The sequence below is a fragment of the Akebia trifoliata genome, chromosome 3 (genome assembly GCF_017979445.1).
Source record: "Akebia trifoliata isolate Shusen 1 chromosome 3, ASM1797944v1, whole genome shotgun sequence".
Taxonomy (NCBI): domain Eukaryota; kingdom Viridiplantae; phylum Streptophyta; class Magnoliopsida; order Ranunculales; family Lardizabalaceae; genus Akebia; species Akebia trifoliata.
This window is the reverse complement of record NC_141377.1, coordinates 10,221,843-10,366,021: the sequence shown is the minus strand read 5'-3', so window position 1 is coordinate 10,366,021 and position 144,179 is coordinate 10,221,843. Positions and strand designations below refer to the sequence as shown.

The 144,179-nt window shown below is 35.8% G+C and overlaps 4 protein-coding genes across 13 annotated transcripts; 3 read left to right on the top strand and 1 right to left on the bottom strand.

Annotated features, from left to right (window-relative positions):
• The first annotated feature begins 2,626 nt into the window (after window positions 1-2,626).
• LOC147405959 (small acidic-like protein) lies at window positions 2,627-12,597 on the top strand. 2 transcript variants are annotated; one of them, XM_086433865.1, is made up of 8 exons: window positions 2,627-2,797; window positions 2,910-3,031; window positions 6,133-6,185; window positions 6,319-6,382; window positions 6,645-6,687; window positions 6,797-6,844; window positions 9,812-10,004; window positions 12,284-12,597. In XM_086433865.1, the coding sequence occupies exons 1-7, from the start codon at window positions 2,720-2,722 to the stop codon at window positions 9,968-9,970; spliced, it is 567 nt and encodes a 188-aa protein (XP_086289991.1). In that variant the 5' UTR covers window positions 2,627-2,719; the 3' UTR covers window positions 9,971-10,004; window positions 12,284-12,597. The 2 variants fall into 2 exon arrangements, with proteins under 2 accessions (XP_086289991.1, XP_086289990.1); XM_086433864.1 differs by lacking the exon at window positions 12,284-12,597 and having other exon boundaries at window positions 2,628-2,797; window positions 9,812-10,228.
• Window positions 12,598-52,917: 40,320 nt separating this feature from the next.
• LOC147405958 (Dihydropterin pyrophosphokinase / Dihydropteroate synthase) lies at window positions 52,918-65,912 on the top strand. 9 transcript variants are annotated; one of them, XM_086433855.1, is made up of 6 exons: window positions 52,918-53,206; window positions 53,586-53,702; window positions 55,378-55,714; window positions 55,840-55,993; window positions 62,520-62,609; window positions 64,178-65,912. In XM_086433855.1, the coding sequence occupies exons 5-6, from the start codon at window positions 62,543-62,545 to the stop codon at window positions 65,653-65,655; spliced, it is 1,545 nt and encodes a 514-aa protein (XP_086289981.1). In that variant the 5' UTR covers window positions 52,918-53,206; window positions 53,586-53,702; window positions 55,378-55,714; window positions 55,840-55,993; window positions 62,520-62,542; the 3' UTR covers window positions 65,656-65,912. The 9 variants fall into 9 exon arrangements, with proteins under 9 accessions (XP_086289981.1, XP_086289980.1, XP_086289984.1 ...); XM_086433854.1 differs by having other exon boundaries at window positions 55,803-55,993; XM_086433858.1 differs by having other exon boundaries at window positions 55,803-55,993; window positions 62,481-62,609.
• Window positions 65,913-89,057: 23,145 nt separating this feature from the next.
• Window positions 89,058-94,067, top strand: LOC147405957 (COBRA-like protein 1). The gene is made up of 6 exons (XM_086433852.1): window positions 89,058-89,320; window positions 90,262-90,341; window positions 91,073-91,529; window positions 92,347-92,506; window positions 92,601-92,878; window positions 93,406-94,067. Exons 1-6 carry the CDS (start codon window positions 89,071-89,073, stop codon window positions 93,696-93,698), a joined length of 1,518 nt encoding a protein of 505 aa, XP_086289978.1. The 5' UTR covers window positions 89,058-89,070; the 3' UTR covers window positions 93,699-94,067.
• A 285-nt stretch (window positions 94,068-94,352) lies between these two features.
• LOC147405956 (COBRA-like protein 4) lies at window positions 94,353-98,079 on the bottom strand. The gene is made up of 6 exons (XM_086433853.1): window positions 97,781-98,079; window positions 97,615-97,694; window positions 96,484-96,940; window positions 95,999-96,146; window positions 95,624-95,901; window positions 94,353-94,943 (listed from the first exon to the last, which is right to left on the bottom strand). The coding sequence occupies exons 1-6, from the start codon at window positions 97,929-97,931 to the stop codon at window positions 94,663-94,665; spliced, it is 1,395 nt and encodes a 464-aa protein (XP_086289979.1). The 5' UTR covers window positions 97,932-98,079; the 3' UTR covers window positions 94,353-94,662.
• Window positions 98,080-144,179: the final 46,100 nt, after the last annotated feature.

The following is a 144,179-nucleotide window of genomic DNA, read 5'->3' as shown; positions in this document are numbered from 1 at the left end:
AGCCCATTACGACTACTATTCAACCCATTACCCAATTACCTACCCAAGCCCAATCATCCAACCCACTGCCCAACTCTCTACCCAAGTCCAATATCACAACCAATCACCCAACATCATCAAGGTGGGACACATGTCACCACCTCAACTCACATCCCTCATCAAAACTATCCACTCCCATCACCTTTCTCTAAAAAATCACATCAACCCATACCTCTCCCTAACCTACCTTCATCATTCCCTACAAATCTCCATTCTCTCAAATCAAACACTTTAAACCTATACCTCCCCCTAACATACCCTCATTATTTCCTACAAACCTCTATTCTCTCAAATCAAACACCTTCAACCTATACATCCCCTTAATCACCCTCATCATTCCCTACAAACCTTCATTCTCTCAAATCAAACACCTTCTCCTAACCTACCCTCATCATTTCCTATAAACTTCTATTCTCTCAAATCAAACACTCATCTCCTCCCATCAACTCATTCAAACCTCTAATCTCCACACATGTCACCATCTCCCTCACCCTTCCAAAAACCTAATCAATTACCTTCTTACATAATCCATTCTCTTAAACCAAACACCATTCCCCCTTTCACCTCACCAATTAATTATCCTCTTACACAATCCCATCCTTTTAACCATTCTTATTAATTCTCTTTCACCTAACACTCAACCCAAATAGGTTAGAGAGATGCAACCAATTTGGGTTACAAATAACTTATTTAATCTGCCTTTCCTAAATACCCTTCAATCTCCTTCAAATTACACACACCCCTCTCTTAAATCCCACACCATTCTACCAGTTCATATCATTTCACCAAACTCTACCACTAAAAATAACACCCAAATTCTATAAAATCCTCCCATTCTCAACTCAAGAAAAAGCTAATGAAAAATTAAAAAATATACTCTCTCACTTTCAATTCTCTACACTCAACTCTCTGCTCATCTCTTCACTACTCTCTCACACTAATCTCAAAAGAATTACATTCTCATAACTCATTAATGACTCAAAGAAGAAGAACTTGAGAAGAAGAAGAAGAAAAGAAGATCTTAAAGCTTTAAGGTGGGTCAAAATAATACATACCACCCCCCCTCTTTCTCTACCTTCTCCATATCCCTCTTCTACTATTCCCTTCATCTCTCTTTAATTTTTATTTTAGAAAGCTCCTAGGATGTGATGCTTCCTCTCCCCTATCTATGGTAGATTGGACCTTGGTTCGGTTGAAAGTATAGGACTTATAACCATTTTCAAAATAAAATCGATTTTTGAACCTCTTAAATCATTTTGAGGCAACCAGTTTTTGGGTCATTCTCAACTCATGAGAAGGGATCCATAACCATCACCAACACTTTTCAAAAATGTGTTATTCTAAGGCTAATGTTCATTTGGATCATCTTCATCGATGAGATGATCCTTAGAAGCGAAAGTCGATAGTAAATCCCTACTTAGAGTACAAATTATCGATACGTGACACTTATTTTATTTTACATTTTTCATCAAAAAATGGTCGAGTTGAGTTGAGGTTACCATCATTTGGTGGGGAGAAAAGAGTGCCTAACACCTTTCCTTTTCTCAAATCGAACCACTTACCCCGATCTCAAGTTGATTAGTAACGTATCCAAACGAGAGTCATTAAACGTCAAAAATGAAAAAATTTCAAAAATGTACATCGGATGACCATTTACACCCTCTTACAAAATGAATGGTGGTGACTCCAAACCTTCGTAGAAGTGGTCATCGTAATCGAGAATCACGCATCTACACATCTAAATTTGAAATTGTAGCAGATTTAAGATTTCAATCTGATTTTTCATGTTTTTTTGGGCCCGATTCGGACATGGGGTATATTTTGGTTCAAACATGAAGTTAAGGTTTTGATTTGGAAATGAAAAATATGGGTGAATTTCATTTTCCCATGAGTATAAGTGGAAAAATGAAATTCAAATTTTGTAAGACTTTTGGAGGATGGAGAAAAATAAATTTCCATGTAAAAATCCAATCAAACATATGAAAAATAGCATTTCCCATTTGTTTGATTGCATTCCATGAAAATGATTTTCCACCCTATTTTTCATGTGCAATCAAACATACCCAAAATATATTTTCTCTACAATCATCATTCTTTCGTCTGTAGTAGGACTGACAATAGATCAATTCAATATCGGATTAATACCACTCCAATACCAATCCAATTTTTTTTAAACATGCACTTGATCCGATTGGATTAATGAATGTGTGAACCAATTCTGATCTATTTCATTTCATCCTTAATCCAAAATCAATCCGATCCATCTGAATATATGTATTATTTTCAAATCATCAATGTTCAAATTAAAAAAAAAATATAAATCATATAAAAATATCTATTTTGCAACTACAAATACATAGAGGGAAATCAAAAGGACTAAAATATTGTCTACATGTATTTATATAAAATTAAGAATAAAAAAAAAATATTAAAATGTATTTGGATCGAATATTTTCGAAGTGGATCGGACTACATCTGAATCTGAAATTGTAACAGGTCTAAGATTTCAATCCGGTTTTTCATGTTTTTTTTAGGACCGGTTCGGACATGGGTTATATTTCGGTTCATTGGTAGCCCCATTCCTTATTCCCCTCCCCCCCTCCCTGCGGCTTATTCATCCACCCCAAATTAAGGGGTGTTTATTTGCAGCAGCAACAGCGGCAGCGGACGGAGTAGAGAGATGAGTAAACCAAAGCCACCGAAGCATCAAAACAAGTACGCATGGGACCCTAACGCCAATCACAAGAGGAACGACACGGTACACACACACACACACACTCTCTCTCTCTCTCAATGAAACCCTTTAATCCAGTTGAGTTCTTTTTCTCGGACACTTAAATGTCTTTCTTCGAAAATAATAATTATGACAGGAAGTTGGAGGAAAGCTTAAACCCTACTCAGAGATCACTGGTGTTTGTCTTCGCTGTAAAGACCAGATCGAATGGAAGCGCAAATACGGAAAATACAAACCCCTCTCTGAGCCTGCAAAATGGTATCTTTTCTTTCTTTCTTTCTATACATAATATATTATGATCTATATTCACCAATTCACCATGTTCATGTCTTTTCTTTTTCTTCTTCTTCTTCTCAGCTATTTAAAAAAAAAAAAAAAAAATTGATAATGATAAGGTTCTGTTAGTGATCCTCTGCGAGGGGGGTCTCCTCTTGTTTTCCCTGATCCAGAGAAAAGTTGGAATGAAAGTTTTCTAATGATTCTTTCATTAATACAACTCAACTGACTGAACTCACTACTGGACAGTTACTCCACAACCCCAATGACCTTTACAACCACCTAAACCATTTAAACCCAAAAACCCATCATCAATACCAAAGCAAAAAACAACATAACTGACCTGGACTAACTACTGAATACAATTCAGCATAACTAACTTTGACTAACTGCTGAATACAACTCAATCTAACAAACTAGTACTAAATATAACTCCCCGCACACCTTGAAACTGCTGCCCCCACTTACTATTTCTGACTGATATGATGAAAAAACAGCTACACAATAAGGTCCATGTCAATCCCTCCCCCTTGGTTTCACCTTGGTGAAAACTCTAGATAAGGCTCTATCAATGTTTGATACCGCTCCCAAGTAGCATCTTCTGGTGGTGTCCCACGTCATTGGACCAATACTTCTGTGTCTGCCTTCTTTCCTCGTTTGACCATTTGACGATCAAGGATGGTCAAAGGCTCCGGTTGTAGTCCCCCTTCTTCAGTGAGCAGCGGTAGAAGTTCATTTGTCTGAGTATCTGATCCAAGTTTCTTCTTAAGGTATGAAACATGAAATACATCATGAATCTTGGATCCACTTTGCAGAGCTAACTTGTATGCTACTGATACAATCTCTTCCAATACCTTGAACGGTCCATAGTACTTTGCTGACAACTTAAGTGACCGCCGTGCTGATATGGTAGATTGTTGATAGGGTTGCAAGTGAAGAAAAACCCAATCCCCAACTTCAAACACTCGCTCAATGTGCTGTAGATCAGCAAATCTTTTCATTCGTTCTTGCGCAATTTCGAAATTAGCTTTCAGCTGGCGCAAGATTAGGGAATGATCACGAAGTTCGATATCAACAACTTGGACTTTGGTGGTGCCCGGTTCATATGATAATAGCGTTGGCGGTGGAACTCCATATACAACCTTATATGTGGTCATGCATGTGGCGGAATGAGAGGTCGTATTGTACCACCACTCAGCCCAATGCAACCATTGCACTCAATTCTTAGGTTTGGTACTAGTAAAATACCTTAAATAGTTCTTAAGGCACCTATTAACCACCTTTGTTTGACTGTCCGATTGGGGATGGTAAGAGCTACTCATTTGAAAGTGTATACCTTGTAGGCGAAATAACTCTTGCCAAAATGCATTAGTGAAGGTAGGGTCTCGATCACTCATGATAGAAGTTGGCATTCCGTGTTTAAAGATGTTTTCAATGAAAACCTGAGCAACAGTGATAGCTATGTATGGGTGAGTGAGTGGTACAAAATGAGCATATTTTGATAAACTATAAACCACAACAAAAATTATGGTCTTACCTTGAGATGGTGGCAGTCCATCGATAAAGTCCATGGATATGTCGGACCATACCCACTCCGGAATCGGCAATGGTTGCAATAATCCAGGTGAAGCTACTGTTTTTGTCTTGTGCCGTTGACAGACATCACATTCATTGACCCATCTTTTCGCAACCCAGGCCAATAAAATGTATCACTAATTTGTCGTAACGTTTTATGGTAGCCCGAGTGACCCGTTATTGGGGAGCAATGCAACTCGTGGAATATAATATCTCTCAAAGATGAGATCAGATTAACAAGAAGTCGTCCCTTTTTATAGAGAACCCCATTTTTTAATTGATAATGATCCTTATTGAGAGTTCCATCTTCATATGACTTCATGAGTGATGTTAGATGGGAGTCTTTAGTAGTCTCCTCTTGTACTTGCTGTAACTAAGAAGAAATTGGGTTGGATAACCCCATTAATTCTCCACCTTCATCCTTTGTTGACAAGGCATCAACAACTTTATTTTCTTTACCACTCTTGTACTTAATGAGGTAATAATGCTCCATCAATGTAGAGAGCCAACGTTGTTGGGCTGGCATAGTGATGCACTGTTCTAACATAAATTTAAGGCTCTTTTGGTCAGTTCGTATCAAGAATTGTTCACCTAATAAATAGGATCGCCGTTGCTACACTGCTAAAATGATAGCAATGATTTCCTTTTGATGTAGGGTAGAATGCACAAACCTAGAGTTTATGTTAAAAATCTAGTTCTAGGGTGAAATCCCAAGAACTAAGAGTAATGAAGAATCTCTATGTCGAGCAAAACAGACTAGAAACTTTAATCTAAATTTGAGATTAATGGAATTAATCGTAAACACTGAAATTAAGAACCAATTATGGGTTCTTATGCTTATAAAAAACAAAGAAAGGGAAGAAAAGTCTTTTATTTTTTCTTTTATTAATCATTCTTAAAAAAACTAACTAACTGAATTTGTTTATTGGAGCTCTTTATATAGATAACTCCTTTATAACAACTTATAAACTTTGTAAAATACTAAAAAGTAACTTCCTAATCTATCTATAATATATTACTAACCTTATAATCCTATTAGAACTCAATTTGGATATCTAAAAGGACTTCTAATTATAATCTAAAGAATAAAATCGAATTTAGAGAAGAATAGAAACATAAAACAAATTAGAAACTAAGTAGGAAAAGAAACTTTCTAAAATTGAAATAAAAACTAACTAGGACTACTTAAACAACTTAAAAAATAGAAACCCAATAAAAGAAAGAGTTTTAAGAGAAGTTGGACTAGGTCTTGAGGACCGGTTAAAGATTGGGTTTAGTAGACTTGGTCAAACTGAGTTGACTCAATTGGACTGATTTGACTCAGTCAATGTTGCTAATTTCTTTCTTCAACGCATCTTAACTTGATCATAGGCATTGAGATAAGTGTCAACAAGCCTATCTACATCATCTTCTTTCTTTCTTTCTATAAATATATTATGATCAATCACCAATTCACCATGTCCATGTCCATGTCTTTCTTTCTGATTTGTTAATTTTTTTTTTTACAGTCAACGGTGTTCGAAGCGGAATGTTCGTCAAGCTTACCATAATCTCTGTTCTGGTTTGTTCAACTTCTTTTAAATGAAAACATATATATATATATATATTTTTTTTTTTAAATTCGAACTTTGTATTTTATTTTGATTAGTTGTGTTTCTTTGTTTAATGGGTTTTTCCTATTCGGATCAATGCAGGTTGTGCGAAGGATTTGAATATTTGTGCTAAGTGTTCGTGCCATGTGGATCGAATTATTGGAAGGTTTTATTTTTATTTTTATGTGGGCGGGTGGGGGGATACTGGTGTCCTAAAAGTAAGAATAATGCTGAAGTGACCTCAAGCTGGAATCTCATGTTGCACTTCATGACGTGAAAGTGGATAGGAACCATAGATGCTTTTCATCGAGCTTGAGTTCACTACAACATGACTCTAAAAATAATTGAATGACTTGTAGTTTTTTTGGTTCAATGCTTTTCACTTTTGAATTAATTATATAATATATGATTCTTTTTTGTTTATGTAGAGACTGTTCCGAAGTAGAAGCTGAGAAGAGAGAACTTGAAGAGGTGAGGGTTTAAGGGTTTTTTTTCTTAAATTTATCTTTAATCTGTAACCTTTTGGTTTCTAGTTTGAAAAATGATTCTTTGAATTAATGGGTTTGAGGCTTGTTAATAGGCTATTAAGAATGCTAGAGAGAGGGATCGGAGGACGCTTCTGCGTGCTGTAAGTTTATAGAATTTCTTTTTTGTATTCTTTGTTTGTTACATATTTTCTGCAACGAGGACATGTAGAAAGATACAATTGTCTATGTATGGCTTTGAAACATCACATGGAAACAAAGCTATACATGGTGACTAGGGTTGAGAATATCAATCAATGTACCAAGGAAGCATATTTCCTTATGATTTGTTGCTCGAATCCATCTTCGCAGCATGAGTAATGTGTACTTTAGTTTTTTGGTTGAATCAAATGAACTGAGTGTCTTTCTAACTGATCTCTTGCTTATGAACATTAAATTGTAATATGAGTTTAGGGTGACGATTTTATTCATTCCTTAGCAATGATAGTGGCTTATTAGCGAAGTAATTACTAACTTTTCTGTTTTAGAACAAAAATCACATATATCATCTTTCCATAAACCTACATTTGTTTTTTCTCTGTCTTAACCTTAGACTAGTTTTTGTAGCCTAGGTATAAAATGTCTCATCGAAAATATTTCGGTCAATGAAAAAAACGATATGGTATCAGTTGATACATTTGATACAAACTGATACATACCCGACACACTGCCAAAACATTCAATGATTTGGGGTCTAAGTTTTGTACGTATTCGCTGATAGAGTTCGATATTTTAAACCATGGTTTTGTCATCACATTGAACTAGACAGAAGTTTGGAAATATATGGTCAACGACCAGGTGGATATCACCAGGTTCCCTTCTTAGGCACCATTAGCATTAATCAGATCAACCCACTGGAAAAAAAGAAGCAGCTTTTATTCAGAAAAAGTCTCCCAGGGTTTTGGAATTATGTCCCTTTCATAAAGAGGAAAAAGTTTGAAATAATTATAAGTATATAAGTAGAAGGAAGCCTACTAATGAGCTGCCAATAGGATCTTCAAATTACAAATTAAGCTGATACCCCAAAAAGCCTGTATTTGAAGCTCATATGGTTGCAAGAAAGGGACATATCCAAGCAAATGGGATTATATTGTGAAGACTTTTTCTTAGGTCAAAAATTGAAAACAATCAGAAGTTTCTTTAGAGAATTTTAGGGGCTAGGTTCCTAAGGTGCCACTGTCACCTGAATGTGAGTATGCTGTGAATATCTTAGAGAAATGTAGATTGCTTGACATTCACATTGTGAAATTTCTCTAGTGAAATGGTGAAGCTTCTGAAGGATGAGGGATAAACTTCTATATGAGCCTATTTTTAGTGACAGCTTAAGGAATTCGCTTCACTTGCACACAAATTGTTTTGTGATTCATTGCTAGACTTATGAACCGATTCCTGCATGACCAGTGAAAACCTGATGTGGAAGCTGTTATCAGTTATCTAGGGTATGCCAAATCAATGAGTTTCGACTAAAAGGGATGGCATAGTGCTAGATTTGAACCCTTGATTAAAGTTACTGCACATATTGATGCAGAATGGGTTGGGTGCTAAATTATCAGAAAATTAAAATTTTATGTGTTTTGTGCATGTGGAGTAACCTAGCTAGGGGAAAGGGAGAAATGGGCAATGCTGCTCATTCTAATGTTGAATGAGTATTGAGTTATGGAGGACCAGAATTGATCTCAATTAGGTGGAAAGCAAGATTTAAAATGTTGTAGCGATTCAATGTTTTGATTAATGAAAAACTTTTATGGTATCGGCCGATAGATTCGATACAAACACGTTCTGATCCTTTCCTGAAAATTGTTTTGGGGGTTAATGTTTTGTATCGGTCTTGGCTGATAGTGATTCATATCGGCCAATACATTCCACTACTATTTTAAACCATGGCCGAAAGTTTGCCAATACATGCCACTATTGTAAACCATGGTCGAAAGTTTAACAGAATATTTGCATGGAGAGATTACTCGAACATATGATTTGATTATGAAATATCTTTTTTCTTTTATAACCAAGAAGTTTTATTGAAAAGAGGACAAGGAGTCCTCAAAGAAAGAAACAACAAAACAAAGACCAGAAGGCAACTGAAACAGAAGGAAACAAACAAAAAACAAGCCCCCACACCCAAGGGAGCCATAACCCCCTACACAACAGATTCCACCTGAAGAAGAAATCTTCAAGCAAGAACCCTCCTGAGCTCATGAAATTGTTTGCATCAATAAGGCAACAAGCCCACAATGCTATAGATGATTTCCTGCAAAGATAGCTCCTTTCCTTGGAATACTCGCCTGTTCCTTTCTTTCCACGAAGCCCAACAAATGGGTGGGGGAATAAAATTCTACAGAATCCTCTCCCTTCCTGCAAAATTTGTGGACCTGTAGGACTTGAACCCAACACCCTAACCGAGTGAGGGGCGCACCTAGAGAGTTTGAACAAAGACAGGAAATATGACCACACATGATGGGCCACCTCACAATGCAAGCGGAGGTGGTTTACAGACTCCCCACTAGATTTACAAAGGAAACAAAAGTCCACAATAACCACGCCCGTCTCCCTAAGATGGTCCTGGGTGAGAGGCTCGTGAAATATTATCTACATGACCATAAAAGTTCATGAAAGGGGCATGAAGTGTTGAGTGTCACTTCACAAGGAAGTCAGTGAACAAAGGAAATATCAATCCCCCTTTCTATTTGAAGTACTTACCACTTAACAAATTACTTACAAAAGCTCATATGCATGAAAAGTTTCAGCTTTTCATTTGCAAGAGTGATGATTGCATCTTTAGCTTCAAGAGGTCGTCAACTTTATTGTTATAGTGAGAAAAGATTTGAATACAATTGCTTGAATCAAAGTTGGGGCTCTCTATAGAATTGGAATAGGATTTATTTTACCCCAAATGGTTGGGATTACACACATGATGATAACACTCTGTACTTTATATATTTACTGTAGCATGAACCTTTGCAAATTTATTCTCACGGCACAAAGAGAAACATATGTTTATCTCTTCCTTTTTTCTCTCCACTTGTAACCTTCTTTCAGGCTAACTCATTTCTGACCCATTTCTTTTGCAACAGATGAACAAGGGTAAAACTGTTAGTTCAGTAAACACCAAAACCAATGGAGAAGGAATTAAGGTGGGAGAATTATTGCCTGCTGCATCAGTTGATGAGTTTTCCGAGAATAGTAGAGAAATCGAAGATGAAGATGAAGATGAAGACCAGATATGTAATTGAGAGATATGGGACAAAAAATCAAGACCCATTAATGGTATGTGGGATTTTTTAATAACTTCTCTTTAAGTTAACACTATAGAGCCTTTTTCTTTTCATGTCTGATTATGATCACAAACAGTTTTTGTGAGTTCAGGTAAACGATTTATAGAAATGTTTTCACTTGTATTATGTTTGAGTCAAGATTTTTCAAGGAATGGTGAAATCTCTTAAGAATTCAATTTCATAAACAGTGAAGATCATGTTCTTTTATGTGTTTCACATAGGGTATCTCTTGCACAATAAGTCAACAGGATGATTGCAACGACAATCAAATTGTTGAGTTTTCTTTTAGTGATTTTTTTTTTTTTTTCTTTTTTTTGCTCCTGTTTTTTTTTTTTTTTTGTTATCATTGAAAAGAAAGTAGTAGATCTCTTGACCCTTTCTGTTAAGAGTAGTTAATTTAGTTTAGTTTAGTTATTTTAGTTTATGTCTATTTTAGTCTTTTCATGTTTATGTTTTTCTTCTGTCTTTTCCTATTTATTTGTGTAAGTATATAAACAATACACAAGAAAAAATAATCAATCTGATTTTTTTCCAGAATTTCTTCTCTTTTCTTTCTCTCTATCTTCTCTAAAACCCTAGATCAGTTTCTACATGGTATTAGAGCGTTGGTGATGACCAAGAAGATCGAAGAGAGCCCTGGACACTCCCTAGGTGCTGTCGCTACCCACAGTCGCCACCGCAGGTGCTGCCACAACAACAACCACGGTGCTGTCGCAGGTCCCCACAACCACCTAGGGGCTGCCGCAGGTTCTTAGGATTACCTTAGGTGTTGTTGCAAGTTTCCTAGTGTTACCTTTAGTCATCTAGGCCTTTTTTTTCATCTGGTATGCGACAATAGGGTCCTTCTTAAGTTCTAAGTAGTTTGGTAGTGTTTTCGAATAATTTTTTAATGTGATCTGGACTTTCTGAAGTTATGTTAGAAGTAACTTCAGGATAATCAATAACAGGTTTGGATCCTCGCAAGTCAGAGATGAAAATCCAAACCTTCAGATCACCACAGTCAAACTCGATGACACGAATTACCTGGAGTAGGCTCAGTCTGTGAAGATAGTTATCCATGGAAAATGGAAGGCAGGCAATTTGAATGGAAATGAGAAACAACTAATATTTCAGATCCTAAGTACGACCAATGGGACGCTATGAATGTATTGGTTATGTCATGATTGTTGCACTCAATGCAATCCCATATTAGTTGAGGATATATCTTCTTGATGACTGCATAATAAATTTGGGATTCGATGACTTAAATTTACTTTTAGACTCAAAATAGTGCGAGAATCTATTGGTTGGAACAAAATATATCGCATCTCAAATAGGGGGAAAAGACATTGTCAAGTTACTTTTTTGAATTGTGCAACATGCGGGAAGAGCGTGATCACTACTTACCCTTCACTTGGGAAAGTTCTAAAGATTGTGCTTAGTTCAACAAACATGTTGAGACCCATCGCACCTTCCCATTTCTCGTCGTTTTGAATCTCAAATTTGAAATGGTTAGAGTTCAGATTCTGAACAGGGATCCTCTACCTCTTTTGAACACCGTGAACTCTTATGTTCAAAGTAAGGAGAGTCAACGAGTGGCTATGGGACATATGGATTTTTTGTGAGTAATAGATCAGTCATGGCAGCTAGTAGAAAGGGAGACGAACAAGCTTCAAGTGAAGAAGTTTGACAACCCCACCCGGGCACCCAATAGTAGAGAGGTCAAAGTGTGATCACTGTGGCAAATTTAGACATATTTGAGCTAAGTGTTGGGACTTGATAGGTCTCCTTGAGTCATTTCAACCTAAGGGCCAATCTTCCGCTCATTACGCTTCTAATGCCGACATGCTAGATAATACTCTGAGTTCTGAGACACCTTCTCCAGCAGTACATGCACCTTTCTCTACTGAAGATATTACTCGCTTGAGGACTTTATTGGATGGTTCCATTGCCAACTCTTCCTTCGCACACATATACTCTTGCCATTGCTCACCATGTTTCCTTATCTCACTCCAACTCTTGGATTGTTGATTCAGGAGTTTCAGATAAATGATAGGTATGTCGTCTTTCTTTCAGTCCTATAGTCCATGTTCAGGCAAGAACAAAGTCCACCTAGCTGATGGTTCTTTATCATCCATAATCGGTAAAGGAATGATCACACTCCCTCACAGCTTTCTTTTGTCCAATGTTTTACATCTTCCTAATTTCACTACTAATTTTGTGTCTGTTAGTAGTATTTCAAAAAAATTGAATTGCAGTGTTACTTTTTTTTCTTCTCATTGTGTCTTTTAGGATTTGACAACAAAGAGGGTGATTGGCAGTGGTCGTGAAGTAGATGACTTATACCTTCTCAACGTCCCAACGTCTCAGCACATTCCACATGCTCATGCTTCTCAGAGTAGTAGTAATAGGGTAGTCAATAAAGCTCGAATAATGCAGTGGTACATTTTTTTGGGTCATGTTTCTTTTCAGTATTTATAATGTCTATTTCCTTCTTTGTTTTAGTTTATTTCGTTGTCAGAATTATAGTGTAAAGTTTGTTAATTGTCAAAACATTGTTGTTTTTCTTATCCAACAAGTTTAAATAAAATGAGTTCTTTATTTTCTCTTGTGCATTGTGATGTTTGGGGTTCATCCGAAACATTCTGTGCTACTCAAGGTATATAACAACATACTTCTTGTGCTTCTACACTCTCTACAAAATGGTACTGTCGAAAGGAAAAAGTATCATTTGTTGGAGTTAGGAAGAACTTTGTTGATTGGGATGAATGTTGCTAGCATTTCAAGTTTGAAGCAGTTCTTACTGTTTGTTACATTATCAATTGTACTCCCTCCAACGTCTTGAACTTCCAACCTCCTCTGTTGTCCCTTTCTCCAGATCATCAATTGTTCCCTGTGATTCCACGAGTCTATGGGTGCGCGTATGTTTTGCTCGTGTTTTTAGTTCTGCTTGCACTAAACTTGATCCTAAGGCATTGAAGTGTGTGTTTCTTGGTGTTAACAGTAGTTAATGTAGTTTAGTTTAGTTATTCTAATCTATGTCTATTTTAGTCTTTTCATGTTTATGTCATTTTTTATTTTTTCTTATTTATTTGTGCAAGTATATAAACAATACATAAGGAGAAATAATCCATCTGATTTTTTTTTTCCAGAATTTCTTCTCCTCTCTCTCTCTCTCTCTCTCTCTTCTCTAAAACCCTAGATCAATCTCTAAACTTTCATGATAGATTTTTCTTTTAAAGATATATGATGTATTTGCTTATTAATGACAAACCATCGATTAAGTCGTGTCAAAACTGCATTTTTGGGTCGTATAACTACTCATTTGTGATAGCTTGGCTCTTTCATGGTATATTTTTGTGTGTGTGGAAGATACGTGATGTGTTTATTTATTAACGAGAAATGGATACTCGAGCAGACCATCATCATACAAAAACATGTACGAGGACAATGCATTATGAATTATCAGATATTCGATAACCCATACATTGCATTTTGTTTTATTCGGGAGTTCGGGTAAAGATCTTGTGAACTCCTCTCATGGTTGTGTGCGTGGTCTGCATACTTCGGGTTGAGTCCATCATATAATGGGGTACACATCAGTGTATAATGTAAATTTCCAACTCAATTAGATGATTGTAATGTCTTGATCTATATATTAACTTTTTATTTATTTATTTGATAGCAATGACTGGATACATCATTCAAGATAGAATTTATTGATAAAATAGGAGTCATGTGGCCTACACTAATGTTTGGGATATGGCCACCTAGATATGATGATAAACAAGTTGGCCATTGTTTTGACTTTGGGAGGTTTAGCAAAACTCCTTATCCGTTTGTCTTCAAATGATCTCCTGGAGGTTGTGCATTTCTAGGGTTCCATTAATAGTTCTCTTCTCGACCAAGTTTGAAAGCTCAACACTAGATCTATTACCTCATCAATTAGTTGGATTTTAGAAAGGATTTTGAAAACTCCTCGACACTTTTGAGAGTTGCATCCTAGTTTTAGGTATATGAACCATGAATTTGAATCTGAATCCAAATATGGATTCAGATCGGTTGTAGTAAAGATAATGGACAAGAAATTTGGTTACGAAATTCGGAAAGTGGTAGGCATTGGTCTCTACTAGGTTTTTTCATCATCTATTTTGTGCAGAGTACCAATGAACCTGTCATTCTTAAAACAAGTCATGTATGTGCATTTATCTACTTAACTTGACAAAGAAAAGAATACAACATTTTGCCAATGATAAGTTATCGAGTCAACTCAATAAGCACTCATAAATTCCCAAACTTTCTTCAGTCTAGACAACCGACTCCAACATCCATGAATTTTCCTTCATAAATCTTGAGCTGATTCGGTTGATTCATCAAAAAATCACACTAATTTAGAATTACACATAATTTGTAAAATTGATTCAACCAAAAGCTTTACTTTTACCGATGCGGAAACTTCCCAACATGCAATTTTTTTATTATTAATTTTTTTTTTAAACATGGGGCTGGCCCAAATATCTAACTTAAACAACATAAAAAAGAAAAAAAAAATTTGGAAAAAACAAATGATTTGTTGATACCAAATCGGCCCCCAAAACATGATGTTGAAAGGTTGGTATTACTACCACCATTAAAATAGTCCCGAAAATTTGGAGTTTTGTACGTGTGTTCCCCAAAGTTGGGTGGTTTGAGACATCTTCGAAACAATCCTTATTTCAATCCTTTTGTAACACCAAAGGCCAGAGCAGCCCCCACAATGTCGGATCTTGTACCATCCAACTAGTCCAAGTCCCAACTTCAAATTTTTTCTACCATAAAAATAGTCCAAAAGAATGAGAAGCAGCCCCCAAAAAATTTGATGTTTGGCAACACGAAACAGTACCTCATTACCAAATTGAAAGAGTCCCAAACCATGGCTTCAAGCGAGTCAACGAGTTGACTCGATTATCAATGACAAATGATATGAATCTTTTAATTTTTAATTCTTTTTAGTATCGAATATCACTGAATCGATTTCATCAAAATACCAAATCCAATTTCATCACACTTTCATAAGAAAATCGAGTTAACCATGCACATTGTAGTTCAAGAACTCAAGCCAAATATACGAGAACATGCACATTAGAACGTCAACCAAAAAAAATAGAACCATCCGTAAGATCTTGAGGTGCCGCTTAAAGTTGACTCAACTCAGTGCATGAAATCGAATCGGACAAACACCAAGATTTTATAACAGTAGCAGAGTAATATGATCATATGGAATCAATGGTTGAGAATTATTCTAATCGAAGTCCCATTGAACACTACCGTAAACCACATACGTATAATGATTAAGATGGAGAGTTAAGTGAGCATCCTTATGAATTGATCTTGCATTTAAATGGTGGTCATAACATATAGAATTCCCCCTCATGCACTCATTAACGAATAAGAAAGAGATATTTATGATAAATTGATCAACTTTTGACGAATTTACGATTTTGGCTCACTGTTCACTTTAATTATCAAAACGTGAACGATAATTAATTCAGAGGTTTTTTAAGGTGACTATTTCACAGGTTTGAAGTGACAATTTCACTTGAAACCTGTGAAATAGTCACTTCGTTTTGAATTTTTTTTAAATGAGATTGTTCATGTTTTGGTAATTAAAATGAACAGTGAGTCAGAATAATAAATAACTCACTTTCAACTCACGAAATAGTAATTCACCTATGGAGGGATAAATTCTCCAACCTATGAAATAACGCCATGTGTCACTAAGGAACAATAGAATTCACTAAGAGCATTCTCCCGACTGTAAGTGAGCAGTCGCTCAGTAGTTCACCGAGAATGTGGGGCTCAAATAAAGGTCGGGAGAACGGAATTTTGTAAAAGGAAAGGACTCTAATCCCTAGGATTTTAGGATTTGGGCAACTGAATTAGAAATGACTCTTGAAAAGAGGATCCCACACGATTTTTATCCCAAAATAGAAGAAGATAAGGTTAGAAATGCGCAAAATATAAATTCTTACTCTATAAATAGAGAAGGATCCTCACATCTAAGGTACGCAATGTTTCTAAATTTCGTCAAAATTTCATTGGAACTAACTTAGGCATCGGAGGCTCTGTGGAACAGAGAACATGGACGATCTCGAGGAGTTGTAGGTTATTCAATCGGGAGAAGGAAGATCTTGAGGTAATCACAAAAATTGCCTCTACAATTAGTATCGTTCGTGGGAAACAACAAAAAACATGATGTACACATGGCAAACACAAGGAACAATGGTTGAAGAGTTGCAGTAGGAGCTGAAGTAGAGGGGGAAGCAAAAGCTACAAGAGTTGTAGCAACGGAGGGTGTGCCAACAGGGGTAGCCATGAAGGGTCGTGTACCTGCAACCTAGGGACCACAAGGGAACCAGATCTCCATGGAGGACGTCCAAATCTTGTTGGTGCAAGTGAGGACAAAATTGTAACATAATATAAAGCGACAGTCAGAAGAGATTAGGGCCTTCAAGAGGGAGAACGAGCAGTTGCGACAATAGAGATCAGAGGGATCAAAGAACATAGGGGGCAACGACGATGATCCTGGATGCCAAATTGGAAGTCATGACCCCGATGTTCGATAATAAGGGATTCAAGTTAACCAAGGATAGAATGTACCACCCAACCGACTAATGTTGGGGGAGGTAGAAGACTTATTGAGATAAAAGGGAAGATGCTGCGGTTAGAGAGGGACAAGTAGGATGCCTAGATCGCTCAATGCTCAGGGATTTGAGAATGTCACCATTCATAAAGGGGATCCAGAATTTCAAGCCACCGAGGAAGTTCTACATGCCCAAGTTCTATTCTTTTGATGGAACAAAGAACTCTGTATAGCACGTCATGCATTACAAGAACCTGTTGATTTTTTATTAGGGGAATGACACTCTCATTTGCAAGATGTCCCATCCACTCTGAGATTAGGAACTATCACCTTATTCCAAGGCCTACCATAAGGCTCGGTCAAAAACTTTCAACAGTTGGAAGAGTTTTTCGTGGCTCAGTATATTCACAACAGGTGCAGGAAGTGTAGACACCTGAATTTGAGCGGGCCCTCGATGCAAAATACCCCAAAAATCGAAAAAACTGGGAATGGGCTCCAAAGCCCAAACCTACAAAAACCCAAGGCATTTTCAATTAATAAATGTTCGAGGCCACTCACATGGCCCATGGACCCAAACACCTCATCCCTAAATCCAACCCTATATAAGCCCCAAAACCCATTTTTATTCTACAACCCAACCCAAATCCATCACCAAAGCCCATTGGATCCCTACCCCAATCCACTACTAAAGCCCAAAGCCCAATTCAATACCCAAACCCAATCCAACCTAGCAATCTCATCAAACCAATCACCAACTCAATACAAAAAATGACACATGTCACACACCCTTCCACTTCCCTCATCTAATCAACCAACTCCATCACTTCCCTCCAAAAATCAACTCAACCCAACCCCATAACCCTACCCTAACCTAACCTATTCCCCATCCTCTCATCATCACCCTAACATCACAACACATACCCATACCCGACACACACCTAACCTTCCTCATTTCTCTAACACCATCAACCCCCACATCACTTTCCCTTAAAACACTCCCACAAAAATCACCTCAACCCATACCTCCCACCATCACCCCCATACCCTTCTCTCTAATCAACCAACCACCATCACCAATCAACCAATCTCATCAATTCCCCATTTGTCACATGTCATCATCCCTTCACCTCTCCCAAAATCCAACCAATCAACCTCTTACACTACCCATCCTCTCAAATCTAACACCTTACCTCTTCAACCATTTCTACACTCATTCTCCAAACAACTCTCTTACACCCATCAACCATCACTCATCTCACCCCACCAAAAACTCTACCCAAATGGATTTGGGTAAGATCCAAACCATTTGGGTTAAAACACAACCCATTTCCCTCATTACAAAACTACCCTTATTTTCCCCTCAAATTTCATACCCTTCTTCTCTCAAACCCATGCCATTACCCCTTATTCTAATCCCTCACCCTATTATATCCTTAAAATACTTCTCAACTTCTATAAAAACCCCTTCATTCTCCTCTTACAATAACTAATGAAAATTTGATAAAAAATCCTCCAAAAACTACAACTCTCTACTCTACTCTCTTCTCAACACCCAACTCTCAACTCATCTCACAACTCACAACTCACAACTCTCAACATTCTCTCAAACAAATCAAGAAAAGAAAAAAAAAGATTCATCAAGCAAAGTCAAAGGAATACAAAGAAGGAACAAGGTGGGTTTGACAAGAAGAACACCCTCCTCAATTCCCCTCTCTACTCATCCTTTTCTCTACACGTTGCACACACCACAATGATTTGAGTCCTTCAAGGCCCCTTTTTCAATAAGGGTGTCCTCAATGGACTAAATCAACATCAAAGCCCCTCACACTTGAGAGCACACATTGAAGCCTTTTCGATTTTATTTTCTTTTATTTAAAAAAAAAAAGACCGAATCCGAGGTTACCACCTATGGTGGATGGAGTAGGGTGCCTAACACCTTCCCTACTCTATAAATGGACCCCCTTACCTTGAATCAAGGCTGGGCCACGTGCATTATCCAACGAGAGTCATCAAACATACAAAATGTATGATTTTTCGGAAAATGTGACATCGGGTGACCATTCACACCCTTTTACCAATTTGAATGGTGGCGACTCCAAACACCCCAAAGTGGAGGGATGTTTCAAAATAATGCAAAATCCCATGTCCACAGCTTGGCGACTCCACTGGGGACTACATACTAGTGGGTCCGACCCTCTTCCTTGATTCGATTATTTAAAAAAAAAAATGTTTGTTTTCTTTTTGTTTGTTTTCTTTTGGTTTATCTACTAACGTTTACCTTGTTTCTTTCTTTCTTTTTTTATTTCACAAGTTTCATATGGGAATGGTTGTAATGTTTATTTACATGTACCTTTTGCTTTATTTTTATTTTTGGACAAGGAATGTAAGGATGGATACGATTCAACAAATGCACGCACATGCACATGCGATTCATACCCCTATGCATAAGCCACCCCCTCCCATTTAATTTTCTAACCCCGGATGCCGGTACTCTCAAGCCCCCGAGATCGTTATTTTGGGTGGCTGGGAGGAGAACATCCACCCCGTTCACCAACCTAAGACATGCACACTTCGGTGTACATCGAGGTTTGAAGAATGGGTAGCCAAAAAACCACCTACAAACCGCATGCATCGAAGCGTAATTAATAGACAAAGGACACTAAGGCTTGCAAAATCAATTCCGTATCCATCCCATGTTCATATGTCTTGTATTTTTTTTTTAAGCCCACGAAGGCAAGTTGTATAGATTTTAGGATATTTTTCTTTTGTTCTCGTTTATATGTCCCCCTAGGTAAAAGGGGAAAATCTATTTTTTTATGTTATCATGTGCATCATAAAAAAAAAATGACATTTTTGTGGCCCAAGCCAAAAAACAGAGGCTATGTGCCTCAAAACCCAGGAATTCCGGGCCAAAATGGGATGAGGATAAAAAACAGAGCAAGGTTGGAAGGCCAGAAAAGGTTCTGGTCCGTGCTTGAAGCACGGACTCAAGAAATATTGTTAAGTCCGTGTTTAGAAAATGGACTGGACAAATTTTCTTAGGTCCGTGCATGAAGCACGGACCAGTGAAAAAAAAAAAAAATTTTAAGGTTCTGTTCCGTATTTGAAGCATGGACCAGCCAAAATATGTTAGGTCCGTACTTGAAAAACGGACCAAAAAAAATAAAAAATAAAATTTAAAAGTTCTGGTCTGTATTTGAAGCACGGACCAGCCAAAAAATGGTTGGTCCGTACTTGAAAAACGGACCCAAAAAAAAAAAAAAAATTTTTTTTTGCTCATTTTGTTCCTTACCTTAGTCCTGACAACTTTTCTTCTCGAAGTTTTTTTTATTTTGAGTTTTAAAGCTTGAAAATGATTAAATGAATCACTTTACTGTAAAACTCAGGGCCTATTACTCAGAATCGATCCCGCTCAAAACGGACTTTGCCCAACGTGGCTCGCTATCGATCTTGGTCATAATAAAACCCGTCCTTCACTGAGTATTCACTTCAAAGTGGGTCAACGACCCAGACCCAGACCCATTTCGTTTGGGTCCACGACCCAGATCCATTTCAAACTGGGTCCACGACCCAAATCCATGTCAACTGGGCATGACCCAGATCCATTTCAAACTGGGTCCACGACCCAGATCCATTTCCAACTGGGTCCCCGACCCAGATCCATGTCAACTGGGCATGACCCAGATCCATTTCAAACTGGGCATGACCCAGATCCATTTCAAACTGGGTTCACGACCCAAATCCATATCCAATTGGGTTCCCAACCCAGATCCATGTCCAACTGGGTCCATGACCCAGATCCATGTCCAACTGGGTCCACGACCCAGATCCATGTCTAACTGGGTCAACGACCCAGATCCATTTCAAACTGGGTCCACGACCCAGATTCGTTTCCAACGGGGTTCCCAACCCAGATCCATTTCCAACTGGGTCCACGACCCAGATCCATGTCCAACTGGGTCCACGATCCAGATCCATTTCATTTGGGTATTGGACCCTGATCCATCTCTACTAGGTCCGACCTAGATCCATTTCGTTTGGGTCCATGACCCAAACCCACCTGAATTGAGTCCGCGACCCAAATCCACTACAAACCGGGTCCACGACCCACATCGAATCAAGTCTATGATCCATCTATGATCTAACAAAGATAACAACCGACCAATTGACTCCAATGCATTCAACTTTTTCAAAGAAAAAAAGAAAAAAACAAACAAACAGAAAAAAAAAAATTCAAAAAAGCACCAATTGCAGTCCTTGATCAAAGTCGGTGCCTAGAAAGATCTTACCCTGTTGATACGAGGGGGATAGACTACGTCTATTCAGGGAACAAGGTGATTTAAGAGTGCCATTGTGCGCCGCCTCTTCCTTGGAGATCTGCCTGGCCGACGATGATTTCAGATAACTGAATTGGGGGTTGCCAAAAACATGGGTTATTCTAACTCAATTTATCTAAGAAATTACCTTTTTTCAAAATACTTTCCCGACTCCGTGTCGATGCCAGCTCCGTGCTGATAAAATTACCTTTTTCAAAATGTTTTACCGACTCCGCGTCGATGCCAGCTCCGTGCTGATATAATTTCTTTTCAAAATATTTTACCGACTCCGCGTCGATGCCAGCTCCGTGCTGACGTAATTTCTTTTCAAAATGTTTTACCGATCCCGCGTCGATGCCAGCTCCGTGCTGATGTAATTTCTTTTCAAAATGTTTTACCGACTCCGCGTCGATGCCAGCCAGCTCCGTGCTGATGTAAATTTCTTTTCAAAATGTTTTACCGACTCCGCGTCGATGCCAGCTCCATGCTGATGTAATTTCTTTTTCAAACGTTTTACCGACTCCGCGTCGATGCCAGCTCCGTGCTGATGTAATTTCTTTTCAAAATGTTTACCGACTTCGCGTCGATGCCAGCTCCGTGCTGATGTAACTTCTTTTCAAAATGTTTTACCGACTCGCGTCGATGCCAGCTCTCGTGCTGATGTATTTCTTTTCAAAATGTTTTAACCGACTCGCGTCGATGCCAGCTCCGTGCTGATGTAATTTCTTTTCAAAACGTTTTACCGACTCCGCGTCGATGCCAGCTCCGTGCTGATGTAATTTCTTTTCAAAACGTTTTTACCGACTCCGCGTCGATGCCAGCTCCGTGCTGATGTAATTTCTTTTCAAAATGTTTTACCGACTCCGCGTCGATGCCAGCTCCGTGCTGATGTAATTTCTTTTCAAAATGTTTTACCGACTCCGCGTCGATGCCAGCTCCGTGCTGATGTAATTTCTTTTTCAAAACGTTTTACCGACTCCGCGTCGATGCCAGCTCCGTGCTGATGTAATTTCTTTTCAAAATGTTTTACCGACTCCGCGTCGATGCCAGCTCCGTGCTGATGTAATTTCTTTTCAAAATGTTTTACCGACTCCGCGTCGATGCCAGCTCCGTGCTGATGTAATTTCTTTTCAAAATATTTTTACCGACTCCGTGTCGATGCCAGCTCCGTGCTGATGTAATTTCTTTTCAAATACCTTAACCGACTCCGTGTCGATGCCAGCTCCGTGCTGATGTAATTTCTTTTCAAACTGTTTTACCGACCCCGTGTCGATGCCAGCTTCGTGCTGATGTAATTATTTTCTCTAAAAAATAATCCAGATCCGCGCTGACGAACTATGTTTTCAAGCTCACCTAACTAAATTTCCCTTTTTGAGTATCATCCCATAATAATTACCGGACCTAATAAAACATCATGCATTTTCCTTTTTTTAAAGTAAGATAATAACACTTGGTCTTCTGTACCCACAGGTGGCCAAACGAAAAAAGTACAAACATCTTGAGAAGCCTCCATACTTTCTCCGATCGTCTTCATCAGCTATGAGTAACTTTGATGAACCACGACCTGCTACAAATGAACTGGCCGAAGCTAATGCAATGATAGCAAAGCTGTTAGAAACAACGAAAAGGCAGGAACAAATCTTGGCGGCTGTCTTGAGTAGCACTAATTTTCTGCAAGCACAAGCAACTCAACATCAAGCATCCGGGTCAAACCCCGAACCCCCTGAGCAAATACGACCAGACCAACAAACAACCCCACCTCCTACTGTGCCAATGTATCAGGGTCATCCGCTCTATATACCACAGAATCAACCACCCCCGGTGGTGATCCCAGATGACGAGTGTGACTTTAGGGCTCCTGAAGCTAAGAGTGCTACCGACGACAAAATGGCCCGACAGATCGAATCTCTTCAAGAGGAAATGCGGCGGATGAAGGGCACAAATACTCTGGGAGGAACAAGATTCAGGGACCTATGCTTCTATCCCAACGCACAGCTGCCGGCTAAGTTTAAATGCCCGGAATTCGAGAAATATAATGGTGTTGGGTGTCCTCTGTCACACCTCAAGTTGTATTGTGGGTCAATGTGCCAATATGGCGAGGATGACAGATGCTAGTACAACTATTCCAAAGAAGCTTAACAGGACCGGCTCTCAAGTAGTTTTCAGGATTGGACCATACACTCATCAAGAGTTGGCAGGACTTGGCTGAAATGTTCTGGCACAATTACCGGTTCAATACAGATGTGGGTCTGGATCGAAATGATATGACTAAGATGACGAGGAAACACAAAGAAACAGTGAAAGAGTATGCCCAGAGATGGCGGGAGTCCGCTTCACAAGTGCGACCTGCAATGACTGAACAGGAAATTGACACTACGTTTATCTCGACACTGGGGCATGCCTTTTACACTCATTTGGTGGGACACACTACAGGCACATTCTCGAATTTAGTTCAAGTAGCAGACCGGGTCGAGGACGGGATCCGAACCGGTCTAATATTTGACTTTACAGCCTTGAGTGCAACAGTGGGGACCTCGGCACAAAAGAAATCAGTGCCTTTTGTCAAAAAGAAAGAGGATACCCAAGTCAATAATGTACAACTCAGCCAACCTCTCATCATTCAAGCACCAGCACAGCGGCCACAGGCACCTCAAGCCCCTTGGGCGCCAGTACCTCGAGCTGCTTGGGCTCCAGCACCACAGAATCCCTTCCGGATGGCTCCTCCACAAGCCATGCCAGCACAACCAGCACAACAGTATGGGCAGAATCAACAAGCAAGACCGAACAGGGTTAATAGAGTGTTTACCAGGCTACCCATGACATTATCTGAGTTACTGCTAATCTTGCTCAAGGGTGAGTATCTTGCAAAACGTCCACCAAATCCTGAAACTGCTAAAGGGCCAGGGTACAACCCCAATTTTTTTTGTGAATTTCATATGGGTACACCTGGACACTCCACAGACCAATGCTGGCAGCTCAAACATCAGGTGCAGAATCTAATCGATAAAAAGGCTCTCATCCTGGATGGACCCGCCCCAACAGCAGAACATCAATCAAAACCCCCTACCTACTCATAATGGGGAGGGGAGTGGGCACAGGGTAAATGTCATCTGCGAAGAATTTGACTTCAATCCTTCAGATCTAATAGCACCAGTCGGAACGAAAATCAGGGTCCACTTAACCCAAAAATCAAAGATGTCAGCGATTAACACAGTCGACCACTATGCAACAAATCCATCACAAAATTCACAGCTACCTCTCAGAATGGCCAACCTCACCATCCACCCCACTCACCAAAATGCTACTACCCGACCTCCTTTAGTCATACCTTACGGACCACCAAACCATCAGAATTCGACCCGACCTCCTCTCCATATACCATATACTGCATCTTCACGTCCATCGCTTATCATCCCATACGCTTCATCAACTCCTCCAACTGCCATTTCATCCAAATCATCGCCACCACCCCTTATTCTCAATATAAAACCCAAGCCGCCTCCCGTGACCATACACTCACCCAAACCATTCCCCTATAACTCTATCCAGGCAGTTCCTTGGAGCTACGAGACAACCATCACCACAACCGCCGGGGTCGAAACAATGAAGAAAGCAATGGTGGCTGATATCGGCCGTATAACCAGGGTGGGAAAGTGTCAGAAATTGTTAGAAAATGGGGTGAAAATCAGGGAAGAAAGCAAAGGGACTGCAGAAGAGGTAACCGACGAAGAAAAAAGAAAAGCAAAGGGAAAAGGCAAGCTGTATAAGGATGAGAAGATAGACAAAGAAGCCACAGACTTTATTAAGCTCATCCTCAAGAGAGAGCATAACATAATAGACAGATTGAATAAGCAGCCAGACCAAGTCAGCATCCTAGGACTAATGCAAAAATCGGAAGAGCACCAAAAGGCATTGTTAAAAGTCCTAGGGGGATCACATGTACCTTCGACCATGACACCAGCGCAGTTAGAGCAAACAGTTGGCCAAATCATGGCCCCCAATCCTATTATTTTCACAAAAAATGAGTTTACACCTGAAGGAACGGGGCACGTCGAGCTACTAAACATTATGGTCATATGCAAGGGCATGATGGTTGCCAGGGTGCTGATCGACAATGGCTCAGCGCTTAATGTTTGTCTACTTGAGACCTTCCGAAAGCTGAACGCCGATTGGTCGTATGTGAAACCCAACAACAAGGTTTTTCGAGGGTTAGATAGTTCGAGAAGAGACTCGCTGGGCGAAGTAGACCTACCAATCACAATAGGACCTTGCACCTTTGAAGTGACGTTTGAAGTCATGGAAATACCAACGACCTTCAACTTGTTACTAGGCAGGCCTTGGATCCATACTGCCGGGGTTGTACCTTCCTCGTTGTACCAAAGAGTCAAATTTATCATGGGGCAGAGAATGATATCGGTGCTAGCAGAAAATCTTGTTCCAGCTGGGAGAGCCCCAGACGTGCCATTCATTGATATAGAGATGATGAAGGACAAGGCACTCTACCATTCGTACCAATTCGCGGCTGTTAATCACATCGAGAAGGGGAAGGATAAGGTAAATGCAAAGATATCGAGAGCAAACCTTATGATTGGCCGGATTATGAAAAGGGGAGGCTACCGACCCAAGCGAGGGTTGGGACCAAGAGGAAGAGGAAGAGCTACACCAGTCGAAGCAATGAAGCATACCCCTTATTTTGGTCTAGGCTTTAGACCTACGAAAAGGGATATTGCAGAAATGAATGATAAGAAGAAAGAGCTTCGACTAGCAAGAAAGCAAAATCGCGAGCCGAACATCTGGAATCTGGGTCGAGTCCCTCACATCAGTGTTAACTTCCCGAAATCCCATATCAGACCTGATGGTTTATCAGAACCGCCATTGGCAAAAAGGCCAAAAAAGGTAAATATCGCACCACTGCACAAAAACCCAATCGTCGAGTCCCAATCATCCTTCGTAGAAGGCATTGACGTTTTGTTCAATGGGGATTCCGAGGAAAGTCCATCGGAGACCGTTCCAAAATCCATCAAAGTGGAAATCACTACTGCCCATGGGAACAAATCACCCTTTCCAAAGGGCATTGACTGGGCATCAGTCGTCATCCCACCGAGTTTGGGAGGGACTGTGTCCCAACCTGACAACAACAACAATCATTCGGAGATTATGGTTATCTCCGAACCACCAACCAAATCACCCAACACATCACTTTCACATCTCATCCGCCCCCTCAGAGAAGGGGAGACACTGTACAACTGGGAAGAATTCCCATTGACACTTGAGGCTGTCGAGGCCTCTAAAAAAAAATGCCGTTAGGCGGCATCAGTTTGCCCGAGGATCATAACGAGCCCTCGTCCTCGGGTAAAGACTGTTTTGAGGGCTCCCTATCTTTACTAATGCATGATTGCTTTTTTTTATTTCAGATGTCCGAAAAATAGTGTTCAAAAATCAAAAAGTCTTCAAAAATCAAAAAAATTAAAAAACCTTCAAAAAGCAAAAAAATCAAAAAAATTTCAAAATCTCAAAAAAATAGATACATTCCAAAAAAAACCAAAAAAGAGTTTTTCACAGAATTTAAGGGATTTGTCTCAATCGAATGGACCTTTGGACAGAACAGAATATGAAAAGGATGAGTATGACTTCGATCTTGAACTCGACTTCGATCTCATGGGGATTGAAGAAGAGTTGAGGACGAAGTGGAATACCCACCTAAAGAAATCAAGGACCTTTTAGAACGATATGAAAAGAGTGTTCAGCCAAACATTGAGGATACAGACTCAGTTAACCTCGGCACTGAAGATGACCCACGTGTTGTAAAAATCGGAGCCTTGTTAACCCCTCAGCAGAAAGAAGAAATGATTGAACTATTGCGTAACTATCAAGACATCTTCGCCTGGTCATACAAAGATATGCCTAGCTTAGACACAGATCTCGTTGTTCACAAACTGCCGATCGCTCCTGGGAGCAAGCTGATCAAGCAAAAATTGAGAAGACTCAAGCCAGAATGGACACTCAAAGTCAAAGATGAGGTGATGAAACAGTTTCAAGTAGGGTTTCTCGCAGTCTCTACGTACCCCGAATGGCTAGCCAATGTCGTCCCGGTACCAAAGAAGGACGGGAAAGTAAGAATGTGTGTCGACTATCGGGATTTGAACAAAGCCAGTCCTAAGGATGATTTTCCACTGCCTCAACATCGACACTCTAGTCGATAGCACAGAAGGGCATGGTATGTTCTCATTCATGGATGGTTTCTCCGGGTACAATCAGATAAAAATGGCAAAAGAAGACAGCATTCATTACACCCTATGGCACTTTTCATTACAAAGTCATGCCGTTTGGGCTTAAAAATGCAGGGACAACTTATCAACGTGCAATGACAGCTTTATTCCACGATATGATCCACAAGGAAATGGAAGTCTACGTAGATGATATGATCGCTAAATCAGGCATAGAAGAAGATCATCTGATAAATCTCAAGAAACTGTTCGACAGGCTAAGAAAATACAGCTTAAGGCTCAACCCAGCAAAGTGTGTATTCGGGGCAACATCAGGCAAACTATTGGCCTTCATCGTCAGTAGAAGAGGCATTGAGATAGACCCAGCAAAGACCAAGTACATTCTTGAAATGAAAGCACTGGTATCAGAAAAGGACGTCCGAGCATTTCTGGGTAGAATACAGTATATCAGCAGATTCATCGCGCAACTCACGCCTATCTGTGAACCAGTATTTAAGCTACTCAGAAAAGATATGCCGAAAGCATGGAACGAAGACTGTCAAGAAGCCTTTGACAAGATAAAGAAATATTTGCTCAATCCACCAGTCTTGGTTCCCCCTACTCCAGGGTGACCCTTACTGATGTATATCTCGGTGCAAGAAACGTCTATGGGCTGTGTACTGGGGCAACACGATGAGTCAGGAAGAAAAGAGCAAGCCATTTATTATCTCAGCAAGAAGTTCACTGATTATGAGGCAAAGTATTCGGCGCTCGAGAAGACTTGCTGCGCATTAGTCTGGGCATCTCAACGATTACGCCATTACCTCCTCAGTTACTTGACCATGCTCATTGCTCGAATGGACCCTCTCAAGTACCTCTTCGAGAAACCAGCACTGACAGGTCGTACTGCAAAATGGCAATTACTACTATCTGAGTTTGACATTACCTATGTCACTCAAAAGGCTATCAAGGGGCAAGCCATCGCCGACCACTTAGCCGAGCATCCATTGCCTGATTACGAACCATTGAAGACAAACTTTCCTGACGAAGCGATATTGCTCACTGAGATTGAGGACGATGATGAAGAACCAGGCTGGAAAATGTACTTTGACGGAGCAGCAAATCAAAAGGGGAACGGAATAGGGGCAGTCTTGATCAAACAAGATGGGTCCCACGTGCCAATCGCAATCAGACTAAAGTTCCAATGTTCTAACAACGAAGCTGAATACGAAGCGTGCATAGCAGGGTTGAAAGCGGCACTGGATCTCGAGGTAGATGAGATCGATGTTTTCGGAGACTCAAGCTTAGTAGTGTATCAGACAACTGGAGAATGGAAGACCCGAGAGCAGAGATTGATTCCTTACCACGATTACCTCGAAGAGTTAAGCTCAAGCTTCAACAGGATTTCATTCACATATATGCCGAGAGTTAAGAATCAATTTGCTGATGCACTAGCTACGCTTGCTTCTATGATCAGTATCTCAGAGGATTTAGTCATTGATCCTATTGAGATCGGACTTCAGGATGAGCCAGCTTACTGCCTACCCGTCGAAGTAGAAGAATCTGAAGAAAAGCCTTGGTATTCAGACATCAAAGCTTATCCCGAAGATCGAACTCTCCCATCAGACGCAACGTCTAATGATCGAAGGACTATCCAGAAGCTAGCAGGCCAATTCTTCCTGAGCAATGGCATTCTGTACAAGAAATCACATCATGAAGTCCTACTCCGATGTGTGGCAGAAATAGAAGCAAAACGACTGATCGAAACCGTACATGGCGGAGTCTGTGGACCCCACATGAATGGTCACATGCTTGCTAAAAAGATCATGAGAATGGGATATTACTGGACAACAATGGAAAGTGATTGTTATCAACACGTCCGTAAATGCCATCTTTGCCAGATCTATGCCAATAAGATCAACGCGCCACCATCAGAATTGCACAACATGACTACTCCCTGGCCTTTCTCACTCTGGGGCATGGACGTTATTGGACAGATTTCGTCAAAAGCTTCAAATGGGCACCGCTTCATCCTAGTCGCTATCGACTACTTTACGAAATGGGTAGAAGCAGCTTCTTATGCCAATGTCACAAAGAGCAGTGTTCTGAAGTTTGTCAAGAACAATATTATCTGCAGATACGGACTTCCTAGTGGATTAGTGACTGACAATGCCAAGAACTTCAAGAACAAGGATATGATCAAGATGTGCGAAGACTTCCAGATCACTCATCACAACTCTGTACCTTATAGGTCCAAAATGAACGGAGCAGTTGAAGCTGCCAACAAGAACATCAAAAGAATCATCGAGAAGATGGCAGTCACTTATAAGGATTGGCACGACATGTTGCCTTTCGCCCTTCATGCTTACCGGACTTCATTTCGAACCTCAACTGGGGCAATTCCGTATTCATTGGTATATGGGATGGAAGCAGTCTTACCCGTCGAGGTTGAGATTCCCTCCCTTCGGATCTTAAAAGAAGCAGAGTTGGATGAAACCGAATGGGTTCAAGCTCGATTTGATCAACTAAATCTGATTGAAGAGAAGCGTTTCGCAGCTATCTGTCATGGTCAAATTCACCAACGACGAATTGCACGGGCTTACAACAAGAAAGTCAAACCTTGGAATTTCTCACCAGGAGACCTTGTCTTGAAAAAGATTTTACCGATACAAGAAGATGCTAGGGGAAAATTCAGACCAAATTACGAGGGACCATTCATTGTGCAGAAGGTGATGACGGGAGGAGCTTTGATCCTTACAGAAATGGACGGACAAGTCTTCCCTCAGCCGATCAATGCTGACACCGTTAAAAAGTACTACGCTTGAGATCTGACCCTGAGATGAGGAAAGGTCATCTTTGCTATCCCAAACAAACTATCTAACCCTAGTCAACCCCTTTGAGCCATCACATTCATTTCTTAACCCAAGACTGGGGCAAGTCAACGTTACAAAAAAAAACGAAAAGAAAAGAGACAAAAAAAGGGAAAATCAGAAAGTCAAATCATCAAGCTACTCCTGGCCCGCATGAGGATAAACTGTGAACGGCTAAAATACAAAAAAAATCAAAAAATTTAAAAATTCGGACACTTGATCTGAGCTCGACCCAAATCTCCAACCTAAACAAGTTCGAGAGACGCTGGGAGGAGACATAGATCACCTTTTCGAAACAAAAATAGACGAACCCCCAAGTCTAACCCACTCTAGACGAATCTACCTTAACCTTTTTGTATCTTTCCACTACACTTAGCCTTAGCCAACACTTCCTCCCATCAAAAGTCCTTTCGGATCAGGGAATGTTCTGAGGCATCATAATGACGGTGGCAGCAACAATGATCTCGTAACTTGATCTGGTCCTCAAATCTTATTAGTCGTTGGAAGACTCGAGAGGGGAATCCAGGTCGGATATTCGAAAAAAAAGAGTACTCGAAGTGTAGAGTAGCCCATCTCGCGGTTCAACTTGAGTTGCCGAACCACAAATAGTCGTCAGCACACTCGAGAGGGGAATCTAGATCTGTTACTCAAGAAAGAGTGCCACTACAAGAGTAGAGTCGCCGATCTCGCAGCTCAACTTGAGTCACCAAGCTACAAAGACATAGAGGCTCCAAACAAGAGTTGTAACGAAAAAATCCAAAAAAATACAAGCATAGTCTGAAAGGGCATAGTGAAAACCCGAAAGGGCGCTATGAGTAAAAAAATCAGACTATGGCAAGATCAAAGCCACCGGCACGATGAAAACCCAAAAAGGCATCGATGTGTAAAAATGTGAAAATCGGGTCTGGTGAAAATCGTAACTGGCACCAGGGGCAATAAGGGAACAAAAAAAAAACAAACAACAAAAACAAAAAAAAAATAAAAAATAAAAAAACAAAATGAAAAACTCCTGGCCCGCATAAGTATAAACTGTGAACGGCGAAAATTTCCCAAAACCCTAAGTCCCATTGCTCAATCGATATTCACCCAATACTGGGGTACTGGGGTACTGGGGATGACTTTAAAAAGAGCCTGAGAATTGCTGACATCTATATCCTCAGTAGTTGGCAAAAACACAAATATCATCGAGATAACAAAGTTTTTTCAAAAAGTCTTCATATTTTGGATCTACAATATCAATTCGACAAAGACAAATCACCAAAAATTCAAATGTTTTCAAAACTACTATTTTGGCCAATGATGAAAAGTCTAGGACTTATTCAAACATCATGTTTTCAAAGCAATAGATACGCCTGAGGCCAAGTAAGTAAAAAACCTATTTTCCTTTCATTTCAAAAAGTTTCACATTACGTTTTGTAAAGGAAAAGAAAATACAAAAAAATGGTTCCAATCACACATCTCGACGAGAAATGAAGAAGGAATCAAGTCTCTCTTCCAAGGCACGAATGCGGGCAGCTTGCCCCATTATTACCACCTCAGAGTCCGAAGCATCACGGCTCACCAGGTAGGATGCAAAGGCATCAAAACAGGGACCCTGGGCAAGCCTCTCCCGAAGATCAGCGATCTCCACCCTCAGAATGGAAGACTCTTCAATCCTCAAAGACTCGAGTCGAGCTATCTGGTTCTTCAGATCATTCTCAGAACGTAGCCAAATCTTTTCAATCCGCTTATGAGACACCTTCATCTCCGCCAGTCGATCACGGTGGTCAGAGGAATAAGAATCAGAAGACCTCCTTTGAACTAAAGGTGGGGCACAAGTTCTCTCAGCAATCTGTTGTTGCATCAAAAGTTGGTAGTTTTGAAAAGAATAACCTGAAAATACAGGATGATCAAGAGTCACCACGCTCTTCCAAGCTTTCTCTAATCGATTACGTAATTGCCATGAGGGGGGAGAAGGAGAAAAAGACCCGACCAACTCTCCAAAATCTCCATGAGTCACTATACCCTGTTCCTCACCAAATTGTCGCAACACACGAAGAGGGATGTAGTGAGTAGCCCCAGTCAAACCAATCAATATGGCAAAACAACTCTGAGAAAAGGAAAGAACGGGTGAAGCCGAAGGCTGGAAGGTTCCTAACCAACGTATCTCTTCATCTGGCATGCCTTGTAAACCTTCAAACCAACCCAACTTGCCGCCAGAATGGACAGGGAGCTTCCTTTGGTTCATCAACACTACTAAATCAGCGTGGACATTGAAAGGACGACTAATGGGCGCAGTCAAAGCCAAGTGATCGAAGAACCAAAGCTGCACAAAAGGGGAGTCAACTCTAGTCATAATGCTTCAAAAAAAAACAAAACAAAAAAAAAACAAAAAAAAGGGGGCTTCAACTCTAATCATGATTCAAAACAGACAAAAAATGGACATTACCTGCAACAATGGAGCACACCCATGATACACTCGCTCTCTCCCGCTCGAACAAGTCGTGAGAGACAAATAGGTTTCTCCTAGAAGCATAGGAGCCAATCTAAAACCTTGTCGAACTTGGTCGAGCACGCTTATCAAAGCTAGATTCACATACTCATCATTCCGAGGGAACAAGAGTTGGTTCGCTACCACCAAGGTCAAAATGTCAAAACGAGATGGGGAATTCGTGTCCCCAAGCCATCGAAGAAAAAATTCCTTAGAAACCTTGAGTAGATTTGAGTTCCCATCAATCCACCCAAGTTGTTGCTTTGTAACCCCAAAGAATCCAGATGCTTCTTTCCTATAACTTTCACGTAAGGGTGGTACGACCACCCGAGGCGATTGGCTAAGGCCAAGAATGCGCTCAAACTCTTCAATCGTAGGAGTCATCTATTTGTCTCTAAAACGAAACAAATTGAGCTCCGGGACCCAAAATCTCATAAGAGCCTCTATTAAGTCCCACATACTAGTGACATTTGACAAAGAGAGAGTGAACCCAAGCTTTTTGGATTACCACCTAATTCTCTCTTCATGGGTCATAGAACTAAGCCATTGATTTAAAAATAGGTTTACAACGGCGTACCTTTTGAGATTTGGAAGGTTGAAGTTACCTTCAAGAGTGGGAGATGAGCTTTCGACCTCAAGATCAAAGTTGGTTGTATCCTCCAAGGCATGAGTAGGCTCCATGGATGCCCTAGTGTGTGTGAAACTTTTAAAAATCGCGGAAGTGAACGACCAAATGAGGTTCTGGGGGTTAAAAAGAAAAACAAAAAGGTTCTGGTCCGTACATGGAGTACGGACTGAATAAATTAACTTGAGTCCGTGCTTCATGCACGGACAGAAAAAAATTCAAACAGTCGGTACATGAAACACGGATTGAGTTGACTTCGCGAAGTCCGTGCTTCATGAACGGACCTAAAATATTAAAAATAGAGTCCGTGTTTAAAGCACGGACCGAATGAAGTTTAAACAGTCCGTGCTTCAAGAACGGACCACAAAAAAAAGAAAAAAGAAAAGAATAAAAAAAAATCAAAAAATCAAAAAAAAAAAAAAAATCATCAAAAAAATCAAAATGGTATTTTTTGCAAAAGTCAAATTCAATTGCTTAAAGACTCGCTTGAAAATACCTATGTCAAAGTTTTTCTCAAACCATCACAAATCCAAGACTTCACACGAGCTCCGCGCCACGAGGTCGAGGAAATCAACCGGCACCCTGTCAGACCTCGTGCTTGGGTAGCCATCTCTTATCCATCGAATCAAATCGGTGTTTTCAAAAACTTGTCTGAGCAAGATCCTCGGACCCGCACAAATCAGGGTTTCGTCTATTCTTTACAGTTCTTTGCACGCAATTCCTGCAAAGAAGGACAGCTGTAAACACCCGAATTTGAGCGGGCCCTCGACGCAAAATACCCCAAAAATCGAAAAAACTGGGAATGGGCTCCAAAGCCCAAACCTACAAAAACCCAATGCACTTTCAATTAATAAATGTTCGAGGCCACTCACGTGGCCCATGGACCCAAACACCTCATCCCTAAATCCAACCCTATATAAGCCCCAAAACCCATCTTTATTCTACAACCCAACCCAAATCCATCACCAAAGCCCATTGGATCCCTACCCCAATCCACTACTAAAGCCCAAAGCCCAATTCAATACCCAAACCCAATCCAACCTATCAATCTCATCAAACCAATCACCAACTCAATACAAAAAATGACACATGTCATCACACCCTTCCACTTCCCTCATCTAATCAACCAACTCCATCACTTCCCTCCAAAAATCAACTCAACCCATAACCCTACCCTAACCTAACCTATTCCCCATCCTCTCATCATCAACCATCAACCATCAACATCACAACCCATACCCTACACACCCTAACCTATTCCTCATTTCTCTAACACCATCAACCACCCACATCACTTTCCCTTAAAACACTTCCACAAAAATCACCTCAACCCATACCTCCCACCATCACCCCCATACCCTTCTCTCTAATCAACCAACCACCAACCACCATCACCAATCACCAATCTCATCAATTCCCCATTTGTCACATGTCATCATCATCCCTTCACCTCTCCCCAAAATCTAACCAATCAACCTCTTACACTACCCATCCTCTCAAATCTAACACCTTACCTCTTCAACCATTTCTACACTCATTCTCCAAACAACTCTTACACCTATCAACCATCACTCATCTCACCCCACCAAACACTCTACCCAAATGGATTTGGGTAAGATCCAAACCATTTGGGTTAAAACACAACCCATTTCCCTCATTACAAAACTACCCTTATTTTTCCCCTCAAATTTCATACCCTTCTTCTCTCAAACCCATGCCATTACCCCTTATTTTAATCCCTCACCCTATTATATACCCTTAAAATACTTCTCAACTTCTATAAAAACCCCTTCATTCTCCTCTTACAATAACTAATGAAAATTTGATAAAAAATCCTCTAAAAACTACAACTCTCTACTCTACTCTCTTCTCAACACCCAACTCTCAACTCATCTCACAACTCACAACTCTCAACATTCTCTCAAACAAATCAAGAAAAGAAAAAAGAAGATTCATCAAGCAAAGTCAAAGGAAGACAAAGAAGGAACAAGGTGGGTTTGACAAGAAGAACACCCTCCTCAATTCCCCTCCTCTACTCATCCTTTTCTCTACACGTTGCACACACCACAATGATTTGAGTCCTTCAAGGGCCCCTTTTTCAATAAGGGTGTCCTCAATGGACTAAATCAACATCAAAGCCCCTCACACTTGAGGGCACACATTGAAGCCTTTTCGATTTTATTTTCTTTTATTTAAAAAAAAAAAGATCGAATCCGAGGTTACCACCTATGGTGGATGGAGTAGGGTGCCTAACACCTTCCCTACTCCATAAATGGACCCCCTTACCTTGAATCAAGGTTGGGCCACGTGCATTATCCAACGAGAGTCATCAAACATACAAAATGTATGATTTTTCAGAAAATGTGACATCGGGTGACCATTCACACCCTTTTACCAATTTGAATGGTGGCGACTCCAAAACACCCCAAAGTGGAGGGATGTTTCAAAATGATGCAAAATCCCATGTCCACAGGAAGGTCAAAGTCAATGTGTTGCTTTACTTAAGTAGGAAGAGAGGGAGAGCATCTGTGCTTTCATGGCTCGGTTCCGCACTCAGTTGTTGTTGGTTGAGAACCCTAATGATGATGACGTTGTTATCCAGGACTACGTTAATGCAGTCGTATCACGAATAAGGTTGCATGAGGATCTTATCACCAACCACCAGAAAGGTTGGAGGAACTGTCTGTTACGACCGAAAAATACATCATTATAAAGGAAACTCTAAAGAGCTTGACTCGGGAGGCAAGCCCAACGATGCATATTGTTTCCTTGACCAAAACAAACCTTGAAAGTAAAGAGAAAGATAAAGAAAAATGGACGAGTAGGAAAAAGGCAAGGGAGGTTAGAGGTCGGAGTTCATTGAAGTCAAGAAGGGTCTTAACACTTCTACTGGAGATACCCTTAGAAATATTGAAGTATATAAAGAATGACTTGAATTTCGTACCACCACCTCCGAATTATCGAGGGAGACCGAGAAAGTTGTATTGTGAGTACCATAAGGTGGAAGATCATCCAATTGGCGATTATTAGAGATTGAAACATGTCATTTAGGACATGATATACCAAGGAAAACTCAGATGGTATGTGGCGGGAGACAACAAAGGAGTCCAAGAGACGAGATCCTCTACCCTCCCCAACTTTCGAGGGGACCACCAGCATAAGGGGATAGAAGTCGAAGAGTCATCAACATAATCATCAAAGAATTTTGTTATGATAAAGTAGTCAGAATCTTGCATCGTACCAAGGTCAGGAAATCACAACACGAGAAGGAGGTTTACCAAGTTATAGAGGGGGCAACTGTAGCTCGGGTACTTGATTCAATATGGGGAAGTAAAGCAACAATATTTACTCAAGAGGACTTGAAAGGGCTAACCAGCCCACACAACGACGTCCTGGTCGATTCGTTGGTAGTAGGGACAATTGATTTAAAGAGGATCCTCATCGAAACTGGGAGTATAGTAGACATCATTTTACTCTCTACAACCGAACACATGAGAGCGATTGAAGGATTAGAGCAAGCGAAGGTTAGTGTGTAAGGGTTCAAAGGAAGCCCACTAATACCAACTGGGAAAAACAGTCTACTCGTAATGGCAAGGTCAGAGGTGGTAATGACCAGGTTTGTGGCAGTAGAGACTAGCTCATCATATAACGCCATATTGGGGAGGATGTGGATACATTTAATCAAGGTTGTGCCTTCAACTTATCATCAAGTCGTATGCTTCTTGACCAGTGAGGGGCCTATGGAGATCAAGGGAGACAAGGTGGTAACTCAGAACTATTTCGCCAATACAATAAAGGAGAAGAGGAAGAAGGTGCACAAGAATCGAATTGAAGAAGTGAAACCTGACTCACTGAAAAGTAAGGATCAATAGCAATTACAGAAGGAACCGTTGGCAGTACGAGTGCCAGCGGTAAAACAGTTGGAGGAGGTCGACTTAGGGTAAGAAGGTATACACTGGACTTCTGTAGGGTCAGGTATGGAAGAGGAAGAAAAAAGAAAGATGGTAGGGGTTCTGGAGAAGAAATAAAGATGTCTTTATGTGGTCATTGGGAGATATGCTCGGTATAGATCTGCAGACCATGAGTCATCACTTGCACGTGGATCCTGGGTTTCGACCTATGCAACAAAACTTGAGAGGTTAGCATCGAGGCTGAGGCAAGCAGTTAATGAGGAGGTGGCGAAGTTATTAAAGGTTAGATTTATTCAGGAAGTGCAGTACCCAACTTGGATAATAAACATAGTGGTAATACCAAAGAATGATGGTTGGGTGCGGGTATTGACTTCACTAATCTCAATAAGATATGTTTGAAGGATGAATTTCCTTTTCCAAGGATAGATCAGTTGGTAGATGCCACAACTGAGTATGAAAGGTTTTCTTTCATGGACAGGTATTCAAGATACAACCAGATCCAGCTTGATCCTGAGGATCAAGAGAAGACTACCTTTATCACAGAGTAATGGCTCTTCTATTATAAGGTGATGCCATTCGGTTTGAAGAATGTAGGGACTACGTATCAGATACTGGTCACCAAAATGTTCGAAGATAAACTTGGTGACACCATAAAAGTATAAATAGATGATATGCTCGTAAGAAATAAGCGGTTGGAGGATCATATGGATCATTTGGGAGGGGGGACGTTCACTCTATTAAAAGAGTATGGGATGCATCTCAATCCGAAGTGCACATTCGAGATTTTGTCAGGAAATTTTCTCGGATACATGGTGACAAAAATAGCAATTGAAGTGAATCCAGATCAAATAAGGGCATTGTCCAAGATGACTTCTCCGACTAGTGTGAAGCAAGTACAAAAGTTAGCAGGTCAGGTGGTTGCACTCAGTAGATTCATTTCAATGGCTTCAAATAAGTATCAGCCCCCTTTATGTTACTCAAAAAGAGGATGAGGTTCGAATGGATGGAAGAATGTGAAAAGGCTTTTTTTAGATTTAAAGGCTAACCTCAGGACACCTCTGGTCTTGAGCAAGCCAGTGGACAGGGAAACTCTGGGTATCTCCTTAGTAGCTACCTCAGTAATGATAAACTCAGTCTTGTTCAGAGTAAAGGGTAAGAAGGAGTTGTCGATTTACTTTATAAGTTAACTGTTGAGAGAATCTTATGTTAAGTACAACCGAAACGAGAAGATCGGGCTCACATTGGTGTATTTAGCTCAAAAATTGAGGTCATACTTCCAAGCTCACATGGTCAAGGTTATCACGAACTACCCACTCAGGGAAGTTTTGTATAGATCAAAGAAGTCCAGAAGAATTGCCAAGTGGAAAATTGAGTTCAAAGAATTTGATTTGATCTTGTAATCGAGAAACACTCAGAAAGGTTAGGCGGTGGCAAATTTTCTAATTGATTTCCCAATAAAATACATACACTGGGAAGAAGAAGAGGTGGAACCACTAGAAGAGAATTTACTAGACCCCATGAGTCTGAAAATCGAATGGAAGTTGTTCATCGTTGAGTTGGCCAATTTTTTGGGATCGGGCGTAGGGATGGTTTTGGTCACCCCAAGAGCTGACAAGTTATAAAAGGTGAGGAAACTGGGGTTCGGAGCCATCAACAAAAAAAATAAAATATGCAGTGGTGGTCGGAAAGCTGAATATGGCTCGGGATCTAAAAATCTAGGAACTTCAGGTTTATACAGACTCCTAGTTGGTGGTTGAGTATTATAAATAGGAATATCAGGTGAATTATGAGAGAATGACCAAGTACGTGGGGCTTGATCGGAAGCAAATGACATAATTCAAAATGGTAAAGATAACAAGGATATCCAGATATGACAATTGACATGTAGACTAATTGGCATATGTAGCAATGATGCTTGGGGATACAGAAGCCCGAACTATCCCGATTTAATTTCAAGGTAAGCAGATTACGGAGCTTGAAAAGGCGAAGAAGTGCATGTAGATAGATGAGAGTCTAAGTTGGAAGGACAAAATAATGAATTATCTAAAATCGAAGAAGCTACAAGAAGACGAAAGAAGACATGAAAGCTAGAGAAGAAAGTGGGTCGATATCTCATGGTGGATGGAGAACTCTATCAAATGTCCTACAAGGGACCACACCTGAGATGTCTAGACTTGGAAGGGGCAGAACTGGTTTTGGGAGATATACACGAAAGGGTTTGCAAAAATCATTTGGGAGGAAGGTCTTTGGCCCATAAAATAGTAACCCAAGGGTACTACTGGTCATACATGTAATGGGATGTGAAGAAATATGTTTAAAGGTGCAATAAGTGTCAAAAACACACTCAGATGATTTATCAGTCGTTGGAGGAACTCCATCCGATCGTCAGTCCCTGGCCATTTACTATCTGGGGGTTGGACATCATGGGATCATTCCCTCGAGCTAGCAAAAAAAAGGGAGTTCTTGTTCGTAGGGACATATTACTTTATCAAATATATAGAGGTCGTACCATTGGATCATATCAGATAATAAGATGGGGTCAAGTTCATATAAGAACATATCATAACAAGGTTCGGAATACCCTATGCCGTGGTAATTGATAATGTGAAGCAATTCAAAGGAAGTCAGGCCATGGCCTATTATCAAGAGTATGAAATTCAGAGGTTGAAATCCACACCAAGATATCCATAGAAGAACGAGCAAGTTGAAGCATTGGACAAGACAATGTTAAATAACTTAAAAAAAACTTGGATGAGCAGAAATGAAGATGGGTGAACGAGTTGCATAGCATGTTTTGGGCCTACCGAACCACTACAAGAAGGGGTAGTACGAGTATATCTCTGTTTGCTTTAAGGTATGGGACAAAAACAATAATTCGAACAGAAGTACAAGTACCAACATGCCGAACAAGGGTAGCTAGGGATATTGTCAACAAAAAATTCATAGCTCGGAACCTCGACTGGATGGATAAAACAAGGGAAATGGTGTTGTAAAGGCTTGGACGGTATCATCAGGAGCTAAAAAGATCTTATGATCGAAAAATGCATAAACAGATATTCAAGCCACAAGACTTGGTTTTGAGGAAGATCTTCCAGAACACACATGCTCTTAATAGTGGAAAGCTCAGAGAAAACTGGGAAGACCCCTACATCATCGACAGACTTGGGAAGGCAGTGGGCATATCATCTGTATACATTGGTTGGGAATTCAATCGAATCACCATGGAATGCTTTTAATTTAGGAAGGTACTATCAATAGGGATTAGTAATTTAGTAGTAGGGATTTCTTTAACTTTCAAATGGAATTTACTTTCTAGTTTAGTAGGATTTAGTTGAGTTTTACAAGGATTTCGAGGGCAAGGCCCCTGATTTGTGTTAATTAATTTATAAAAATGTTTATTTTTGATCAAGGTGGCTATGTATAAGAGGTAGTGTCCGAATAAGTGTTTTAGTCAAATGATAGGTTTGGTTCGATGGAAACCAAGCTTTACTCTATGAAGTGAGTGGAGCAAAAATTTATCCAAGGCAATAAGGTCGGTTCGATTGGAACCGAGCTTCACTTTATGAGGTAAGTGAAGCAAAACGTTTACCTAAGGTAATGGAACCGAGCTTTACTTTATGAGGCAAGTGGAGTAAAAATTTATCTAAGGTGATACGATCGGTTTGACGGGAACCAAACTTCACTCTATGAGGTGAGTGAAACAAAATTTACCTAAGGCAAAAGGGTTGGCTCGATGGGAATCGAGCTTCACTCTATAAGGTGGGTGAAGTTAAAAATGTATCTAAGACAATAAGGTCGTTTTGATGGGAATCGAACTTCACTCTGAGGTGAGTGAAGCAAAAATTTATCTAAGACAATAAGGTCAGTTCGATGGGAACCGAGCTTCACTCTATGAGGTGAGTGAAACAAATATTTATCTAAGGAAAAATATTCGATTTGATGGGAACTGAGTTTCACTTTATGAGGTGACTGAAGTAAAAATTTATCGAAGGTAATAAGGTTGGGTCAATGGGAACTGAGCTTTACTCTATGAGGTGAGCGAAGCAAAAATTTATCTAAGGCGAAATGATCGAATCGATGGGAATAGAGCTTCACTCTATGAGGTGAGTAAAGTAAAAATTTATCTAAGGTAATAAGGTTGGGTCAATGAGAACTGAGCTTCACACTATGAAGTGAGTGAAGCAAAAATTTATCCAAGGCAAAATGGTCGGATCGATGGGAATCGAGCTTCACTCTATGAGGTAAGTGAAGTAAAAATTTATCTAAGGCAATAAGATAGGTTTGATGGGAATCGAGCTTTAGTGAAGCAAAAAAGTTATCAAAGGCAATAGGGTCGGTTCGATGGAAATCGAGCGTTACTCAATGAGGTGAGTGAAATCAAAATTTTATCTGAGGCAATAAGGTCGGTTCGATGGGAACCGAGCTCTATAAGGCAAAAAAATCTAAAGTCATCAAAGGCAAAGATGGTTGGTTCGCTAGGAAACCGACCCTTGGATATAAAAAGGAAAGAAGAAAGGAAACATAAAAGAGTTAAGTGCATAAGGTCAGACAAAAAGAAAGTTAGTTGGAGCTTTACAAAAGGAAAAATTTCATTAACATAAATGATAGTATATCAACAAAAAAAAAATTACATAAACCTATAGGACGGGGGTATCAGAAGGTGGGAGGATAGGGGTGTTATCAACATAGGTTGGGAGAGAAGGAAGATTGGATGAAATCGGAGTATCCTCCGAGGATAGGATAGGGATGGGAGCCTTGCCTGCCATGAGCTCCAATAGAACAGCTTCCAGTTGGGAAGTAAGAGTGTGCTCCTCATTCAGAGTGTTCTCACACCCCTTGATGTTGGCGTTGAGCTCTACCTAAAGGTCAATTTTTTTACTTTTCCAAGTTATCCTTTTTTTCGCCTTCAATCTTTCAAGCCGACCCTCGAAGGCCAAGGTCGCCTGAGCCAACTGGCTCTTGCTATTCTCGAATTGGGTCTAGATATTTTCCATATAACCCTTGAGACCATCCACCTTCTTGGTCCTCGCTTCTAGGGAAGAGTACGAACTCAATAGCGCATTGGATCTCCTTGGAGCAAGGGCAAAGACGTCGTACTACACCTGATGAACAAAACAATACCAAATTAGAAAATGATAAAAAGGGAAGCGCAAAAATGGAAGAAGGGATAAGAGAAGTAATTACTTGGGTCAGGTGGCCATAGAGGTCGTCAATGAAGGACACAGAGTCTTTATCAAGGGGGTCGAAGACTTTTTTCTTATCAGAGGGGTGAAGGCTCCCCTCTATTAGTCCCCAAGCCACTTTGGGTTCGGAAATTGCTGAAGCCCCAATCGGAATCCTCACTATGAGGACATTTTCCTTAAGTGAGACCCCCTAAGTAGGAGGTCCCTCGGCCTTGAGGGCCACACCGAAAGGGATCAGGGTGACTTCCTGATCCCTTAAGATAGATTTTTTCTTTTGCATTTTGTTCTGTTGTTTAGAGCTGGTTTGGTTGACTTGGTCAGCCAAGTCACCATTCCCTGAGTAGGAGGATGTTCGGAAAGGCGTAGGGATGGAAGAAGGGTCGGCTGGTGGTAGAACGGATACATGGGTAGGTTCAACGAGGTCGGCCAGGCATTTGCAGGGGTTGGGGGGGAGGGGTTTCGGGTGATTAGTTGGAAAGACATCTCTTCCTCGGACTCAGAGTTTGAAGGCCTGAGGTAGTGGAAGAAAGAAAAATGGTTTGGAAAGGATGGTAATGGTTCTCTCCTGTATATAAGGTGGTGGGGAGGGAAAGGGAAGTGAGCCTCTTTCTGAATTCCTTGTCCCTGAGAATGGATTCAAGAATGGGAGACAACTGCAAAATTAGGAAAAGTCATTTAGCTCAGGTAAAAAACGAAAAGGTCGGAATAAAAAAACAAGAAAGAGTCCTACCTATCCAGTTAAAGTAGTGGATTTTTAAGACAGGAGTAGACTTGCCCCTCGGCATACTCCTAGGATCCTGTGAGCCTGACAGGGTAAAGAAATCATTCCTTGCCAATCTTGGGGAGTTGAAATAGAATCTTTCGACCGTGTATTTTAAGCAAATAGTAAAATCCAGATCATTTGGGGCGCATTGGAGAGTTTGTATTGTGCTTGGATGTCCACTAGACCGAGCTTTTTGTTTTTTAAGGAGCCGAGAGTTCATCTCAACCATGAAAATCAGACGAGAAAAGTTTCCCATCATTTTCCAGGGGCTTTGTGGAAGAAATTGAGGACTTTTGGGTTAGTGGAGAGAGTAGTAACCTAAGACCAATTCAAAACTGACCCCAAAGTACAACAGTGGTGTCCTTCTCCCAAGTCTCCTCAGAATCAGGTACATCATACCACTTAGTGGCCATGAACTCCAGAACGAGGAGCACGGCTCGGAAGTCTTCCATCAAAGGCCTCACAAGGACATATGACCTTTTACCCATGGTTCTTAGGGTTTTGAAATGATTAAAAGGGGAAGAAAAAAGAGGGCTAAAACGAAAATGGAAGACAGAGAAATAAAATTCAGGAACCTTAGAAAAGGTAAGGATAGAGAGTACCTACGAAGAATAATAGGAAAATAATGAGAAAACGAAGCCTTGGCCAGAAAACTCGAAGGAGAAGATGAATAAAGAAGGCAGGGTGTCTTTGAGGAAATAAAATGGTAGAAATTTGACAAAAGAAATGGGAATAAGAGCAATGAAGTAAAAAAGTAGGGTTTTTATAAGGAAGAATTCTTCGAGATACATAATATATCCAATGCTCAAAATCACCTAGAATGAGGAACACATGATGGGCTGTCTCTATCATCATTGCGCCCTAGAAACGAGGTGATTGAACACCACACGTCCTGTGCCGAGCCAATAAGGAAGTGCCACGTGGAGAAAACCAACCGTCTGGAAGGTCAAACGAGGGCATTAAATACACTCTCATAATAAAGTGACGACTCAGAGCTACATACCAGTCAGAAAAGGACACATGGAATGGCTATTAAATACACACATTGGGAACATGTGACCGACTTAACTTGTGTCATTTCAAAGATTCAAAGTTGAGAATTGTTAGATTGGTGGTAAAGTACTATAAGTTTTCTGAAGGCTGGGATGTTCCTGAACTTTTGAAAAGGGGCATTGTGGAGTGATAAATTATTCGATTATGAAGTAACACCACATGTCACTAAGGAATAGTAAAATTCATTGAGAGCATTTTTCCAATCGTAAGTGAGCAGTCGTTCGATAGTTCACCGAGAATGTGGGGCTTGAATAAAGGTCAGGAGAATGGAATTCTGTAAAAGGAAAGGGATCTAATCCCTGGGATTTTTGGATTTGGGTGACTGAATTAAAAGAGACTCTTAGAAAGAGGATCCCACACGATTCTTATCCCAAAATAGAAAGAGATAAGGCTGGAAATGTGCAAAATATAAAAAGAGATAAGGCTGGAAATGTGCAAAATATAAATTCTTACTTTGTAAATAAAAGAGGATCCCTACATCTAAGGTATGCAATTTTTCTACATTGAAACTCTGTTGAAATTTCATTGGAATTGACTTAGGCATCAAAGGTTTTGTAGAATAGGGAACATGGACGATCTCGAGGAGTTGCTGGTCATCTGATCGGGAGAAGGAAGATCTCAAGGTAATCACAAAAACCGCCTCTACATCACCCAATAATAATTCTTAGCTAAGAGACCTTCTATTTCACAATTTGTCAAGGGATGCATACCAACAAAGACCATTAAATTAAAATTTTGACAAGGACAAGATGTAGTTGCTACATGGTGAATGATAACAATGATCTAGAGATCATCACTCCCACTCTAAATCCCATCTTAAGGCTATTATTTCAGCCATCAAGTGAGATTAAATTCATAGCATTTTATTTTTGATAAAAGAGTTATTACCTTGACTATGGACCGATCACCATTACATTGGGCACAAGTAAATAAAGAAAAATTTACCTTGTTTTTTTTAATAAGTATAAATTTATTCAAGAGAAGAGAGAAGAATGTACAAAGGCAGTCGAGGTGGCCAATCTTACAAATGAACTAAAAAAAGAACAGAAACTATGTGGAGCACAAAAACTCCCACCTAAAAACAAAGTCTTCGAAAAAATAAGTACTTTTCTCAAAGAAAAGTTGACACCAAAATATAGCAACCTAATATGCAAAATAAGATCTCCCGGGTTGAAGACTCCACACCTTGGAAGACTCTCTTATTCCTCTCCATCCATAATCCCCAACACACTGCAAATGAAAGGATACAACATAGAATTTTTTCCTCACAAATAACAAAGCTAGGTCCCAATTTTTGAAAAGAGCCAAGACTGAATTTGGAAACACCCAACCTAAGTCAAAAAGAGCTAGAAAATGAGACTATAGGGATGAGGCTAGAGGGCATTACAACAATATATGATTTGCCGACTCTCCATTTGACTTACACAATGACCAAAATTTTGGGTAATGAGTCTTCTTTTTCTGAGTTGATCACTAGTGAGAATTTTGTCATGAGAAATTAACTAGATGAAGAATGACAGCTTGGAAGGGACCTTAGATCCCCAAATGATCGAAAAAGGGAACTTATTAATGCACAAAGGGAGTCCAACAAAGCAGAAAAGAAGGATTTTGCATAAAAATATTTACCTTTAGTGGGAGTCCTAAGGAAAAAATGGTGCTTAGGTCTTTGAGAGAGAGTTGTGAAGTGTTGAGAGAGAAAAAATACTATTAAAGTAGATATGAACCATAGATGATTTTTCACTTGTATCTCGATGAAAATCATCTTTGGTTCCCATACATTTTCACGTCAAGAAGTGCGATATGAGGTTCCAGCTTGAGATTACTTTAGCATTATTATTCTTTTTTTTTTTTTTTTCTCTTTTGTGCTTTTGATATTTTTCAAGTTGTACTAGAGTGACTTGAGTTGGAACCCCATATTGCACTTCTTGATGTGAAAGTGGATATCAACCATAGATGCTTTTTTACTCGTTTCTCGATGAAATCATTTATGATTCCCATACACTTCCACGTCAAGAAGTGAGATATGAGGTTCCAGTCTGAGGTCACTTCAACATTATTCTTTCCTTTAATAGGGAGGGAATAGAGAAGGTTGTTATGACCTAGAGTATGCTGAGGGGATGTAAGTAATTTTTTTTTATAAATTTGGTGGGAGGCTTTAGTGTGGAGGGCTTTTGTCTACTTTGGTAGCACACATGTTTTTAAAAGTCTTGGTGGGAGATTGTTTTTTGGATTATTATTTTTTGCAAAGATTTGGTAGGACCCATGATTATTTTTTATTTTTTTGTGTTTGATTTCTTTTTTATTTATTTTAATGTTTAATTAGTTTGGTTTATTTATTTTTATAGTTTAAGGTTTTAACATTTGTTAATTTTTAATATTTGTTTATTATTTATTTTCTAAAATATTAATTTTATGATTTTATTTATTTTGTTTTGTTTTATATATATAGGGAAGTGTTTAGAGGCCCTAAAAGAGCCAAACATTATGCCAAACATTTTTGAAAATGGAGGTTAGAAGTTTCAAAATGGGCTGATTTTTTGTGAGGATGATCTCTATGGTGCAGAGATCATCCTTATAAAAAATCAGCTCATTTTAAAACTTCTAACCCTAGTTTACAAGTTGAAGAATTGTGGACCGTCCACTTTTTATAAACCACTTTTGATGAGGTTAGAACTTTTGGAATGAGGTGATGTTTGGTGAGGATGATCTCCTCATCATAGAGATCAACCTCACAAAAAAGCAGCCCATTCTGAAACCTCTAACCCATACATTGAAAAAATGTTTGGCTCTCTTCAGGGCCTCCGAATGCCACCCATATATATATATATGGGAAATGTTCGTCACCCTCGCTTTACCCTACATGTTTTGTCCTACATGGGTTAGAAGTTTTGGAATGGACTGATTTTTGGCAAGGATGATCTTTACGGTTAGAAGATTCTCCTCACCAAAAATCAGCCCATTCCGAAATTTCTAACCCCATGTTTACAAGTTGAAAAATTGTAGACTGTCCATTTTTTGTAAACCATTTTTGATGTGGTTAGAAGTTTTGGAATAGGCTGATTTTTGGTGAGGATGATCTCTATGGTGTAGAGATCATCCTCACCAAAAATCAGCCTATTCCAAAACTTCTAACCCATGTAGGACAAAATACGTAGGGTAAAGCGTAGGGTGCGGAACGGGACCCTATATATATATATCGATATATAATTTTTGTGCATGTGAAAGCATTTGTGTGATAATTTGCCAATTTTCCCTCGATGGGGTTTCAAACCAGGCAATTGTTTTTCAAGATTTCGAGATGCTCCAGGATGAGATTTTTGTGGTGAATTTGGTGAACACAATTGTTTACAATGTTTCATGGTTTTTCAATGTGCAATGTAGGTGAACCTATCAAGGTCATTTTGGTCATTTTTGAAAGTTTTTGTTAACTTTCTTGAGATATTCTATTTTGTCTCAGTTATCATTTCATGTGTTCTGGTGTGTCTTCCTAAGCATAACGTGGTCTCTAAGTGTGTTTTAGGTTTCAAAGGTATTTTTGTCATTTTCGCAAATTTTGGCAATTTTGGTAAAAAGTTTGGTCTAGTTTCAAAATGACAATTTCTATATCTAGAAGTCATATATTTTAGAGTAGTGCAATTTCTAAGTGTATTTCAAGCGTCAAAGATATTTTGGTCACATTGTTGGATTCTGCAAATTTTGAAATTTGTAGGATGTGAACTTAAGGATGCATAATTTCTATGTTTAGGAGTGTCGTTGGAGGGAAACTATCAGAAAGAACTCTGGTGATTTAGAAGAATCGAAGAAAAACTTGGAGAAACCTTACACAACCTTCATTTCTCAAATTACTTTTTACTCATCATAAAAAATCCACAACCACCAAAGTTACAAGTTGCTAAATTAGGCAAATGCAAAATGGGGTTTCTATGGATTTCAAGATTATCCTTAATGTACTTGTTGATGACCACGACATCATGGATGATAAAGTCCTTGTAACACCGTGAAAATTTATTATGTCTATTGATGAATTAAATCAATTATATTGACCTATTTTCCTATTAAGTTTAAAATATAAAAAATATTAAAAATAAATCGTAATATTGTTGATCTAAAATAATGATTTATTAAAAGGAGAATTTGACAAATGAAATTTACAATTCGAGGAATCGTACCATGATTATGATCGGAGAATTATAACATTTAGTCAAAGTAGATAAAACTAAAAAATTTATAAGAAGTTCTTTTTGTCAAATGGATGTTACCATTAAGTTCAAAACCATCGAAAAACATAGTTTAGACTATCAATATGTTTAAATCCGAATTTAGTAGGATAAGTTATGAAAATATTAATTTTATCAAGAGAACTTAGGGCTTAAGAGTTATTTTGGTCAATAGAGAAAAATCGGTAAGGAATTTCGAAAATTCAAAATACATAGTTCGAATTGGTCTAAAGTAACAAACATAACGGAGAAAAGAAAAATATATGAATTTATTTAATTATTATATTTATTATTAAAATTTTAAAATAAATATTTAAAAAAAATTAGGTTTAAGAGTAATTGTTTATATAAGAGAGATTGATTTGAAATTATTAAAATGTTAAGGGTGCGGTGTAATTAATATAAATATAAATATTATTATATAATATAATATAATATTATAATATATTATAAGTTTAAAATGTGTTAACAATTTAGATAATCAGGTGTATTCATTTTATATATTATAATATAATGTAACATGATGTTCATTCATTTCTACGATAAATAAATAGAAATCAGAGATGAGTGGGTTCTTATATATAGCATTTGATTGTAATTTTAACATATTTCGAACTTGAATTAAGATTCGATACTAAAGAATAAAATATCCACGACGTCGTGATATACTTGGTCATCAAAATATTTTATCGAATTACCGAGGAAATTAACTAGAAAGATTATTTTAATACTGTAGGAAACTTATAATTTCAAATTCGTAGTATAGTTTAAAATGAAATCTGTTTTATTTACATTTTGATAGTTAATTTCAAATTTATTATGATTTAAATTTCAAATTCATGCATCAAATTCTACAATAATTCGTTTTATATCTTTTCTCTGATATTTTAATATTGTGAAAAAAAGAAGAAATAAATTGGGGTGAGTTTAATTAGAAAATCAATTCGAAACAAATTGGTTTTCATATTAATTTTCGTAGAGTGTTCATTTAAAAATTGTTAAGACGTACTATTTTAAAAGTATATTTTTATTGGGTATTAATTTATAATTTTTTTTGGTTGACTTGGTTGAGAAGATGAAGAATAATCGATTTGGGTGAAAGAATATAGAAATGAGAGGGTTTATATTGTTAGTTTCGTTTAACTCAGATGAGATTTTGAAAATCTCGTCCTATATGTCTGGTTTGTCTCGCGATTTTTACAATACTGTTATGTGTCGTTTGTCTCGCGATACGTGGATGTATCAAACAAGTTTATGAGTTCATATCGTTTTGGCCCGATACTAAGTTAACTCGAGCGATACGCCTAGGTCTTGGATGAGTTTTAAAACCATGATTGCAAGCAAGGGTAGGAACCATGAACGACCACATTCTCTAATGAAGGCATCTTCTTTAACTTGACTATTATAAGTGAGTCAACTCCCTCCCTCCTTCCCTTTCTCTCTCATATTCAAAACCAATATAGAAACGTTGGATTTTTTTTCTCCAAATCCTTCATTCTCAAACTCAAAACCAAGAAAAACTTTTGATTCCCCCCTCCCAAAATCCCTCATCTTTAACACCAACCCAGAAACCCTCAAGTTTCTTCCTAAATCCTTTATCTTCAAACTCAATCCTAAAAACCCTTGATTTTTCTTCCCAAATTCCTCATCTTTAAGCTCAACCCAGAAACCCTTTTATTTTTCTCCTTAAAACCCCTCATCTTAAACCCTAACTTGAAAAGTCCTTGAATTTTTTCCCCAATCCAAAAATCCTTGATTTTTCTTTCCAAAATACATAATATTTTTATCTAGTTTTTTGAAAGAAAAAAAAACTGATTTAAAAAAGAAGGGTAATCATAAAAGCACCTTGTGAATTAATAAGGGCAACCACACCATAGCCAAATAATTTTGTTTTATATAGGTTAAAAGTTTTGGAATGAGCAAAATTTTGGTGAGGATTATCTCTATGATGAGGAGATCATCCTCACAAAAAATCAGCCCATTCCAAAACTTATAACCCCATCAAAACTTGTTCAAGAATCGTAAATCGTCAATTTATTTTGTAAACCAATTTTGATGAGGTTAGAATTTTCGGAATGGGCTAAACTTTTGTGAGGATGATCTCCTCACCAAAAATCATTTCATTCTAAAAAACTAACCTATATAAGACAAAAAAATTTGGCTATGGTGTAGGTTGCCCTTATTAATTCGTAGGGTGCTTTTATAACTACCCAAAAAAAAGGAAAGATATAAGCCTTAATTCTACCTTCTCTTCATTGTAACAGTTAAGAAGATAAATGAGTAGAGCTGTTATTGCCACACCAATTGTGACTAGACCCAAGTAGAAAAAAAAACCCCATATTAGGTGAGAATATGAATTCTTCACAAGTATTTTTCATTCGTGGAGATAGTCGAAGAACCCCACGAAGTCGAACATCGAAAAGTTATTAAGGAGCAATGTCTTCTCCGTGCCTTTAGGTATGCACTCTCTCTCTCTCTCTCTCTCTCCATTGAGGAGATAGGGAGAGATCTTTGTGTGTGGGAAGGGTGAGGATCGATGTAACCTCTTCATTATAAGATTTGAGGTCTTATTTTGGAGATTGATTTGGTTTTTTACATAGAGTTTGATTTTTGGATAAATCATTCATGGAGGGATTTTTCAAATATGAGATTTCTACTAGGATTTTTGAAACCAAATTAATATGTTTGAATGAAATACAATAATCTTTATTTTATTATTTAGTTTTTTCAAAATTTTAAAGTTGTATTTTAGTATACGTTTGGGTGGTTTAGGATATATATTTTTATTATTTTAGTATCTCTCTCTCTCTCTCTCATTCAAAGATATAAGGCTTATGAGTTACAATTGCAATTGTTAATAGTATTGGAGCCGGTTCTTGTGTTGCATCAATTGTGTTTGATGAATTGTGTAAGATAATAATGGATGCAAGGAACCTCTATTTCATTAAATCTAAAACATTTTGGTTTTTTTGTTTTTAAATGCTGATCACTATCAAAGATAAACAGACTTTGATGTTGGAATCTTTTACTAAAATTGTTAATGAATATTCCCTCCAAATGTGCTGTGTTTTCTTACTTGCATCCCATAAGCTTGGGGTAAAGGAAGGGTAAATTACCATTTCATGAGTTGAAAATGAGTTATTTACTATTACGGCTACCTTGTTCACTTTAATTACCAAAACGTGAATGATGGTAACTAATTTGGTGGTTTTAAAGTGAATATTTCGCAGGTTTAAAGTGACAAATTCACAGGTTTAAAGTGACTATTTTCATCTAATCAGTTTAAACCTGCGATATTGTCACTTTAAAAACCTTTGAATTCGTTATCGTTCACATTTTGGTAATTAAAATGAACAGTGAGCCCGAATCGTAAATTCTTCAAAAGTTGATCACTTTTTTGTAAATATCCCATAAAGGAATTGTTGTGGTAATGTTAGTCTTCTCAATAAATGGTATGCACATTTCCTTATCTGATGTGGATTAAATAATTTGATTATTTGGAGTGCTACTAGTAAAAGTTGGCATGCCAATAACAATTTTCTAAATGAAATCAATATAATAAAGGAAAAATTACTAAAAGAGGGTTAAATAAGTTGCTGGACTGTCTGGTGTTTTAATGTGTTAAAATACATTGATTTACGTAAAATGCCCTCCAAATGATTAAAACACTAGATTGCAGAGGTGGAGCTAGTAAGGAGCTTGGGGGGGGGGGGGGGCAATTGCCCTAACATCTTTGCTTGTATGCTTTATTTTGAGATATCCTCGTATTTTCAACTAGTTGCCTGACATAATTTTTTTTTGACATTCTTACTTATATGCTTTATTTTGAGATATCCCTCTATTTTCAACTAATTACATACCCATTTGTCCCCACTCCCTCACCTCTTTCCAACTTTTTCCTCGACTTGGACCTTCTTTTGTAGACTAACCGGAAATGAGCTAAATATCCTTTTCTTCAACTTTTAACCAAAAACCTCATAATTTCTTTCAAAATCATTTTTCTTTAAGCTCTACAATTATACCATTAACTATAGTTTGCCCTTACTACAAGAAAATCTTGGCCCCACCCTTATTGGACTGTTCAGTGACTTAATTCATTTTTGGTAATTTAAAAAAAAAGTTACTTTTTTGTAATTATGAAAATATGTTACACTCTTTCAGTAATTTACCTTATACTAGAACACAACGGTGGGATCCATCGTTGTGTTTTATTATATAGATAAATGTCGCATCAAGCTATAATGACCCCACTATATTGATTTCCTCATCCTCTTTTAACTTTATTATCTTTCCTCTCCTCCTCTCTTATCTCTTTCCTTTTTCACTAATATCTCTATAATTTTATTATATTTTCTCTTTTACTCCTTCAATTTTAAAGATTTTTTAAAAATACCCCATTCAATTTTATTAGTTTTTCTCTTTTACCCCTTTAACCCTTAAATAAAATGCAACATGGGCCAGTAGACATGGGGGAATTCTAGTCTACATGATAAAATATAACTATAGGGCCCACTTTGCTATAGTCTTGTAAGGGGATGAAAGTCCCATCCAACTACATTAACCCCACTTTATTACTTTTCTCTCCTCCACCTTCAAGTATTTTTTTTTCCTCTCCTCTCTCCTTTCCCTTCCATTTCTCAATAATACCCCAAAATTTAGTAATACACCTTCAATTTTATTATTTTTTCTCTTATACCCCCCATAATCCCAGAGAGGATGCCCGTCTAGTTAGTAATTGTAAACAAGATCAAAGGTTTATCCATCTCTTCTTGAGTTTCCCTTCATCCAACCGTCGCCATCCCCCCCGGCCACCAATGAGTCTCTCTCTCTCTCGTACACACACACCGTTCTCTTCTTCTACTCCTAGTCTCAAAATCCTAACTTTTTCTCTACCAGTTGAGAAAAACCTTCAAATTTAAATTTTTGCCTTACAGCGGATCTTTCGGTTCCATGGTTCAAAGATTTCTTCCAAATCCCAGGTTTCAATTTTGTTTGGTGGATTTCATGTATTAGATATTGATATCTTTGATGATTGTCTTGTTGTTTCCTGTGTGTACCAATCAATATTTTTAATGGAAGAGTAGTGTGGATCTTTGTAGTAAGTTAAAAAGGTTATAATTTTTATGTACTTTTAACAAGATTTTAGATTGCTATCAGTTAGAAAATCTAGAGATAAAGATAAAAAAGGTTAGGTTTAAAAAATTTCAGGAATTAGGGAAGATGGGTTTTTTTTAACTAGTTGAGTCGGTCTCTGGATGCCGGTTAGATTGTTTTCTGAATGTGTATCATTTGAAGTGATATGGTGTTGAAGAGGCGGAATTCCTGAAAATGCGTTATTTTATTATTTTTTATTTTCAGGCAAGCAAATTTTAGTGGTCAATGTGAAGGAGGGTTCGATGGGTTCTGAACCCAGGTTGTGGAATCAACACTTCACATGCCTTACGTACTTAGCTAAGTTGGCACCTTTGTTTTGAGGTAATGTCTCAAAGAAACTATAAAGAAAATTTTAGTCTCTTTTTATGCAGGCCTTGTTTGTTAGTTACGTTCCCTCTCTTCCGAGTTTGTTTCCCTTATAATGTGATGAGACGTAGTAGAAATGGGCTTATTTTTCACTAAAGTTGGTAGTATTTTGTATTTTATTTATTCTTATTGTTTTAGGGGATGGTTATGGTGTAACATACACTGTTGGTGTTCTTTAGAACATGCCAACAAGCATGAAAATGGAAAGCCTCATTTGTCCAAATTGTCACTTAAGAAGGGATATCTCCATTGTCCAAATGCAGCTCTAATGTGAATGCATAGAATGATGCAAAACAAGCTGGACCACTAGTAAGTCGGCCAGTTTGTTAAACAATGAAACTTATAGTGGGGATGAAATCTTTTGATATCTGGAATTTTAAGAGATTCAGATAACCGAATACCCAATAAAAAGGATCTTCATTTTGCTCCCTCAACATTTATTCTCTTTTCCATTAGCAGTTAAAATCAGCTGTTTTTATTTTGGCACGTCAAAATAACTATGTTTCTCAAGGCCTATTCCTGGTACTGAATCATTATTAGTTCATAATTGTTTGATGCACAAGATAATTTTTTTTATTTTTTATACTCAAGGATCTTTCTTGTGACAGTTAGTTGTCTGATGCAATGTTTTCAAACATTGAGGCGTGAGGTAAGGCGCTTGATTGGCCAATGCCTCGAGGCGTAAAGCATAAGCCTCACATGCCTTATATTTTTAAATATATAATACAAGATATAAATAACTAATATTAAACAATTGAAAATTAGAATAGTAACCTCATATTCCCAATTATCAAATACACAAATGAATTCTAAGTATTAAACCATTACAATAAATAATAATATAAAATATTATTATTTTATATTTAAGAGTTGAAAGTTTCTACAATAAATAACTATTTTATGTATGTAAAAATATAACTAAATATTTTTTTAAAAACTTATTTTATATAATATTAAATACTACCTAAACTTATTTATAAATCAAATCAACTCAACAATTTTCTGTGCATGCAACAAAGAAATGGTAGCGAAGATGACATTTATAAGATCTTGCTTAATTAATAAAACAAGAAGTAAAGAAGAAATAAAAAATATTTATTTAAAAAAGAAAAAATAAATGTGAGGTGTAAGCCTCGACCAAAAGGTGTATACCTCTGCGAGTCTTTTAGTTTGAGCCTTTGAGGTGTAAGCTTTAGCTGCTTTATCTTTCAACCTTATGCCTCGAGGTGTTTTTAAGGACCCTCATTGCGAGGCATGCCTCGAGGTGTAAGTATCAAACGCCTTTAAAAACATTGGTTTGTTGTACATGAAGGGTTCTAATGGTGAATGATTATTTAAAGAGTTTGATCCATCACGTGGATCTCTGCTTCGTGAATGTGCTAGAAGAAATCTTCTTCATCTTTTAGGCTCAATCTCATGGATCTCTGTTTCGCATACTGTTTTTAATAGGATGGAATGGTTAAGGAGTCCAAGAGGCAACCTAGAATGATCCCAACACTCTACTCTTATTACATCTTGATCATGTTATTTATGCCCTTTTCAAGTTTGTTTAATAAAAATTGTATCAAGGCTAAGGTTAACTTAAAGATCTTATGTCTATGTTTTAATATACTTATATTTACTTATCAAGATGTTATCAAGCCAACATAATACGGGGAAGGGAAAAGTGATCAGCAAGCCAATTATGTACTCAACTTGCACAAGGTATTGGTCAAAATTTTGAATTGGTCCTAAAAGGCTGTTGAAATGACCTTACTTTAGATAGAATGGGATGGGGAAATGCTTTGTTCTGAGTTTGAGAAAAGAATGAAGACCCATTACGAGCATAAGCAATTTAAGAACCATTTGGACAAGATCAAAGCTGATTGGAAAAGTTGGATTACTATAATCAATATGAATGGAGTTGGCTAGGACCAAATACGTATACAACCAATGCTAGTGCTGTGTGATGGAATGACAAGTTGGAGGTATAAGCTCTTTAACCCAAGAGTACTTCTCACAAAACTTCTTAGAGTTGGTTCACAAATTTATATCTAACCCACAACACTTCTCCAGCTCCTTGTAAGAGCATTTCAACTCCATTCTTTCTCAGAGCCAGAAACTCTTTGTTATCCACTCGGGCCCTTAATTTCTTCATCTGCTTCATCGAAGGCTACATACATGTACAAAGACCGTCATATTGTGAGTGTTTCCTTACACCCAAGAGGAGACGACACTGTTTGCTTCACTGCCACCTTTGGTTGCAAGTGAGTTCTTACTTTTTCCATTTGTTTAAATTCTCCCTTTCATCTTTAATAATCTTCAATGTGTTAGGTTTTTATTTATTGGTAAGCTTATTTTTAATGAGTTCGATAACTTGGTACCTGTGGGATTTGAACCCAGGTCTTTGGTATCATCACTCTAATACTTTACGAACTAAGCTAGCTTGCACCTGCTTCAATGTGTTAAGTTGTTTGTTTCTTTCATCTCATTTATCTTTATCTTTGAATTTCACATTATTTGGTTCATTAGTGTTAATATTTCCTAGAGAACGTTTGTGGTTTTTGTTCCAAATGTAGTACTTTGGACCATTTATTCGCTTTGAATTGTGGAGTAAGGTTCCCTACCTCTGTTTTGGCCTACAAGGACGTTTAGTTGAGTATCCAACACAACCAAGGACACAAGTGGTTTTGCTTTCTGATGTTATGTTTTGGATGGTTTGAGTTGATTATTATGTGTTTGATCTTTTGATCCAAATGAATGATTTTAGAAAAACACTTTAAACACTTTTGCTTACTTTTTTTTATTAAGTGAAAAGTCTTGTTAATAGTGAGGACAAGATGGCCTGAAGAAAACAAAGAAAACAACAAGCAGATCACTCTTTGCAAGCTAGGTCCCATCTATAAGCTGCTCTTGATATTTGTGTTGTTCTTGAGACTATCGTTCGACAAAAAAAATTCTATTTCTTGTTGAGGTGGAAGTCCTGGTATTTCTTCAGGAAAGTTATCCTTGAACTCCTTTACAATTTGGTGTATTGTAAATCATCTCTTCTTCGTCCTTATCAATTATTACGGAAGCTAGGTAACCTGAACATCGCTTTTGGATCATCCTGCAAGTCTTCATTGCAGATATTAGTTTTAGTGTGCTATTTCTAGAGACACTGCATGAAAATTTCAAGGTATCTAGGAACTTTGAATGTCACCTTTTTGACCCTACGGTCGTTGGTGGCATGCTACCTTTCCAACCTGTCCATAAAAAAGAAAGATTTTTATTAATGAAGGAGAATATAATTATATGCATACAAATATTCTTGATTAAAGTATGAGTACATAAGTATAATTATTTATGTGTATGTATATGTATGTAAATGAATAATTAAACACATAGGCATGTGGGACCCACCATTATTATTTGATTATATTAGGTATTAATGTTAATTACATCTCATGGATATTGGGTTCCACATGTTATTCCATAATATCAAAGGATACAAGGGATGTGAGGCCCATTATTTACAATGCAATTAAAATGGTGGAGACCAAATCATGCGTGTACCACATGTGGGATCCACTTTATATAAATAATAAGCAATAACAAAATTTAAGGTGGTCATTCCAAGTATGAAGACCCAAGCAGGATCACATTTTTCTTTTATTGTTTAAAAATAATTTAAAAGAATCGAACTTTGTTTTGGACTCATTTATGAAGTCCATTTTGTATTTAAAAGATGGGCCACCAAATTGGGATGTCCAAGGTAGTTACATGTGTGGGTCCACATTAAAAGTGGGATAACAATTTGGGACTCTCACATACATGAATTTTGGGGGCCACAAATTGGAGAGTCCCCAAATTGGACTCTCCCACCAATTACTCACCATCATTAATTGCACTTCTCACATCACTATAAATACCCCCCTCAACCATTCTCACACCTCATAAATCACTCTTCTCTCCCAAAATAGTGGTTGGGATTGCCCTTAACCACTCGACTGCATGATCATCCAAGGTTCTAACAAAATTAGGCAGATCAAGCCAAGTGGTTCTAACAAAATTTTTAGTAAATCATTTTCTAGTTTATGTGTAGAGTATTGGGACAAACACTCCTTCCTTTTCATTTTCTTTTTCTATTGCATTCATTGAATTACATTTTTATTATTTTAATTCTCTTGAAGTCTATACTTTAGCTTGGTAATGGGAGTTTATCCAAAATCTGTCTCATAGTAGTTGCCATCCTATATGGAAAGGTCTATGATGGAAGAGATTGTCGGATGAACGGTGCCTGCGTGAATTCAAATTGTATGATGATGGGTCCTTGGACTAATACTTGATTCTAATCCACGATGCGTCCTTTGGACCAATACTTGATTCTAACCCCATTTTGTTTGCTTGCAAATTTGCTGAATTTTGTGTGTTAAAGACTCATTGTATGCTTGCTGAATTTTTCTTCATGATAAACATCATGTTCATGGCGTAATGTGCACATAACGTTTTACAACATGAAAAGGTTTTTGGAAAAAGGTTACCACGTCGTAGTTGGACGATGTGAAATCTTTGTTTCTTTTGTGAAACAAAAAGGGAAAGAATGGTTGCAAGGATATCTTTAAAAAAAAAGAAACAAATGCACCATACTTGGTAGGACTCGACCTAGGAAACCATAAAGTATAAAAAGTGGAAACTATTGATCAGTTTCAAAATCTATTTAAGAGGTGAATTCCTTTGGGAAGTAAACCTCAAGAAGGTAGGCCAGTTAACTAGTGAACTCTTTCAAGGGATAGGCATCCACTCTGAGAGATAGGTGTCTCAACAGTCGGATAAGCCAGGTAAGGATTACTAGTAACACACCATGAAAGAATATGCGTCTCCTATGAGGGATAGGCGTTCCAATAGTCAGTTGAGTTAGGGTATTCTCCTAGTTCTACGGACGGTAGGAGGTTTAGCCCAGGTTTCAAAGCAGTAAAATGGAAAAGAATAAAAATTAGAGAGATTTACCTGGCAGACCTAACTGTTGCATGTTTATGAAGTTTGTTACCCAACAAACCTTGTAGCAGTCATCCATGTCATAAAATCCAAATTGATGAGGTTAATTTGTTACTTAACATACCTTGGAGTGGATCCTAACCACATCAATTTGTGGCATTCAAAAACATGATTTGATGCCACAAGGTTATAAAGGACAAAATTCTAAGAACTCTGAAAAAAATAGAAAAAAAAATGTTAATTTTCACTATTGAATTTTAATTTTAAATTTGGGAGTTCGGTAGCCATCCATTTTTAACACCATCAACCAAGCTCAAAAAGGATCCTTTTTTGAATTTTGTTCAATTGGCCTTGATTTTTTCCATGAAATCTAGAAGACTGTGGTGCTGGATTTCCAATTTGATCATCCATGTAAGCCCAACGACCCTTAGTAAGATTTGAAATCTTACTAAATTAGTCATGCTAGTTTGATTCATAAAGTAAGGTTTGTTCAGGTAACAAACTTGATAAAGTAAGGGAGTTTTTCTAATAAAACTGCAACAGATAGGTTTGCCAGGTAAATCTCTTTAAAAATTATGAACAAAGATAGATAACTAGGCTTATAAGAACCCTACTGCAATTACCACAAAAAATACTAGAAATGTTTATTACGAAAATGTTATTGGTTGTTCGATGTTTTTTGTACGTAAACTGGGGAATGCTATGTTATTATTTTTGCCTTGCTAATTAGGATTAGGATTAGGAGACTTAGCAATGCATAGGCCATTGGGATTGGTACTTTAGGTTTATCTTGGGTGTCTGTAATGAAAGATTATTGTAAAGGCTTGTCTGTAAACATCTGTTTATAATCAATGGAAGGTTTATCGTTTTTTTTGCTCTGAAGTGGGAATTATCAGGAGTTCACAAGTCTAGGTCGTGATAGTATATGGGTCTTGACATGTATGTTGGTAGATGTACCTTTTCAACTCCGTTGCCTATTAGATTAGATGATATGAGATCTATTATGTGCATCCAAAGGACACAGATTTATGCTACTTTCTCAAACAGTCTGATTTAGAATTTTCATGAAAATTCAGGTTTTGAGTTACTTATGCAGCTTGGAAATCATACATGTATGGGGTCTCAACACAACAACATCAAATCACTGTATCTACAGAGCCATCTCTATAAATATATCTGACTATAAATCGTAGTATCAAATTTCGACATATTTCCACGAAATATACTGAACCCTAGTCTGTTATCTTTGTTCCGGATGCCCCAAAGGGGTGGAGTTGCAACTAGAAAAGTTAATCTGGGACTTCTTGTGGCACGATACGGAGGGGAGTAGAAAGCATCATCCTGTGAACTGGAAATGCGTGACTAGAACAAAAAGCAGGGGCGGTCTTGGAATCAGGAAGTTTGGCTTAGTAAATTTGGCACAACTACAGAAATGGCTGTGGCCTTTTGGTGTTGAGGAGGATAGCTTGTGGAAAAGCGTCTTGACTTTGAAGTTTGGTGCCAACACGCTTGGGTGGGAGAGTGGGACAAATAGGGATTCACATGGTTGTGGAGTATGGAAAGAAATTTTGAAAGTGCTTCTGCTATTTAGGATGAAAACTCATTTCAAGGTGGGAAGAGGAAACAAGGTAAGATTTTGGAAGGATAGTTGGTGCGGACAAGGACCTTTAATGGAGGAATTCCCTATCCTTTACTCAATCTTCACAAAGAAGAGCCTTCCGGTTTCCAGATTTAGACAATGGTCAGATGGAATGTGGAATTGGGACTTTGGCTTTCGTAGAGGCTTCAATGACTGGGTACTAGAGGCCAGCGGGAGGTTAGTAAATGCCACAAACTCATACCAATTCGAATCAGATCGTGATGATGCTCAGGTGTGGTTGGATGCAAGAATGGGAGTTTTTTGGCTAGTTCTTTTTACCAATTGATTGCTAATGAGGGTTATTCATACTTTTCGGAAGTTGTGGTTTGGGGGCCTAGAGTGCCCTCGAAGGTATCTTTTTTTGCATGGACAGCAGTGCTTAATAGGATCCAGACCTTGGACTTCTTGAGGACTAGAGGCTTCTGTGGTGTTTACTGCTGCATGATGTGCTGGAGTGATGCAGAATTGGCAGGCCATGTGCTGCTACATTGCTAAGTGGCTGCCGAGGTGTGGGGCCATTTATATAGCCTTTTCGGCCTTTCTGGTTGCCTCCCAGCTTCTGTCCAAGACTTGTTTGAGTCATGGCTGACCGATGGGAGATCATTCTTGGGTGTCAAGAGAATTGTATGGAGCTTCACTCACTTCGTGATATGTTAGGGTCTGTGGTTGGAGTGCCATAGGCGCATCTTTGAGGATAAAGCTCTTGAATCCCAATCTATCATCCACTCTGTTCTAGGTCTCTTGTTCTTATGGTCAAAGGTTTTTAAGGAATTTAGGGGTATTAGATTCAAAGACTTTGTGGTAAGATGGGATGGGGTGTGTTGTTTCTCACGAGAATAATGTCGCGGTAATTTGTCTCTCTAGCTTGGTTGACCGTCTTGTCCGGCCTTTTCTTCTATTAATGAATTCTCCTTGCTTACTTTTCAAAAAAAAAAGAAAAATTCTCCTTGCTTATCAAAAAAAATATTTTCATTTCCACAAGTTCCAACACGAAATTTAACCGACAATCCGACAGTTTCTTTTTGAATATATTTCGGTGGAAATCACTATCCATTTTGCGAAATATTTTGATGAATATTGAATCTCGACCGAAATTATTAAATTTAGGTATAAAAATGCAATATTTCGGTAGAAATATTTCGATGAACAGTAAAATTCGACTGAAATATTCTCTTTTGAAATTTTTTATATTGCTTTAAGTGAGAATTTGTATGTCACACATTGTATTTACTAATAAAAATTGCATATAACATTCATCTGTTAATATAAATGAATTACGATTAGTTCATATTAATACATTTATATAGGCATGCACACAATCAACCATGTTTTAGTCAGTTGGATACATTAGTTCATATATATATAATAACACTGAATGCAATACTTAATAGTTTTTTCATTTTAGTATTTTACGTATTAAGTTGGTTTGACACATTGCAAAATGACTTTGAGGTTGGGGTTCAAGTCCAGCTTACCCATCAAAAATAAAATTATTGTTATTTCCATGTAAATTAAGTATTATTATTTTTCATAGTTGGACTTTGAATATATGTGTAGCAAAATGTTGTTGATCTTCAAGTTCACACTCCTTATGGTTGCTTATTGTATTTTGATGACTTAATTAGTGTGTTTTAATGCCTATTATATCATTTCCTCCATTTTCAATGGAAGTTTCTTCAATATTTTTATCAATACCAAAAATTGTATTCATTTCCATACTGATCGAAATATTTCCATTTCCTGACTAACCGAAATGGACGTTGAAATTGAAATTTAATACCTTGCTATAAATTAAAAGTTTCCATTCTGATTAAATGCAAATGAGAACAAAATAGAGATAGGACCATAAATACTAGTAGATAATAAGAAAACACTTCTAGAATGGGTTAATTTACTTCCATTTATCTCTACCTGTACCATAAAATTCTAATGAAAAGTCTTGTCTTAGGTTGGAAATTTTATGAACTTGCTGTATTTTTAGTTTTGATTTAGACATAAATATGCATATACATGAAATTGTATATATTTGTGTATTAGATTGTTTACAATTATACCTAGAAACAAGTTGATAGGAAGCCATTGAGAAAATGGAGTGTTCTTTGTAATATGGTTCTAACTGAAATTGTGAGACTTTAAAGACTGCAGCATTGTATTAACTTCAATTCTCTGTGTTCAAGGATCAAGAGGAATTACTGCTATCATGAACATATTCAAGAAAATAATTCCCATCAAACATGGGAGTAAAGGAGTAACCAAGTGTTTCAGAGGTAATCTTTTCTTTTCTTTTTAATATATATATATATATATATATATATATTTTGTTCACCCACTAAACAATTTGCCATTCTCTTCTTTTACTAGCTAAGTTAACATCACTTTTAGTGTTTTGACACTGATACAAATGCTGATTCAGACTCCATGGCCAGAAAAAACCTTGTACCTCAGTACACTTAGTTATACAATAACATTAAAACCTGAAGTTTCATATTATTGCAAGGAAATCTAACCATCTAAGGCACCTGAAGCATGGCTATGCATGATGCACCTAACAGTAGATAGTTGATGGGTCCCATATAGAAATATGAGTACAATCATCTGATGAAGTAAAGATTTGTTTTTTTTATATTTTATGGTGGATCATATTCCCTTGCATGCATGCCATGTGTAAACTTGACTTATTTCATATAAGTTTGTAAATAGTTATTTTTATTTTTATAAATATCAAAAGAAGGAGAATACAAAGGAGGTTGAGAGAGCCCCTGAGACGAAAAGCAAAAACAATATCCTGCTAGTTACATAAGCTATCCCATCTAAATACAAAGTCCTCAAAAGAAAATCCGGAGAAGTCCTTGTTAAATTTCGCCCAAAAAAACAGCAACCCTAAAATCTCCATGTACATCGTATGCGAATTGTTCTCCTTGCTTTGGAACACTTTGTTGTTTCTCTCTCCAAAGACCCCAACCTATGGCCGAAGGAAGGATAGCCCAAAGGTGCCTTTTTCTATGAGAGAATACTTTGAAAGCCCAACCGTCTAACATCATAAGAAAGTTCTTCGGGAAAACCCAAGACATGTGAAACAAAGACATGAAAGACGGTCAAATTCCCTTGGAGAAAGAATACTGAAGAAGAGTGTGATCCACAAATTCACCATCACTCTTACGATGGGTACAAAAATTAGGAGTGATCTACCCATGAGAAATCAAGTTATCTAAAATAAGAATCCTCCCTAAGGAGGCAAGCTAAATAAAGAAGGAACTTTTAAAAGGGACAAGAGAAGACCAAATGAGAGATACTAGAAAAGTATTTCCGACCTTGGAAGAATGGCTTTGTAAAATGAGTGAACAATGAATCTCCTATCCTTAGTCTTGACCCATTCCTTCCTGTCCTGATCATTCTCCCTGATTTGGACTTCATTCAAGATATTAAGAAGAAATGTTACTCGGTTAACTCTCAATCATTGAAATTTCTCCTAAAACCCAAATCTCAAGAATAAGTGATATCGTTACGGATCAAACAATGCTTAATTGTGCAATTCCTTTTAAGAGGACAAGCATACAATGATGGGTATTGAGTTGATAGGGGAGGTTGATAAATGAACATACATTAGAAATGCATAAATATAGAGAGATTCTATTGCCACACAAACTTTTGCTAATACCTCCCTAATTCATATATAAATCGCCAAAGAATTAGCACACATATTGTGGTGGTGTTAGCAAAAGTTGGTGTGGCAATAGAAGCTATCTGCATATATTATTTTAACCAGTAAATACCAATAGAGATTATTCAGGTTCAAGGTACTTCCCTAATGCTTATGTTATCTTCTACTTTTCAGGATCATGTCTCTCTTTCCTCCATTCATCCTCCAATACCTCAGTGGAAGTTCATTCTCTAGAACAGGAAGTAGTAATTGCTTTGGGTAGCAATGTGGGCAATAGACTTCATAATTTCAATGAAGCCCTCCGAATGATGAACAAGTCAGGGATCAACATCACAAGACATGGGTGTTTATATGAGACAGAGCCAGCTTACGTGACCGATCAGCCTCAATTTCTCAACTCAGCAATTAGAGGTGTTACAAAACTTGGTCCCCATGAATTATTGGGTGTACTTAAAAAAATTGAAAAAGATATGGGTAGAACAGATGGAATAAGGTATGGTCCAAGACCAATTGACTTAGATATATTATTCTATGGAAAGTTCAATATCCAATCCGAGACTCTTATTGTCCCACATGAAAGAATTTGGGAGAGACCATTTGTAATGGCCCCACTAATAGATCTACTTGGATTGACTATAGATAGTGATATTGTTGCAAGCTGGCATTCTTTTTCAAGAAAACCTGGTGGGCTTTTCGAATCATGGGAGAAATTGGGCGGTGAATCCCTCATTGGAAGCGAAGGTTTGAGACGAGTCTTACCCGTTGGAAATCGCTTATGGGATTGGTCACAGAAGACCCATGTCATGGGTATCCTCAATCTGACCCCGGATAGTTTCTGCGATGGAGGGAAATTTCAGTCTATAGAAGCCGCAGTTTCTCAAGTCCGATTAATGATCTCAGAAGGAGTAGACATTATCGATATTGGTGCACAATCGACACGCCCATTTGCGACTTGGCTTTCGGCTGAAGAAGAATTAGATAGACTAATACCTGTCCTAGAAGCCATTCTAGAGATACCCGAAGTAGAGGGAAAGTTTCTATCTGTGGATACGTTTCACTCTAAAGTTGCGATGGAAGCAATAAATAAAGGGATTCATCTTATTAATGATGTATCCGGCGGACAGTTAGACTCTAACATGCTCAAGGTTGCTTCAAGTCTGGGTGTTCCTTATGTTATAATGCACCTGAAGGGGGACCCATCAACAATGCAAAATAGCGAAAACTTACAATATGATAATGTGTGTAAGGAGGTCGCTTCTGAGTTATATTCACGGGTGAGAGATGCGGAATCGTTGGGGATACCAGCTTGGAGGATTATCATTGACCCAGGAATAGGGTTCTCCAAGAAAGATGAACAAAATCTAGACGTTCTCATGGGTTCAAAGACCATTCGGGAAGAGATTGCTGTCAAGAGCTTGGCCGCCTCTCATGCACCTATCTTGATAGGACCTTCGAGAAAGAGATTTCTCGGAGATATTTGCAATCGCACAGATGCTAGTGAAAGAGACCCTGCAACTATTGCTGCTGTCACTGCTGGGATATTAGGGGGTGCAAACATTGTTAGAGTGCACAATGTTAAGGATAACTTGGATGCGATGAGGCTATGTGATGCAATGCTGAAGCGAAAAAAAAGCTCATGTGTGATTTGTTAAATTTTTTGGGTTATGTTAGGTGTTAAAGAGGGACACCAATGCTAGCTAAAAGAATAAATAAGCATAAAGTAAGATTAGAGCCTTTGTTTATGCGGCGTAACTACAGTGGATGGTATATGCAAATGTGTAATTTATGTTTCTTCAGAAATCTTGCAAGGGAAAACAGAGAAAAGTGCAACACAGGTATGTACTCAAATCAGTCGAACTATTTTCTTAATAAATTTTATGTCTTTTATTGTTTGGTTTTTCTTAGGGAATCTGAAGAGTGAGATAATGTTCTATTAGTAGTATTCTTTTTCTTGTAAAACTATAAAACATGTGAGAACTTTTGTTTTTTCCCTGCATTCTTGTAGTGGCTGCATTGTGTTTTCTTATGCATCCACTTGTGGATCTTTCAGCATATATGAGTACTTTCTAGCAAAGATAAGCTGTCCTGACTGATTAATTCTTTGGGTTCTACAACATTTTTCGATTTCTTACATTTCTTATGGACACAAATTTCTCCTACTATATACCTATGTTTCCTATGCTTGGAATTCTTACCAACTGTTGCAGAATTTGTGTGGGAGAGATAGCAAGCCTTTTCACCTGAGCCACAGAAAAAAAAAAAAAAATCTCATTTATGTTTTCTCCTTTCGGTTACCTTACCAATGGAAAGCAAAGTATTTGAGATAATGTTTGTGAAGAAATTTTCTTTTACTTGTATATACTAGTAATATGCTCGTGTTGTATGTGGATTATATTATAAATATAAAATATTAGATGTAGAAATGTTCAAATGAATATGTTGACAACCATTTACCCCAGAAGACTGATCTGATGGGTAGTGTGCAACTATGAATATAAGTGGGTCACGGGTTGAATTGAGGCACGATACATGAGCATGTGACTCTCAGGATCAGAGGCGAATAACACATCACTCAGCACTCCCCCTCACCTCACCCATAAGGGTGGAAAATTCCTTCGAGGAGACTCGAACCTATGACCTATACGAACCTAACGCTCTTATACCATGTTGACAACCATTTACCCCAAAAGACTGATCTGATGGGGAAGATGCAACTATGAATATAAGAGGGCCACGGGTTGAACTGGGGCATGATAAGTGAGCACATGACTCTTGAGAACGGAGGTAGATAACATAACACTCAACATAATATTAATTTGTTGTTTAATTGTTTTAAAATAATGGAGTAACTACTTGTAGTTCATAGGTAGCCCCTTGCACCCCAACTTAAAAAAAAAACCTATTTTTGTTGAAATGTAAGGGTGACTTGTGATGTGCAAAGAATTTGCTCCCAAAGTTACACTTTGTTTGTTTATTTGGCAATGCAATCATACCAACAGGAGTGTAAGGGTGATTTTAATTTTAAGTGATGGGATGCAATTGGTTCTAGGCGGTGTGCAAGTAATTACTTCCTGAAAAAAGGAATAAACTTATGTAGGGTCGAAGTTACAATTTTGTTCTTGTTACTATATTAGGCACATTAGAAATGCTTCATTGTGTTAAAAATTTGAAGTTATCTCAATTGGCCTTTTGATTTTGACAATAAAATTGATCCTTTCAGAACAACTTGCTTGAATCACAGTACTTTGGGAGATAAGTTAAAACCATAGATGTGGGTTCGGCTAATGGTCTCTTTTGACCCGACTTGTCCTATTTAAAGTATATAGCTCCAATTCTGCATTCTCTCTCTCTCTCTCTCTCTCTCTCTCTCTCTCTCTCTCTCTTGTTGATGGGTAAGCTGGACTTGAACCCACAACCTCGAAGTTGCTTTGCAATGTGTCAAACCAACTGAGCTATGGGTCTAAGCCCAGCAATTATCAGTTCTCATCAGGTGTTCAAATATGGGAATGGGAATCATGGAACCATTGTTAAAGTGAGAAAATAGTTAAGAAAAACCTCAGTTAGAATCTATTGTATTATTTTGGAGAGGCTGACAGTAGGGTTGCAACCTGGGCGGGCTGGCCCGAACTCAATGCTGGCTCAACCTGATTGATGGGAGAGCCTGGGCTGAGTTATGCAGAAAGTGGGTTGAGCCTGGGTTAGAATATCTCAACCTGACCTCAATTTAGGCTGAGCTTGGGTTGAGAGATCGAGCAATCCGACTCAAGCAGAACCCAATGTCTATATACTAACATAAAAATGCTGAAGTTGCTTCAAGATTGTACTTCATATTTCCCTTTCCTGACATGGAAGTGTGTAGGAATTGTGGATGCTTCTTATCAAGATACGAGTGAAAAAGCAAAAGCATCTATGATTCCTACCCATTTCCAAGTCATGAAAGTGAGAGATGATGTACAATCTTGAGGTCACTCCAGCATGACTCATACTAATATACAAATATTTTTATAGTAATTATGATTTTTTTTTGTTTAACCTTTTTATTCCATCTTATTATTATGGCTTGTGGACAATTGGATATTATTAATGTGGGTTTTGATTAAGTATGGTTTTTCTAAATATTCTCTCAATGATGGATTTGGAGGTTGTATGTGATTTTATTTATTAGTGGGTTTTTATTTTTATTTTTTATTTTTTATTTTTTATGTTATATTTTTTTAAGATATAAAATTTATTTATTGATTAAAATGAAATTATGGATATTCAATGAGCTAACCCGTCCAATCTTCCCAAAATTACGTAACTCGAGCTAGTCCGAGCTCAGCCTGATTTTAAGAGATCAAGCTTGGGTTGAGCTCAGGTTAGGAAGCTCAAGCCCGATGGTTGGGTTGAGTTGAACTGGGTTGAGTTGAGCACAGTTTGAGGGTTCTACCACTTGGTTTGAGCCTGGGTTTACCCTCCAACCCGCCCGAGTTGCAGCCCTAGCAGAAAGTGATTTGAACTTCCCTTATAGCGAAGACAGTTAATCATGTTATTAAAAGCATGAGTTTTCAAGGGAGAATTTGAAACTATAACGTGAAAAAACAAGATTTGGAGTATTTCTCTTGAAAAAACCAGACAGAACCAATGGTTTTGTCGGGTCTGACCAAATTTTTTAATGTCGGTTCGATTAGTGAACTATTTTTTTTTTTTTTTAAATGATGTAGTTCTTAATACACATTTAATATTTTGTGATAAATCTAAGTCAATCCAACCAAATTGAATAGTGGTCCAACTAATTTTCGACCTGGTCTAAACATATTTTGGAGAGATTTAATTTGTCTTTAAGGAATAATATGTAAATACTAATAGTACTTGCTTTTGAGTCTAAATGATCAAAGATTCAAAAATCTAATTAAAAATATTAATATAATTCTCTTACAAACGTTTATTTCTTACAAATAGTGGTTGAAATTTAATCTTACCATGAATGTCGAGGATAACTCTCCATTTTATTGTCTTTTCTCTTCTTTCTTTTCGAAGAATATTCCTCTAATTTTATTCTCTTTAATCTTTGGAAGCAGATACTCTATATTACGTTTTTTCTTATAACTTCATGTAGCCTTTATCAATGGGAGAGAATGAGTCACATTACCAAGACGCCTCAATGTATAACTTTTGGAGTTCAATGACTGTCATTTTCAATCCAATCCTACACACACCTTAACCTAATCAAATCCAACCCAACCCTAAGCCTAATAGCCCAAAACCAATGCAACCCAACCTAAACCACTATCCAACCTTAAGCCAAAAATCATAGTGGGATCACAATCAATCACCATAAAAATCAATGATGAACATTTATCACCACCACAACCCACCTCTCTAAACCCATTTACCCAACCTTATCATCATCTTCAAAAAGTTAATCAACCCACACCTCATGTTATAACCTACTCTCATCATTCTCTCTATACCCTCATTACCAACAATCTCACATCCTTTCTCCCTAATCAACTCACCTAACATACACCCCCATACCTCTTTATCACGTGTCACTATCTCCTCCACCATCCCAAAATATCAACAACTACTCCCCTTACATAATCATTCTTTTAACAAACACCCACACCTTTTAACCCCACCTAACACTCAAATCATATGGGTTCAACTACCCACTTATATCATTTTTCATGTATGCCCCTCCCAAAATCTCAAATCCCCTACATCTCACCCATCTTTTCATACTGTCACCCCATCCTACCCTTAAAAGTCACCTCAAAATCATATAAAGCCCCTCCCCTCTCTCTCTCTCTCTCACACACACACACAAACCCCCCAAGAGTTGAACCTCCTATCAAGCTTCAACTCTAAATATTTCCTCAACTCTCATCTTTCCCAATTTCTAAAAAGAATTTCTCAACTCACTACTTCAACCCACTCAACCCTTAACAAAAAAGTCTATCAACCTTCAAGTTTTACACTACAAATTACTCAAGTCAAGACAAAGAAACATACTTCAAAAATACAAAGAAGGAGAAACAAGAATAAGGTAGAGTAAGAACAAAAAAGAAAGAAAAATAATACATCCCCCTCTTCCATTTTTTCTTTTCTACTATCCCCCTTTTTCTTTAATTTTATTTTTAGAATAACCCTAATATGTAATGGATACCCTCACCTACACCCGGTATATTGGGTTTCGAATCGATCGAAAGGTTTGAGATTGAAGACAATTTTCAAAAGAGTTATTCTTAAAACTCCTATACAATTTGCACCTACTACAAAATGTTTTGAGACTAAGGTTTGGGACCCTTTTCTTATTAAAATGGGTCATTGACGGATAAGTTCATGATTTTCAAAATGTGTTCAAAGGCATGGATCATAGTAGGGCTTCGTTCTTAATAAAGAAGTCCTCATTGATTTAAGTTGAAATTGAAATCCCTCGCCATCGAGAACACGAAATTGGATTTTATAGACTTTTTTTCTTATTTATGAAAATGACCAATTCCTAAGGTTACCACTTATGGTGGAGGGAATAAGGTGCCTAAAACCTATCCTATTTCCCAAAATGGACCCCCTTACCTACATCTTAAGTAGATCAGTACATTTATCCATAAAAGAGTCATTACGAACAAAAAATGATTTTTAAAATTATTTTTCGGGTGTCCATTCACACCCTTTTCTAAAAAAGAATGGTGGCGACTCTAAATCCAAGTAGTAAAGATCTTTGGACTCGAAAATCTCATGTCTACAACTTTGCGTCTCCACTAGGGAGATAGTAGGCCTGGCCCTTTTTCGATTTGATCATTTTTCAAACAAAAATATGTGTTTTCATTTGTTTGTTTTTTCTTATCTGTGGGAGAATGTATGTCATATTTGTTTAGTTTTTGTTTTTTATTTTCTTAGACAAATAATGTGTAAGGATGGATACGTCTTTTCAAAATGCACATGCACACGTGTTTCACAACATATTACACACCACCCCCTTCCCTTATTCAAAGTTAATCCCGGATGCCGGTACTCTCAAACCCCTAAGATCATTATTTTGGTGGTAGGGAAGAAAATATCCATCTCATTCACCAACCTAAGACATTGACACTTTGGTGTACATCGAGACTTGAAGAATGGGTATTTGAAAATCATCTATGAACCCGCATGCATCGAAACACGATTAATAGACTTAGGACACTAGGGTTTTCAAAATCAAGTATGTATCCATCCCATATTCATTTTGTTGTAATTTTGAAAGTCCATGAAGACAATATTGTAAAACCCATAAGAGAGTCCACGAAGGCAAGTTGTATAGTCCTAAATGTGTGTTTCTTTTACATATTTCTCAAGTAAAAGGTAAAATATGCTTTGTTTTAGTTGTGCATGTCATAAAAAAATGTATTTTTCTTGTCTTAAGCCAAAAATCAGAGGCAATGTCCTTCAAAATCCAGAAAACAGAAGCCCAAAAATAGGGCAATGCCCAAAATAGACAATAAAAGCAATTTTGCTTAGTATAAAATGTTCTGTTTCGTGCATAAAACACGGATCAATAACTATTTTATTTACCTGGACTGACAGTGCAGACCGGAAGCTAAAAATAGCCTCCTTGCTTATTATTTTGAGGGATTGTTGTTGGGTTTGTGGCCCAATAGCACCCAAATCAAAATCAAATTCTTTTTTCCTTCTTCAAAGTCTCACCATATTTCAAAAAAAAATAAATAAATAATATGAACTTCAAAATAAATCGGGGCCAAACCCCTTTGGAAAATTTCGAATGGGGGATTGAAATCGAACTCCTACGTTTTCAATCGCCATGAATTGCTCGTTGCAAAGTGGGAACACAACTTAAAAAAAGTGATCATCCTATATCAAGACAAGGTTCAAAATGACATAAATTTGGCATAATAAACCTACTCAGATTTTGTTGGACCCAAGTTAGACCCACGATTCCCACAAGGCACATCGAGTACCCCAACTCAAGTTTATTAATTTGAAGTTGTAAGGCCTTCAAGATTTATGCAGACTTTTCACAACCAAACCTATAAGGGACCCTAACAAGGTCAACAACCTACAACGGACCTCGATCGGGTCTGTACTTCTTCATCAAATAACAAACCTTCGTCAAGTCGGGCCATTGCTATTTTCTTGTACAAAATTTGAAACAAGATGATTTTCAAAGTCGAGCAAAGGACTCAAGAACCCAAAGAAAAAAACAAATTTCAACTTCGCACTAATCTAATTTACAAAATATTTTTTTAGTTCCGTGTTGATGAAGTCTTTTATAAAAAAAACGTTCAACTTCGTGTTGATGCTAGCTCCATGCTGATGAAATCTTTTAACAAAAGAATTTTCCAACTCTGTGCTCATGTGATTTCTTAAAACTTTAAGAATAGTATGCCAGCTCTACACTGATAAACCTTGCTTTAATCTTACTCATCTTTAAAAAAAATAAAACTGGATGACACACACACACACACACACACACACACACACACATATATATATATATAGACACCAACATTTGGATTTTGTGCCCACAAATGGCCAAATATATATATATATATATAAATATTCTGAAAAGCCTCCATATTTCTTTCAATCTTCACCAATTATAAGTACCTCAGAAAACCCACAACCATGGAAACAAAATTGACAGAGCCCAATGCAAAAATAGTAATGTTGTTAAAATTGACAAAGAGACAAGAAAAAATGCTGACTGCCATGTTGGCTAACACCAACTTTATACAGGCCCAAACCGTCCAATACCAAGTGTTTAGATCAAACCTTGAAATGCCCGAGTAGCAGCAATCGGGATAACAAACTACCTTACCTCCTACAGTGCTTGGATACTACGATCCTCTGCTTTACATTCCACAAAATTGATCATGGGTCAATATGCCAGTGCTATGATGATGAAAGGTTGCTGGTATAGTTGTTTCAAAAAAGCCTGATAGGGTCAACCCTCAAGTGGTTCTTGGGATTGGACTATTCGCTCATCAAGGGATGACAAAATCTAGCCAAAATGTTCTAGTACAACAACATGTTTAACACAGACGTCAGGGTAGACATGAACGATATGGAAAGGATGACATGAAAATTGAGGGAAACGGTGAAAGAATACACTTGAAGGTGGTGATAGTCGAGTTCCCAAGTGAGGCCAACATGCCACAACAAGAGATGAACACTACGTTCATCTCAACATTGGGAAATTCATTTTATACCACCTAGTCGGACATATTACTGTCACTTTTTCAAATTTAGTACAAATAACAGACTAAGTCGAGGACAGGATCTGAACCGATCTAATATTTGATTTCACTAGCCTAGGGACATCAATTAGAGTATCGACAAAGAGGAAACTAGTATCTTTGACCAAGAAAAAGGATGAGACTCAGGTCAATAATATACAATATAGCTAACCCTTCTTCATCCCAACACCAGTTTAGAGATAACAAATATCGCAAGTTCCTTGGATGTCAATACTTCAAACTACTTGGGCCTCTATACCTTAGAATCATTTTCGGGTAAATCCTTCACAAACTGAAACAGTACATGAAATGCCATAATTAGGTTATAACCAACATGCATGACCTAATACAATCAACAGAGTATTTACCAAGTTGCCAATGACATTATCGGAACTACTCCCGACATTACTCAGAAGAGAGTACCTCACTAAGCGACAACCGAACCTGGAGGCTGCCAAACAACCTGAGTACAATCCCTATATCTTTTGTGAGTTTTACATAGACGTATCGAGGCACTCTATTGACCAGTGTTGGAAGCTCTAGCATTAGGTACAAAATTTGATTAATAGGAAGGCAATCATACTAGATGGCCCTACAAACCAAGCTCAATGAAAAAAATATCAATCATAATCCCTTATTTACCCATAACAAAAGAGGAAATTGACCCACGGTAAATGTAGTTGTGAGAGAGGAATCAATATTTAATCTTTCAACCCTAATAGTTCTCATAGGATCAAATATCAAAGTCTACGTAACAAAAAAGCCAGAAACGTCAACCATTAACACTCTCCCTTAATACATGACAAACTTAACACCTTTTCAAAAACTTGTAATTACAACTCAAAATGGCTAGTCTAACCATCTACCCTAACCCCCCAAACTACCAATTTTACTATCTAACCTCCTCATCATATCTTATGATCCATCTTCACGACCACCACTCGTCATTCCCTATACCTTATCAAACCATCAAATCCTCACCCCTACTGTTCCCACCTCCACACCGGAACATTCACCCCTTATCCTTCACGTAAAACTCGAACCACTCCTAATAACCACACTTTTGCCTAAACCCTTCCCATACAATTCTAACCAGGTTGTTTCATGAAGCTATGAGACGAACATCTTCACCTTGGCAAGGGTAGAGACAATGATGAGGGTTATGGTAGTTGATATTGGTCATATGACCAAGGCAAAGAGGTGCCACAAAGTATCGAAAAAGACATTAAAGATAGAAGAAAAGAATAAAGAAACAATGAAGGAGAATGATTATGAAAAAAAGAGGAAAGAAAAAAGGGAGGGATAAGGTAGTCGAAGACAACATGGAAGGACAGAAAGAGGCAGAGAAGAAGAAAGACAAAGTATGAGATAAAAAGCCGATAGATTTCATCAGACTCATCCATAAAAGTGAGTTTAAGATAGTGGAGAACAAAACTCCAGCTCAGATCAGGATCTTGGGTCTCTTACAGAGTTTAGAAGAGCATTAAAAAACATTCTTAAAAGTTTTAGGTAAGTCACATGTGCCTACAAATACTTCACCAGCACAATTAGAGTAGACAATGGCATAAATTATGACCCCCAATCCAATTGTCTTCACCAAGAATGAATTCATTCAGGAATGATGATGACACATAGAACTACTAAACATTATGGTAATGTGTAAATGCATGATAGTCACGAGAGTGTTACTCTATATTGAATCGGCCCTAAATATCCATCCCTTAGAAACTCTGGCAGATGATGATATCGATCTTGACAGAAAATCTAATCCCTTTTGGTCAATCTCTAGATGTTTCATTCATAGATGTGGAGATGACCAAGTTCAAGGCGATGTATTACTCAGATCTCAGATTCAGACCCATGAAAAAGGACATTGCTGATATGAATGAGAAGAAAAAAGAACTTCAATTAGCGATGAGATAGAATTGTAAGCCTAATGTTTGGAACCAAAGTAAAGTTCCCCATATTAGCGTCAGTTTGCCAAGATCACAAGCTAGACCTGACAGCCTATCCAAACAACTACTACCAAATCCAACAAGAAAACCAATGATTGTAAGTCTCAAACCAAGATGACCCAGAAAGACTCAGTTGTTAAGTCCCAAATAAAGAGTCTAATTCTACCAAGCAAAAAAAAATGCTCACTTAATGAAGATGACATTGATCAAAATGAACTCAAGTACTACAGGAATTGCTCTTGATTGTGCAAAGGTCCTAGGTTGCCCAAAAGGCGCCAAGGGGACATCTCTCGTCGAGATGGCACATAATGGGGGGGGGGGGTAGTAAGGGAAGTGGACATGAAAAAAAAGTTAGAGAAAAAAGAAAAAAATCAGATTAATGGGCAAATAAAGCAAGGTTCGAAACATAAGTCTCGAGATAGAACGTACCTTAATGAATGGCCAGAAGAATTCGGTAGAAATCTTGTTGCTGCGAAGAGAAGCGATACTCTTTACGACCTGGTGTAGGCCACCTAAGATGGTACCATAAATAAGACTCCCCTAGTTGTTGCTGGTAACACGGTCGATATCCTAGAGGAGGTGTAGAAACCATGACATCACCGTTGAATCATCCTCCAAGAGAAAGTAGCTTCTAACAGGTAGATGAAGATGAGATAGAAGACTATAGCTGTGACGCCCCCCAAAATACTAATACAAAGTCTTATGTCAAATCTCGAAGTACTGAGTGACATCTTGAAATTTCGGCATGATTTCTTCTATTTATGTTAGCATTTCATGACACTCAAAAACCTGCTAAACCAATACACACAATATCTTGCATATATATATATATATATATATATATATATATATAAATACCAAAAAAAATGAACAAGTAGCGAAAGTCTAGGTACATTTAATAACGTAAGGTAGATCAGAGTACGAAAAGAGTAAAAATATATAAGATTTACAAAATGCCCTCTTACTAACATAGTCCTAACACTCAACCCAAAATCTATAATACAATTTGGATGGACTGATGCGGCTAGTAGGTATAGCCCCAATGCTCACTAGGTAATGAACTCTGGTCGTTTATGTGACCTACCAAAAGATTCTCACTCACTAGCTCTACACTTGTCTCGGCAACTACAGGCCCTGAAACTAAAAAATAAAAAAAAAAGTATGAGTAATAATGATTACCTAGTAGGTACACAAACAATTCCTACTAATAACCTCTCCTAGCATGAACGAATAAACATTCTCAATTATTTTAAAACATGCAGAGTTTTACAAGATAAACTATGATTAACTAATATATATAGTAAAAAATGAGCAACTAAGCATTTAAAATTTACATTATATCAATTAACATTACTCATAATATAACATTTTCCTTTTAATACAATTCTAATTGATAAAATTGAAATAGTAAACATGCTTTTTATTTTATAATTCAACATAATACAACAGATACATAATACACAATGGTGAAGTAGTGAAATTAGAGAGTTGAGATTTTACGACTGGATAGCTCCCGGTCGGGACATGATTTTCCAATAATTCACCAATGTGGAATCGCGCCGTTAGTTCTTGATTTTGTGGACGCTTGCGGTAACTTACCACATTTTGGTAATCATTTTTCTAGCTTAGGTTGGCTGTTTGACAAGACCGTAAGCAATGAGTTTCTTTTCAACGTGTCAAGACGTTCGACTACTCTAAACTGTTAGTGATCACTGACTAGTCATTTTCGTTTATACTTATTAGGTGTGCACATGATTCCTATTATATATCCTCATTCGTGTACGACCACCTTTACATTACAAATTCATTAAAAAAGTAGAAAAAAATAAACTTGAATTCTACTTGACTCCACTCTCATATGTGTCCTATACCACGTATGAGCTTGGTTATTCTAATGTACATCCTAGGATAATATATTATTCTGGATGATATGACGAACTATCCCTTCAAGTATTTACAAGTTTTTTAACAATTCACTATATATATATATATATATGGGAGTGGTTCAGCAGCCCCTTATGGTGCCCCATATGGTGCCACGCATTTTTTGTAAATCACTTTTGATGGGGTTACAAGTTTTGGAATAGGCTGATTTTTTGTGAAAATGATCTCTACGGTGAAGAGATCATCCTCACAAAAAATTAGCTCATTTTGAAACTTCTAACCCTAGTTTACAAGTTGAAGAATCGTGGACCGTCCAATTTTTGTAAATCACTTTTGACGGAGTTAGAAGTTTTGGAATGAGCTGAGTTTTGGTGAGTATGATCTCCTCATCATAGAGATCATCCTCACAAAAAATCAGCTCATTCCAAAGCTCGTAACCCATGTTTTGAAAAATGCGTGGCACCATATGGAGCACCATGATGGGGCTGTTGAACCGCTCCCTATATATATATATGTCATTTTTCTTTGAAAATAATTAAGAAATTAATATTATAGTTATGATAATGGATATTCAATTTCTTACCATGCAATTATGACCACCTGGCCTAAATTAAATAACAGTACATAAATTAAACTAGTACCTTGCATTAAAAGAAAGTAAATAAACATGCAAGTCACCTCGTAACATTAAAAAGTAAATTAACCCTGAATATATGTCCATCAACCTACACATAGCATCACTATGTAAAATGCAAATATCACCCCTCGGGTGTGATTATGATATTTTACCATTTCATCCCTCTTTCCCCCTTTTTTTGGTATTGGCACTTTTCGAACATAAATTCTTTTTCTGATATTTTTCAACTCCATATACGTTCATTAAATATTAATTCATTTTTCAAACTTTGAAAATCATTTTGATCATTTAAACTGAAAATTACCAAAAATTTAGTCAAGTAGAGAGATGGAACCAACTGCCAAAATTGGGTCTAACGGTAGCTGGTGATGGCACCGCTAGTGCTACCGACAACACTTGACAGATTATCCAAAAATTGGATTTTCGTCCAATTTTTTGAGTTCTTCGTTAGTTCTTCGACACATTATCCCCACTCACATATCAATTGTGAAAAACACAATTAAAACACATCAAACACGTATATTTTTTTATGAATTTGAAATAAACAAAGAAAATCCTACATTTTGAAATGAAATCGAAAGATTTATAAAAATCCTAAAAGCATTTTTGAAATCTACGATTACCAATAAGAATTGTAAGTCCTCTACCAAAATTGTGGTTACTGGAATTAAAGGAAAAACATGGAAATTGAGGTGAATCAACATAGGAATCGAGGTTGGATGTTGTTGATGCGCAAAATGATCAGGTGGTTTGCAAAGATCTTGATGATGACATTCTCTTTCCTTCTTCGATAGAGAACGAATTAGACTTTAAGTAGATGAAACCTCATGTGGAATATTTCGAAACCCACTCGAGGTGTGACTGATTTTTTTTATAGAGAATGGAGAAAGAGAAAAGAAATCGAGGATCAAAGGTGGTAAGGTTGTAGAGCTCGTCGATGCCGACAACTTTCTCTTCTTCGTCAATGATCAATAAGGTTTTGTTTGAAATGGATCTTGATGCAAAGAGGGTTGAAACCCTTAGGTTCCAAATCGCCTCTGTCAATTGGGTTTTGTTTGGCGAAGATAATGACTTAAAAGAGTTAAAAAGGATTTGAGGGATAAATTTGGCATTTTTTTATTTATTTCCATTTTGGCGATAGATTGATTTTTCAAGCTCAAAAATTGATGAATGAATATTCCATTTTTTATAATTTTTTGTCACAGACCTAATGGTGCGATCAGATTTTATCAATTCTTGTTCTAAAAAAAATTTACCTTTTTAAACTTCGTCCAATACAAAAATCAAGTATTTTGTAACTTTTCCGTTCAAACTCGAACTTGAGTTTGCTTACAGGCTAAAGTATGTTTTTTAACTATTTTAAATCCAACAATGAAATCAGATTTCATTAAAAATGAACAAAACAACAAAAGTTTTACCCTAAGTCCCACTTATAGAATTTTATCAAAATTTCAATATTTGATTTTCTCGAGATACGAATTAAAAAACTTGGGCATTACAATAATAAAATCATCATCTCCTCATTGGACAGAGTGACCCCGATGACCCAACGTCGTCCAGAGAAATCGCATGCTTAGACGGTGCAGCTTGCCAACTTCGATAGCTGGTATGAAGGGAACCCCAATCAGGTTTACAATCTTCTCAATCACGAGCATGTGAGAAAAGATGGGCTCTCCCTCTATCGTGATCCCGGTGATGGCAACAAAGTCAGAAGGCTTGATGTCGATTTTAGTCTTAGGCATATAAAAAATGTGTGTAGTCAAAAACCACCGCTCCACCATCACCAAAAAGATATGATGATCCGACCAGAAATTAGGGTATTTAAGAACATTTAGAAGCCAACCTTAGTGAATTATCCCCTTAGATCCTTGGTAAAAAGGGCATACTCGGTCATAAACGTCTATTAACTGCCCCTAAAGCTATTGAAAATATAGTATGTCAACACGTCCATCCGCAAGTACATGAAAATGTGGCCACTCAACCCGGGCAAGAGAAGGGTATCGGACACTCCCTCTTGAACATCAACAAGAATCACGGTACGCAGAGCCTCTACTCCTTTACTTCGGCTTCTATCACCTCTAACGTCTCTACCGACAGTACTCTCAACTCTACCACCTCTACCATGTTGAGCAGTGGGTCGATGCTACGAAATATTAGCCTTAGTCTCACTTCCAAATGATGAACTGCTCATCGAAGACTCATCAAAAGGGGTTGCCTCCTCTATAAGTGGTGCCTAAACGTAGTGCTAATACCGTGTTCTCATGACAAGTCTACCTTCATCTTCACCAATAAGAGTCACTCTGCTTCGTCAAGTACACACCATCTACATAGATACCTGACCGTTCAATAAATATCAATTGAATACTAGAACTAAATCCGACACCCGAGCCAACCCGACAATAATAAAAAACCAAGGCCTAACCTAAAACCATTTCAAGAACCCAAACTCCTCTCTAACAAACCAAACCAAATTCCTAACTAAGCTTTTGGTTTCAAAACCAACTCAAACCCAAAGAGACCCACTCAAAACCTCCTCAACTCAATCTTGACGTCATTCCAAACCTAATAAACCAATTTAAGAACTTGATTGAAACCAAAATTCTTATCCCCTCCAATGACTGCATCAACGAACTCATCCACTTATCATTGTCCCCAAACCCATAAATGCCTACCTCGACTTGATCCAACATATTCGAATACTCAACAAAAATCACCTACGCATGGCCCAAATCAATTTATTCGACGATCCAAAAACCTAAGTGAAAGCACCTTCGATCCGCAAGTGTAAATCTACTTTTTATTTTTTGGGAGTCGCTACCTAATTTTACGATCTAAGAACTGAAACATGACTCTAAACGGATAAAAAATACTGAACTAAAAAAAATGGGTCAGAGAATCACATTACTGGATTGAAAAGTGTTAGGCACCAATCCTGCCCAATGAACACCGGTCTCTACTTTTTCAAAGATTTTACATTGCAAGAAAAAATGACTTAAAATTAAAAAAAATTACTTTCTTTACTTGGTGATTACGACGGTCGATTCTTTCAGAACTGGTGGAGAGCGTTCCTCGTGTGAATCTTTCCACTTTTTTCTTCGTCGCTAGATCTACTTCCGATCTTCGAGATGAAGTTTTCTTCTCCTAGATCTAAATATTTTCTAGCTTTTCAAGGTGTTTTTTAGGTAAAAATATAGGATTTGGGTGTTAGGTATGGACTTGAGGCTTCAGATTTAGGTTTTTTGGGGAGTCTTAGGAGAGTTTTTGGTATCTCTTTCCTATGATTTTTCTTGACTTCCGAATTTAGGTGGTAAAAGCTCCTTTTTAAAGAGTTTTTGGGCGATTAAGATTTGGAATTAGGTCACTTAGAGATAAGATTAACTTATTTAAATTAGGATTTAATTAAAGTTTTAAATTTTGAATTTTGACTTACGTAAAATGATAATTTTTAAATTTTTTGGAGAATCCCTCAATGGAGGGTTGTTTATTAAATCATATTTTTAATACTTCAATACCCCCGATGGAGGGTTCTTTATAAAATATCATGTGGGCCCCACTTAAATAAATGGACCACCACTTAGAATTTGACCCATGAGCTTAATTAATTGATTTTATTTGTTCAAAAATTTTAATTGAACTTATTAAGATTTCACTTTACGTTAATTAAGATTTTAATTATTAGTTTTAGATTTTTTATTTTTAGGATTTGAAAAATTATCATTTTGCCTTCAAAGGGTTTGAGAGGTTGATTTTCGATATTTTGAAATGTTTTGAAAATAATTTTTCATAAGAATTTTAATGAGAGTATTGATTTTTGTCACTTATGGGTTTTTGGGGTGAAATGATTGTAGACCTTATGAGGGGCATTTTTGTAATTTTATCCAATTTTGTGGAAATTGGCAAAACAGTTTATTTTATTTTAATTTGTTGTTTTATGTGTTTGAAAGGATTTTCTTAAGCGTAATATACCCTCTAGGGATGTTTTGATATCAGGGGTATTTTGATAATTTGATCATTTTTTTATGATTTTTTCTCGTAAAACTTCTTTTTGTTTGAAAATGAAGATTTTTATATTTTGGGTCATATTTTTCTAGCATAGCATGATTTCTAAAGTTTTGCTTATTTGAAATATCTCATCCGAACTTTAGAAATACATCTAGTAACAAATAAAAAATATTAAAATATTCATCCATCATTGAGAACCGTCGCAATCGGGTTGACAAGTTGATTAATCGGGCCAGTGCGAAAAATGAATGTTTTCACTAAGACCCATTATAAACCTGACTCAATTCCCATATAACCACCTATACCCAATCACACCTACCCATCGCAAAGTTAAGTGCCATTTCAATTTAGTTGCACCTATACCCAAAGAACTTGTCCCACCATTCAAAATAGATCTTATGAAGTAAGCATAAATAAAAAAGCAGAGGTCGATATAACATATGGGCATATGATAAAGGTCTTCAAAAAAATAACAAAAACAAGAACAAAACAAAAATATATGAAAAGAAAGAACTCGTGTTCATCACATCATGTTCAAAGGAAATGTGGGCATTCGATAAAAGTTGTTCAAAGAAAGAAGAAAATAACCTAAAGAAGTGAAGACGAACCAACCTCTATTCAAGAAAAAGAATTAAAGAATGTAGCAAATAATCCTGGAGCACCCAAGTCCAACCTCGTCACACCCGACTGATCTACTTGCTCGAACCATGTTCGACCAAGAACCGCCACCAAAAATGCGTCAATAATCGAAGAACTAGATAAGCAAATAGGAAGATCAAACGAAAATGGTTAAGTGAGAAGGTCGCCCATTTTTTAGTTTTTAAAAAATGTTCTAGTCTATACATCATGCATGGAATGGACAAAATCAGCACAGTCCGTACATTGTGTTCAGACCGAAAAAAATATGTTTTAGTCCGTACACAATGCCTTAACCAACCTCGTATACTCTATACTCTATCAATAGACCCCAATAATAAATATAAATAAATAAATAATAACAACATTTTTTGCAAAGTCAATTTCAAATCGCCAAAATAATTTGGAAAACTCTGATTTCAAAATTTATCAAATCATTATAAATTTGAGACCTCAAACGAACTCCGTGCCACGAGGTTGAGGAATTCAAAAGACTAATATTGTCAGACCCCATGCTTGGGTAGCCACTTTCCACAAAATCTGTTAATTTACTCGGTATGTTAAATCCTACACCTTTTCTCCCTAATCAACTCACCTAATATACACCCCCATACCTCTTTGCCATATGTCATCATCTCCTCCACCCTCCCAAAATATCAACAACTACTCTCCTTACATAACCATTATTTTAATAAACACCCACACCCCTTAACCGTACCTAACACTTAATCCATATGGGTTGAAAGATTCAACCCACTTGAGTAAAAATATAACTCATTTACACCATTCTCCATGTATGCCTGTCCCCTAATCTCAAATCCCCTACATCTCACCCATATGTCTCATGCTATTCTCCATTATTTCATACTTTCACCTCATCCTACTTCTAAAAGTCACCTCAAAATCTTATAAAATCTCCCTCTCTCACAAACCCCCAAGAGTTGAACCCCCTATTAAGCCTCAACTCTCTCATTACTCAACTTTCATCTTTACTAATTTCTAAAAGAAATTTCTCAACTCACTACTTCAACCCACTCAACTCTTAACAAAAAAGTCCATCAACTTCAAGTTTTACATTACAAGTTATTCAAGTCAAGACAAAGAAAAAAAAATACTTCAAAAATACAAAGAAGAAGAAGCAAGAACAAGGTATAGTACGGACAAAAAAAAAAAGAAAAATAATACATTCCCCCATTCTCTCCATTTCATTTTCCCTTTTCTACTTCTCTCATTTTTTCTTTAATTTTATTTTTACAATAACCCTAAGATGCAATGTACATCCTCACCTACACCCGATAGATTGGGCTTCAACTCGATCAAAATGATAGGGGTTGAAGACAATTTTCACCCACCAAAATAATTCTTTTTAAAACTCTTACACAATTTGCTCTCACCACAAAACGTTTTGAGATTAAGACTTTGGGCCCTTTTCTTATGAAAATGACCATTGACCGATTAGCCCATTATTTTGAAAATGTGTTCAAAGACATGGATCATAGTAGAGCTCCTTTCTTAATAAGGAAGCTTTCATTGGTTTAAGTCGAAATTGAAGTCCCTCGCACTCGAGAGTACAAAATTGAATTTTATTAACTTTTCTTCTTATTTTCGAAAAATGACCAACTCCTAAGATTACTACCTATGGTAGAGGGAATAGGATGTCTAGCACCTTTCCTATTTCTTAAAATGAACCCCCTTACCTAGATTTTAGGTAGATTAGTATATTTATTCATACGACAGTCACTATAAATCAAAAACGATTTTCAAAATTATTTTTCAAATGCCCATTTACACCATTTTCTAAAAAAGAATAATGGTGATTCCAAATCCAAATAGTAGAGATCTTCAAATTCAAAAATATCATATTTACGCAAATAATATAAGAAAACGACCTATAGAGGAACTATCCCCTTCTCCCCCCCCCCCTCCTCTCTTTCAAGAATACTTGTTCAACTTTATTGATTTATAAATACTCTTCATTACAAGACACGTGACGTTTTGAATTAATTTTACACCCCTACATTTTCACAAAAAATTGGAATGCCGCCTTGAAAATGTCACTTGTAATTCAATTGAGAGGGTTCTTTCCAAATTTTGAAGCGGCATGTCAGCTTCAAAGTTTTTTCTGTTTTCCAACAAGTACATGATTGGTTTAGAAATTTCGACAAAATACATTATTATTTAGAATAATTTTTTATATTAAGTAAATCTATAATCTAAAGACAATTTTGTCTTTATAAGTGCGGGTATGTGTAAGAGGTCCTTTTCGTAGGACACACGGGACATTGTTAATTCTACCAGTGAGATTGACACGACGTGTCACGCGTATGAGCTGGCTAAACACTAACCCATATTTTAAACCAGAGTGACAAATGGTCCAAACTAAAACATCAGGCGAGCTTGAATAATAAAAGATTAAAACCAGAAGCTTTACAAGTCCAATTCCAATTTCCAACCAGGCTGATACATACCTGCAAAGACTTTCAAGGAGAAGTAGACAAATTCTCAGTGCGTCTCTTATATCCACAACAACTTTGTGGAATTCTTTTGGTGATTTACATAAGAATTGGCGGGGCATTAATTTTGCTGATAAAAAAATAATGAATTTTAAAAACACCCACTATTAAAATTAGTGATATTAATTTATTCTTTGCAAAATGTAAGATTAGACTTACCCCCTTGACCTTAAGTCAATATTATTTTTTCTTGATGATTTAAAAGTGGAATTTTAATCTTTTTCAAATTTTGATTTAGTAATTTAAGTATTTAAAGAATCAAGGGCATAAGCTTAATCTTATATTTTGTAAGGGGATAAACTTAATATCACTAATTTTATAGGAGGTGTTTTTAAAATACTTAAAAAAATGTATGATATGGACATTAATGAAGTTGGAGGATAATTTTGTTATTTAAAAGTAAATAATAATAAAAAAACATTTGTTAAGAAGTTGAAAAAGTATTATTTATATCTTGAGAGATTTACACGGCAAAACTGATTGTTGCATTTTTTATTACAAAACCCCCTTGGAGCTTTAACAACTCCAAGAAAACCTTACTTTATGAAGTTTGTTACCCATCAAACCTTATTATGACAAGTTTGTTACCTAGCAAATCTTGGAGTGGGGATTCACGTTATAAACTTCAAAATGATGAGGTCGATTTGTTATTTAACAACCTTGAAGTGGATCTAACTACATCAATTTGTGACATTCAAAAACATGATCTGATGTCACAAGGTCATTAAGGACAAAATTCTAACTTAAAAGAAAAAAGTGTTGAATTTTCATTTTAAATTTGGGAGTTCGGTGATCATTTATGTTCAACAGCTAAGATCAAGCTTAAAATATATATATATATATATATAAAATTTTGTTTTGTTCAAATCTGAGTTTTTTCATGAAATCTAAAGGTTATGACGTTAGATTGTCAATTTAATTATCCATGTGAACCCAAAGACCTTCTGTAAGATTTGAAATCTTATTAAGTTAGTTATGCTAGCCTATTTCATAAAGTTAGGTTTGTTCAGTAACCAAGGGAGTATTTGTAATAAAACTGCAAGAGATAGGTCTGCCTCGTAAATCTATATAAATAGTCTTCTAAATCTTTTAGTAGAGAAAATGCAAGGATTTGAGGTCTTACCACATTAAATTCCCTAAGCATTTTTGTACCAAATTAATTTGGGGATATTAAATTATAAATATTTAAAAAAAAAATCAAAACATTTAGAAACTGCCTCATGTGATTAATCATTTATAATAGCGTGTTTTCTAAATATAGCCAAGTATTCTAATTTTTTTATTTATTGAAAGAGAGCTGCTATTGCCACTCCAAGTTTTACTAATGCCACACCAATCCCTATGTAAATATCAGCTAAGAATTGCACATAGTAATTGGTGTGACTTTAGTAAAAGTTGATGTTACAATGTAACTCTCTTATCGAAATCAGTCCATTTTTAATATTTATGAAAATAATCATATGTGCAACTTCATAATTTATTTTTCTTTCAAAATAATTTTCTGATGCACAATCGCATTTGGTATTTACTTATGAGAGTTGCTATTGAAACCCCAAGTTTTCCTTATTACAGCCCAATTAAAAATAAAGAAAATAAGTAAAAGTTGGAGTGCCAATTGAAGCTCTCTCATTTTTAATTTTTGGCTTTATTTTTATTTTTTGGGTTTATAATTTTAAATAAGTCTAATCGTAATTGTAAACTACTGAAATTATTTGAACGAATGTTAAAATGTTTTGTAATGTTGAAATTGTAATTTGACTCAAACCTTGGTAATGTTTGAAGAGTGCATTTTAATAGTTAATTAGCGTGTGATAAATAATATAAGAAATTGGGGTGTGATAAATAAAAGTTGAGGTGCCAATAATAACTCTCAGTGTGAGCTACATCCAATTCAAAGGCATAAAAGTAAATTCATCAATACATGACCATTTTTGTAAATGTATATATATATATATATAACATAATTAACCCAGTAGTTTGAGCAAAATACATAATTATTTTTAGGGTAAATTACACTTTGATCTTCTATAGTTTGTCATAATTCCATTTGGGCCCCCTGAATTTTTGATACTTACACTTACCTCCCTTATAGTTATTTAAACACTACACTTACACCCCTTCCGTCAAATTGCCGTCAGCCTCACTATTAGCTTTCTTTTATTATAAAGACCATTTTCTCCTTTTTAAAATGTTATTCCTTTTTATTAATAAAAATATGCCTGTGAAAAAATGGATTCAATGAATGAATGCTTAGGTGAAGACATTTTAACTTTTGTTTTACAACTTTTTTTTTTAAATAAAAAATAATGTAAAATAAAAGGGTAAAAGAGTAAAATAATATCTTAATGGTAACCCTGTCAGTAAAAAGGGAGGTAAGTGTAATTATTAAAACATTAGAGGGTCAAAATGGAGTTATACTAAATTACAGGGGATCAAAATGTAATTTACCCTTAATTTCCCCCTTATTATATATCAAATTGAGTTATAATCTAAAAGTCAATTTTGTCGTCTGCGTTGGACAACATGTATCACGCGTATGAGTTGGCTGAACACTGTATCCCATATTAAAGCAGACAAATAGTCCAAATCAAGTTTCAATATTAAAAGATAAAATCCAGAAGCGATTCCAATTCCAACTTCCAACCTGGTTTATACAAACTTGTATAGACTTTGACAAAGAAATAGATAAATTATCAATGCATCTCAACATAGAGGTTTGAACAAAGCTCAAGTTGGATCATGGTCCATCCAAACAGTGATCAGCGTGATACCCATGCTTTATTCATTTTCTTCATAACAAGTGTTTCTTTTTTTCTTCTAGGGGCATCACCCACGTTAAGATCCCATGATAGATTTAGATGTTTCCTAGAAAATAAAAAGTTAGATTTCCTCTTTAGATATTTGACTTTAAGAAAGTTTGACTAAAATTAAGAGATGAGTTTCATTTAAAAAAAGTAAAAAAAGAGATTCAAATGCTCTCGTCTTCAACCTCTAGCCAAAATCCTTAGATTTTTCTACTCATCATTCATTTTAAGCGTCAATGCTTTAAGCTCCAAGCTCGATGTTTTTTTTATTTATCAAACGTCGAATTTGCCATTAGATAGATTTTTGTAAAATACTCTAAATGCATACATAATAATAGAAAAACAGATTCTCTAATCAAAAGTTCGTCTAATTAAGACTAGAGATATTTGTTTTCTTGAAATAGTTTAAAATTCTAAATCTTCTAAATTATGAGTGTATCATTGTTGATTTGTTAATTTTGTTACAAATTGTGTTTGGGAATGAATTGTAATTGCAATTAAACTTGTATTAAAGTGAGGTGCATTTTGCGAGAAAATGTCTTTGGGAATGAATCGTTGTTACAAATTGTGTTTGGGAATGAATTGTGATCGAGAAAAGAGTATATTTTGGAAACTTTTAAAAGAGACTTGTTTAAAGAACCCTCGCGGAAGGGTTTCTTTTTTAATAGTTCGTAAGTTTCGACGATTGCTTGGTAGGAAATTTAGTAAATTTTTTCTTTTTAAATGGTCTTTGGACCTCATCTCTCCCATTTCTCATGATTGAATGTCTTGACCGTTCAAACTCATCATTTTCATCCAAAAATTGGATTTTTTAGCATCTCAATCGAGTTTCGGAGACTCTTGTCTGTTAGAAGGATTAAATAAAAAAGAAATCATTTTCAAGGTTTTTTTTTCTAATTTTTTTCTTAATTTTTAGATGAAAATCGATCAAGAATGATTCTTTTGAGTTGAAATCATTTAAACAAGTCGTTATCTCAAGTTTTTAATGGATCTTTTCATGTATTTTAGTCAGAATAACTCAATATTTGAAAATGGGTGGATTTTACTATTGTTGAGTTCAATAGTAAATAAAAAGTGGTGAATTTGACACTAAATAGTGGTGAGTTCGACAATAAAAATTGTGAACTCGACACTAAATAAAAAAGTATGGAGTTCGACACTATGAGATGCTAAAAAAGAAAAAAATTACTAAATGTCTTGTCAAACTACCATGCAAAACTTAGAGAGATTATTTAGAAAGAAGCCTTTCTACAAGAGTCCTTTTAAGTAATTTTCCCAACTTTAAAACTTGTATTAAAGTGAGGTGCATCTTGAGAGAAAATGCTCACTCCGCTTGTGTACAAGTTACCCGATTTCTAGGGGCATTTAGAAAGAAGTCTATGTCACACCTTCCACAAAAAGGACAAAAAACAGCTAAAAAAATGTTAGTCTACTTCCTTCTTAAGTTCACCTTCCCTGTTTGTGAAGTCTTGACCACGTTTTCTCACCTCTTCAATTTTCTCCTCTCTTCTTCCTCAGTTACACATCTCAAACTCTCAAAAGAAGAGAAGCAGAAAAAATTTGCAACAAAAATGGGTTTTTTCTCCCCCCTCTTTAAATCCATTTCCCAGCTCCCTAGTTTCACCATTTTGCTCATGCTCTTCCTTTCCTGCTTAAGTTTCTCTTTAACAGGTTGGTGCCCAATATCACTTATTCTGTTTTTTTTTTTTTTAAATCTTAATGGGTTTTGGGGTTTGTTAGCATTTCCTTTGATACCCAGATTATAATTTGGCTTCTCTTGCTTGGTGGATTGTTTATTATACTTTTTGGTAATTCAGTACCCATGATCAATTTTTTTTTTTTTTAATATTTAAATATTTAAATATTTTGTTTTCGTTTTAATTTTTTTAATTTTTAATGTTCATTTGGGTTGAAACCTCTTTCTTCACGGATTAGGAATTTTGGGATTTGATGATGATGATAATGGTCTACTTCTTTTTCTTCCTCTATTTTTGTTTCCTAATCAAGTGTTTTGGTTGTAAACTACAAATAAATCTTCTCTGTTGCATTGTTTTCTTATTTAGGAAATTATTTTCTTAATACTCTTACAAAAATATTTTATTTTCACCCTTATTCTTGACTCTTGAGAGGTTTAACAACTGGGTTACTGGACTTGGTATGTATAGTTAAGATATAGCTGTAAGTTAAGTTGGTTAATGTGATAATAGAAAACAAGATACTAATCTGAGAATTTAGAGCCCATTTCTGTTTTAAGAACTCTGGCATGTGATTTTTCTAAGAAATGTATTTTGATCTCTTGATTGGATTAAAGGGAAGAGGTTTTTGTGATGATCTTGAAGTATTTTTGTTTTAAGTTGGGTTGGACAAGAGATTTGGATTTATATGAGAGTTTTAGCACGTATGATTTCTTATGTTTAAAAACAAAGAAGAAAATTACATCTCATGGATTTGTGTTTTGAGGTCCTTTTATCGAAAAAAGACAATTAATTTTGCACTTGAGCATCTTATAAGATTAAGACTATTAGTATATATATATATTTATTTATACATGTATAGGGTTTTGGGCTTTCAACAATTGACATTTTAGCCGTTGTTTGTTTATGGTTTCTCAGACGCCTATGATGCACTTGATCCAAATGGCAATATCACAATCAAGTGGGACATCATGAGCTGGACTCCGGATGGTTATGTTGTAAGTATATGGAATGTTAGTAAACTGTACATGCCCTTAGTAAAATAATGATCGTTAGGAAATCTTATGTCATATACATGTCATATTATATCAAAAGTCAATCTATCTTATTTTTAGTTAATTCGAACTAGACGTAAGACGAGTTAATAAAATTCTCAACTCCCATTCAATTTGAAATTCAATCAAGCAATTCCAAGTTTATGGATTATACTGAGCTGTTTTTTGAGCACTCCAATTGTTTAATTAAGGTCACGGTGTGTCCCAGATAAATTTTTTATACACTCCAATCTCATTATGCATGTATCCTGTTATATGTTTTTAGCTTTGAATCGATTGCAAGGGAAATTAAACTGAGTATTTTGAGTATTACAGCCAATGATGTAGCTATTTAAATAATTCTAGTTTCTATCCATGGCTCCATTATATGTTTCAAGTGTCCCAACATGGTTGTTGATACTTTGTAAAAAAAGGAAAAAAAAAAGAAAGAGAAGAAATCCTGATTGTTTATACCTAAACGGCTTCTTCCGGGTCGGATCAAGTGCTTCAAGTAAAAGAAAAAAAGAAAACTAAAAAAACACGACTTACCACTTTAATTCAACATGATTATGAATGATAGTTTACATTTTAATGGATCATATCTTCTTCACTGTAGTTATTTAAAATTTTGGAATTTAATTTTCTTCTTCTCACATGTCTAAATTTTCTATCATCTTCTGATTGAAATGGGATAGGCTGTTGTTACGATGTACAATTTCCAGCAATATCGTCATATTCAGGCACCGGGATGGACATTGGGATGGACGTGGGCTAAGAAGGAGGTGATATGGAGCATGATGGGAGGCCAAACCACGGAACAAGGCGATTGTTCAAGATTCAAAGGAAACATCCCACATTGTTGCAAGAAGAATCCAACGATTGTGGATTTATTGCCAGGAACTCCTTACAATCAGCAGATCGCAAATTGCTGCAAAGGAGGAGTAATCAATTCGTGGGCCCAGGATCCTACAACTGCTGCAAGCTCATTCCAGCTTAGTGTGGGTGCTGCTGGAACTTCCAATAAGACTGTCAGAGTGCCAAAGAATTTCACACTTAGAGCTCCGGGCCCCGGATACACATGTGGACCTGCAAAGGTTGTGAAACCAAGTAAATTTACGACGACAGATCAAAGGAGAGTGACTCAAGCAATGAGTAAGTTGTTTGCTGAAGTTCTTGATTCCTTAGAGCAATTCCAACCAGGGGGCTAAATTACCTTCATTTATTTCGATAAGAAAAAAAAAACTTCAGAAAATTGGTGGTTCAATATCAAACATAATTAAGAACAAATTTCCGTTAAGCTTAGGTTTGGTTTGATTTTTAAAACAAACATCTCTGTATGATCGTATATTAAAAATGCATTAATACTATCTAAGTAGTGTGTGAATACTTCAACAAAAATAAAACAAAAGCAAAAGTAAAAGCAGTTATTTAGAGCTGTTTCACAAAGTTACTGATTGATGGGTATACCACAAATTTTTCATCCAAAAATGGTGCTTTGTGTTCTTTATGATTAACAAGGTCTTATTTAAAAAAGAATAGCGAAAAAGAAGGATAGAAGGAAAGATGGGGAAGAAATTTCCATGTACAAATGGGTCCTATTGGATCCAATTATTTCTGGGCTTAGACCCATTGCTCAGTTGGTTTGATACATTGAAAAACAACTTTTGAGGTTGTGGGTTCAAGTCCAGCATACCCATCCAAAAAATAAAATAAAAAAAAACTTAAGTTTAAACCGATAAAAAAAATCTCCAAACATAAATAATCCTTGTGTAATAATCTTCATTTTTTTTTTTTCAATAAACAACATTTGTATGCAACTAAGGTACAAGATCTCTATGTGGTATTGATCTATTATTGTTCTTTTCTCTTTTCTATGATTGATAATGTCTTGAATATACTGAAAAACAATGATAGAGCATATTATGGAAACCTGTAACATCTCTCTCTCTCTCTCTCTCTCTTATTGCAGTGACATGGAATGTTACTTGCACTTATTCTCAGTTCCTCTCTCAGAAGACTCCCACTTGTTGTGTCTCGCTCTCCTCCTTCTATAATGATACAATTGTTCCCTGCCCTACTTGCACGTGTGGCTGCCAAAATAATATAAGTCTGCCGGGAAGCTGTGTAGAGTAAGTTTCTCTTACAACTCCATTTTCTCTTTGTCAAATTTCCTTCTTGGTTTGGAAATGATGACAGGTTATTTCTTTTCGGGTTTTTTTACAGAGGAGATTCGCCGTACTTAGCTTCAGCTATTTCAGGTCCGGGTAGAGATAGCTTTACGCCTCTAGTCCAATGTACAAGCCATATGTGCCCAATCCGGGTTCACTGGCATGTGAAGCTCAACTATAAACAATACTGGCGGGTGAAGATCACAATTACAAATTTCAATTACAGGATGAATTACACTCAATGGAACTTAGTCGTCCAACACCCAAATTTTGACAATCTCACGCAGATTTTCAGTTTCAAGTATAAGTCGTTGACTCCTTATGCTTCCATAAGTAAGTTCTATCTTGGAGATTTTATGCCCTTTCTTTCCAGTATAATTCATATGCAAACAATTGTAATACTATGCTACAATACTATGAGGTTTTCACTCATCACTGTGCATATGACACCCATGGAGCGAGTCCATACTGTCCATTGATCGGCCTCACACCAAAAGGAAAAGGGAGCTTCTATTAACAAACCAACTTTTGCTAATGCCATCCCAAGATGTGTGCTAATTCTATGGTGATTTACATATGAATTGGGGTGGCATTAGCAAAATTTGGTGTGGCAATAGATTCTCTCAAAGAAAAATCATCTGGTCATGCTTGACCTAAATGCAAAAATTTATGCTTTCCGGCATAATGTGGTTGATATTCCACTCTGGAGATCCAAATTTGTAGGCAAGTATGCTAAGTGTAGAAAATGGGGATGAAACCTGATACTCAAAATTTGTGTTCCTCTTTTTTGTTTCCAAACATTTCAAAAAAGAAGAGGAAGTAAAAGAAAATCATTTCGGATTTTGAATTTGGTGTCGCAGATGATACTGCCATGCTATGGGGTCTCAAATTCTACAATGATTTACTCATGCAAGCTGGCCCTCTTGGGAATGTACAGTCTGAGCTACTCTTCCGAAAAGACAAGGCAACTTTCACTTTTGACAAGGGATGGGCCTTCCCTCGACGGATTTATTTCAATGGTGATAACTGTGTCATGCCACCTCCAGAAGCATATCCTTGGTTGCCAAACGCTAGTTCCCAACTAATTATCTCTTTGCTTCATTCAATCGTGGCTTTCTTGGCATCTTTGACATTTTTATTGGCTTATACCTAATAAACATATTCAGGGTATGGTGTGAAATTATGGGTCACTCTGAAATTTTCAACTGGCTTAGATCACAGAAGCTTATGCAAGCTAATGAGTGGATTTGCCTGTATTGTGTCTTGATTCCATCAATAAAAGTGGGTTCAGGTGCACCATGCTCAGAACCTGCTGTAAAAAAATCTCAATTTGTGTTCATGTATGGCTGGTTGAATTCACTGCCATTTGTTTACCTGTAGCTGTTGTATTTGTATTTTGATTTATAGAATGAACTCATCTTGTTTATAAGGGTACCACATTAGAAATGTTGTTATTTCAATGAAATGAACTTTTCACACGAAAATTGGAGCTTTATATATGATGCTGATCTTAGAATTGGAACTCACTCTTATGTCCATTTCATGTATGATTTCCTTCTATGTTTAATAGAATAACATCTTAGACAAGAAAAATATATCTATGCGGAAGGTTATTGCTTTAAAACTATCATAAATAGTATGGCAAAAGGTCGAAGTCTTGTATATTGATGTGAATGCTCTGCATGCTTGTCAACTAGAGCATCTTAAGATTGATGATATTTGGATGGCCAGGATTGACAACCGGGCATGTGAAAGATGTGGGTCTTTGAATCCTATATGCTTCTGCATGTTTTTAACAACAGGAATATAGATGAAGAGGGTAGTATTATTTATAGAACTTTCAAAAAATCAAGGACAGTAATACATAAGAGAGTTTTTGGACTTTGTTTTTTTTCCATTCCACAGGCTTATATCTTTTGCATAACGCATTTCCATAACTGAAATACCCCAACCTTTCTACATTTTCACTTAGAAAAAATCTTCAGTTCTGTATACCTGTAATTCTAGTTTGCTATCGTGCCGAAAATGCTCCTATCTTCAAAACCAATTATCTTTTTCTGCCTTTAAAACATCCAAAAATCTTTGTTTTCTTCATGTTTCCGTCACTCTAAAAAAGATTAATGAACATAAGCCAGATAAAACACCAAAGTGGCCAATGTTGTGAATTTGAATGGGTTTGTGTTGGCAGAATTTGGAAGAAATGGGTATTTGTCAGGTGGGGGTAGCATGCACTCATCTCCATTGAAGTAGACCTTCCGCGGAAAGGCCCATCCTTGCTTTAGGGTGAATGTATCTTTGTCCTTCTGGAGTAGCACCTCTGATTGGATGTTTCCAAACGGCCCAGCTTCCATTAGCAAGTCGTTATAGAATTTCATGCCATAGAACATACCGGTGTCATCTGTTCATATAATTGCAGCGATGAAGTCAGAATTTTTATGCTAGGTTTTTTTTGTTTTTTAACAATTTACCTTACATCTTTATAGAGGTAATTTGGTCATGATAAATCTTGGGTGAATGATGGTGTTTTATGGTCGTAACTTGAGTTATATTTGGGTGTAGTGGAGACCGGCAAGCCCCCTTCAGGCTCAGGATTGGGATTTTTTGGGTGTCTGTACAACTTGTGGGGGCATTTTCATCTTTAGAAAATGCGTGTTTCGCCCTAAGACTCCATATATATATATATATATAGAAAATGCGTGTTTCGCCCTAAGACACCATATATATATATATTTTCCAAGTTCACAAACCCTAAATATGTATTGTATTTTCGCAGTTTTCATCAAAAAAGAATTATCATCACTGCCCGTGGACGTAGGCAATCTTGCTGAACCACGTAAATCTCCTGTTCTATTTTGTTTTCTCTGTTTGACTCTTCATAGTTTATCAATCTTGATTGATCAAACGGAATTTTTTCCGCAGAAAATGAAACAATAAAACTTAAGTTTAATGTCAAGTACTTTGACCATTTTATGTCATCGTATGGCAGACAAAGATTGTGTTTGTAAGTTTTATTGAATTGTGCGTGTGGACTTGAACGTGTAGTGCAAAAGTGCTTATGTGAAGTTTGTGTAAACTCACTTATGGACTGGTAGGGAACTAGGGGTTTGTAGTCGAAGCTAAAGACTTGAGTGACATTGTTGAGATTCGGGTGCTGAGCAACAAGTGTCCACTGTGTGTAGTTCATCCGGTAGTTGAAATTGGTAATGGCGATCTTTACCCGCCAGTAGTCCTTGTAGTTGAACTTAACATGCCAGTGTACCCGTATCGGGCACATGTGATGCGTGCACTGCAGCAGAGGGGTGTTATCCTTCCTTGGGGTGTTGACTCCCACCACACTTAGAAGCTTCGAATCACTTCTGTAATACCATGCACCATTATACAAAAATGTTTTCACGAAAAACTGAGAGAGTTGAGTGAGATTGTTTCGAAAACATTGCTTTAGATAAAACTTACTTGATGCAGTTGTTTTTGGTTTGGCAACCACAAGCACAAGAGGGACAAGAAGTGATGGTATCATTGTAGAATGATGAGAATGAGACACAACAGCTTGGGTTCTTCCTTGAAAGGAACTGTGAATAAGTGCATGTCACATTCCATGTCACTGCACACACAAAGAAGTAAAATGAAGCCACCGACAATTGTAAACTTTTGGAGAAGCTCTTTATGAAATCACATAGAGAAGAGCATGGAACTAAATTTGTTAATCTAAATATTACAGAACATTATAATCAGGTTCATACAAAATCCTAAACCCAAAAATTAAAAATCCAGCCAAAAAAAAAAGAGAGCTATTGGCACCCCTAATTTTTAGTATTTTCAATCATTCAATTATCTTCTTTATTTTTAATTGGGGTATAACAAGTAAAAGTTGGGATTCCAATAGCAGCTCTCTAAATAAAAAAAGGAGTAGAAATGAAATTAAGAGACTAGAAACATACTTAGAGATTGAGTTTTTCGGCGGCGGTCAGGTGTGAGGAAGGTGGTGGAAGGAACAATTTTTGCAGGGCCACATGTATACCCGGGGCCAGGACCAAGCAAAGTGAAGTTCCTTGGAAGTTTCACCGTCTTGTTTGAAGTCCCGGCAAGCCCAACACTCACTTGGAAGGCAGAGACTGCAGCTGACGGATCTTGTCCCCACGATGCCACCACTCCTCCCTTACAGCAATTCGCGATCTGTTGGTTGTAAGGGACTCCAGGTAGTAAGTCAACAACTGTAGGGTTCTTCTTGCAACAATGTGGGATGTTGCCCTTGAACTTGGAACAATCTCCTTGCTCAGTTGTTTGGGCTCCCACCATTGACCAAATCACTTCTTTCTTAGCCCATGTCCATCCTAAAGTCCACCCCGGGCTCATAATGTGCCGGTACATTTGGAAGTTGTTCATCGTCACTACTGCCTGAAAGATGATGTTTAATTATGAATTTATCTTAAAAATCGCATAGTTCGAGCCTTGCAGTGCCAGTGCAAAATATTGGGCATGCTTATGTGCTTTAAAATTCCCATTCTTATGAGTCTAATAATTTTTTTGGAATTTAATCTCTATAGGAAGGGCCAAAATCATGCATATTTTATAAGGCAAGTCCAACAATGCTTAAATTAAATCTATCCAACTATTGTGTTGGTCACATTTTGGAAAATTTGAAGGTTTTTTGGGTGTATTTCACTATCCCATACACACATAAACATTTGATCATCTCTTCTTCTCATTCTCATTTGTTCCCCTTTTGTTAGCAACTCTTTGTGAGTTTGCAAGTTGTAGAAGTATCATTGGTTATCTTGTTGACTCGAGATTAGTCAATGATGCAACTCGGTATTTTTTAGATGTTTCTGTTATCTACAATACTGAATATTGTATGAACTTATGAAATTTATTTTTTCCCTTGGCTTTCAAGTTTCTTTGAGTGAACCATTTATTTGTTCTTCGTAGTCTTTCAAAGATCATTGATGCTAAGTTGTATTTGAGTTGACTTTAGATTCTTACTTTTGGTTGTTTAATCTTATTCTGAAATAAAAATCATAACCATGGGTTATACTAGAAGGAAATAATTTTCGACACGAAAAGAGACTCACCACATAGCCATCTGGGGTCCAAGACACAATATCCCATTTGATCGTTATGTTTCCATTCGGATCCAATGGATCATAGGCAGCTTAAATCACAAAAACAAGAGAGTTAAGTTAGAAAAATTCAAAAAAAAAAAAAAAAATGTGAATGATATTAAGAACTAGACCTTACCTGCATTAGAAAAGATCATGAAAAAGAAGAAAACTGAGATGGGTAATCTCAGTTTTGTGAGTGGGTAATGGTGACATTCTAGTTGAAGATCTTTGGGTTCTATTCTCATGGAATTTTCGTGAATTGGGTCTTCGGATTTGTCGATCTCCATGCCTGAATTTCACTGGATTCACAGGTTTCTGCAAACAATTTGGGTGAAGTAATGGTCAGAATTGCATGGAAAGGTATGTGGTAACATTCACGGAAAGAATGGAGACATAAAACAGGGAAGGAAGGATTTCTAGAGAGAGACTACCAACTGGTTGTTGGGTACTCTCTCTCATATCTTCATGTGTTTTTTCTTCTTTTTTCCTGTAAATTTCAGTTCTCCTGCCTTGAAGCAACATCTTTGCCTCTTTGGTAAGGAAGGAAAAAAACACGCGGGAGGTTTGAACATAACAGCCTAACGGCTATTTGGTCGGTCGTGATAAATGTCTAGGAATGATTACCATAATGCCCCTGTCTTATTGATCAAATCTCCATATGTCCCTTTAAATTTTTCTATTTTCCAAAGTGGGTCATGATTTTCCATCACTTAGGTGATCAAATCTATTAATTTTTCTTATTTTATTTGAAAGCTTTATATAAAAACACCAATTTCTAAAGTTAGAGACTACCTTCTTGTACAGCCCAATGATAAAATTAAATAGATTTAAAAGATGTGGGGATAACTTTTCAAAATTTTCATCATGGCACCCAATGCTTTTTTGTATCTTCAATTAAAAGATAGCCTACATATTGAAATTAAATGATTGTTCACATATAAATTGGTGTGTTATAAGTAAAATATGGCATGTTAATAGAATCTCTCAAATTAAAATCATACTAGACCTAAATTTCAATATGATAAAGAGGAGAGAGAGAGAGAGAGAGATTATAATTATGTACCATCAAGGGTTAACTAAGATGCTAAGGGCGATTGAATTTGCTTTTCAGGTCACACCTTCAAATCTCTATATACCCCTTCACATGAAAGTGACTACATTTAAATGCTGCTGAACATTTGCTAGGGTGGTTGGTACATGCAACCAACCAAAGCGAGAAAAAAAAAAAGATTCTAATGTATGTGTATTTGTTATTCCAAGTTTTTTCCTCTAAATATAGAGAAATTCAAATCTATATATCCAAAACTTAGAAATTAAAATCACATTTCACCATCGTGGCTTGTGTATCTTCTTCAACTTTCTATCATTATTCAATCATCAATATATAATCAACAAGTTGATTTAGGTTTGTGCTTGGCTTATTTGGGAAAGTGGAGATTTAAGAGAATACTTCAAAAATAGATAGAAGGAACTTTTGAGGGATTTGGAGGAGGGGTAAAAGTAGATTAGAAGTAGGACTTCCTTTTAGAATTTTGGATAAATAAAGACAAGATAGTAGTCAGGATTTTAGAGAAAGACAAAGAAGTCATGAGAAGGGAGAGAGCTATATCTATGGTGTGTGCTAATAAACATGTGGTGTGGGTAAAAAACAATGTTTGTCTTCCCCCATTGTGATCAATATCACATGCACATCAATCAACAATTTCAACTTTATTCCCTTTTCTTTTTTTTCCTTTCAAGAATAGACCTTCAACTCTATTGTCTTTCCTTATACTCATTTTCAATAATACCCTTTCAACTTTTTTTTCTTTTTCTTATATTCTCTTTTTCAATAATATTCCTCTAACTTTATTTTCTTTACATTTCTACTCTTTTTTCATAAACACCCCTACAATTTTATTGTCTTTTCTCTTTTGTCTCCTTAACCCCAAAGATGATGACCTTGTCATAGGCACTTGCAAACTCTAATATATATCACAAATACAATAAATACACATACAAATAAAAGAAGGAAGTAACCTCTCTGGTAATCCAACTAAAGCTAAACTTCGACTACTTCCTTGATCATGTCGTAACCATTTCTTTTCCAACTCGAAAAGCTTTTTTACCTGAGTAAAAGATCCAAATGAAAAATCTATAGGGAAGAAGAAAAAGGTTGTGATCATTGATGAATAATAAAAATAATGATTTTCCGATGCTCCCCTCTAATATACAACCCAATCATAGAACCGTAGGTCATTTGTCTCGGGTTGCATAGAATCATAAATCTTTTCTTATGTATCCCGAGGCAAATGATCACCAAACCAGCAGAAGGAGGTGTATGTCAGAGGGGGGGGGGGGGTGCTAGATTATCACGACTCATAAAATAATTATCTATTGTTTGGTGTGCTATGACAAAAAGTAGGTGCTACTCTTTTACTTTTATATTTTCTTCGTCAGATAACATTCTTATACCAACCTGAAAATCAGCACATGTACCCATCAACTCTAATAGAGAGCTTTTATCCGCACACAAAATTTTACTTAGGGCATCTCAATTTATATTAAACCAACAAAGAATTAACACACATCTTGAGGTACTCTTAAGTAAAGTTGTTGTGGTAGTAGAGTGTCTCATTCTAATCATGAAAACAAAAATTATATATCTTTTTTTTTTTTTTTTTGAAAAAGTCTCGTTAAAAACATGTTTTATATCTCTAACGATTAAAACAATAAAAAATATATGTTTTTATGTTTTAAACATGTCTTTTTTAAAAATTAAAAAAAAAAATCCGTTTTAAACATGTTTTCATGTCTTTGGACTATAATGATTAGTTATTCTAAGTTGCGGGTAGAATGGACTTTGGAGAATCTAGAAAAATGGGATGAACTTGAATAATAAGGCTATCTAAGACCATTTTTGAATTGGAATACTTAGCTCAAATATTTGCATTAGGTGTCAAAATGTATTTTCTTGATCCTTGACCCTTGATGCATTGCATTATAAATGTTGCAAGTTCATGTGACGGTTTCCCTTCAAATTTTCCAGCCCAACTACGGTTTCGTATGGTTTTCACCTCAGGGAAAATGGTGGCAACAAAGGGGATGACATTCTCCTTAGAACATTAATTCCTCAATGTAGAGAGCAAACGATCCAAGTCCACGAGATTTAATTACTTTGACCAGGAGGGATAAACCTTATAGGGCAAACAAAATAAATATATATCCCTTATTAGACAACGGAAATTCTAACTTCAAACTGAATTTTGACCCTACTTCTTTATGATATTCTTGTTTTGATTGTTGGAGTTTGATGCTACTAACCCTCATTCATTATGGGTATTTATAGTAATTTTTCTGCTGGAGAAACATTTTAATTCAGTTTTGGTCTTTGAGCATAATGCAATAGGTGAGACTTTCGTGTGTTGTATTTTTTGGGAAATTATTGAGAAAAAATCAAAACTCAAAACTCAAAACTAAATTAAATTATCAAAAAATACTAATTTTTTTCATATTTATGAAAATGGTAACAAATCGGCACTTAGAGTATCAAAATTTTTTAAAAAATAAATTGGCACTTTAAGTGCTGATGTACTTCCTCCCATATTTTCCTGCATTTTCTCGTAATTTTTCTTCTTCTTCTACCTCTTCCTCCTTGTCCGAGACTCCGGCAACGACACACACACATCAATTAAAGATAATTAAAAAAGTCTTTTCCCTTTTTTTCTTTTGTAATAACTGATGAAGATCTAGATCTAGATATAGATCAAAATTTAAACAAAATCAAGATATCAAGATCTTGATCAAGATAAAAGTTTAAACAAAATCAAAATCAAGATCTAGATCTAGATAAAATTTAAACAAAGTCAAGATCTTGATCAAGATAAAAATTAAAAAAATAAATATAAAAATCAAGATCAAAATCTAGATCTAGATAAAATTTAAACAAAATCAAGATCTTGATCTTCTTGATCTTGATCAAAATCTTAAATGTTTAAATATTTATTTATATAATTCTTTTTGTTGAAATAGATAACAGTTAGTGATGGGTGCATTCTTGGAGGTCTAATTACAAATGATCATTAGGGTCATATATCGAGTGATATTTAGATGGGACATGTTAGAATTTTATATTTAAATATTTATTAATGATTAAAGTTCACCACTTAGTATCTTAGTGTCGAATTCAAAACTTAGTGTCGAGTTCACCAGTTAATTTCTTAGTATTGAGTTTACCGCTTAGTGTGTTAATGTTGAGTTCAAAACTTAGTGTCAAGTCACCACTTAGTGTCGAATTCACAACATAGTGTCGAGTTCACCACTTAGTGTGTAAGATGATTAAAATTATATAATTTTTTAATAATTAATTTTATAATAATGCAAATTGATTACAATTACCCTTTACGAGTGCGATATCATTCTTAATTTTTTAGAGATTAGGACATTTGTGGTTCGTGAGAGACCATTGCTGCTATTGTCGAGTTTGAGCATTATCCATTTTTATTATGTCGCGTATAGCAAAAGAGGATTATCCCAATCTCATTTATCAGTGTCTTGGAGTTTTACCTACTATTGATGGCTCTCACTTCGATACTATTAGCCTTACTCTACGTGAAACATTTGGGAGGTGGCTAAATAGACAGATGACTATAGATAAGGCAAATTTGATTATTTATTATTATTATAATAATTTTAATATTTATATGTTCTAAATGTTATATTATTTATTAATATTTAACATTTATATTTGGTATATCATTATACTCGTGCCTATCTATTGGCACTGTGTAGAGTCACATTGTTTCCAGATATATCTAATAGAGTGTTGATGTGGCGTCTCGTCAAACGCTAACACAAAATGTCAAATCTCGAAACACTAAGAGCCGTCTTGAAATTTCGGCATGGTCTCTTTTGTTTATGTTAGCATTCCAAGGCGTTCAACTTACACCTGATAAACGACATACACGATAACCTGCATATACATACAAAATATAATAATTAGCGGAAGTCTATATACATCTAATAACGTGCGATAGGTTAGAGTGCGGAATAAGAAATTTATATACATGATTATACAAAAATTCCTCACTCTAACAAAAGTCCTAACGCTTAGCACAAATTTATAATACTCCTGGACAAATCAAGTATAACCTCAATACTCACCAGGTGACGGACTCTGGTTATCTATCTGACCCACCAAATGATCCTCACTTGTACTCTATACCTGCTTCGCCAAGCTCTGAATCTGAAACTAAAAAAATAGAGAAGGAAATGGTGAGTAACAATGGTTACCCAGTAGGTAAACAAACAATTTCTGCCAATAACCTTTCCTAATATGAACGAATAAACATACTGAGTCATTTTAAAATATGCAAAGTTTTACAGAAGAAACCATAATTAACTGGTACATATAGCCAGGGATGAACAACTAAATATTTTAAAACTCACACTACATTAGTTAACAGTATTCACTATAGCATTTTCTTTTTATACAAATCTAATTGATCAAATAGAAACATTAAACATGCATTTCATTTTATATATCAAAATAAGTCAATAGATACATAATACACAATGGTGGAGTAGTGAAATTAGAGAGTTGAGATTCACGACTAGATCGCTTCTAGTCGAGATATGATGTTTCATAATAAAGTATCAGTTCTTGATTTTATGATTGGTCGTTGTTTACCACACTTGCGAGACCATTCATCCAGTTCAGACTGGTCGTTTGACGTGACCGTAAGCAATGTGTCTCTTTCCAATGTGTCAGAACGTTCGATTACTATAGATTGTTAGTGATCACTAACTAATCATCTTCGTTTATACCTATCAAGCATGCATGTGATTCCTAAATATACAAATCATTCATATAAGACCACATTTACACTACAAGTTCATTGATAAAGATAAAAAGAAATAAATCCGGATTCCGGTTGTGACTCCACTCTCATATGCGTCCCATACCACATATGAGCTTGGTAGTCCCTACCGTATATCTTACGATAGTACACCACTCCGGATGATATGACGTATTATCCCTTCAAGCATTCACAAACTCTTTAACAACTCACAAAATAATTACATATATATATATATATATATATATATATATATTTTATTTTCATTTAAAAACAAAAAAGAAATTAACAATACGAGATTGAGAATAGATATCCAGTTTTCTACCATGCAACTGTGGCCATCCAACCTAAAATAAATAACGGAACAGAAAAGTAAACAACGTCTCGCGCTAACAGAAAGTAAATAAACATGCAACCAGTAACATTAACCTTAGATATTCGTTCACCAACCTACACACAACACAACAATGTAAAATGTAACATCACCCTTCAAGTGTGACTCTGATATTTTACCGTTTCATACCATTTTTTCCTTTTTTCGATTTTTACAGTTTTCAATATCTCAAATAAAATATCCACTTTCTGATATTCATCAACTCAATAAAAGTTCATTTAATATTAAATTATTTTTTCAACTATGAAATTCATTTTTATCAAAAACATTGAAAAAAATACAAAACTTAAATTAAAACAGGGTCCGAGCGGTGAACAGGACCCAACTGACGAAAATAACCTAGTGAAATATTCTACCCACGTATAATTTTTTATAAAATGTCATTAAACATATCAAAGATACAAGTTCTGGCATGAATTTGAAACAACGAAAAAGAATTCTATATTTTAGAAATATATAATAAATTTTCGATAAAATCCTAAATGCAATTTTCATAAATCTACGGTTATCGATAAAGATTGAAAGTTTTTACGATCTCTGTGCAAAAGGATTGAAGTGCGTGCACAAAAATTAAGATGAACGGCACAAAAATCGAGACGGATCAGACTTCAAAGCGACTGATTTTTGAATTTGACCCGGTGATTTTGAAGATCTCGATGTCGTCATTCTTTCTCCCTTCTACGACGGAGAACGATTTGACTTCAAAACTGATGAAATCTGAGGTCAAAGTTTTGTATATATATATATACGGTTGATTTTTTATGATATGAGGTGAAAGAGAAGATGAAATGAAAAGAAGTTAGGTAGGTTTTGTAGATGTCGAGGCTGCGGATCTTTTTCCCTTTTACGGCAAAAGTCAATGATGGCCCGTTTGCGACAGATCTGAGTTTGAAAATTTTAAAAAAAAATTAAAAAAAAATCTGTTGGCTGGTTTTTGGTTGTTTAAAATGAAGATGAATAGTAAAAAAAATTAAAATTTTATTTATATAAAATTTTGGGATAATTTCGATATTTTTTTATTGTTTCGTTCGACGATAACTTGACCGTCCGGGCATCAAAAGTAACGAGTGAATACTTTATTTTGTCTAATTTTTCATTTCGGATCTAATGGTGTGGTCAATTTCTATAATTTTATCTCTCACAAAAATTTATTACTTTTTTTGCCCGATGTGACCCTAAAATTGATGTCGTTTTCATTTTTTATGATAATTCAACTGTCTGATCTCCAAAAATGATAAATAACTAGTTTATTTTTTATAATTTCTTGTTACAAATCCAATGATATGATCAAATCTTAATAATTCTTTCTTTAGTAAAAAGTCATTATTTTAATTTGGTCTGATTCGGTAATCGAGGATTTTGTAACTTTTTTGTTCGAACTCTCATTTGAGTGTGTTTACAAGCTAAAATATATTTTTTGACCATTTTGAATCTAATGGTGAGGTCAAATTCCATTAAAAATAATCAGAAACATCCTAAAATTTTACCTTGAGTCCCACTTTCAGAATTTTTCTTAAAATTTCACTATTTATTTTTTTCTCGAGATACGAATTGAAATTTTGGGATTTTACAGTTGATACAAGTTTATTGCATTTATTTATGGATATATCTGTTACATCTTGTTATGCTTGGGGTGTCGTCATTCTTGCATATTTGTACCATGTTCTTGGTAAATTTTCAAGGAATGAATGAAAGTAGACATTGAGACTTATGTGATGTACGTCATTACTACAAGTATAGGCACACAAATGATTGCCAATTAGCAGACCCATACTTACGAGCCAGGATATTGTGTTTTCCCAAACATGTAGATGGATGACGCCTAATATGACAAATATTGGAGATTCGCATCATAACAATTACCATACCAGATCGAGTTAGATTTTCTTCTTCCCTCCATAGTAATTATGTTTAATTAAAAAATTCAAATATTATTATTATAATTTTTTTTTATTTAAGCATTTTAATAATTTATTTATTATTTTTTAGATTTTCTGGACCACATATATGCATGCTCATCATGATATAGAGATGATGCGCACAACCCGTAATATGAGCTTTTCCTTTATCTTGTATATTATTTTTACACATTATCTTATATCATCCTGCGGATCAATGTATAAGATAATTTATTCTACAGTAGATTATTTCAGGTCCTATCGTAATGTGGGTTATAGGAGGGAGGAGAAGTATAATATCACCTACATTAATGAGAGATTGGGAAGAAAGATTTGATAAATTTTGCATACATGTCAATTATGTCAAAACTTGGAAGGTAATCTTAAATATTAAATATCAATTATGTTAATTATGTCAATCATTCAAGATTTGCGAGGTAATTTTTAAATTTTTTAATCAATTAGCGATCTGAAAAGTTTTGAAGATGGTATGGTGTCATTGGATTCATAATCTGGCACTATACTACGTTGAACCACGATATATACCTTGTGGTTATACAGATGAGTTGTACACATTATACATGGATCGATGTTATAATGTGGTAAGTTATAACATTTATTTTAATTACTTTTAAGAAATTTATAAATAAAAATATATACTTAATATATTTATTTATTTTTCAAGCTGATGTTCTAAATTTGTTGACTCATCAAATTCATGAGATGAATATTCATGGAAGATTCATAGATCAGTAGAAGCTACTGTCTCAACCTTGATATTGTTACCATCATTGCCTCTTTAGAGACCTAGACGGGATGAACCAATTTATACAGTTTCACAACGACCAAGTCAGCTTGAGCCTAAGTCTGAGCCTAACCCTATGCAAGAGGATGAAGAAGGAAGTGATGAGGATTACAAGCAACAATATGATGAGATTGATCGTGTTCAGGCCATTCATGGTGATTATATACCAGTGCATGTTAACAAGGATGAGGATATGGTACGTGAAAATCTCGGGTCTGATTATTTTTCATCTCTGTTGAGTCCTGCATATGATGTTTCACACGTAGTTGGATCATCACATAGACATCATATGCAGTACTCACAGATTCCACAGACTCCCCATTATGATATGCACTCACAATTTTTTATTTATATAAAGTCATATCAGCTTACAGAGCCATATGGACATCACATATAGTATCTATAGACCCCCCTGTTGAGTTATCTCAGCTCCCATCTGCTAAGGATTTTGATATTGTTTTACCTAGGCATAATTTAGGAAGAAATGTGACTAAAAAAATATGCGCAATAATTATTGAAGGGTAATTGTAGTCGAGGTAAGCATTATCATTTTTAGACTATATTTTATACTATGATTTATTTTTTGTATATCTATATGGCATCTTTACCCCTTATTTATCAATTTTATAAAAATTAATCAAATAATTCCTTGTTTGCTTAGCAAAAATAAAATAGTAGACTAATTAAATGCACAATAAATATGTATGTAGTTTGGATCATTTTTTTTACTTTTGTTAAGCAAGCAAGGAATTAGTAATTGATGAAGGTGAAGATGGGTTCAACGAGATTTGAATCTAGGTCATGAGACCAACTTTTCTCAAGCCTTTAACTAAGTTGCACCTTTATATAATTTGGATTGTTACGGTATACCTCATTTCTAGAGTTAAAATAAAGACATCAAAAATAATAATCCTAAAAAAATAAATAGGATCACCTACTTGCATTGAAAAATTCAATCAAAAAATTTATATTAAATATCATTACAAAGAATTTTCTGATCATATTTCCAATTAAATTCTTAAGTGTATTCCAAAATAAATCATTTCCAAGGTACAATAAATTTTAAAAATCCACTATTACTCTAGAATTAGGTATGCGGTCATAATTAATTGGATTTTTTTTCTAAACGTGTGCAATATATTTTTAAATTTTGATTTTAATGCACAATAAAAGAAATAAAACAAGAGATAGACAAGATTTGTTTATGAGGTTCGTTGCACAATCTATCAACTACGTCCCCGGGTTCTTACGGATCAATCTACTATTTTGAAACCTAGATATTACATGACAAGAATTTATAGATATACAAAATTAAATATATAAACATTAAATTTTTAAAAAAAATTACATTTATTTTCAAATTAAATTTCTACATGTTGATCGATTATGTTAACTATTTCCTTAACAACCATAATATAGTGGTCGCATATTTTGAACGTCAATCTTCTTTCTGTTAATTTTTAGAAGATTAAGTTGACATCGAGTCATTGACAGTAAAATTTGTTCTTCTTGTTACGGAAAAATTTTCAATTCATACAGAACGATAATATTTTTCATAGAAGTTGCATAACACTGCCTATATATTTTAACAGTGAATTCATTCGAACAAAATTGATAGTTATCCCATCTTTTAATATTGCATGTTGGCATAAAATATATGTTTGAGCCCATTTTCACACGTACAATATCTTTGATCTATTTGACCTACGTAAGTTTTTTTATTTTACGCGATTATAAACCTTAAATACCATATCATTAATAATTAAAAGTTCACAATTAATAGTCTTTTGTATTCTTTTTAAAATTTTATTTTCAATCTTTGAAACTAATTGAGAATTCCAAGTAAAACTCTTTAATCTACGTCTATTATGTAATTCAATTATTTTACACGTAATACCTTTTAATAATTCGGTTATTGGTTTCATACACAATTTTATTATCAATGAATTAAAATTTTCATTAGCATTTGATCTTATTATATCTAAAATGAAGAATAAGATAATGACTTACTGTCCAATGAACTAATGCATGTGTGAGATCTTCTTTTGATATAATCCAATTATATATTTTGATTATTTTGATATTTTTTCTTTTAATTAATTCTAATTGATTTTTGTAATAAATTTCAACGTAAATTTTAGTCACATTTTCTAAAAATTTACAAAATAAATTAGATTTATATATTCTTTTTAGATTTGTTTGAAAATGTTGAATACAAAAAAATGAAATGATAAAAAAAATATTTATCAACTGCAAATATTATTCATTTTTGCTTATCTAAAATAAATAAAACTTTGTTAAAATCATAAGGTCTAAGTGACATTTTAAAATTATTTTCTAGTATCTTTATCTTCTTGTTCAACTTTTGAATATACAAGTAAAAAAATATCATAATTTGAGTTGTGAGCAATCGCAGTAAGCAATTGTAACACCCCAAATTTTTAATTCGTATCTCGAGAAAAATAAATAGTGTAATTTTAAGAAAATCTTGAAAGTGAGACTTAGGGTAAAACTGTGAGACCTTGTTCTGATCATTTTTAATGAAATCTGACATCATCATTAGATTCAAAATGATCGAAAAACATAGTTTAGCCTATAAGCACGTTCAAATGCGAGTCCAAATATAAAAGTTGCAAAATCCTCGATTACCAGGTCGGACCAGACTAAAATAGTGACTTTTTGTTAGAGGAATAATTTTTAAAATTCGATCATACCATTGGGTTCATAACAAAAAATTATTCAACATAGACTATTTATTTGTCATTTTTGGAGATTAGAAAGTCGAATTATCGCCAAAACGAAAACGACATCAAGTTTAGGGGTCACCTCATGCCAAAAATGTAAATTTTTGTTAGAGATAAAATTTGTAGAAATTGACTACATCATTAGATCCGGAACGAAAAATTAGGTGAAATAGAGTATTCATTTATCAGTTTTGGAGTCCGGATGATCAAGTTATCATCGATCGAAACAATTGACAAAATACCGAATTCGTCCCACATTTTATTTAAATAATAATTTTAATTTTTTTTTATATGTCATCTTCCCCAACGCGTTCATACGGCCGAGACATATAAAAAAACGAATTTTTTTTTCTCTTCGATCTTCACTATCAGATCTCTCACAAACGGCTTGCCGTCGACGATCGATGTAGAAGGGAGAAATGTCCCAGCTACGTTCTCTACAAAACCCACCCAACCTTTCTTTGTTTCACTTTCTATTTTACCCGATATCGTCAAAAATCAGCCGTATTTGGATACGGAAATTTCGAAACTTTGACCTCGGATTTCGTCCGTTTTCGGGTCAAACCGTCTTCCGACGTAGAAGGGAGAAACGTCCGCAACCTCATTCTCTACATAACCCACCCAAATTCCTTTCGTTTTCTCGTCTTTTTCACCCCGTATAGTCAAAAATCAGCCGTATTTTTATACGGAGATTTTCGTAACTTCGACCTCAATTTTCATCGATTTCGGGGTCAAACCGTCTTTCGCCGTAGAAGGGAGAAGAGACGAGCACATCGAGATCTTCAAAACCACTGGGCCGGTTTCGAAAATCAACCGCTTCAAAGTTCGGTCCATCTCGATTTCCGCACTATTCGCCTCGATTTCTGCGCACGTGCTTCAATTCCGTCGCCTAGTGATTGTAAGGAACTCTCAATTTCTATTAGTAATCATAGATTGTGAAAATTGCATTTAGAATTTTATTGGAAAAATTTGGATGTATTTCTGAAATATAGAATTCTTTGTTTATTTCAAAATTCACGCCAGAAATTGTATGTTTGATATGTTTAATTGTATTTTTAACAAATTATACGTGGGTAGAGTATTATAACGGGTTATTTCCATAAATTGGGTCTTGTGCACTGTTCGGACCCCGTTTTGATATAAAAATTGTATTCTTTTTCAATATTATTGATAAAAATAAATTCTATAGTTGGAAAATGTGATTTAATATTCAATGAACTCATTTTGAGTTGATGAATATCAGAAAATGGATATTTTATTGAAGAGATTGAAAACTGTAAAAATCGAAAAAAAAGGAAAAAGGGTATGAAACGGTAAAATGTCAGAGTCACACCCGAAGGGTGATGTCTACATTTTACGTTGTTGTGTTGTGTGCAGGTTGGTGAGCAGATATCCAGGGATAATATTATTGGTTGCATGTTTATTTCCTTTCTGTTAGCGCGAGGCGCTGTTTACGTTTCCGTTATGTTATTTATTTTAGGCCGGGTGGCCACACTTGCATTGTAGGAAACTGGATATCCATTCTCAACCTTGTATTGTTAATTTCTCTTTTGTTTTCAAATGAAAATAATTTACATATGTAGCTATTTTGTGAGCTGTTAAAGAGTTTGTGAATGCCTGAAGGGATAGTGCGTCATATCATCCGGAGTGGTGTACTATCTTAGGATGTACGGTAGGGACCACCAAGCTCATACGTGGTATGAGACGCGTATGAGAATAGAGTCACAATTGGAATCCGGGTTTATTCCTCTCTATCTTTACCAGTGAACTTGTAATGTAAAGGTGGTCGTATACGAATGGTTTGTATATTTGGGAATCACATGCACGCCTGATAGGCATAGACGAAGATGATTAGTCAGTGATCACTAACAATCTATAGTAGTCGAACGTTCTAACACATCGAAAAGAGACCCATTGCTTACAGTCACGTCAAACGGCCAGTCTGAGCCGGATAAATGGTCAACCAAGTGTGGTAAGTGCAGCGACCGGCCACAAAATCAGGAACTAAAAACCAGAGAAGAATTGTAACATTATGTCCCGACTGGGAGCGATCCAGTCGTGAATCCCAACTCTCTAATTCCAATACTCCACCATTGTGTATTATGTATCTGCTGCTTTACTTTGATATACAAAATGAAATACATGTTTAATGTTTCCATTTGATCAATTATATTTGTACATAAAGAAAATGTTATAGTGAGTACTGCTGATCGATGTAATGTGAGTTTTAAAATGTTTAGTTGTTCATCCCTGGCTATATGTACCAGTTAATCGTAATTTCTTCTGTAAAACTTTGACTATTTTAAAATGATTCAGTATGCTTATTCGTTCATGTTAGGAGGGATTATTGGCAGAAATTGTTTGTTTCCCTACTAGGTAACCATTGTTACTCACCCTTTCTTTCTCCATTTTTTTTAGTTTCAGATCCGAAGTTTGGCGAGGCAGATATAGAGCACGAGTGAGAATCATCTGGTGGGTCAGATAGACAGTCAGAGTTCGTCACTTGGTGAGTATTGGGGTTATTACCCCTAGTGGTGTCGATTTATCCGAGAGTATTATACATGTTGTTCTGAGTGTTAGGATTTCTGTTAGAGTGAGAAATTTTGTATAATCCTGTATCCTGGTTATTCTTCCGCACTCTGATCTTTCGTACGTTATTAGACTTATATAGGCTTCCGCTAGTATTATATTTTATATCTGTATGCAGGATTGTATGCCGTTTATCAGGTGCTGATTAAACGCCTTGGAATGCTAACATAAACAGAAGAGACCATGCCGAAATTTCGAGGTGCCACTTAGTACCTCGAGATCTGACATGGGGATTTGTGTAAGCGTTCGGCGGGGCGCCACAGCAATATGCCTTGATATTTTTCTTTTAAAAATTTATCATCCATTTTAAAAATCATTTATGCATACCTTAAGAAACAAAAACTTCATGGATTTGTTTCTAAAATGCTTTAACAAAAAATTTTAATATTTGTATATGCCTCGACTACAAAATCATATATTTCACGGTTGACTTTTTTTTTTTTCAAGCTTTTATATATGTGATATATACATTATATTCATCTCTAATATCAACTATTATGAATTGGGGATAATAAAATTAATTATTCATTGCGTGAGTTAAAATTTTATCATTTATCCAGTTACTACTAGCATGAGAATGAGGTCATGAATCCATTCTACCCATACACGTGTAAGTTGTATGTAACTTACGTATAGTAAATAAATCATCATTTATAATTTTTGTAGTATATATACATCACTTATAATTCAGAACATGACATTTAGTTATAATTTTTTTTATTATTATTAAGAAGATATTTTATATAAAAATTATTTGAAATAGTTAAAGAAATAATTTTTACTCTTAATTCAACTATATTATTGAAAATTTTACCAATATAAATATCAAATATATTTTCATCGTCGTCGGACGACGAATTCAAATTGTTATCAATAAATGCATCTACATCACTATCAATATTATTTTGTGCTATAATATTATGTTCATTTGAACGGTACATAATATTATAGTTGATATCTGTGTTTAGATATTGATTCAATGAGCTAGGACCACTTTGACCATAATTTGATTGATACGTTCTAATATTTTCAGTTGTACCACAAAAATAATTATGCTTTGAAAATTTTGATTACTATTTAATATATATTCCCAAGTTCTTTGGTCAAAAATATTAATTAAAAAATTTTCATTATCTAAATTAATAATTGACCTTATTGAAAATTATTGTCGAATATTGTAAACCGAAAAAAAAAAATAAGAGCTTGTAATTCGAAATATGAAATTTATGATGAAATCAATAAAAGTCGTGTATTTCTACCAATATAAGTGATACCTTTAACATAACCTCCATATTGACAAATAATAACTCTTGTATATATCTTTGATTGAATTATAAAATCTTATAATAGAATTATAAGAAATAAAACGAGAATGAAAATTGTGAGAAATATGAGTGTGTAATATAAGTATATATAGAGTGCAACGGTTATAAATTTCAAATTTTCACAACGGATAGATAACATTCATAAAATGGTAGTATTGAACATTTCGGCACTTTAAGTGCCGATTTGTTATCTTTTTGAAAATATGAAAAAATTAGTACTTTTTTGACAATTTAATTTAATTTTGGGTTTTTTCTTATAATTTCCCCCCTCCCTTTTTTTTTAAATACTAATTTAGGGTTTTCCATGTAAAACTTGTGTTGGAGGTTGATTTCTTGAATTATTATGTTCTTGTTTATACTCTTCACTTGATTTCGTATCTCAAGATCGATAGTTGGAGTTTCTCCAATAATTCTTCTCATGTCCAATACCCATATTATGTCCATAGAGACCTTTTCATTAGCTTTCCAAGGGTACAAATAATGGTGATTCTGATAAGATAGTAAAATTATATTTTTTTTGAAGTTAAGGGCTGAAAGGCAATATTCTTAGGCCCATACAAAGGGCACATAGCAAGATCATAAAATGGTGGGCTCATAGCTAAGGTGTTGTTTGTTAAACTGAAAAAAAAATAAGTGCTGAATAACATTAAGCGCTGAAACTTATAAGCGCTGAATTTAAGTGCTGAAAAAGTTGTTTGTTTAGATGCTGAATCATATTTATTACACATTGCTGAAGCTGGTAAATTATCTTTGTTACCCTTACAATCATATTATACATTATTTGTATGTTTCAAATGCCTATTTCTTATCAAACACAATAAAATATATTATTTCTTCTAAAATTAAAATACAATTCATTTTTAAATAATAAATAATACTCAAATCTTCACTTTATAAATAATAATTCTATTTATAAAAGCCCACAAATTTCAAATTAAAAATGATAATGTCATACAAGTCACAAAAATTTGAAATCAACATTAAAAAAACTTAATTTTGAATGAATAATTTTCGATGGAAATGAAGGATGTGTAATTATAAAAGCACCCTATAAATTAATAAGGGCAACCCACACCATAGCCAATTTTTTTTGTTTTATATGGGTTAAAGTTTTTGGAATGAGCAAATTTTTAGTGAGGATGGTCTATATGGTCTAGAGATCATCCTCACCAAAAATCAGTCCTTTTTGAAGCTTCTAACTCGTCAAAAATAATTTTTTTTTTTTTTAAAGGGATGATTTACAGTTATAGAACTTGTTTTGATAGGGTTAGAAGTTTCAAGATGTGCTGATTTTTTGTGAGGATGATCTCCTCATTGTAGAGATCATCCTCATCAAAAATCAACTTATTCAAAAACTTTTAACCCATATAAAACAAAATAATTTAGCCATGGTGTGGGTTTATTAATTTGTGGAGTGCTAATATAATAATGAGGAAATCATCTTCACCAAAAATCTACTCATTCCAAAACTTTTAACTCATATAAGACAAAATAATTTAGCCATGGTGTGGGTTTATTAATTTGTGGGTTGTTTATATACTTATCCATGGGATATAAGAGGTAATATCTTTTTAAGAATAAGGGCATACTTGTCCATGTTCAAAAAAATGAAGGGTATACTTGTCCGTGTCGAAAAAACGAAGTGCTTACCGCTTCAGCACTTTTTTTCAGCATCAAAATAGTGCTGAATTTTTTTCACTTATTTTCACCAATAAGCACTGAAAATATAGAGTAAACAAACGAGCTATTTTAATAAAAAGTGCTGAATTTAATTTTTTTCAGCAATAAGCACTGAAAAATAGCGCAAACAAACATTGCCTAAGTCTTTAGGTAGACCCATTTTGATAGATAAAGCCATAAGCAACATTCTTTGCTTTGGGCTGGGCTTGGGTTGTACCAACCACTGAATAAATTGGGCTCATAGCTATGCCCATAAAGTAAATGGACTATTCAAGATATAAAATGAAAAAGAAGAATGAGCATAGAGATGGTAAAATGTTCCTCGGGATTCCCATTTTAGTAAAATGAATCCATACGAAAGCTATGTTTTTCCCTCCTATGTTATGCTCTTATTCAAAAGTTGTTTGAGACTAGAAAAGTCCAAATGAAAATGATAATATATCATCCTCAATAAGATAATCAAACATCATGATTTAAAACACCAATACCTGGATTCAAATCATCTACTGCTGATCTCAACTTCGATAGTTCAATCCTTATTGAACTCGAAAGAAAAAGTCTTAAATCAATCTAATATATGCATCTATTTGAGTTTTGTAAACTATTTGAGACCCGTCAATGGATGATATTCAAATTAGGGGTAGAAATGAAACTATTCCAATAAGAATCGGCTCATGTATTATGACACAGTCGGAGAACTTATTGGATAGTTTTGTGATTGGGTCCTTATTTGACCAAATCATTGTCGGATCAAATAACAATAGGATCAAATCAAATATGATTTGGTAAATAATAGATATAAAATATTGGTGTGCAAGCTGGACTTGAGCCCACCACATTCAAGTTGCACTACAATATGTCAACTAGACCCAAAATATGGATAAACATTGCAAATTTAAAGATAATATGATATAATTTTTATTTTTTAAATATTATTAGATTGGACACGACTACTCTATGACTGATTCTTCAATACCTTATCAAGCCAAATTCTTAACAAGATTGGATTTCGAAGCTATTAGTCCAACTATAGATCCTAGTTGGGGTCCATGAGTTCAACTACTCCCTTGCATGAAGTAGGGACAGCCAAGCTTTGTTCCTCCTAGATTCCTGTTGTTTCAGCTTTGTTCCTCCTAGATTCCTATTGTTTCATTTATTGTATGGGTCTCCATAAAACCTAGAAAAAGGCACCATTGGCATGGAGTCCTTTACATAACATGTAAGGGAGACTAACATGTTTAAAATTTAAGCATACCCCCTTCATGTTTTGGTGAATATGTGAGGTACTCCGTATGTTTTCAATCTAATGATTTGCCCCTTGACCTTGGTCTTTTCTTATATACTATTGAAAAAATGACTTAAATGCCATTTTCATTACCATCATTATCTTTAGGTCATTTTCATTACTATCATCATCATCATTATCATAGATCTGACCCTGTCTTAATAAAGAGGGTTAGGAATTTTCCCTGACACTTTGAAATGCTGGAGGAGGGTGACAATTTGAGACTAGAAAGTAACCTACATCTGAGAATGTCATAAGGGTATCTAAGACTTTATTCATGAAGCCAAAAAACTATTACCCTTTTCTAGTGACTCCAAGCTCCTCCTTTCCACCCCCAGCCTATCTTTTAAACTCCTTATTCTTCCACTCTGGTTACACACAGATCCTTTGGCTAGCTAGAGATGATGTGGGCTTAGGATCAGCTCACGACCATGTACATATCCTAACCTAGGATTGACAACTGATCGGTTCGGTACTGGATAAGTATCACTACACTATTGATCCAAAATCTTCACCATACAATCCATTTTCGATACGATTTGAAATCTTCATTTTACAACCTTCATCCCATTCGATCCATTTAAGATTTCATTCAATCCTAATGACATGTGGTGTGGGTTGTGTAGCTTTTGAGGGTAATGATGAGGTTGGTTGGAAAGGAGTTGGGAGGTTGACTGTGGTGGTGACATGTGTCTACTTTTGTGAGCATGAGCTTTTTGAAGGCTTGTGGACCTTGATCTGGGTTAATGGATCTTGATTGAGTTTTAAGGTAGTATTAGACATGGATTTGGATATAGGTAAGGTATTGGGATTGGGTAGGCTTTTGTAGATTGGGGTAAGGATTTGAAATTGTTTAAGGCTTAGGTCAGAAATTGATTTAGGATAAGGTTGAAAATGGTTTGGGGCTTAGAAGTAGTTTAGAAGTGGTGGATTCTAGATAGGCTTAGAAATGGACTTAGGATTTGATTTTTAAGATAGGGCTAGAATGATGATGAGTTGAGAGGATGATTGAGTTTAAAAAGTATATAGACTTTATTGTGGTTTCATAGGACTATTGAAAGTCTTAGGGCTTTAATTTGAATGAAAATATTTAATTTCGAAAGTTTTGGCCCTTAGGCCCCTTAGTAATTTTGGACAAAAAAAAATTCTGTGGACCCTTTTCGAGTGAGACCCGTTCAAATTGGTGTGTCTACAGAACCTATTACCAGGATGATAAGTTTGGCTAAACGATTTAGGAGTAGGTTTCTTAAAGGAATTATAGGAATTGAGTGCATTGGCTTGCCCAATCCTGATCATAGGAAGAGTTTGACAATTCTCAGCTAAGTATTCGAAGTTGTCATAGATGAAACACATCCCCCCAATTTCACTTGCAACTTGCAAGATTGGACTTGGGTTTTAATAAGGGTTTGCTGATACTATATTGTCCTAGTCAAACGGTTGACCCCATTTGCTAAGTTAGCCATGACATTTTTCAAGTCAAGATCTGCATTTATCTCATAAATCTCAGATTTCCTAGACCCTATTTCTTCTCTCTTGATTTTTACTACTCCAATTCTGAGTATTCCCGACTAACTCTACTAGAAAATCATATGCTCGATTAGATTAAATTTGCCCTATGCATAGATTCAATCTACGTATGTTGTGTTGAGGGCAATCTCTTGTAAAAGAAATGGACCAATTGGACTTTATCTATCTTATGATGTAGACATTTAACTAATAAGTCATGGAATTACTTTGGAAGAATTCTTCATTGAGTTGTCCTCTGAAATTCCAGATAGCATCCTTAATCTTTTAAGTATTGGTCATTGGATAGAATTTGGCTATAAATTTCTTCCACAACCTATCCTGTATTGTGATAGAATATGGTGAGAGTGAATTTAACCATATTGTGATGGAATTGTGGTCCTTGGATATCTCAAAACACAAATGGAAGGGTAGAGAAAGTTGACTTTGAACTTGAGAGAGTGAAAAAGAACTGTAGGAAGCTTAGTAGTGTGTGTTTGGTGTGCGACAAAGGTGGAGTAGTCATTTATTTATAGGTATGGTTACGATCAAATTTTAAGTTTGATTTGTGTTCATGTCCGTATAGATGTTTTCTATAGAAAAATAAAATAAATTATTAAAGCCTTAACTTGATTGGCAAGTAAGGGTCGATTCACAAAGATTAGGAGCCTAGTTATGCAAATTAAAAGAAAACTTTTAAAACTAATTTTGATAAGGAAAGATGTAATAAAAAAAACAAAAACAAAAACTAAGAAAACTCTAAAATTTAAAGATTCCTAAGAAAATTGAATCCACTAAAAGACAAATTCTAATTAAAATTCAAATTTTAAGTTCAAGTTCTTTTTTTTAAAAACTCAAATCAAGATCTTTTGCTAGATCTTGATTCGGAAGATTTGACAATATATTATAATCTAAATTGGTCAAGATCACCCTCTCTTCAAAAGTGTTTTCTCCTAATGATCCTCTATCATAGTGAGCATCCTCCATAAGAAGACTTAAACCGATGATGAGTGATCACACCAAGTATGAGCGATAAGGAGAAATAAACTATAATTAGTTTGAAGATCCAAGGTATATGGAGTTGAAATGTATTAAAGCATGCAAAGCATTCAATAACTAAAAGCAAAAAAACTTAATTAATAATTGAACTTTATTTTGGCTTCATCAATTTTCTTAGAAGGGGAGATTAGCTAAGAATCATTGTAAAAAACTCACAAACACAAATTAACAAAAACTTATCTTTATTGATCTTGTATAGTTTTTGATAACAACTCACTTCGTCTTCTCCAATTACAACAAAATAAATAAATAAATAAATTCTAACTAAGAAAATGGAAGAAGAAGAAGAAAAGAAAACCTAAACGACTAAAGAGGGAGAGAGACATTAAAAAAAAAAAGAGATAGGTAAAACTAAGGATTTAAGATTCTTTTATAAAAGAAATTAGGGTTTCTTTAACGGTACGTTTTTACCCATATAACGTCTGAATTAGCCTCGACTTGCGAAATACAACTTTGTTCCTCATTCAAACATGGTTTCAACCATCCAACCTCGCTTTGATCCAAGATCCAAGTAAAATGTTTTGGCCAAAATTAAGAGTGTTAACGGATACGAAACAAATTGAATATGCCTATATCCAAATTCGAATTCGAATCTGGAATAAAATTTCAACATCCGTATTCGAATTTGAAATCCGACATATATCGATAATTAACATTCAAATTCGAAGACAATTGACAAATAAGATATTTGATAATTTTCTATTCAAAATTCAATAATAAAAAATCTTTGATTTTAATCCAAAAAAATAACATAAAATAAAAACTTATAGAAGAGGTGGTTGCAAAACCCTTTATTTTTCATCAAACAGAATCAGTCATCTTCAACCCTAGATTGTCGTCTTCAAAATGTATCAAAATCCCTCATCTTCAACTCATTTCAAAATCCCTTTTTTTTCTCAAGCCCATTCATCTTAAATCCTCATCTTCAACATGTATCAAGAAAATCTTCATCTTCAATCTGTATCAAGCAAACGCTTAAAATAAATATGATTTTGGGGGAAAATTAAGGGTTTTGGGATCGAGATTGGAGTTGGGAGAGAGAATAAGAAGAGGAAATGACTGAGTGAGATATACCTACATCAAAGAATATATCACCGCTTGGTCATCAACAAATATTGTAATTGTTTGTTAACCCTTTAGGGGAGATGAAGCCAAAGGGTGAAGACGTGTAAGAGAAAAAAACAACTATCTTGACTCTTTTGACTTGAGAGAAGAGAAATGTTTTAAATTAAAAAAACATAAAAGTAAGTGAAAGACAAACAATTGTCTTGCCTTTGAGTGAAGAGGAATATTTCAAATTAAAAATTTCAAGTAGAAGGAAAACAAAAGAGGAATAATTTAAATTATAAATAGTAAGTGAAAGGTAAACAATTGTCTTTCATATATATATAAGGTAAGGATTCATAGACACATAAAACTACTCATAAAGCTACAACGTTTTTGTTTTATATGGGCAAAAAGGTTTGGAATTGACTGATTTTTTGCGAGGGTGATCTCTATGGTGAGGGGATCATCCTTGCAAAAAATCATCACATTCCAAAACTTCTAACCCCATCAAAAGTGGTTTACAAAAGATCGACGGTTCATAATTCTTCAACTTGTAAACATGGGGTTAGGAGTTTCAGAATGAGCTGATTTTTGGCAAGGATGATCTCCTCACGGTAGAGATCATCCTCAAAGAAAAAAATCAGTCATTTCCAAACCTTTTTGCCCATATAAGACAAATCATGTTGTAGCTTTATGTGTGTATATATATATATATATATATATATATATATATATATATAAAGAGAAAGAGAGAGATTTATATAAATATTATGTATAGAAATTTGGATCGGACATTAACGAATCAGATGTAGCGACATACAAATTCGTATCCAAATCTGATATCTAAAATTTTGAATGCGAATTCGAATCGCATTTGGGTTTTTTGACTATTGATTGACAAACCTAGCCAAAATGGTGAAATGTGACAGATTAAGAGTTTTTGACTTGTTTTTCAATTTTGACCCATAAAAATATAAATTGATATTGTTCGTGAGATACAATTTTGTTCTCTTTTGAGTCAGCTTTTCAACGCATTCAACCTTGCCTAATTCGGTAAATGAGTCCAAGTTACATGGTTGCTCAAGTTTCGACGAAGTTACCACAATGGCCAAGAGTGACATGAAAATTTTCCTTTTTGGAAATGTTTCATCAAAAGAGGTCGTAACCTCAAGTTTGACTATAAGAATAGGATGAGTCTATGTACTCAAATATTTGCTAATATTGGCTCAAATTTGGTGAACTAACAGAGTTCTATGATGCACACGAACATCCAATCAATTTTTGACCCGGAGCAAAAAAGTTTGAAATCCTCAAATATACCAATAAAAGCACAAAAACTGTTTTCACTCAAGATTTATAAGTTTGGTGCAAAAACCGTGAGTCAAAGAGAGTCCAACATGTGTATGTTTATGTGGGCAATGGTTGAAGGGAAGCAATGAGGCTCCATCTTCCATAAATAGTTTCATTTTAAGAACAGTGTGAGGATACATGTATCCAAATTTTCCAATAAACAACATGTTCTTGAAGTAAGATGGATTTCTGGACAACGTGGCTATACTAACTCCAACAACATGAAAATTTCTGGAAAAAAAAAATTCACGAAAATGAGGTCTAAATCTCAGACACACCAATAAAAGCACACATACTTGAGAGTCTCAAACTCAAACCAAGTTTTATGTCAGAGAGCAAAAAATCTTTTTATTCCTCGAATAAGTCTATTTTAGAACAAATATGTGTCTACAATCCCAAATATACCTATAGGAATTTGTTCAAACAATAAAACATAATTTCGAAAGAATAACACATACTGCTTACTCAAATTTACCAATTTAAATCAACTTATGAGTTTTTGGACTCAAAAGTGAATGTCTCCAATAGTCGTGGAGTTTTGACACGAGACGGAGAAGAAATCAGAAATACTTCATCGTCATTTGTTGTCGAATCAATAGAATATATGTCCTTCTTTGGTTGATCGTCAACCACAACCTTGATGGACTTTTGAATGGAATAGGTTCTTTGATTGATGACTCGATAAAGGCAACTATGAATATATCAATATATAGCCTTGTCATTTCTCAAGGCTACCTTTTTTCTGTTATCATGGTCTCTGAAGAGTATAACATTTGTTGTTAAAGACTTTGAAAAACTTGACATTAGGAGAAAGTCTGTTCCACAGTTCATTGATTGTTGATCAAATTTGTTCTAAGATATACTAAGGGATCTATAAAGCTGAGAATTTATATCCGATCCTGTGATTATCACTGAATTCAGCAAATTGATTATTCTCAAACTCTACACCATGATCACTTCAGATCCGTCTAACAACAAACTCTATTTTTGTTTAAAGTTGTTTAACGACGTTCTTGAATCCATCAAATGTATCAAATTTTTCCTTCAATAATGCAGTAAAAAAAAATCTAGAGTGATCATCTACTACTAGTAAAAAAATATCTCTCACCTCTTAGAATATTAACTCTTGTGGGAACCACAAGATATATGTGAAATAATACTAGAGGATTTTAAGTAGTTAGAGTGTTTATCTTTTTATGGGTATTATGAATTTGTTTACCAATATGGCACTTTCCCATGAACATTTCTAGCTTTATTTTCCAGCTTGAAAAACTCTCCGACTAATACTTTTTGAAGCTCATCGAGACAGGTTCTTGTAGTGAATATGGTCAATTTTTTTACTGGACTTCATCAACGTGAGTCAAATCACTCACACACAGAATTATGATTTTTTGGTGTTTGCGATAACATAACAGTCATCAGATGTGCAGAGACCTCTCATAATTAATTTTCTTTTAATATTTGAGATCTCACATACCTTGCGGTTGAAACTCATCGATTTTTTTCTATCGCACATTTAAGATATGCTGAGGAGGTTATATTTCAAACCATCCTCACAAAAGACAATTTCAACATTGGGTATCCCCAATCCACTAACTGTACCACACCCAACAATCCTAGCGAAACAACTATCACCAAAGGTGACAAACCCTCCATTAAACTCTACCAAGTGACTGAACTAACTTTGGTCACTAGTCTTGTGTTTGGAGTGGTCGCTATCCAAATATCATTGTGTGAAATTTTTTATCTTAGGAAGGGTGTTAATCACGAGGTACTGGTAAAAGCGCCCTCGATCCGCGGGGTGCGCGGATCTGCTTTTGACCCTTGAGGTTTGGGAATCACCACCTAGTTATTATGGTCTAGGAACCAAACTGACTCTTAAACGGATAAAAAACTAATCTACTACAGAAAAACTGAATCCGGGGATCATATTACGGGGTTGGAAGGTGTTAGGTACCAACCCCGCCCGGCCAATGCTGGTCTCTACTTATCCCAAATAAGACTACATCGCTAATGTCAAAACCTAGATAAAAAAATAACAAAAATCTTACCTTCGATCTGCAAAGGTTCTATTCCCTCAGATCTAGTGAAAATGCTCCTTGTACCGTACTCCTTACTTCGTTCTGTCTCCGGATCTGATTTCTGATCTCTGAGGCAAGGTATCTCCTTCTTGAATCTGGGTGCTTTGAATTTGTTGTGGATTTTAGGGTGTTTTTGAAAGGTTTCTGGGTATTTTTTAGGCTAAAATCGAAGTATGGGTGTTAGGTAAGGAGTTGGGACTCCAAAATTAGGGTTTTGGAGAGGTTGTGGAGGCTTCTTCACCTACTTTTTCTATGGTTTTTTCTTTAATCCAAAAATAGGGTGTGGAGGCTCCTATTTATAAATTTTTTTAGAAGAATTAGGATTTGATTAGGGTTTCTTTTAGGGTTTTAATTAGGATTTTGACTTTGGTCTTATGAAATTGACTTAGTCTTTAGGGTTTTAATTTAGAATTTTGACTTTAGTCTTATGAGATTGACTTGATTAGTTTAGATTAGGATTTTAATTTAGGATTTTGACTTTAGCCTTATGAGATTGACTTGATTAGTTTAGATTAGAGTTTTGATTTAGGGTTTTGATTTTAGTCTTATGAGATTAACTTTAATACTTTGACTTTAGTCTTTCTTGGTTGACTTTTAATATCTTGACTTTAGTCTTACTTGATTGACTTTAAGATTGACTTTAGTCTTACTTGATTGACTTTAATTTTTGGAGAACCCCTTTTATTATATATTTAATTCTTTGGGCCCCCAGATGGAGGGGTCCTTGAATAAATATCCTACCAACCATCAACAATTTTGCCTGAAAGTCTGATTGATCGATTTTTTTATTCAAAATTTTAAATTAATTTTATTAATGTTTCACTTTACATTATTTATTGGTTTATCTATTAATTTCAAAAATTTTAATTATTAAAATTGTAAAATTACCGTTTTGTCCTCGGAGAGGATTTTTTTACGTTTTAAGTCGTTTTTCAATGTTCCAGGATGTTTTGGAATCAGTTTTTCATAAGGAATTTAATGGGAATGTTGGTTTTTATCATTTATGAAGTTTTTTATATGAAATGATCGTGAACTTTATGAGGGGCATTTCGTAATTTTGTCGAATTCTGTGAAAATTGGTAAAATAATTTATTTGATTTCAATTTGTTATTTTATGTGTTTGAATGAGTTTTCCTAATCGTAACGTAGGCTCTAGGATTGTTTTGATGTTAGGGGTATTTTGGTAATTTGGTCATTTTTAGTGATTTTTGTCGTGAAGCTTATTTTTGATCTGTAAGATGATGATTTCTATGTTTTTGGGGTCCTATTTTCCTAGCGTAGCGTGGTTTCTAAGGTTTTGTCAGTTCGAGATACCTCATCAGGATTTCTGAAATATATCTGGTAACAAAATAAAACATTGGAATAGACATCCATCATTGGAACCGTTGCGATCGGGTTGACGAGTTGATTAATTAGGTGAGTGCAAAAATGGGATGTCTACAGATGCCCCTCTTTTGCAGAGGGTTGAAGCAAATAGATAGCAAATCTATTTTGGTAGATAGTACGATATCCGAATACCAAAGCTAGTGACAATTCATTTTGTAGCCTGATTTAGCAATTCGTCGGGGTGTTCGGATCCTTGAGGGTAAAACTCTCCCCGAACTAAAAAGTTGTTAGGTCCTTGAGTGCGAGCTCTCACTAACAGTGTCAGATCCTTGAATTTTATAAAATTCTCCTTGACTAACGAAACAACTGTGCAAGTGTGTGCACTGTGTGAAACTGAGTAAAATCTGAGTAAAACAGAACTCGAGAAAATTTGAATGAGATTTGAGACAAATCTGAGCAAATGTTGGGAGAAAATCGAATGTCCTACTCTACCTACTCTAGGTGAAAGAGTAACGAATTTATATATATTTTTTTAGAGTCTTACTCTACCTACTCGGAGTAAAAGAGTAATGCACTAATTTTTTTTTTTGGGAAGTTCTACTCTACCTACCCGGAGTGAAAGAGTAATGAACTATATATATATATATATATATATATTTTGTGGAAAGTTCTACTCTACCTGCCCAGGGTGAAAGAGTAATGAACTAATTTGTTTTGGGAAGTTCTACTCTACCTACTCGGAGTGAAAGAGTAATGAACTAATTTTTTTGAGAGTCCTACTCTACCTGCCCAGGGTGAAAGAGTAATGAACTAAATTTTTTTTTTGGAAGTTCTACTCTAAGTGAAAGAGTAATGAACCAATTTTTTTGAGAGTCCTACTCTACCTGCCCAGGGTGAAAGAGTAATGAACTAATTTTTTTTTTTTTTGGGAAGTTCTACTCTACCTACTTGGAGTGAAAGAGTAATGATCTATTTTTTTTTAGAGTCCTACTCTACCTGTCCAGGGTGAAAGAGTAATGAATTAAATTTTTTTTGGAAGTTCTACTCTACCTACTCGGAGTGAAAGAGTAATGAACTATTTTTTTTGAAAGTCCTACTCTACCTGCCCAAGGTGAAAGAGTAATGAACTATTTTTTTTTTTGGAAGTTCTATTCTACCTACTTGGAGTGAAAGAGTAATGAACTAATCTTTTTGAGAGTCCTACTCTACCTGTCCAGGGTGAAAGAGTAATGAACTAATTTTTTTGGGAAGTTCTACTCTACCTACTCGGAGTGAAAGAGTAATGAACTAATTTTTTGGGAGTTCTACTCTACCTACTCGGAGTGAAAGAGTAATGAACTAATTTTCTAGGAGTCCTACTCTACCTGCTCGGGGTGAAAGAGTAATGAACTAAATTTTTTGGGAAACGAACGGGGGATTAACACCGCATTTGATTCTTTCTTTTGAAAAAAACAAAGAGTTGGATTTTATGAAGGTCCGGTCAACATTTTAACTTGCTTTTGAACCTCAGGGGTTTTCAACAAATTGCTATCAAGAGGGTAACCTTTTAATTCAGAGTTTACCTTATCCTTTGGGATTGGAATTGACCTGGTTTCAGAACCAAAATGCCCCTAGTTTGACAAGGAATATTGCACTGGGGATAATTGAACATAATTTGAAAATGAATGCCCCTAGTATAAGAGGGGAAACTGTACTCTTTAGAAAAGGAAGTGCCCTTGTTATGAAAATTTGAAATCCTTGATTACCGCAAGCGCAATAAAGGTTTAACTTTTAATTTTGACTTTTTATATTGAAGATTTTGAGTCAGGCTTAAAGAAATTGGAACAAAATATTTCTTTCTGAAATTCATCATAGAATTTGTTTTTTTTCCCCGTCGGTTCGCTTAGGGACATGAAACTCTTCAGATCAATCATAGACGAGATACTTATATCCACTGAGTCTATATTTGATTCAAACTGGGTATTGAAACTTGATCATTCGGACTTCTGATGTTTCGGCTCGGACTGCCTTTTCAGCTTCTCAACTCAACGGAGATTTTCTTTTATTTTTTTGTTGCTCTAAGTTTTGCTTAGATTGCCTTTTCAGGTTTTCAATCTAGCGAGCATGCTCTAGCTTTTGCCTAGATCACCTTTTTAGATTTTCGATCTAGCGAACTTATAATTTTTTCTCTTTTCTTTGCTCTGATTGTTGTCAAGGTCATCCTTTCAGATTTTCAACTTTGCGAGCTTGCCTTAATTTTTGCATAAGCCGCCCTTTTTGGGTTTTCAACTTAACAGGTTTTTTACTTTTTTTTTCATTCTAAACTTCTGGAGTTACTGTCTGATCAGCTTTACTACCTTCCTTAACTTTTTTGCACAGTACTTAGGAGGACTTTTATGGGTAAACTTAGGACTAGGTATAAAAAAAGAGGAATCTTGAGGCTCAAAAACCCAAATGCCCCTTGTGTGGCATTTCCTTTTAAATTATTTTCTTTTTCCTTGAATTTTCTTTCCCACTCTGACAATATTTATTTTTCTTTTGAATTTTTTCTTTTTAGATTTTTTTTTGTCAAGGAATCTATTTTTTTATTTTGATGTGGTCAGGCCTGAAGTAACTTCTCAGGTTACCTACGTACCCCAGAATTTTGGAATTAGACCAAGATGTAGTTCGAATTTTTTCCTCCCCTGGGTTAGGTGATCGGGCTGAGAAAGAAAAAAGTATATATATTTTTTGAAAAATGTTGCAAAGGGCTGAGAAATGAGATATTGAACTGGGTAGTAGAAAAATTGATTCGACCAAAGATGGCCTCCTTAAATGTAGTACCGCTTGATCTGGTCAAAGTGGGTTGACTCTGATAGTTCAATTTCATCATGGTCTTGAAGTCTGACAACTTTTCCAGGTAATATTTTTTTTATGATGAACAGATCTCCCCAGTTAGGTTTGAACTTCCCTCTGGGGTCAAAAATAAGTACTTGATTCTCTTTGAGTACCAAATCTCCGACTTGTAAGTGACGGGCCTTGATCTTTTTGTCAAACGCACGGGCGACTCTTCTTCGATAAGCCTGCACGTGGTACAAAGCTTTTAGGTTATTTTCTTCAGTCAGGTTCAGTTCTTTGTACTAAGGTCGGACTCAATTTTTTTTTAATAATTGACTTTCCATCAAGTCCTTGATATACGGGATCTCTATTTCAACTAGTGAGACTATTTCCATATCATATACTAGAGAATAGGGAATGACTCCAGTGGAAGACTGTATTGAAGTGTAATATGTCCATAACGCGAATGGTAACTTCTCTGGCCAATCCCGGTGTGATGTGTGATTGACACATTTTCACGATGATTGTCTTGAGATTTTTACTGGCTGCTGCAACTATTCCATCGATTTTAAAAGTCCACACTGATACATTTGGTAATCTCTCCTCTGACTACGTGAGTCTATTCTGATTTGTATATGTGGTGTTCTCACAGGATGGGTATGTATTTCATGTTGAACAACACTCCAAATTTAACCGACATATCCTCTAGGACCATGTAAGCAAGTCTTTTGAATTTTCTGAATAAATTCATCATCTCTTTGTGCTCCTCTAGGGATAAGTTAGTTCCAATCTGAATTTCTTGGAAATTATTTTTGTTCTGAGGTCAATGACCATTGCTTCCTCGAGCAAGACATTTATCTTCTCATTCAAGAGGGGGTTCCTTATTAGAGGAATTTCTCCTTGATGCCAGTTATTAGTTAATTCGTTAATGCGCTCGTGATATTCAAAAATTTTCTTTATTCAATTAAATTTATATGGGGCGACTGACACCATTACAGACTCGACAAACTAACTTGACTAGAACAAAATAAGAAATAAAAAGACAGACTTGATTACTGAATTGATAGGAAGAACTGGACTCAAGACTCATAAACAACTAAAAATAATTACCCACAATGGGCTTGATTACAGACTGAGACTCGAGAAACTATTTTCACGCGATTGGACTGAGTCTTCTTCTTCAGATTCTTTGCATTCTTCAGACTTACTTCTTCTCTTTTGGCCAAGACTGCATTTGGTGGTGAAAACCTCATTAGGGACCGTCACTCTGGTAAGAGGGGGGCTAGGAGGTTTATGATTGACTGATCGGATAAGAAAGATTGGGTCAAATGAGAGTTGAGTATTGGATACCAAGTTCAAAGTCTGAGGAGGTTGGTAAATAAGTAGAGGGTTTGTAGTAACATTTGACTGCTCAGGGGCAGGGACAGTAATTTTTTTGGCATCAATGAGGTCTTGAACTATATGACGAAGAGCGACGTAACGATCAGTAAGATGACCGGGATTTTGGTGAAACTCACAAAATAGGTTGGGATTGTGAGAAGTGGGGAGTGGATTTGATAAAGGTCGAGGTTGGAGAGGTGCAATAAGCCCTTTACTTAATGGTTTTTGAAAGACAATGCTCAAAGGCATACCAAGATTGATGAATTTCCTACGTGGTCGAGGTTGATTAGGGTTAACTTGGTTGCTAGGCAGGATAGTAGATTGGACGGGTGTAGTAGACGTATTGGCTACATAGGCGTGATCAATGTTAGGCTTGGAATTGGTGAAAGGCTTTTTGAACTTGTTGTCAGAAGGATTGGAAAGGATTCCGGAAACGAAAACATCTTCCAATTGGCTACCAGCTTGCAATAGAGACTCGAATGTAGGAAGGTATTGGGAGACTAGATGTCGGGCATACCCTTACGAGAGATTTTTTAAGATAATAGCCACTTGTTCTTTCTCTGAAGGTCTATCCCACATTTGTGCAGCCTTGGCCCTCCAACGACCGATGAAGTCAGTAAATGTTTCCCCATTCTTCTGTTTAGTTGACTCCAAGTCCCTTCTTGAAGTTTCAATTTCGGTACTGTATTTGTACTGATGCCAGAAAGCCTTTGACATATTTTCCCATGTACCTACCATAGTTGGGTCTTGTGACATCAACCATCGCAGAGCTGACCCGGATAGAGTTCGCTGAAATAGCAATGTCATATATTCATCACTGAGCCCCATAGTGCGCATGTTAGTAACATACACCTTAAGATGTGTTTTTGCATAACCTACCCCACTGAACTTGTCCATTTCAGGCATCACAAACTTCTCTGGCAGATGAATTCTAAGGATACGGTTTAGGGCTTCAATGCCCGCTGCAATTTCATCGATACCCTTTATACTCTTCATAACTGACTCCAGTTGAGACATTCTGTTGGCTAACACTGGATTCTCATCAACATACTCTTCATTTCCATCGAGTTCGAAGACTTCATGGGCACGTCTCGCTGTATTTCTTCTACCTTTTTTCCTTTCGAATCATCAAGGAGATTGCCAATTGATTCTGAAATCTGTTCCAAGACTTCTACTTTGCCCTTTATACTGTTGATATCATTGGCAAATGCTGCCAAAATCTTACGGATCTCTGTGAGCTCAGATTTTAAAGTCATTTCTGTCTGTTGACTTGGTACCAACATTCGTTCTAACCGACTGGACTTACGACTCCAACTAGGAGGTAGACGTTTGAGTTGGGTGCAATGATAACCCTGAAAACCCCCTCAAAGGTGGATTACTAGTTACGGACCCCAGAGTAGACTTTTAACAAATAGAGGTTTCTCTTGATAGCATGGGTTAAGTTAACCCCAAAATTCAAAATCTCTAACCAATAAAATATTCCCATCAAGAAATATTACATGAAAATGATTTACTGATCTTGTTAAGTATAAAATATTCAGTCCATTGAATTAAACTGACCGATGCAAGGTGATTGGGACTATGTACCCATTTAAGTTTGGGCCGGTTCGACCCAATGGATCTGAATATTCCACTTGCATTCCTTCATCTAATATTTTTAAGCCAATTAGTTCAACCGGTTCATCTGTTGATCCATAAAATCCATTTACCAATGGGGCTAATTGGTTTAACTTGATATTGACTAGTATGTCTCATCAATTAAGTTTATTGGGTTGGATCGATATTACGGGTTTGATTGGAGCGGTGTGGACCAGTCCACCCACTTACCTTTTGATTGGATTAAATAGAACAACCCGGAAACACCCACGATAAGTTTGAGTCGTGGCCTACAGGGGAGGTTTCTAGACTCTAAGTTTACTATATGCAATGCATTTTTATCTGGCCACCCTTGCCGAAATACACCTATATACCTCTCGATACGTGGTGACTTGGTTTGATATACCATATATGTGATAATCTAAAATCTCAACTCACTTCTCTGAAGCCAAAAACAGCCAGTTTGATCCCCAGTTGAGAGGTGGCGCACAATACTGAGCAAGGGCCTACTTAAATACCTCTCGTCTAGAATAGACGTAGTCTATCCCCCTCGTACAGTAGGGTACAGCGGGCCAAGATCTCGCTTAGGCACCGGTTTTAACCAAGAAGTGCAATTGATATACTTAGATTATCTTTTACATACCTATAGGTACGAGTCAAGAGTTGTAGCTTTCATAAATGGTTTGGCATCCCACGAGGGGATCGACCACGTACTAGTACTACGTTGACAATCGGGACATGTGACTTTGTGGCTCACAATAGGTCAAAGGTTCAGGTCGCTCCAGCCTGGGTGCATCAATATACCTCTAAGAATCACCTGATCAGACGGTATTGATGCCCTAGTTTGATATACCCTAAGGTACGTGACTGGAGTGTGGTTTTCATTAATGACGTCGCATCTCCGAAGAGATCGGGCCACGCACTAGTGCCACGTTGGCTATATAGGACGTGTAAGTGTACAAAACAGTAAACGTGCATGTGGTGTGTGCAACACAGGGTAGGTGTGCCCGGGGCCTTTTCAAATAAATCGGTCCATAGGCCTAATCAAACCATTACAACATGAATATCATATGAATATTACCCATATAATTCATCACATCAAGATTAAGATCAAAGCATGCACATCAAAAAATATCTATCAAGATCATGGCAAATCAATTAATGAGCATGGCATATAATAATTGATCAAACAAACATTGAAATAGGCATAATTTTTATAATTTTTAAGGTCTAATCAATGATCACTTTTGGGTGATCCAAAATAAATCAAGATTCCAATAGATGTTACATTGATGATAGAATGACAATGGTTGAGATGAGCTCACTCTCAGGAACATTAATTGTGCTAACATTAGATAAATTCAGATTTTCTGTGAATTAGGAAAATACAATCCGAACTTGCATCGATGATATCTAAGGCTCCCGATAACGAAATCGAGTGAACTCAGGTTCTAAATTAATCTACTCGATGAGATCTACATTTTATTAATAGGTGCCCAGACTTAGTTCTCACTAGAATGTTCTGTAAAAACGTTTTAACATTGCTGTCCCAACCTTCATTCAGAAACAATTCCAGATTTACATATTGAACTTGCATCGATGATATCTAAGGCTTCCGATAACGAAATTGAGTAAACTCAGATTCTAAATTAATCTACTCGATGAGATCCACATTTTATTAAAGGTTCCCAGACTTAATTCTTACTAGAATGGTTTGTAAAAATATTTTAACATTACTATCCCAACCTTCATCATTCCATCATTTTCATATGTCAATTTTAATCTTTCATTATTTAGGGGTCATCAAAAAGTGATCATTAATTGGAAAAAAAATGCAATACCCAAAATCATCTACAATCAAGTCACAAAAATAAATAAACAGAAAAAATAAATAACATAAATCGAACTAAATAAAAAAAAAAAAAACTAGGTCATCTTGACAATGTTCTCATACTTGGGGTTTTTCAAGTTTGATCCTCAATATTCCTCAGTGGAGTCACCACTGCAAGTGCCCTCGATCCGCAGGGTAAGCGGATCCGCTTTGACCCTTGAGGTTTGGGAGTCGCCACCTAGTTATTATGGTCTAGGAACCAAACTGACTCTAAAACGGATAAAAAAACTAATCTACTTCAGAAAAACTGAATCCGGAAATCATATTACGGGGTTGGAAGGTGTTAGGCACCAACCATGCCCGACCAATGCCGGTCTCTACATATCCCAAATAAAACTACATCGCTAATGACAAAACTTAGATAAAAAAATAACAAAAATCTTACCTTCGATCTGCAAAGGTTCTATTCCCTCAGATCTGGTGAAAATGCTCCTTATACCGTACTCCTTACTTCGTTCTGTCTCTGGATCTAATTTCTGATCTCCGAGGTAAGGTATCTCCTTCTTGGATCTAGGATTCGAATTTGTTATGAATTTTAAGGTATTTTTGAAAGGTCTGGGTATTTTTTAGGTTAAAATCGAAGTAGGGGTGTTAGGTAAGGAGTTGGGACTCCAAAATTAGGGTTTTGGAGAGGTTGTGGAGGCTTCTTCACCTATTTTTTCTAGGGTTTTTTCTTTGATCCGAAAATAGGGTGTGGAGGTTCCTATTTATAAAGTTTTTTAGAAGAATTAGAATTTGATTAGGGTTTCTTTTAGGATTTTAATTAGGGTTTTGACTTTGGTCTTATGAGATTGACTTAGTCTTTAGGGTTTTAATTTAGGATTTTGACTTTAGTCTTATGAGATTGACTTGATTAGTTTAGATTAGGGTTTTAATTTAGGATTTTGACTTTAGCCTTATGAGATTGACTTGATTAGTTTAGATTAGGGTTTTGACTTTAGTCTTATGAGATTGATTTTAATACTTTGACTTTAGTCTTTCTTGGTTGACTTTTAATATCTTGACTTTAGTCTTACTTGATTGACTTTAAGATTGACTTTAGTCTTACTTAATTGACTTTAATTTTTGGAGAACCCCCTTTTATTATATCTTTAATTCTTTGGGCCCCCAGATGGAAGGGTCTTTGAATAAATATCCTAGCAACCATCAACAATTTTGCCTGAAAGTCTGATTGATCGATTTTTTGGTTCAAAATTTTAAATTAATTTTATTAATGTTTCACTTGGTGAAATAATTTATTTGATTTCGATTTGTTATTTTATATGTTTGAATGAGTTTTCCTAATCGTAACGTAGGCTCTAGGGTTGTTTTGATGTTAGGGGTATTTTGGTAATTTGGTCATTTTTAGTGATTTTTGTCGTTAAGCTTATTTTTGGTCTGCAAGATGATGATTTCTATGTTTCTGAGGTTGTATTTTCCTAGCGTAGCGTGGTTTCTAAGGTTTTGTCAGTTCGAGATACCTCATCCGGATTTCTGAAACATATCTGGTAACAAAATAAAGCATTGGAATAGACATCCATTATTGGGAACCGTTGCGATCGGGTTGACGAGTTGATTAATCAGGTGAGTACAAAAATGGGGTGTCTACAACTGGTTACCTATATATTTAACTTGTTAATTTAAAACAAATTCTTTAGGATGGGGGAATGCTTTTAAAAAGAGAAGGGATATTCCTATTAAACTCAGATTTCTCGTTTCTTGTTGAGTTTTAAGTTGGGGACCTACTTTTCTTTAGTGATCTTGAAGATGATTTCTTCTTTGAATTCCTTCTTGCTCCTTGATTACTTCCACTTAATTTCAAAGACACTCAAACTTTCTGATTTAGGAGAGCAACCGATTTAAATAAGTCCATCACAAAATAGTCCACTGTGGGAGATGAAGAATTCTTCACTTCCTTGGACTTGGAGGATTAATCTTTTTTCACAGATGGTTTAATTTTCTGTAAAAGAGTCTATCCCATCTCATGCAACTTTTTATTTACCACTGAAGATTTACTAATAAAAATTAGGGTGGTTCTAGAGTAAATGGTCTTATGTTTGACAAATGCAAATTTCATGTGACCATTTTTCCATAGAAGTTGCAAGTTGATCACTTTCTCGGAATGTTTCTTTGAGAAGAAAAATCTCCGAAATTGATAATCTTCTTAGAATCCTTATTGGGATCTGAAGTGTCTCCAGAAGTGATTACTTTCTAGGAGTCTGAAAAGTTTCTAAGTCATTCACTTAACCTCGATTTTGCACTTATGTTTCTAAAATGCATTTAATGAAAATACACTTAGAATTTATTCATTCATTTAATCATGTCATTCAATGGAACATTCATATACAATTTACATATTCGACATTTATGGCATCGCATGATATTCAAAACATTTAAGTGTAAATTGTGGAATTATAAAAACATCCATGAGACATAAGACATCTAATGGATCGGCAACGTGACTACATCCATTCTCATGGCAAGTCTCAATTTGTAATGCAATTGAAGTTCACTTAGAATCTAAACATTTATGGCATGACATACTTAGCATAATATTCATTCATAGCATACATTCATCTTCACAAACACAAGACAAGTATTTTATAGTGGTTCAGCAGCATGCCTACATCCACTCCCAAGGTTCCTACCTAGAAACTTGGTATTCACTATAAAAAAGGTTTATAGTTCACCTTGAACCTTTTATATAGAATTTTTATACCTATGCTAAATTTTAAATCTTAAGATCGAGATAACACATACTCTCAAAATTTACAAATTTTGTTCTTCGAAAATTCACGAACCTCTACTCTTGTTAAGAATCTTCGATTCTAACAAGAGCTTGATTTTTTAGGGCTGAACTTAGTAACCACATACATATATTTTTAATAAAAAAATAATAATAATAATGAGTCACTCAACAGAAGAGATTTTCTAATCAAGTTTAGAGGTCTTCAAGTCCTTGAGTCCTTAAGTCCACGAGAGCTTTTGATGGTCCAATGTTCCAATCATGTCTTCAAGTTCTTCGGTTCTTCGTACTTCACTTTTTCTTTCAGTATTAGCTCAATGTTCCAATAGATGTGTCAATGTGTGCAAGGATTGAGAAAATGTGAAGAATGGATTGAATCAAAGGAAGGGCTTAGGTTGAATGGGGTTTCAATTAAGGTTTAGACCTTCCAATGGGTAGAGAATGTTCTCTAGTTGGGAGAAGGGAGAGCACAAGTTCTCTAAGGATCAATCCAACCCACAAATAAACTCTAGAATGAGTTTTAAAGCATTTGGGGTCATTTTCAAAACTCAACGGTAAAAAATATGATTGTTTATCACTTTCTTTCGGTGGCACCATTTGGCACTATCGGTGACACCGTTGAAAATTACATAAATGCCACTAAAGGATATTTCGATCATAACTTTCACATGGTAGCTCAATTTTACACACCATTCAAGGATCTAATAGATCTTACTATATAAAACATCCCCAAACTACCACTAAGGGGTAGGTCATGACATAAGGGGTGAAATGACCAAAATACCCTTTTTACCATTTTTGGTCAAAACAAGTTTTTGGGAAGTCCGGTGATGAAAAAATTTGAAGGTGCAGTAGATTTTATCCATATAAGATCCTCAACAAGTCACCAAGGAAAGAGGATGACCTTAGGGTGGTCAAATTCTAATATTCTCTTTTTGACCATATATGGTTCCCGAAAAGTATGATGCATAAGCGGGTCAAGGAAGGAATTTTTTTAATCAATATAGGTTGACCTATCAATCCTCTAAGTGTTAGAAAATGATCAAGGTGGTCTCATTATCTTTTAGGCTTTGTGTACACACATTAGAGCTTTTTGTCAAGGTACGTTCGGTTGAGCAGCTTTACTGGAATCTTTATACGTTTTTAATTGACAAATTGATCTGACACTCAATATTAGTCTTAGGATTGACAAAATATGGAACTAAACTTTTGAACCCTCTTGAAATTTTCTTAGGTCAAACCTCTTTTTGAAAAGTTTTTTATGCTCTTAAACTCAGCCTAAACAAAAATGTGATGTCTACATATGGTTCTCCCCTTTATACTAGGGGTATTCATTTTCCAATTATGTCCAGTTATCCCCAGTGCAATGTTCCTCATCTAACTAGGACCTTTTGTTTTCAAACTTGATTGATTTCGACCCCAAAGGATAAAATTAACCTTGAATTAAAGGTTACCCTCTTAATTGTAATTTATGAAAACCTTTGAGGTTCAAACTAAATCAAAATGTTGGCCTAGAATCCATAAGATTCAAATATTTTTTTGAAAAAAAAAATGTATATAGATGGAAGCATTCTCAATCTCGCGTTTGTTTTCTCTAGGGAATAGTTCATTACTCTTTCCCCTATAGTAAATAGAGTAGGACATTCAATTTATGCTCAAATTATATTCAATTATGCTCATATTTTATTATCAGATTATGCTCAGATTATGTTTACTTTATGCTCAAATTTCATTCAATTTTACTCAATTTTAATTCAAATTTTTGTCAGGTTTTGTCTAGATTATATTTAGGTTTTACTCAGTCATTTTGCTCATATTTTCATTGCTAAGTTCATTATCCTCCCCATCATGAATGCATAGAATGGAGGTGCACTTTTTCAAAATTATCATTACACTATTGCACACATGTGCACTTTCATTACATTTGCAATAGTCAAGGAGAATTTTCTAAAATTCAAGGATCTCATACCTTTAGTGAGAGTTAGTACTCGAGGATCTGACATCCTTTAGTCCAAGAAGAACCTACCCTCAAAGATTTGGATACCTAGACAAATTGCCTAATCAAGTTGCAAAATAGTATGTAAGTTTTGGCATTCGGAGGTTGCACTATTTACCAAAGTAGATTTGCTATCTAGTTTGCTTCCATCGTCTGTCACAAAGGGGCATCTATAAACACTCCATTTTTACATCTGTCTAATTCAACAATTCGTCACCCGATTGTTGTGGGTTCCTAATGATAAACGTAGAATATCCAAAAACTTGAAAGCTTAAGAGACTTTTTTCCAATTTTTTCTGCTTATAGTCCTTTCATCTCTCTTACCCGTTACAACTCGACATAGAAAATTACATACACTTAAGATTGCTACACTATACACTTAATTTAGCAAGTACACATAGGTTCACCATACATTTCGGTAACCTAGATATCTAAAACAGGTGGGGTTTATCCATTCCTGAGAGCTTGAGTATGGAAAAGTAATGTTGTTTCAAAAAAGTTATATATAAAAATTTGACTCAATATCATAAGTTTTAAAAGCTTTTTGAGCAAGGGGATTACCAATGAAAATACTGGACTTAGCACGAAGATCAAATTTGTGTGAAACATGAATATTATGGCCAAAACATAAACACCCAAAAACACAAAGGTGGGTATAAGATGGAATTTTATGAAATACTAGTTCATATAGCGCTGTGTCATTTAAAACTTTAGTAGGTAAGTGATGGATTAGATGAACAGCTATGAGAACACATTCACCCCAAAATTATGGAGGACGATTATGTAAAATCCCGAGTTTTTGATTTGTATCTCGAGAAAAATAAATAGTAAAATTTTAAGAAAATCCTGAAAGTAGGACTTAGGGATAAAACTTTAGGATATTTTTGATAATTTTTAATGAAATCTAACCTCACCATTACATTCAAAATGATCGAAAAACATACTTTAGCCTATAAACACGCTTAAATGCGAGTCCGAACAGAAAAATTGCAAAATCCTTGATTATCAAGTCAGATCAGGCTAAAATAATAAATTTTTATTAGAGAAAGAATTGTTAAGATTCAATCATACCATTGGATTCATAAAAAATTATTGAACATAGATTATTTACTTGTCATTTTTGGTGATCAAAAAGTCAAATTATCGTAAAAAACGAAAAAGACGTCAAATTTTAGGGTCCCATTGGGCCAAAAATAGAAATTTTTGTTAGAGATAAAATTTATAAAAATTGACCACACCATTAGATCCGAAACAAAAAATTAGACAAAATAGAGTATCCATTTGTCACTTTTTGAGTCCAGATGGTCAAGTTATCGTCGATCGAAACAGTAGGTAAAATACCGATTTCATCCCAAGATTTATATAAATAAATTTTTTTTCACTATTCATCATTTTAAACAAACCAAAACCAGCCAACCTCTTTTTTTTTTTTTAATCATTTTTTCTCCGATTTTCAACCTCAGATTCATTGTGAACGGCTCGCCGTTGACTTCTGACGTAGAAGGGAAAAACGTCCACAGCCTCGTTCTCTACAAAACCCACCCAACTTCTTTTTGTTTCACCTTCGTTTTCACCCCGTATCATAAAAACTCAGTCATATTTATATACGGAGATTTCAAAACTTTGACCTCAGATTTCATCAGTTTCGAGGTCAAACCGTCCTCCGCCGTAGAAGGAAGAAAGGACGACAACGTCGAAATCACCGAGTTAGATTCAAAAATCAGTCGTTTCGAAGTCTGATCGATCTCAATTTTTGTGTCATTTGTCTCAATTTTCGCGCACATGCTTCAATTCCGTCGCCTAGAGATTGTAAAGAATTCTCAATTTTTATTAGTAATCGTAGATTGTGAAAATTTCATTTAAGATTTTATTAAAAATTTGTGATGAGTTTTCAAAAATATAGAATTCAATTGATTATTTCAAATTCACGCCAGAACTTGCATATTTGATATGTTTAATTATATTTTATAACAAATTATACGTGGGTAAGATATTTCAACGGGTTATTTCCGTCAGTTGGGTTCTGTGCACCGCTCGGACCCCTTTTTGATCTAAGTTTTATATTTTTTCAATGTTATTGATAAAAATAAATTTCATAATTAGAAAAATGATTTAATATTCAATTAACTCATATTGAATTGATGAATATCAGAAAGTAGATATTTTATTTGAGAGATTAAAAATTATAAAATTTGAAAAAAGAAAAAAAGGGTATGAAAACGGTAAAGTGTCATAATCACACCCGAGGAGTGATGTTTGCATTTTACATTATTGTGTTGTGTGTAGGTTGGTGAATGGATATCCAGGGATAATATTATTGGTTGCGTGTTTATTTACTTTCTGTTAGCGCGAAGCGTTGTTTAATTTTCTGTGCAGTTATTTATTTTAGACCAGGTGGCCACAATTACATGATAAGAAACTGGATATCCATTCTAAATCTTGTATTGTTAATTTCTCTTTTATTTTCAAACAAAAATTATATATTTATGTAGTTATTTTGTGAGTTGTTAAAGAGTCTGTGAATGCCTGAAGGGATAGTGTGTCATATAATCCAGAGTAGTGTACTTTCCTAGGATGTATGGTAGGGACCACCAAGCTCATATATGGTATGGGAGGCGTATGAGAGTGGAGTCACAACTGGAATCTAGGTTCATTCCTCTTTATCTTTACCAGTAAACTTGTTATGTAAAGGTGGTCGTATACGAATGATTTGTATAATTGGGAATCACATGCACGCCTGATAGGCATAGACGAAGATCATTAGTCAGTGATTACTAACAATCTATAGTAGTCAAACGTTCTGACACATCGAAAAGAGACCCATTGCTTATGATCACATCAAACGGCCAGCCTGAGCCGGATAAATAGTCAATCAAATGTGGTAAGTGCAGCGACCGATCACAAAATCAGGAACTAAAAGCCAATAAAGAATATGAAACATCATGTCCCGACTGGGAGCGATCCAGTCATAAATCCCAACTCTCTAATTCCACTACTTCACCATTATGTATTATGTATATGTTACCTTATTTTGATATATAAAATGAAATGCATGTTTAATATTTTCATTTGATCAATTAGATTTGTATTAAAGAAAATGATATAATAAGTACTGTTGATTGATATAATGTCAGTTTTAAAATATTTAATTGCTCATCCCTGACTATATGTACCAATTTATTGTAGTTTCTTCTGTAAAACTTTGTATTGTTAAAATGATTCAGTATGCTTATTTGTTCATGTTAGGAGAAGTTATTGGTAGAAATTATTTTTCCTTACTGGATAACCATTGTTACTCACCCAGTCCTTATTATTTTTTTTTTTAACTTTAGAGCCTGTAGTTGGTGAGGTAGGCGTAGAACCAGCGAGTGGGGACCATCTGGTGGGTTAGATAGATGACCAGAGTCCGTTACCTGGTGAGTACTGGGGCTATATCCCCTAGTGGTGTCAATTTGTCTAGAGGTATTTTGGATTCTGTATTGAATGTAAGGAATTTTATTAGAGTGAGGAATTTCTGTATAATCCTGTATATAAATTTCTTCTTCCACACCCGAATCTATCATACGTTATTAGATGTATATAGACTTTCACTAGTATTATATTTTGTATGTATATATGCAGGATTGTATGTCATTTATCAGGTACAGGTTGATCGCCTTGAAATGCTAACATAAATAGAGGAAACCATGCCTAAATTTCGAGTCGCCACCTAGTGCCTCGAGATTTGACATGAGGCTTTGTGTTAGCGTTTAGCGAGACGTCACAGATTAGCTTGAAAATAAAGAACACGGGCAATGTCAAGAAGGTGTTGATGCTTTCGTTCGACAATGCCAGTTTGTTGTGGCATACTTACATGACTATGTTGATGAATAACACCAAGGGATGAAATGAATGTTGTGACTTTACCTTTAAAAAATTCAAGTCTATTGTCACTGCAAATTTGGCAGATTTGACATTTGAATTTAGGGTGAATCATAACAAAAAACTATTTTAAATGATGGAAAACCTCAGATTTGTGTTACATCAAATAAACCCAAGCACTTCTAGAATAATCGTCCATAATTGTTAAAAAAAATATTTAGCACCACAAAAAGATGGCGTAGTGTAGGGACTCCAAATATCGTAATGTATTGTCAAAATAAGCGGAAGTAGATATATTGCTCAATGAAAAAAAGTGAATGACAATGTTTAGCCATAGGAAAAATAGTGCTTTGGCATTTATTCAAAACAAAAATACGAGAATCAAAACTTGATAACTAAGATAAAATGGAAGGAGTAGGATGACCCAATCGCTAGTGCTAGTTGTTAAACTCTTTAGATTGGGTAGTAAAAAAAGCGATATGATGTTTCTTATGCACCAACTAATAACGACCACTAATCTCTTTACCCTTGCCAATCTCCTTCGTATTCAGGTCCTGAAAGATACAATAATTAAGAAAGAAAGTTATTGAATAATTTAATGATTTAGTAAGTTTGCTAACAGAGAGAAGATTGAAATTAAATGAAGGAACTAGCAAGACATTATCCAATTGAAGATTTGGCACTAGCTCAACCTTGCCTATGTGAGAAATAATAGTCGTTTTCCCAATAAATAATTTGATGAGGGAAGGGTTTGTGGCAAGGGTTGACTTTAATCAATTTGGATTAGAAACCATATGATCTATTGCACCCGAACTAGAATTTATGAAGAGAAACAATATGATTTACCTGTCGCATTAACCAAAGGAGTAGAATTACCCAAGGGTATTAAGGTAAGAAGTTGATGAAATTGTTTAGGGGTGAAAGAGGGCATCGAGGTTAGAGACTCAATGGAAGTAGTCGCGAAAATTAGATGAGTAGAACCAGTAGATGAGAAATATGTTGGGCCTGAGGCATAGGGTTTGTTGCACCTTTATGTGGTAGATAGCCATATTTCTTGTGGCATAGAGATTCTGGGTGTTCATCTAGACCATACAAATCGCAATAATATTCATGTTTCTTACAACATCGAGATTTTGAATGTCCATCTAAGCCACAAAAGTCATAGTGATAAAATGGCTTTTTGTTGTTAGAATGTCGAATTTGATGAGGATGAGTGAAAGAGCCCTCGATCCGCATGATTGTGAATCCAATTTTTAGGATTCTCCACTTAATTTTATGGTCTAGGAACCAGAAATTGATTCGAAATAGATAAAGCAAAATCCACGAAGAGATTATGAGAATGGGAATCATATTATTAGATTAAAAGGTGTTAGGCACCAATCTCGTCTGTCGAAAGGCGGTCTCTACTATTCTTAAAAAATCTATATTGCAAAAAAACAACCTAAATCTATAATAAAGATAAGAAAATTACATCTTTTACCTATGTGATTACGGCAATTAGTTCCCTCAAAAATTGACGGTAAGTGATCCTTTTGCGAAGTTCCTCAGTGTGTATGCATTTCTAGATCTGCTTCAGATCTCGAAGATGAGAATTTTTTTTATATCTGAATATTTTCTAGCTTTTTGGGGTGTTTTAAGGTTTTTAGTTGTTTTCAGATTGAAAATGAAGACTTTGTGGTATAAGTATGAGTTGGGGCTTCAAATTTAAGGTTTTGGGAAGTTTCTTACATATTTTCCCTAAGGTTTCTAAATACCTACGAGATTTGGTGGCAAAGATGCATTTTTATAGAAGTTTTTGATATGATATCTTTTGGATAGAATCCATCTATAACTAATCTTTAAGTTGTTTTATATAAGATTCAAGTGATTTTTTATTTGGATTCAGTTTCTTTGAGTTACGTGGAATTAAAATTTTAATTTTTTGGAGAACCCCGGTGGAGGATTAGTTTAATTATTTTAAATTCTTTGAGACCCTCAGTGGAAGGTTAATTTAATTATTTTAAATTATTTGAGACTTTTGGTAGAGGGTTCTTTAATTAAATGTCAGGTGGGCCCTACTTGAATAAATGAGCCGCCACTTAAAATTGTCCCATGGGCTTTCTTAATTGCATTTATCTATTAAAATTTTATTTTACATTAATTAAGATTTTTAATTATTAGTTTCAGATTTTTAAATTTTAGGGTTGAAAATTTATTGTTTTGCCCTCAAAAAAGACTTTTGCATTGGGATGTCATTTTTTGACGTTTTGAAATCGATTTTTCATAAGGAATTTATTAGAAATATCGTTTTACGTCATTTATAAATTTTTGGCATGAAATAGGTGCATACCCTATGAGGAACATTTTAGTAATTTGGTCATTTTTTGTGGAAATTAACAAAATAATTTCTTTGGTTCCAAATTGTCATGTTATGTGTTAAAAATGGTCTTCTTAAGCGTAATGTAGGCTCTAAGGGTGTTTTAATATTATGGGTATTTTAGTAATTTGATCATTTTTTGATGATTTTTAATCATAAAGCTTCTGTAGTCCCAAAATAATGATTCTTATGTTTCGAGTCACATTTTCCTAATATAGTATGATTTCTAAAGTTTATTTACATTGAATATCTCATCTAAGCTTTGAAACATATCTAGTGATAAATAAAAACCTTTAGAATAGTCATCCATCATCGGGAACCACCGCAATCGATCAAACGAATACAAAAATTAAGTGTCTACAACAAGATGGTACCATAGCTAATTGCTCAAGGGTCGATAGAGGAACATCATGAAGAGGGTATTGTTGTTCTCCTTGTAACAACAAAGAGTAGGCTCAATTGACTAAAGGCAATGGTTCAAAGAGGAGGATTTGACTCCAAACAATATTGTATGAATCATTCAATCCAGTGAAAAATTACATAAGATGATTTTCATGTTGTAGGTTGTGAGATTTAAGAGTGCCACATGTGCAAGAGGAAAAAGAGTTTTAGGAAGATAGATCATCCCAATACCCCTTTAAGATGGTATAATAAGCAGCAATGGATAGATTATTTGTTTGTGATTAGAGATGGCACATCGAATTTCAAAGATCTGAGGTGGATTGTTTTAGAGAAACGATCATGAAGATCGACCCAAACTTCGAGAACAATTGAAGTATAAATTATGTTATTTGCAATTTTAGGGGATATACATCGAGAATCCATGAGAGGACCATGCTATTGCATCGCGTCCACTGTGAATAATCTTGAGAAGGCTTAGATGGTGCCATCAATAAAGCCAAGTTTATTCTTAGCTATAAGAGCCATTCACATGGCTCGATTCCATGTTGGATAATTATTGTCATGTAGAGGTTGAGAGACAAGGACACACCTGGATTATAAAAGTGATGC

Coding starts and splice junctions, on each gene's coding strand:
- LOC147405956 (XM_086433853.1), bottom strand. CDS start 97,931: ATGGAGATCGACAAATCCGAAGACCCAATTCACGAAAATTCCATGAGA. Junction 97,695..97,780: donor CATGATCTTTTCTAATGCAG/GTAAGGTCTAGT, acceptor TTGTGATTTAAG/CTGCCTATGATCCATTGGAT. Junction 95,902..95,998: donor ACCAAAAACAACTGCATCAA/GTAAGTTTTATC, acceptor ATGGTATTACAG/AAGTGATTCGAAGCTTCTAA.
- LOC147405958 (XM_086433863.1), top strand. CDS start 62,543: ATGAACATATTCAAGAAAATAATTCCCATCAAACATGGGAGTAAAGGA. Junction 62,610..64,177: donor AGTAACCAAGTGTTTCAGAG/GTAATCTTTTCT, acceptor TCTACTTTTCAG/GATCATGTCTCTCTTTCCTC.
- LOC147405957 (XM_086433852.1), top strand. CDS start 89,071: ATGTTAGTCTACTTCCTTCTTAAGTTCACCTTCCCTGTTTGTGAAGTC. Junction 91,530..92,346: donor GAGAGTGACTCAAGCAATGA/GTAAGTTGTTTG, acceptor CTCTTATTGCAG/TGACATGGAATGTTACTTGC. Junction 92,879..93,405: donor GACTCCTTATGCTTCCATAA/GTAAGTTCTATC, acceptor TTGGTGTCGCAG/ATGATACTGCCATGCTATGG.
- LOC147405959 (XM_086433865.1), top strand. CDS start 2,720: ATGAGTAAACCAAAGCCACCGAAGCATCAAAACAAGTACGCATGGGAC. Junction 3,032..6,132: donor CTCTCTGAGCCTGCAAAATG/GTATCTTTTCTT, acceptor TTTTTTTTACAG/TCAACGGTGTTCGAAGCGGA. Junction 6,186..6,318: donor TTACCATAATCTCTGTTCTG/GTTTGTTCAACT, acceptor GGATCAATGCAG/GTTGTGCGAAGGATTTGAAT.